At 43.6% G+C, this 126,449-nt stretch overlaps 2 protein-coding genes and 1 long non-coding RNA gene across 7 annotated transcripts; all 3 read right to left on the bottom strand.

Moving 5' to 3' along the window:
* Window positions 1–11,406: 11,406 nt before the first annotated feature.
* LOC114770082 (carcinoembryonic antigen-related cell adhesion molecule 5) lies at window positions 11,407–23,721 on the bottom strand. 2 transcript variants are annotated; one of them, XM_028963712.1, is made up of 10 exons: window positions 23,505–23,721; window positions 23,067–23,408; window positions 21,290–21,574; window positions 20,424–20,696; window positions 18,522–18,794; window positions 17,421–17,675; window positions 17,222–17,336; window positions 16,771–16,791; window positions 13,475–13,519; window positions 11,407–12,611 (listed from the first exon to the last, which is right to left on the bottom strand). In XM_028963712.1, the coding sequence occupies exons 1-9, from the start codon at window positions 23,551–23,553 to the stop codon at window positions 13,501–13,503; spliced, it is 1,632 nt and encodes a 543-aa protein (XP_028819545.1). In that variant the 5' UTR covers window positions 23,554–23,721; the 3' UTR covers window positions 11,407–12,611; window positions 13,475–13,500. The 2 variants fall into 2 exon arrangements, with proteins under 2 accessions (XP_028819545.1, XP_028819547.1); XM_028963714.1 differs by lacking the exon at window positions 16,771–16,791 and having other exon boundaries at window positions 23,505–23,718.
* A 5,213-nt stretch (window positions 23,722–28,934) lies between these two features.
* On the bottom strand, window positions 28,935–95,910 carry LOC114770063 (glutamate receptor ionotropic, kainate 5). 4 transcript variants are annotated; one of them, XM_028963680.1, is made up of 20 exons: window positions 95,486–95,910; window positions 60,719–60,880; window positions 59,259–59,423; window positions 57,697–57,794; window positions 55,892–56,057; window positions 48,782–48,960; window positions 48,439–48,492; window positions 47,699–47,860; window positions 44,923–45,075; window positions 44,150–44,254; window positions 43,690–43,797; window positions 42,550–42,753; window positions 40,168–40,281; window positions 39,803–39,912; window positions 38,887–39,060; window positions 38,366–38,531; window positions 37,215–37,440; window positions 34,164–34,292; window positions 33,348–33,514; window positions 28,935–32,605 (listed from the first exon to the last, which is right to left on the bottom strand). In XM_028963680.1, exons 2-20 carry the CDS (start codon window positions 60,825–60,827, stop codon window positions 31,973–31,975), a joined length of 3,222 nt encoding a protein of 1,073 aa, XP_028819513.1. In that variant the 5' UTR covers window positions 60,828–60,880; window positions 95,486–95,910; the 3' UTR covers window positions 28,935–31,972. The 4 variants fall into 4 exon arrangements, with proteins under 4 accessions (XP_028819513.1, XP_028819512.1, XP_028819510.1 ...); XM_028963679.1 differs by having other exon boundaries at window positions 60,719–60,877; XM_028963677.1 differs by lacking the exon at window positions 95,486–95,910 and adding an exon at window positions 67,069–67,133 and having other exon boundaries at window positions 60,719–60,877.
* Window positions 95,911–96,061: 151 nt separating this feature from the next.
* LOC114770132 (uncharacterized) lies at window positions 96,062–99,327 on the bottom strand. Its single transcript, XR_003743310.1, has 3 exons — window positions 99,130–99,327; window positions 98,752–98,805; window positions 96,062–96,849 (listed from the first exon to the last, which is right to left on the bottom strand). It is a non-coding gene; the product is annotated as an uncharacterized LOC114770132 (long non-coding RNA).
* Between the last annotated feature and the right edge of the window lie 27,122 nt (window positions 99,328–126,449).

Genomic DNA, 126,449 nt, shown 5'->3' with positions numbered 1-126,449 from the left:
TACATGGGGGTAGCGATTCTCCCTTTTTTCTACTTTTACCAGGCTGAAAAACACAGACCTGGTGACATTTTGGAAGAAAAAAACAAACAAGACGGAACATCAATGAAAAAAATGAGAATAAGGACTGTATCTGGTCAGTCATTACATAGTTACATGATTCACTGAGGCTAATGGTTCCATTATCAGCCACGCCTGTTTTAATGGAAGGACAGATAAATGCCTGACAGCACTCAGCATTCGCATGTGGTTGCAGAGGGTCTGTTGCTAATGCACTTTTCTTCAGCCTGCTGGGCTGGTGGCAATGCACTGAGATGCTTTATTCTGTCTTGAGACTTCAGCCAAAAGATGCTACATCTCTTAGTTTCTTCTCGGCATAAAGAAGACAAAGACACACGAGGACTTTCAATGTCTGAGGAGAAAAGGAAGCGGCCTACAGTGATGAAGGACTGTGAAGGAGAACGCTGTTAATGAAGAGGGTGTGGATGCTGTGGTCAGCAGAGATTTTGAGTTACCTGACAGGGGTCTAATGGCTCCATTATCTGCCCCAATAGTCTTGATGGGTCCCAAATGGGACCAGCAACTAAAGAGCTGTGGTTCCCCTGTCTGAGTGGAGGCTGGAAAGACAAGGAAAAGCTGAAAGGTTCTTCAAGGTTCTGTAGTTGTTTTAGCTCCAAAGTATGCTTGCAGTTTGGCACAAGGCAAAGCAAAGAGTAAGGAATGTGCAGAAAAACCGCACAGTCTGACATAGTCTGTCTTTTTAACAGTGGTCGGCTAATGGTATAGATGAAACCCCCTGAGATGTACAATGATCGCGGAACAAATATCAATACATTTTATGGGATTAAAAGCATCTTGCGAAGCCAACAGTCTTCCCATAAGATCATAATAATGATGCACTGAAGACATTAAATGACAATAAACAACATAGTGCAATGTATAATGAAACCTATAAACAGGAAGAGATAAATAGAGAAGTAGCATCCACGATGTACACCGATTTGACATCCATGGAGGAGAAAAATCCTTTCAACTTCTTTGACGAACTTTGCCAACACGTCTTCGAAAACACGATGAGATGAGAAATCAAATTTTGCCAAACAAGGAAAGAAGCACTGCTGTGAATGAACTCTCCTATTTCATCTGGTTTTAACAATTAATTATTAAATTACTAGTTAATTATTAAGCCCTTGTTATTAAATTGCTTAATAGTGGGTATAAATGTGATTAGTTGGCTTTCTATTATTAATGTAACATTATTGCATTATTCTATTTGTGGACCAATTTCGGCTAAAAAGTCTTTTGTGGTTTTGATTTCGATGTGATCAGTAGTTTATTGAAGAATATAAATAACAGATTTTAAACAGACACAAGTACAAAAGTAAATATTGCTTCTCCCCAGATGATATGTCATCAAGGGCATCTTTAACATAAGGATATCTGATGTCAATTAATCTGTTACTTGGCATTCATACACTGTTTTGTCTACTTATACCAGACTGACCAGTTTTCTTTTTCTTTTTTTTTATCTCTGTCTGGTTTGATGTTGTCGGGTTTTGGATACGCAAATCCTGTTTGATGTCAATGAGACTCTGCAACAAAACGGATGCCCCGCAACTATCTTCAGCCCAATCGCGATTTGTCGGTGTTTGTTCAAAAAAAGAGCCCTGACGGGATGGATTCCGATGAACGGCATTAGGCAGAGCAGCTTTGCTGAAGCCATGCCCTGAGAAGCTGAAGAAGTGCAGACTACCGGAAAATGACACCGCCACACTGGCAGGGTGGCTGTTCTCTTCAAATACACACAAGCCCCGCCTCCAGACACCTCCATGCAACTAATGATGGTGTCATTGTAGTTTTCTTCTTTTTTTTTTGGTGTGGGCATGGCCACTGACATTCCAAACTTCCTGCTCGTATCTAGTTCACACTACCTCGCAATGAAGGATGCAGAGACGTCAATTTACTTCTTCCCAAAAGTCTGCAGTATACCGTGAATATCAAAACTCTCTATAAATTCTCTATGAAAATCTCATATTTTCTTTGATGGAAAAGATAACAGTCAGGCCAAATAGTTTTCGATTTGAAATAAGTGTTCTTTTGGCGAAACGGAATCTGCAGGAAGAAAAAGCAGGTCCATCATTGTCTCTGTAAATATTGGATCTGTCTTATCCTATCTAATCCATCTTTATGGTCATTTGTTTGGAGGCCACCCACAGCTCACCTCACGGGTCCTCTGTAGGACTAAGCTTTCAAACCCTCATACTGTGGTGTCACCTGTGTGTTGTAGCTGGTGTCGGTGTATTTATGTGTGTGTGTGTGTGCCTGTGTAAATGTTAGATCCCTGCATAACCCCTATGGCATAACTCCAACATTGAAACTGCAGTTTGGGTGCATGCTAGTGATCGGTCTCCAAGCATTTGCAAGTTAAATCCAAGGATTAATGTGGCCGGTTCTGCAAGTCCCAGGCAGCAGGGAGAGCAGGAGAGCCATGTGACTTGCGCTTCTTCAAATAAAATTGAATATAGACTTTGGAACCTGCAAAAACTTCAGCACAACTGCACTGAATAAGAGTCTAGCACCAGCCAGGTGCAATGAAGGGGAGTGAACTGTTTTTCTTAACAAGGTATGTGGAGTGTATATTTGAAGAAAACGTGATGAATTACTGTTTATTTTCATTTAAACATCACATTGCATATCATGGTGGGGAAAGTACTGAGAAGTAAATATAGAAAAGTTGAACGAAATAGACACCGCTGTTCAAAAGTGTAGGGTCATTTAGAAATGTTCCTGTTTTTCATAAAAATTAAATGAGTTTGAATAGAAAATGTAAAAAAATTAATAATACAGAGTCATTGATGAAGTTAGAAATAACTTACATCTTCTGATGCATTAAATACTCAAGAAGTCCATATGTGAAGATGTCCAGTTTTATTGCTTCTTTATTTAGTGCAACTATCTACTAAGATGACTGAAATGTTTTTTCTAGAACAATTCTTAAACAATTAAGTAACAGACTTGCATCAGTTAACACAACTGAGTGTTATGTATTAAATAATTACAGGTTTAATGTTTTTTATGCCCATTTTAGGGGTATCCTGTTATGAATTTCATCGTACAGTGGATTGAATGCATGTTGTGATGGTGGCCCTTCTGCAATGGAAGCTGAACATCAAGAGTGTCAATTTATGATCGTGTTGTGCATCACAATTCTCTGGTCTGATGTGACAAAGATTGAGCTCTTCGGTGAATGCCAGGCATCACGTTTGGAGGAAACCAGGCACCACTCATCACCAGGCCAATACCATCCCTACAGTGAAGCATGGTGGTGGCAGTATCATGATGTGGGGATGTTATTCTGCTGCAGGAACTGGGAGACTAGTCAGGATGGAGGGAAGGCAGCAATGTACAGACACATCAAAGATGAAAACCTTCTCCAGAGCACTCTTGAACTCAAACTGGGCGACGGTTCATCTCTCAGCAGGACAACGACCATAAGCACACAGCCAAGATATTAAACGAGTGAATGGTGCATGAGTAGTGCATAAGTATTATTTTTTTACAACAGCAATAATAATAAGGACAGAGTGAGTGTGTGTCCAGGGTAGCAGCATGTATGTATGTGTCAGTGTGTGTGTGTGTATGTGTGCTTGTACCTGTGAAGACCAGTGAGTCCTGATGTTAATTAGGAGATGAGTCTGTGCTGGGAATTCAGCAGTTTGATGGTGGTCATTCCAGAGCTGGGATGAGCGTGTGAAGGGGTGTATCTGTATTGGATGAAGGACAGAAAAAGAAAGTCACTAACCATAACCATAACCCTAGCCCACAAAATAACATTGTAAATGACGGAATGTCATTTTGTCGACAAAGTAATTCAACAAGTAATTTTTCATGCAAAATGACATTTTGTCAAGGACATAAAAGCAATTTTGTTTGCATTTCATCAACATGAAGACTTTTTCTGTGGACAACAATGAAAAACATTGTTGATTTTGTTAATTTAGAATTCTTTTTTGTGGCACACAATATATTGTGTTGACAGAACACGGAACTACACATATCGTGAAAGTGATTTATTGACACATGTGACACGCCACAGCACAGCACCCAGTGCACACAGTACAATGTGGTCTCTGGTTTTAACCCATCCCCTGAGGGAGCAGTGGGCAACCATGAAAGGCACCCAGGGAGCATTGTGTAGGTGACATACACCCCTTCATTGCCACAGATTGCCAAAGATTTTAGAGTCTTGAGTAACCCTCCAAAATACCAGATCTACGGTAACTTTACAACAATTTGAAACCAAGTTAAATCTTAGTACTTGTTGACAGAAGCATACAGTGTTTAACACAATACTCATGTCTCCAAACAATTCTTTATGCCCGCAGCCTTGGCTTCTCCACGAGTTACTGCGATTACTTTCACTTCTACAATCTTACACCACACACAGTACGTTAGCAGGTCGCTAGGCGCACCGGTTTATGGGAATTAGTGGATTATGTGCATGGGTATACAGAAAGGAGCATAATCACAGCGCAATCTTAAGTCCACAGTCTCTGTTGGGAAGCGAGATAGCATCAGATCATGGCTGCCTTTTTTCGTGGGAGGTCCGTCTGTCTGTCTAAGGTGAGGTGGGACGTGGGGGTGTTGGGATAGGGTGTTTTTCTTTTTCTTGGTTCCTGAAATCACACTCTGCACACACAGTTGAAACCAGAAAGTTACTTACAATGTACAAAAAGACACATAACCTGACATGGAATCACACATACCTTTTTCCAGTAATGTAATTTTATTTTGATAAATCTAGGAATAATAGGAATTTTATTACTTTCTTTAAAGTCAGAAGTTTACAATTTTGGAAAGTCCAGATGAGGATGAAACGTCTCTGGAAGCTTCTAATAGGTCATCTGAGTTAATTTGAGGCATGTCTCAAACATACCTCATCCTTAGGTCACATCGTGGGAAAACCCAAAGAAATCAGTCTGGTTAACCCTGGGGTACAATTTGCAGATGCATGGACGTGCCATGTTCATCTGTTCTGAGGATAATACGCAAATATAAACACCAGTCATCATACCGCTCAGGGAGGGAGATGAATGTGAAATGTGAAGATGCTGGCTGAAGCTGGTAAGACAGTGGTAAAGCTGAACTTGCTCAGTGGCACCTTGGCGGATCAGGATTTGAACCAGCAGCCTTCTGAATATGGGTCCATTTCCTTACCCACTAGGCCAGCGTGTTGGCGGCATCATGTTGTGGGGGTGTTTTGCTGCACATATAAAAGGAAAAGTATGTAAACTGACTTTGGAACTTTGAACGAACTTATTAAAATTCTCTCTCTCATTATTCTGACACTTTGATAAGAAAACTAAAGTTAGCATCTTTTTAATACACCGTACGTAAAGGTCTGTGCCATGATCGGGAATGGTACTCCAGTTCCATGATTCGGTCCGGAATTTTTGATATTGTCACTGTTGTGCTCCTGATCGCCTTGATTATTTGAATTTGTGAAGTGTTATAAATGTATGGCCATTGCATCGTGTCCTCGTCAGGTCGTGGACCTGGTTTGTGAGCGTGTTGTTTGTATTAAACCCCTCTTTTTGTTATAGTTGTGCAAATGCGTTCATTCTTCCGCCACGTCCCCGTGACATTCTGGTTTCAACTGCACTTACCGGAACCACCTCAAACCGCACACTTCTTGTCCTTGATGCAAAGGGGAAAAAAAACACACACAGCCCACTTCCCCCTCTCTTCTCTTCGGCTGACTTAAATGTTCAGTGAGTTCGAGGGGGTGGGAGTGGGGGTGCCAGAGATCTCCTGGCAGCTACATTCTTCAGTAATTGCGGGCAGCATGTCCTGTCTTGCTTGATTCTGCAAAAAAAAAAAAGAGAAAGAAAGAAAAAAGAACCTTTGGTTGTCGGTTCTTCTCAACAAACAGACCTGGGTTTCACGGTTTACGTGGTGTGGACTGATGGCCACCTGGGAGGTCAACATTTTTTTGCCTTTGTCAGCTCCCTTGCTTACTGCAGCACACTTGGTAGACTAAGGGACCTGAGAGCTTCCATTTTTTTAAGAAGATGAAGTAGTGCCAGAGCATAATGATTCCTAGAGAGGGTGGAATGGCAGTGTGCATTCCTCATCCGTTCTGTCATATTTACACAGTACCACCTTAGCTGAAAGGTGAGTCAAACATTACTGGTTGTAGTGAGAACATCCTACTGCATCCGAAAATGAGAAATGTCATGAACAGGAAACCACAAAAGAGGGAGGGGTTTCATGATGTGGCTGAGAGATGAAAAATGAAGTTATGGTCATAAGGTCAAATAGACAATTCCACAATAGCGCTTGGGCATGAGCAGAGTGTATAAGTAATCATTCATTCTCATATCACCAGTTGTGTTACTGGAGAAGATTGTAACTAGCACACAATGCATATAAAAAGTGGACACACCTCTGTTAAAAAACAAGACTACAATAAACCATTTCAAAACTTTTGCCACCTTTAATTTGACCTAAGCTGGAGATGCTTTCCTTCAATCCTACAGTGCACGTCCTTGAAGTACATCTTTGTTGAAGTACCTTTTCATTTAATTGATCAAACTTTTTATATCCACAGTAACTATTGACTTAATGTGACCCGTGATCATGACAGTGACTACCGCTGGTGATTCATTGTGACCTATGCTCATGAGTGTTATGGCAGGAATGTGACCCAAACACCTACATAGTGGAAATGATGACAGGGTTGGTGACAGCTGTCTTGACAAAATCAGTCTGAACAATGTCCTGAATGACATAGTCAGAGTTGAGGTAGCAAGTTGTGGAGCAACAAATACTCTCTTTGGTGTCATTTGAGCAAATGTGGGGTTGTGATATCTATAGCATTTATCAGACGCCCTTATCCAGAGCGACGTACAATCAGTAGTTTCAGGGACAGTCCCGTGTTAAGTGTCTTGCTCAGGGATAAAATGGTAGTCAGTGGCGAGTGTGTTAACCACTACGCTACTAGACTTTTTATAAGCAACATTATTTGGATGGAGTGACTGGAGAGCACCTGATCACCAGTGCTTATCTTTTTCTCATTTTTTTAAGATCAAGATTCAAGATGTCACATACACAGTTACGAACTTGCAACAAGGCGCTGAAAACTGGAACAAATATTTCATCTAATAGGAAATCTTATAATGGATATTATATTGCTTCGGGATGCCTCTCAGTTAAAAAGCATGACGTCATGACACTGCCTAATAATAGCATTATAAAACTAGAGCGGGCATGTGCGGTGTTGCCACAAACCACTGATGATTTATACATGCTCTACAAAATTATTTGCTGGTGAACACATACATACATGTCCTGTTTTCGGTTATTCATTTTTAAACACTACTTTTCTGTTCATTGCTTGATTACAAAAGTACCCATATTGATTACAAGAACTGCTTTCATCTCGTTGAATGATTTAACAGAATGGACTATACCTTTACACGATTTGTCAATGATTGCTCAGCCTGTTACCAAGTTTCGGAAGCGTTTATGGGAAATGGATGAGTCTTTCCATTTAGGAAACAAAACCAGTCAAAGCAGAAGAATTGAACACCACGGGACCCTCTCAGATATCATAATACATGATACTTACACTGATGTGTAAGTCAGTGTTTGGCAAAACACTTTGAAATCGTGAAATAGTGATTACAGAAGACTGAAAGTGTCAGTATCTGTATCATCAATGTGAATAAAATATCAACATGAAAAATTTATTTTATTTTCATTGCCATTCATGTACATGAAGCATAATGTTTTACATTGCAACAGATGTATTCTAAAAGTAACTGCACTGAATGGTTGTATTCTGAATATTCACAGTATAGCCATTACATGTATTCCCTTCAAGACTATTAAAATCACTGTGATTCATTTTAAATATTTAATGAAGATTAACGGCAATAACAAATATGTGTTTTGCTTGCAGGATGTGGGCATTGGGGTTAAAATAAAAGGGACTGCATGAAGTGATTGCAAAGGTTTTATTTGATTGTATGGAATTTAGAATTATTTTGCTGTACTTTGAAAACATTATAAAAGTAGGATTGCTAATGTATGCCTATTAGCAGAATAATTACATGAATTAAACAAACAATTGAAACTACTTTACATGTATGGCATTTATCATACACTTTTATACAGAGCGACAGTCCAACAAGTGTAGTGATAGGGTTGCTAAAGGAAAAAACAAAGTCCCAAACTTGTGCAGTAAAAAGAATCTGTCCGTGTTTGGAGGCTTCTCAATGCCAGGTACCAATATCTAGGGTGTCTCAGAGAGAGACAGAATTACACTTGGGTGGCTGGGACTGAGTGGTTATGGTAGAGGCCTGTGTACATGTTGAGTTCAACATGGCCCCGGTGGACTATCTAAGACAGCCTAGGTGAAACAAGCATTATAGTATACGTGCCTTAGCCAACAAAAGCCTGGAATTTAGCATGGAATAACATTTTGACACTGTGTCGGAGTTCTGAACACTAGCAGGAAGGCTACCTGCTGAGTCCACCTGCTGAGAATTTGTTAATTCTTGGTATCAGTAAGAGCCCGGACCTTGTGAGCGTAATTCTCATGTATGACAGTAGTCTGTTAACAAGTCCCCTGAGTAATCAGGGATCAGCCTACATTGAGCGTTGTATGTTAATAGAAGAATTTTATAGTCTTGGTCAAGGACACAATGATAGTAAGTGGGGTTTGAACCTGTGACTTTGTGATCTTGTGGTAAGTCTGTGGCGTCTCGCTCCACCTTATCCCATGGCCTGCAGCGAGGTGTACTTGGCTTGACCTGGCCTGAACCCAACTGACTGGCTCGCGTTTGCGATAGGCCATTTGCATAAATAAGACTTTTTGCCAAATGAGTTTGAATGGCTGGCACGTGAAAGGTTCAGAAGTTTTTACATTTCTGCCACAAGCAACACAAAGCAAAGGACCCACAATTCAATTTGGTGGCTCATGAAGTCACCACATTCAAAGTAAATGGGTACCATTGAGGGCAGAGCATATATTTCCCATACTCTATAAAAGTGTCTGTAATAGATTTACATATTTTATAATTAATGTGAAGTAAACTTGTGCAAGTAAATGTGCAATTAATTTTTTTATCAATTCCCTTACATCTCAACCCTCTGTAATGCATTTAATTTGATATGGCATTGTATTTTTAACAATAATCTTATTTCCAGTAAATAGATACTAAATTATTTTGTCAAAACACACACAAAGCACACACTTGCTATTTGCCAATATTGCAACAAAACAGTCATAAATTACTGTCAAATAAATAAAAAATCTACAACAAATTAGTCTAGATATTTATTTTTTAATTACAGTTGCATTTTGAGGTGTGAAAGATGGACATTTATAAAGTTGTCTGTAACACACCACATTCCCTGAGAACAATGCAGACCTGGACGTGCAGTAGCAAGTCTCGCCACTGAACTGTGCACCACAGAAATAAGTTCTCCGACACACACACACACACACACACACAGACACACACACCAAGCATGCAGGTGTAACAGTTGCTTAATTACTGGTTGTGAAGTCACGTGGCTCGGCCTTGTGGAAAGGCAGGTTTGTAAGAGAACACCATGATCTACCCCTCGCATGCAGCTCCAGATGATGGAGCTCCGGCTTGACAAAGCTGAGCCGGTGCTCATTACAGTGCGCTGTTTTTAAAGCAATTACCCATGTGTGCGCGAGAGACGCTTCCCCCAGACGGTAAAGTATAGTCCCACTCTACGCTAAAATACACACACACACAAACAACACACACTCAACATGTTCTAGATCTTTCTCTGGCTGTACCTCATTTGTTTAGTTGCATTAACGCACAGACACACCTTTCTGGAGCAAAGAACATTAAATGTGTATACTGTAGACCTGACTAAAGAACTCATCTGATTTTGTTGATGGGAGTGCTTGGGATGTTTTACACAAAGACAGAATCCATTCCTTTTACTTTATTAAATTGTATTTTACATTCAAAAACAATGTTAGCATTTGTGCTTTTTTTGACAGAACAGGGCCAAAAAAAAAAAAAAAAAAAAGGAAACACCTTAAATACCACTTCTGTTTACTCAGGGTAAATTAACTTGTCTGACTGGAAACGGGTTTGCAACAGTTACCATGGCAATGTATTATTCATCATTAAATACAGTGACCTGACAAAAAAAAAAAAAAAAAAAAACAGATTAGCACCCCTTCAGAGACCTGTTAAGCACAGATTCCTATGCAAAGTACTTTGCAATGGCGGCAGGGTGGACAACAGGCGTGGCATTTGGAGTGATATATGGCTCTAGAATATTCCGTGTGGAAGAAGAAAGGTGGGGCTGGGGGTTTCAGTAAAAACCCATAAAAGAACAACCACAAGGCAGGGACTCTCGGCCCAATGCGCATTTTGCCGAATACCAGGACCAGCAGGTATTATTACTGGGTTGGATGACTGAGAAACGTGTGCACCCACCCACGGCCTCCGAAAACAAAAGGTGTAGGTGTCGCCTTTCGCTGCGAACGCACACAGGCCGGCGTCTTCACCTGAGCCCCGCTGCGACCCCCCCCGGGCCCTCCCGCCGCTGACTTTTTTCCAGGGTGTTGATGGTTTTCACACGCTGCCTACTACGCTCCGCGCCCAGCTCTCTTCCCATGGGAGATTAATTACAGGGGATTTTCACCCGTTGCCACCCACTTTCAAAAAAAAAAAAAAAAAAAGGGTTTGAATGGAGAAGCAGGCCGCCGGCTTTTGAATGAAGAGTTAAGAACAAGAAGCGACGGTAACACGAGGCCTTTAAACAAGTGAATAATTTAAACGAAACAAATATTACAAAGGCTTAATCACTTGCCTTTCCAAGAAGATCGGCAATTCTATATATATTTACGTATATATATTTGCCACTTTTCTTGTATACACTGTTAATTTCTATAGAGGAATGATATGGCCATTTTTGTAAACAACCTGAGATTATTACTACAGTAACTCAATTCAATTTCAAGAGAACTCAAATCAACAAGAGACTCATCAATCATAAAATTCACAAATGTTTCCGCAGTATTTACAAATGGTACATTTCAGCAGTAGTATGTTGTCAATGTACTACGTAGTTACAGGTTATTAACTATGGGAGCTGGTTCAAAGTTAAAAACGTCTAAAGCCAGAGGGACAGAATACTGACTCCGCTTCCAGAGTAACATCATTTTGTCCAGAATGTTGTATTATAATAAATTTGACTAAATTTTACTTCCTTTAGGCCTCTGCCTTTTTCACATAAAAAGTAAAAAATTTGTCAGTTTAAAAAAAAAAAAAAAACAAATAAAAAAAAAAAACCCAAAAAAACAGATAAAATCTGAATGAGTCTTTTATGGCCACCGTACCAGGTTAATATCTACATATTCAGCATATGCACACCACGGTAGCAACTAAATAACACAGCCACAAAAGCTCAGGAATACTAGGAATCTTTGGGAATGCTAGGTTGAGCGTTGGTGCATGCATAGGTGCTCGGTTTTACTACGTATGTGTCGGGACTTGTGCCTTTGGAACGTACGATACATTTTAGCGGAGGCTCTGAACAATAAATACTTTGGCTTCATTGACAAGTGCACTTAGGTCTGGGTGACGACAGACTGATCATTCAGCAATACCATCATGCTCATTCACCAAGAAAAAAAGGTAATCCATGTCTTTGGTCTTCAGAATCTATATGCATGTACAAAGCCTTGTATTTAAACAGTTAAAAAAAAAAACTAAATAAAACATAAGTTGCCTTTCAACTTCTAAAATACTTTCCTGCAGCTTGAGAGACTGTAGCAACTTGTCTTATCAAATTGGAGGGGGGGACTTTTTGGAGTGCAGAGGGTTGAACGGATCAGGAGGAAACGCCTGTGACTTTGAGATTCCCTCCAAAAAAGTAAGGAATGCGATTCTACCACAAAACACGTCTCACCTTCATTGTCCTTCCCCTCTCTTAAAAAAAAAAAAAGAAGCCTATACTGGTCCAACGTGCCGAGGCACGCCGCTGTTATTTCTATCGTCTTGCTGGATAAGAAAACGTTTTTTTGGGGGGCTTCGAGCAGCAAGGAGAACTTGCATGGGATGGTCCAGCAGATCTTTCCTAGGCTTTCCTCGCGTCAGACTAGGACCACCTCTGGAGGGCTTTTAGAGATCCTGTCTGGTCCTGGGATGCTTTTCATTCCAAGGTGAGCTGTTATCCTTTAGCAAGAAAAGAAGGGAAGGAGGTTTTGGGTTTCCACCGGGAACAATGGAGGAGAGTCCACTTCAGATAAGGTGGACGGTGAGGGACAGGACCACAAAGGGGGTTAAAAGTTAAAACAAGGAGAGGGTTGGGGGCAAGAACAGACTGGCCAGGTGTGGATTTTTCTCTTGAACCTCCAGGATTCCAGGAGTCCTGTTCCCTGGTGAGATGGCCGGTGATAAGGAGCAGGAGAGGAGTGTGACAAATCAGTCCCATCCCATAGTGAGGTGATGTACAACCCATGGATGCAAGTTCTTCCAGCTGCCCCATTGTTCCATTGGGTCCAAAAAAAAAAACTAAACAAAACTGAAGACAGCAAATTGTATACGATCCTAAGAAAAAGAAAGAAGAAAAAAAGGTCTTTAGACGTTACTAGATGGTCCCTGACATTAGGGTGGGCACCACCCAACTGATTCAGCAAAATTGAAACCATAAGGAAATGACATAATGGCAATTTAATCAGTTCAGGAACTTGCCGACTCACAGACAACAAGCAGATTCAGGTCACTCCTTCACTCTGTGAACGTATCCAATCTTCAAACACACAACTGCGCGTTTTCTACATCTCAGGGTTTCAGAACCATTGGACTTAGACCAGAAGAAGGTGTGACTTTTTGGCTATTGTCAAACTTGAAAATCTGTTTGACTTGGTCTCACAAAACCAACAATTCAGTCTCTGCGCCTGGGCGTGGCCTGAGCTTATGAACTACAAAAATGCCACGACTTCCCTGCTTGTACTCTAAACTTTGGAACAAGACCGCAAAAAAGAGAAAAATGACAAGTTGTAGACCACGGAAAATAGGATAACGTGGGAAAGAGGTGGGCCGTGAGTCTTCTTCCGTTCTACAGTACATCTCTACCTCTGACCCAGTGAGTGGAAACTTCACTGGATCTTGGGCAAGCGTCACCTCCCAGTGTCAACACTCCTATCGCGGTCTTTCAGTGACACATAGACTCTGACGTCAGCATTGAATGAACGAGTAGAAGAAACGCAGACTACAACATTTTCAGTTTATCGTAATGTATATCGTAGTAATGTTTTCCCCAATACAGCACTAATTCCTGTTCTGTTGTGTAACTGGGACGTAAAAGTTACAAACACACCCACCCCTGCTTGAGCCAGTGTTTGTTCAGCAATGCCATTTACCCTGTTTGGCGATTAGGCTTTCACAGAGGATGGATGAATGAAACTTACCAGCACTTTCTTCCTGGGTAGTTGCTTTAGTAAGGTGATGGGATACTACAAAGGAGAGAACACAGAAAAACATTTTTTTTTTTTTTTGTTCTACATTGTTCTTTGGCCACCTTTACATACACTGCTATAGAGGTGACAGTCAGCATTGAACGAAATGTTAGTAAAACGTATTTTTATTAAAAATGGCATTTAGAAACAACGAACAATTCATGTGGTATGTAAAATCCTGCAATCATGCAGCTATGAGTCAGAGGAAGGGCATATGAAATATAATATGTTGAAGAATCCAAATGAGAATGTTAAAACCGCAACCATGACTTTTTCTAAAACTTGTCTAAATGTTCCAGGTCCTTGTTTTGTGTCAATGGCCTTCGCCAAATCTTGACAAATATGTTAGACCAAAGCATGCATGTAACATGCATGAAATACTGAACACTGCTTTGCACTGCAGGCATAATTCCTGTCCTTCACGCAATGATGACAGACCTGCAGTTTCCTTTGAACGAGGGGTTGCACAACACATTCACACGTCCAGGACAAACCGTCCAAAGCTTCACACTTCTGAACACACGTCCATGCAGTAATCTGAACCTACAGAAATCTATAGAGTGGGTGGTGGTAGCCTAGCGGGTAACACACTGAATCAGAAGACCCAGGTTCAAATCCCACCTACTACCGTTGTGTCCCTGAGCAAGACATTTAACCCTGAGTTGCTCCCTGTAACTACTGACTGTAAGTCGCTCTGGATAAGGGCGTCTAATAAATGCTGTAAATATAAATGTATAGAGAACAAATTAAAAAAACTCCGCTGTTCCAGGTAAATTCCACAGAAACCAGGGCTGACATGAAAGAGGAATGGCAACAAACAAACCATGGACCACAGAGGAAACGCCCAGCGCCAAAATGTAAGAGGGATGTGAAAACGAAACCCGGCACCCAAACCCAGATTTGGCGCAATCAGTACGCATGTAGCTTCAGTGCCGTGTAACCGCGCAGTAAACCCCTTTCCCTCCTGGGTGGAGGCCATACAAGTTGGATAAGGCCATATAAGGTGCACCTAACCACAGAACCAATAGGCAGAGATCAGGAAAAGTAAGCAGGGTTTAGCGCGGCTAGGCTGAGTGCAAGTAGTCAAATCTTTGGTGGGCTCCGTAGCCAAATTGCACAGGACTCCCCCCCCCACAATCGGCACCAATCCTCACCTATTTACAACCAGAAGCTGTCTGCAGCCGTAACTAACGGCCCAGATAGGACCGAGCGGTTGGTGTTTGGCTTAAAGAAGGATAGAGCGGGAAGGTGAGGGACTGTGCGTGCACAGGCACGACTGACATTCCTGCCATTCGCTCCTGAGCCTCCCCCCCCCGCCAACCTGCCTCACCCGGCCGCCGGGATCCAACCGCGGGACAGCAATAGTCACCTTGTATTACAGTTACAACGTGACGGTCCGAGCGGGGGACAGTTGCAAAGAAGGAATGAAACAAAGGACAGAGTTATGATAGAAGAGCGGGTGAAATGAAAGACTTTCGGCTACGGTGCGCGCCGTGGAATGCAGTCCGACCGTGAGCTTGTGTTTGTCGAGAACAATAAGACCTCAGCACGAAGGGCCCGAGAGTTTCTAGAAACCTGTTCCACCATGTGACGAGGGACCGTCTAAACTGTGTCATTTCTGACAAAAACATCCTCACCCCCCCCAAAAGAACATTTTTTTTTTGTAGCCTTTAGCCAGCTGCAGTAGTGTGAAAGTGAAGTCCTCTGTGGAAAACGTGTCCTCTGCCATTAACCACCCCCCTTGGTTGAGCAGTGGGCAGCCATGACCGGCGCCGGGTGGGGGCAGTGTGTGGGGACGGTGCTCTGCTCGGTGGCACCTCACAGCAAATAAAAGAAAAAAAAAGCCATGTTTTTGCCGCCGCAGTTAACTAGCTGGTTAACTAGCCAACACGTTTGCAACCAAGTTTCACTACAAACGTCTTCCTCCCAGTGATGGACAATTCATGCATATGCAAACATCACCAGGGCAGCACCAAATCTAAAAACCACAGCAGACAACGCGATTTACATCCAGCGCCTCGGCCTTATCTCACACATCATCCCTAAATCCATGAGGATAAACCACACAGGACATCCGTGCAAGAGCAACTGTAAAGAAATATATCGAGCGCGTGTAGATTATCATCGTATTCATCTTTTTCTCCCTTTTGACAAGCCTATTTGATTCAAGATCAGTGTGCATTTGGGGCTTGAATTCAACATGAATAGGTACTACAGGGCTGTCGTAGCCTAGTGGGTTAGACACTTGCCTGTGAACCAGAAGACCACAAAGTCACAGGTTCCAAACCCACTTACTGCCATTTGGTCACTTAGTGTCCCTGTAACTACAGTTCAAAACTCTGGAATGGCCACGTTATGCATTTACAGTCAATTGTTAAATGTGCACAAACACTAGTGATTTCTCTTTTCTTTGTACCTGTATCGAAAATTATAATTATTCATTATTTTTGAAACTGTTCAATTTGGGGTAGGTTAAAGTTAAAAAAGGCGCAAACCACCGGTGAAAACACTCCACACCTTGATGATTACACAACACATACCAGACGTTTTTGAAGAAATACCCGGCCCACGGTTTGATTACATCTGACACAGTTCTAAATGTGTTGCTATCAGCGAAGATCTGGATTTGGTGTCTGCCTCTCTTTTATTGCCACAGTTTCAACAAGCGTGCAGGATTTCCTCAAGGAAAACTTGCCTGGACAGTGTGACCTCCCAGGCCCAGAATCATGTCAATCGAACAGCTCGTAAAAAGCCGCTTCACGAGTTCGGCTGGTTTGCCGGTCTCTGCCGCTCTGTTTGCATATACTTTTTCTTCCCCCGCAGCAGGAAAAGGTTCAGTTCTCCTACATCTCTTTATACTTGGCCAGTCTGGATAAAAAAAAAAAAAGTCGCCCCATGCGCCCTCATTCATCATGTTTATGTTTGCCAAATAGGTGGTACGACGATCCTACGGTTAGGTACGTTACTAATGGGACCAAATCCCGGTTGTTGTTTTTTTTAAAGCTGGCCAAGGCACCAGTGGAGTCCAAAAGAGGATAGGATTTCTGCTCCGCCCCTTTTCGGCATCTGCGAACAGTGTGACCGAGTCGGTCTCAAGCGCCCATTCAGCCGCTGTCATCTTAAGACAGATTGTGCGAGGAGCTCATTGAAGCCGAGGCCCTCCGGCTACACTCGACTCCCAGTGACCCTTGTCACTTCTTCCACTGCTGATAAGCCAATCGTACTCGGCCACGGACTTGTTTACTCACTTGAGAGACGATGTGTCGATACTGGAAAAAGAAGAGAAGAGAAGAGAAAGAAGTGGACGGGTGTTGACAAGGACGGTACAACATGTCAATGACAACTAGCGGGTTCGGGGCCTGACAGCGTGACCTAACAAAAAAAAAATGACAGGAATGATGGGCAGATGGAAGTGGGGGCGGGGGGGTGTTGAGCTGATTCGTGACTACACCATCTGTGTAAGAGCTCAATATAAAAATTTAGACAAAGGAACAGCTACCGAATTGATGGTCCTGAATGTGGGAATTGAGGGAGGGGACAAAGGGACGTCTGTTTAGAAATCTGGAGCCATAGGACCGAGTGATCTGTGTGACCATTCTCCCAGTATGTACCGTCCCACTTTAAAGGGCTACATAAATAATGTAAGGACCAAGGATCGGATGTCCATCACTGATGGGGTCGACAGCGTACTGGACTTACTCTTTTGATCGCCTCATGCGGACCGCCACGCAGATGATGATGGCCAACGCGATCACGACAGCGATGATGATCCCGGCAATGGCTCCACCCGACAGCCCCTCGTCAACAGGCCCCTCTGTCCCAAGCGAACGACTTTATGTAAGCATCTGGGAAGGCACATTCGTTCCAAAAGGATTTGCCGGAAAAGGGAAACTCTCACCTGTCACACCAAGAACGTGGTCGGCAGAGTTGGACACGGTGGTGTTGAGGTTGGTCGCTGAGCAGGTATACGTGCCGGCATCCTTGAATTCGGTCTTCTCCAGACTGTACTCTCTTGTGGTCACTGGTTGCACAGTGCCGTTCAGCTTCCAGCTGTAGGTCACCCCGGGGAACGATGACACTTCACATTTCAAATGTAATTCCTTCCCTGCCTGCACCTTCTTGGGCCCTTGTATATACATGTCCACAGGTCCATCTGTGAAACAAACGAGAGAGAGAGAGAGAGAGAGAGAGAGAGAGAGAGTCCTCAAAATACAGAATCCAAAAATCAACAGAAAATATCGCCGTTAATACAAGTACAAGACGTGGCTTTAAACGCCCTCTGAACATGTGCCGGAAAGAACTGGACGGCGGTTCTGAATTACAGAGCAAATCCAATGCAGCATAGTAATTGGTGACAGCGGGACTCCTGCTGCTGGACTCTTCATGGCCTCAAGGCCAAAATGATATCCAAAACCTTGAAGCTGTGCTGAATGAATTAGCCATTGTTTGAAGAACTGCGAGTAAATGTCAGACAGATTGAAATGAAAGTAAATAACATTAAATTATACACACGCACCCACACACATACATATATATATATACATACATACACTAATAGTAAATAATAATTAATATTGATGTCTTTTTTACTAATTGAACTCACTACAACTTGTTTAAGGGTTTAATCGTAATTTACTGACATTTACTCTATGATGCATTATAATGCTGTTACAGATGGTGCTCCTGGCTGTCAAAGTGCTGATTAATCTAGTTTATTTGATCGCAATCTAAAAACGAAACCATGCAATGAATGACCAAGTTATTATCTTGCGAGAAGCCATGACGACAGCTACACAAAAAAGCCTCCTTCACAATTTCGTACAGGTGTAAAACGGGTCATGTCTACAGTCAAGGGCAACAAACCGTGCCGGTGCGTGAATGTGCACATGAACGAATGTCCGATGTCGCGGATGCACTGCCACTGGACTTTAGAAGTTTAGAACGACGCACGTGGAAAAAAATTTATAAAAAATAGGTAAGGCCACCATCATGTACTTACAGATGATTTCCATCCAGTAGGCAGCTCTGTTGGAGTTAACCGCATTCCACAGGTGGCACTCGTACTGGCCGGCGTCCTCCTTCTGCACCGGGCTGATGGTCAGCGCGCTGCCCGAGATGTTCACCCGATCGCTGGACGCCAGGGGCTTGCCGTCTTTATGCCACTTCTGGGATGTGATGGTTCCGGCGGCTGCTTTGCAGATGAGCTGAGCGGTGCTGTTCCCGGCGAAGAGAAGGGAGGTAGGACCCGTGATCGTGGTGCCGCTGATGGGCTCTTGGAAACGATTGAAAGGATACGAAAGAATGAAACACAACCTTCAAGACGGAAATTAAGCTATTTCTAATATATCTTTTTGTGTTATTCGCCTATCAGGTTAGGCTGTTCTTTGCTACACGTAATTGTTTACCGGCATCCGATGTTCCCTGGAAAGTAAAAGATTGAACAAATCATCGTATCGTTAATATATGAACACAACACCTCCCTTTAGGCCGTATTTGTATACCATAAATAAAAAGAACATGTCTTATATTGGTCTTATTCATACCTGCTCATTAAAAACAACACTTCATTATGACAAACATGACGTTATACACTCATATACAGATGTTAGGGAATTCCTGGTAATTTATAGCTTTAGATATTACGAACATTAAAGTAAAGTGAAGCGATTGTCACATGTGATACACAGCAGCACAGCACACGGTGCACACAGTGAAATTTGTCCTCTGCATTTAACCCATCACCCTGAGTGAGCAGTGGGCAGCCATGACCGGCGCCCGGGGAGCAGTGTGTGGGGACGGTGCTTTGCTCAGTGGCACCTCGGTGGCACCTTGGCGGCTCGGGATTCGAACCGGCAACCTTCTGTTTACGGGGTTAGCAGAATAATTAACTTGAATAATTAACTTTTAACTTTCTTATTGTCGAACTTGTGTACAGAATCTACAACAGAGTGAATGAAAAGATTGTATTCATAGTGAACCGGAACTGACCACTTCATCGATGGTAACATGAAAGCACGTTGTAAGTCGCTCTGGCAAATGCCGTAAATGTGTAAAAATGTAAATGTAATAATCCCACACCGGCACACACTGATATTTGGTCTGTCTGAGTGCGCGTTCCCCCCTCTATTCCGGCGTGTTCCCCCCCCGCACACAACACATCCACCGTCGCTGTTTATTGCCGTATGCACGTCTGTGGCGCCGACGCGGCGTTGCTACAAATTGCTGTTTGTCGGTAATGACAGCATTTCGCTCGGACGGCCCTCATTACCGCGGAACGCTTCCATTGTATGAATCAGCCGGCATTCTCTCCGTCGGGCAATCGGCCGTCTCCAGCCTGGTTCCCACAATCCCCCTCTTCGCGTGTAAAACGTGTTCCCGGTTAAAAGCAACAGGTTTCGGCCTGAGGAATGCAAACTGTAAGCAGAGCCCGAGCAGCTGAACGTCACGGGGTGCCCCCATTTACCCCCCCCGTGGCGGCGGCGTGAACTTGGGACGCTCCCAGGTCCACGGGGCGATAACCAGTTCCTCTCCGAGAAGAAGCGTCTTCTGATGAGGACCTTTTTAAAAAACGACTGAATTCAAATAAATAAGGGGTGAACCAGAAGACCCGGGTTCAAACCCCACTTACTACCATCGTGTCCCTGAGCAGGACACTTAACCCTGAGTGTCTCCAGGGTGGGGACTGTCCCTGTAACTACTGATTGTGCGGCGTTCTGGATAAGGGCGCCTGGTAAATGCCGGAAATGACCCCCACGAGGACGAAGCCGGTCATTGTCTGGTCGCTTCACGTTTATCTGATCCCGCTTGGGCGGGGTCGATCAGAGTTTGAAGTTTAACCAGTCTGCCTGACCAGTCTGCAAGCAAATCAATCACCTCGCCGCAGTTACGGAACGCAACTTACCGAGGACGGTGATGGAGGCGTTCTGGGACGAGGAGTAGCGCTTTGTCTTGGCGTTGTAGACCAGGCAGGAGTAGATGCCGCTCTGACTCTGCTGCATGTTGTTTAGGGAGAATGCGGTGCTGCTGGCGTCCTTGACCGGAACGCCGTTGAACATCCACTGGTAGGTGGCGGCCGGCTTGGACTCGGACGCGCAGGACAGTGACAAATTGGAGCCCGTCTTGAAGACCAGACCCTCGTAACCCTTCCACCTCAGGACCACGGGGTCAGGCCCATCTGTAAAAAACGCACACGTTCAGATGTTTCGAAAACCCGAGACCAAACACGGATCTTATCTCAAGCCGGCGTTCCCCGTCACCTGGGAACAAGGGACCCGAACGCAACGCCGCTGTTTGCCTACGGTGTTTGTACTGAATCCGGGGCAGAGCCGCAGCTGCAAGAAATGCAGATACGGCGGGGCGGGCGCTGAATTCGACACGCGTTAATCCGTTTCATAGTTTCAATGTGACGCATTTCAAATTCAAATACGAGTTAGTGTTTAAAAGCGTTTTTATCGCCATTAATATTCCGTCCTCTTTATAATTCTATAATGCAGCATATTCATCTTATGGACTAAATACTGGCGTAATCATGTAGTAGGGTGGTAGTAGCCTAGTGAACCGGAAGACCCGGGTTCAAATCCCACTGTGTCCCTGAGCAAGACACTTAACCCTGAGTGTCTCCAGGGGGGGACTGTCCCTGTAACTACTGACTGTAAGTCTCTCTGGATAAGGGCGTCTGGTAAATGCTGTAAAAATGTAAAATGTTCATATATAGCGGTGTTTACGCGGGTGTGTGTGTGTTGGCGGGTACGAGGCGATGGGACTCACAGTAGACGGTGAGGTTGTACGGGCCGCTCGTCTTCGTGTGAAGCTCGTTACTGGCCTGGCACGTTATCGGCCCCGCCAGGTCCGTGCGCCACACGTCCTTGATGGTGAGGACGTTCCCGCTCTTGCTCTGAACGACGTGCGTGCCGTCGGCCACCAGCGGCGCCGAGTTGTTGGACCACTGGTACTTCAGGTAGGAGCCGGTGGCGATGCAGGTCAGGTTCACCGTGCTGTTGAGCTCCACCACATCCGCGACGCTCCAGACTATCGTCACGTCACCCACGGGTTCTTCGGCGTGGAGGAAGAGGAACACACGAGTGAGGCGGCCAGCAGGCGACATACGCTACACTACAGGTCAAAGGTGCGCGCAACCGACTCGGCGACGGTTAGGAAGACCGGAGCCATTTCCAAGAATCCAAGGCAACAAACATATTTAGTATTTGTCGTACCAGGAGAAAGTGAAGTACGTTTGATGTTTTTTCAGAGTCGCCTCTTTTTACCTTCATGGCTGCTTTGTTCACTAATATCATCATCAATTAACTCATTAACATGAGATGGTGCTAGTAGCCTAGTGAGTAACACACTCGCCTATGAACCAGAAGACCCGGGTTCAAATCCCGCTTACTACCACTGTGTCCCTGAGCAAGACACTTAACCCCGAGTGTCTCCAGGGGGGGACGGTCCCAGTAACTACTGATTGTAAGGTGCTCTGGATAAGGGCGTCTGGTAAATGCCGTATATGTAAATGAGATGTTCAGTATGAACATTCAGGACTGTTGGAAAACTTCATTACGTGTGTTATTTCATAATCCAGTTTTGTTCTATAAGTAAAAAAAAAAAAACAAGACGCAAGACCCATGAATGAGTAGGTGCGTCCCCACTCTTGACTGGGGGTGTAAGGGCGACGTGGGAAATCACCTCGGGGGCGAAGGCGGGGCCGAGGGGTAAACATCCCGTCACAAAAGGTTGCGGCGGTTTAAACTGAAGTCACCCTGAAAAGGACCCGACCGTAAAGAAGAGGCGGCGTCGTCGTCAGTGGCGGCCCTACACGCCCTGCGCCCCGCCCGTCATGAATAACATGAATGAATGAAACGCGTGACTGGCGGAGAACTCGGCGTTCCCACGTGCCGCCACGCTGGACGCTTTCACGCAGTCACACCCGATATTTCGGCGCCGCCAAACCCGCTGTCGGCTTGGTCTATTCCCACCGCGACGGAGTAAAGAGGAGGAGGCGGGTAGACTGACGCGGTGGCTGCAGGTACCACAACGGGCCGCCACCTTCTCGGGCGAGCTCCTGGCCGGCAGGTGCCACGCCCGGCCGCCACAGCGTGCCGCCACCTTCTCGGGCGAGCTCCTGGCCGGCAGGTGCCACGCCCGGCCGCCTCCTTCACGGGCGAGCTCCTGGCCGGCAGGTGCCACGCCCGGCCGCCTCCTTCTCGGGCGAGCTCCTGGCCGGCAGGTGCCACGCCCGGCCGCCACCTTCTCGGGCGAGCTCCTGGCCGGCAGGTGCCACGCCCGGCCGCCTCCTTCTCGGGCGAGCTCCTGGCCGGCAGGTGCCACGCCCGGCCGCCTCCTTCTCGGGCGAGCTCCTGGCCGGCAGGTGCCACGCCCGGCCGCCACAGCGGGCCGCCACCTTCTCGGGCGAGCTCCTGGCCGGCAGGTGCCACGCCCGGCCGCCACAGCGGGCCGCCACCTTCTCGGGCGAGCTCCTGGCCGGCAGGTGCCACGCCCGGCCGCCTCCTTCTCGGGCGAGCTCCTGGCCGGTCGGCGGCGAACTTACCCAGCACCTCCAGGGCGACCATGCCCTTGCGCTCGGTGAGGTCGCTCTGGGTGACGGTCAGGGTGTACCTGCCGCTGTCCTTGCCCGTCAGGCCGGAGAGCTGCAGGACCCCGGTGGCCTGGTTCAGCGCCAGCCTGCCGGCGTAGGGGGGCTGGATGATTAATTTGTCCTTATTCGAGATGAGCACGTCGACGTCCAGGTTGCTGCCCACGGCCTCGAACGTCCATCTCATCAACATGTACTGTCCGTCTCTGGCGACGTCGAAGGTGGTGTTGAACGTGATGTTCTTCCCCAGCAAGCCCTTCAAGGAATCGGACGTCAGGAGCGGCACGTCCGCACAACCTGCGCAGGTACAAAAAACGCGCCTTAACCACCACAACAAAGCCATTTACAGATTAAATAAAAAAAAACCCAAAACGGTCGGAGTTTGCTGCTTACCAACGGCCGAAGTGAGCAGGAAAAGCGACAGAAAGTTGAAGGTGTCCATCGGAAGCGACGCGGTGGCTGAAGCCGGAGCGGCAGGGAATGAGCCGGACGGGCAGGTCGCACGAAAGGAAACGACGACGGTTCACACCCGAAATTGTGCAAAACTCCGCCCCGTCCGACACCAGCGCCCCACCCAGAGCCACCTGCCTTCAAGGTGCAAGGAGCTGCGTTCGAGCTATGAACGGTAGCCCAGAAATTATAAAAAAAAGTACCTGGTTTCAACGTAAGCGGTCTTAGGCAGGACGGGTGAGCGTTTCGGCAAAGCTTTTGCGAGATTGTGGCACAAGTTTGATCGATGACGCGGTGACTTGGGGCGCTGCTGCGACTCTGCCGCCACCTGGCGGCCGTACTAAGAATCGCGCCAGCGGGACCGCGCATGCGCACAGACAAGACACAAACAAAAAAAAAATTATCCTCGTGTTCTTTTTTTTTTTTTTGCCTGGTGTCCAAACAGCCATGGAGTGTGCAAAACTGAAAATCATATGCATAGTAGTGCATAGTAGTGTTCCTCTTAAAAAAAAAACATGGTTTGGTGTTTTAATAAAACATCCACGTATTTTTTATTTAGAGATGGATAATAGCACTAAATGTCACATATAGCCTCTTGTTGATGACACTAAGCAATATCATTGCAAGAATATGTATCCAAACAACTTCAAAATGGTTCATAGATACTATAATGACATATATCCTTCATGTCAGCCAGGACACATTGACTTCTACTTGTGCTTTAATGATTGAAAGACTTTTTCACTGTTTCACATTAACACTACTGATGCATACAGGAAAAGCAGGGAACAAGAACTCTGTTCTGAAATCCAGGTACTATTTTTATCTGAAATGAACCTAGATCTATCCTAAATCAAAGGGTTCTCTGTGACAGGAACATGGTGGCCACCCTACATACAATGCAGTCATCCATCCAGAGTTCGGTGGTTTTAATATTATGAAACTTTTTATCTTGTACAACATGGAACAATTACATCACGAAAAGGTTGTAGATTTGGCTCAGCACTTTTATCACAAGAGAAAGTGACACAATAAGATTGAGAGAGATGTGCCCTGTTGTTTTATGCAAGTAGATACAAGAAGCGCTGAATGCATCGAATGCTTTGAATGCTGTTTGAATGCTGCAAACACACCGGCTTCCATTCAAGGTTACCGTAATCACTCACTTGCTCTTGCTTACGCAAAGCAACTATCATCATAAGCACAGCATTTAGAATAGGAATTTCCTTACATTTCAAGTTTGGATGCACCAACCAAATCCAAAAACCACTTTAACCTAATTTGGCCCATTTTTATGACACCTACTTTCTTGTTCCACTCTAATATTTTATGCCACTCAACTAAAATTATGCTCTCTTATCCTAAAGCCTATTGGTGCCTTGCTTATTTGTGTTAGAGCTCCATCTGAATGCATGGATGTGTGTGACAAAAGTATTTTTCCAGCTGAAAAAAAGGAAATCCTTTTACCTATGCACCCTTTTCATGATGCATAGGCTTGTTGAAAATACAACCCAAGAGTATGATATGCGTTTTTCTGAAAGGTTTGCATGGGTTTTGTTTTGTTTTAAATTTAAGAACCTATAGATTAAAAAGGTTGAGATCTTTAAGGACTAAATACTTGGTTAACTTTACATTTTCGGTCCATGTTACAATTCATAAGGTATTTTGAATAGGTATTTAGAATAAAGTATTTAGAATACAGTTACTTTTAAGGGAATACTCAATATTCAGCCATCAATACATCAGTCTTACCCCCAGAAGTATCTATGTTACAGAAAAACTCCTCCTCCCCAGAGGTTTGTAACATTACAGGTTTCTACACTAAAGAGGTTGAAATTTGGCATAAGGATGAGAATAAGTGTGAGTATGTAACAAGCTTGTGCATGAGGAAGAGACCCTGCCCAATCATGATGGCACATTCCAGAAGCAAGCTGAACAGTGAGTGACACCCCATGAGTGGTAGAAGAACCAGTTCAAGTGTGTGGTAAAGCAAAGGAGAAGAGGCCAAATCCACAAAGTCGTAACTGAGTCTGTGATTCATACTAATAGTATGTTTTATGACCAAACACACACACACACACACACACACACACACACATACACACACTGCTGCTGTTCTGCTCGTTGCTGGGGTTTTTGGGTTCATGATTTGGAGGACTTGCCAGAGGACATCAGGTGTGAGCAGAAAGTTATCAAAACTTTTATTAACAAAAATAAAACCCATGTAGACAGAAACCAGGAGAGGACCAGTATGTGGTGTCACAAGTCCCATTAAGAATTTTATTGTCCCCTATATTTTTCTCTTTCTTTAGAGATGTTCCATAAAACGACATTGCCATTAGCTGAATAATTTCAGTTATAAGGTCATGATGCAGCATTCCCATTGGACGGTTGTTACATTTGTCTTAAATTATTGCAATTCGGTGTGTGTGTGTGTGTGTGTGTGTGTGTGTGTGTGTATATATATATATATATATATATATATATATATATATATATATATATACTGTGTATATACTGTGTGTGTGCATGTATATATATATACACACACTCATACATACCATTCACACACACATATATGGTTTTTGTTTTACTATCAAAACATTTTTTATTACAATTGGTATGATGCTACATATTAACAATTTAATTAACAATTATAATACCTTAACAACATCACCTTTGTGAGTGAATTGATATAACAAATTCTGAGTGTACACAACTCTGACTCCCAGTGGCCGCTGGGCATCATAGCTGCTGCATATGCCACTGATAAATTCCTGATCAGTCCCAGCGGACGCTGATAGGGAGAGGATGATATTGGGAGGTAGTAACCTAGTGGGTAACACACTTGCCTACGAACCAGAAGACACAGGTTCAAATCCCACTTACTACCATTGTGTCCCTGGGTTGCTTACTACCATTGTAACACTAAGTTGCTCCAGGGGGACTGTCCCTGTAACCTCTGGATAAAGGCGTCTGATAAATGCTGTAAATGTAAATGTATGATCAGAACTCATTCATAAGCCAGGCTGCACCTGTGGAAAGTAGAGCTGTCCTCCAGTACAAACCCCATACTGGTATGTGCTGAAGTGTATGTTTGTGTCAGTGACTCTTGATGTGCCACACAGAATCGTGCGTAGCCATGACTTCCTGTCCAAGGTGCAGAGTGAGGAGTGATGAGGGATCTGAGGTAGGAGGGTTCTGACCCTGCCTTGGCTTTATAGGCAACCATCAGTATGCTGAATCTGATGTGGGCAGCTACAGGAAGCGGTGTGGGAGAATTTGAGAAGGTTGAAAAGAAGTCGTGCTTCTTCCTTCGAATGGGAGAAAAGTCGCTCAGTTTAATATCATCACGTGTCTCTGATGGGAACAGCTGAATTCTTTTGAATTTCTGCATGTGTGAGAGAAATGCGAATTCACTAAATATTGTTTCTCTATTTTTCTCCACCATCTCCACTGATGGTCAGACAATAATGTAACTTATTTCAGGATAAATATTTCAGGACATGTTGTACTTGCTTACAGGCATTGATTTTTTCCTTAAAAACATTTTGTTTCTTTTTCGATCTGATAGCCAAACCACAAAATTCCGTTTTTTGTCCTTTCACAAGTAAGTGTCGCCCACACAATCATTTTGAGTTCCTTGTCAAAACCATTCATCTTGTTCCACTTTGGAATGATCTAATTAACCAATGATCTGGTAAAAGCTGGCAAAATGCACCATGGAAACGACAGGGGACTTTCTGTAAATCCTCTTTATAATATTCTGTGCAAACAGGACATGACTTGTCGTTCTTTCACCAGTGATAAATACAAAGCGTTGCAATGAGTGAAGAGATGTGAGTGGATCTTCTACTGGATAAAAACATGACAGAGTGACTGCTTCTGTCTGCGGTTTTGGGTAAGTACAGTAATAATTTTTATGCTGTTTTTTTTTTTTTTTTTTTTACTGATTTCTCTTTCTAGTTTTTTACCAGGGAAGTGTCAGGTCATGGCATTGGTTCACACTAGACAATTATTCTTTTCTGTCACTCTTTTGACCCGAGAGAAAGGTCGACAGACAATGTGAGCTTTTTCGATTTCGTAGTAAATTAGAGTAACATGCATAAGTGTTTAACCGCCGTGACTACCTAACATGTTTAACCGTCACGGCCAAAATATCAAATGTCTCCTCCGTTCTTTGTGTGTTGCCCTCTGTTTTTATTGGTGTGTAATGCAACTTGTTCAAGACACTGTTAGTGGACAACCACGTGATCTCCCATCATCCCTTCAATTGGTGAAACATATATATATATCTCGCAGGTGGAGTTGCATTGGTTGCCTGGCAACAGTGAAAAGCATGTTGTGGTAAAGAAGATCCTTTTTCCAAATAATCAATAGAGGAATCTTTGCTCAAGGACAGGGTAAAATTCTCAGCCTCTTGGTCTTTGTTTCGAAACTCTCACAATCTCCAATGTGACTGCAGAGGATGCCGACCTGTAATAAAATCTGAATTTATATTCAAAACAATTCTTTTTTTTAAGTGTATTGTGGATTGACTGATATGGTATGAAGAATTAAAAAATACCAGTAAGTGTGCAAATGAACACTTTTAGAACAAGCTGAAACAAACTTATCTGTCATTGACTCAGTTCATATGTAGCAACAGAAGATTCTTTTTCGCCACAATACAAGACAGTGTTTTACCTGTCGTGGGATTCTGCTGTGCTCTTACTTTGCTGTCTCTGATTTCTCCATTTTCTCATTTTCTTTTTACCCTTTATCACATTAACTTATCGTTTCTGGACCACCAACCCACCGTTCTAAATGCGACTGCAGGTAGCAAGTTCTTTTGTGTTAATAATGAATAAGCAAAATCACTTTTGTCTTTTTTCATGCCCGAGAAAAGGCAAAGCTTTTCAACAAAGGTGAGACAAAAGTTTTCACAGATGCCAAAAAGGATAAAAATAACCTTATGTGTGTGTTATACTTAACACACATTCATTTTTACATATTTAAATACTTTTCAGGTTCTTTAAGGCAACATTATTGTGAAACATAAGAAAGACCAGGACAGCTAAAAATATAAAGAAGTCTATATCATTGTAGCAGATTCACATGATTTTATATCAGATTGCAGACGTGATTCTGTGATTTGCTCTTTTTTACTTCTGATATTGGGTTATCTGTATAACTGAACTGATGTCATGCATGACCTTCTTGACCTTCAGCTCAGTTGCATATTTATCTTGCAAGACAAAATCATTTTTATCATCTGTTATCATTGACATTACATATTTTATAGCAAATACATTCCTAAATGTAACTCTTTAGTATTGAACCATATATTGTCTCTGATTAATAGTGTGAATAAAAATAGGAAAATGCTACACATAGTATGAATAGCTGTTTTTATTCCAAATGCATTTATCTATATATTTGAACAGCAGAGGGTAGGTTCCCTCCTACATAAACTCACATGTCGGTATGAATAATAACAATAGATTTATAATAATAATCATTTTCTTCATTGTTGTAATCTGTTTAGGACCAGAATAGAAATTTTTTATGAAAATAACATAAGGAAAATAAACCGATAGAAATGTCCGCAGCCGAACACACACACGCACACACACACACACACACACACACACACACACACACACACACACACACACACTCAAAAACACGTGCTCACACGCATATGCAGAGACTCATGCAAAACAGAAACAACAGTGTTATGAGCTCCGGCTCTGGGCGAACGGTACAACGTGTGACTACTGCGGATGTGAGTCGCACATGCACACAACCAGTTCACCAGTTGTCACAAGTGATCAGAACGTGCGCTCTGGTTTACCTTGATCACGAGAATTCCCCCTTTTGTAGAAAACGTAATTTCAAGCATATCTGTTCAACTTAAAAACTGAACAGTATTGAGGTCTAAAACAGTTGTAAATATATAGAAGGTTGTAGACTCACATGATAAGTGACACATAATCAACAAATAATGAAATATTGATACTTCTGCCAGTCCGGTAAATGTTACCTAGGGTCACATGTCCCACAAATTGTGTCTGGAAAGGTCTGTAGAATTTAGCTGCTGTAGAGCTGCTTAAAATATCACTTAGTGATATATCGCCCTAGTGTGGACCAGTTTCCCGCCCACTTGCTCTAGCCGAAGTACGTTAGCACACCCACCAAACCCATCCCCACATGCTAAGGTGTCACCCTAACGTTAACTAAACATCACCAGGCAAACCACATCTGTTTCTTACTCACTAGATCCTTGTTTTCTCCTTGTTTGACTGCATTACTAATCGAATAATTCAAATGTTCGCATTGATCTTTTTAATTAAATTGCCTCCTGTGTACTTTTTTATAATGGGGTTATTTAGAGAGCGAGTACTCACTGTGTAAAGATTCGTACCACTACACTAGAGCACTTGTCCAGTGATTAGATTGGAAATCAACTAATACATTACTAATTGATATGTTCCGTGATATATTTACATGTAAACATGTAAATGTTCTCTGGATGTATCTGCACCTCCAACAAAATGTCACATAATAACCACGGAAGTATTTGTCGTGGGTTGAGAAAATTCACACTTCAAATGCTGTGAATACAACAAGAGGCTCAGTGTCGTGTACAAGTGCTGCGTTTGAATGGACCCAGTGAATTTGCAATCATGACTAAGGGGCTTCCAGAACCTTCACACCAGGGGAGCATTCATATAGCCTCTTCTCGTCAACAAGGTAATCAGGACCATATTTAACTGCATCATACGAACTGGCACGTACAGGTTTTGTGCATGTATGACTCAATTTGACAGTTTTTCTCATCTAATTTCAGTGTCTTACAGCTGTAATGTGGATTTGCCCATGACATCATTGAAGAAACTTTAAAGCTTCTTTAAATATTCCTGACCTCCCAAAAGGTTACAGACTAAACAACTGAAGTATGAATATGAGACATGAATTGGGCAGCTTGTCCTGAGAGAGGACCCTTCATTCTCTGCGTTACGGTGATATTTTGCCACTATCCACCAATCATAGCGCTGCCAAATGAAGCCACTTACTTACATGCAATCAGCCACCAGCAGAATCTCATATTAAACACAAGATATAGGGTGCATTGTTGCTCAATTTTCATTCATATAATCGCCAATCACAGCAAGTGTGGTCAGCATTTTGCCACCAACAGAAAACCACTTTCATTCAAGAACATGGACCCATTGAGTGTTAAAACTGGGGCCAACCAAGAATAGAGCTGCTCTTCCTCCAACTGTGTAATCAACCGACCATGAGTAAGAAGGTATAAGAAGGCCATTAACATAAGACAGTGGTATAGTTTAGGGAAAAGACTGGACCAATGGCAGGTTCCCAGTTTAATTTCTCTTGTTACAGCTTGACTTTGTGGACGTACACAGAATGGTTCAAAATGTGGTTCTCTGTTGGCATAAAATGACTGTCTGTGGATTCTTCATTGATTTCTGATTTACCTTAAGTGGAACAGGAAAATACAGTAATAATAATCGTTTGCATTATTATGCCACATTGCTAGTCACCTGGAGGCTAAGGAAAGTCTAACTAAGTCTTTTTAGTTGAATTTTGTCAGGTTGTAGAAACAAACTCACCATTCCGATCCAAAATGACTTTTTCCACAATGGTCAAATGACAACATTGAAATAAGGTTCAACCGTATAATGGGTTTACCCAAGAAAATAACCAATGACCTTAAAATCACCGCCGACGATCACCTTTGCACTGTTTTCCGGACTACCTGGGCAAAAGACTGAGGAGCCTGCTGCGGTAAAAGTAAAAGGATGGAACACGGAAAATTAGAGTGAAAAGTAAAGAAACTAGAGCACTGACATTGATTCACACCTTACTTTGAACATTATTCCAAATTCTGAAACTCGAGCACTTTTCAACTCGGGAATAAAAGTCTGCTCCCGGGAGAGGGGGCGGTCAGGCCTGTCTCCGCCAATGTGTGTGCGCACGTCTTCAATATGAAATCGGTCGGGACCCTCTGCCTCTCTCTCTCTCTCGCTCTCTCTCTCTGTCAATCTGGAGGGTTTGTGGTCCAGGTAAGTGAGGCGTCACCCCAGAGCGCGGAATGCCTCGCCCTCCCGCCACCGTGTCATTCGGTGGTCTTCAGCGGTGCACCGACATGTTGCATAGTGCCTGGTCGTGTTGACCAAACGTTAGGATCCAGGTATAGCGAGTCTCCCGCCACACAGTGGACTTTTTGTAGCATCCCACTGAATTTAGCCATGACTTCTGGTGTCCTCGTTTTAACTTGGTGTCACCATTTCCAATACGAGAAAGAAGAGTTTCCCATGATTCCTCGCTCCGAAAGTGGGGTGACTGGGTAAGGAGGAGTGTCTGTGTGTTTGTGAACGTCTCGCCCCTGTCCTGGTGTCACCAGCTCAGTCCTGCTTGCTCAGTATGTCTGTGGCGGGGGTTTTGCAGGGAGGCAGGGGCCGAGGTGGAGGAACAGGTTTGGGTTTTTGCCGCCGCGGACTGTTGGAACCGCCGCCCTCGCTGTCTGTGTTGGAGGAGGACAGGGGTGGGGGTGGGGGCAGTCGGGGCAGGGAGGACGTGGCCGAAGCTGGAGGCGGGATTCTGGAGCAGGAAGATGCGGAGCGGAGGCTCTGGATCCGGCGACACTCTTGGCAGATGCGGACGTGAGTGCAGCTGCGCGGCGGCGCCGGGGGCGGTGGAGGGGGTGTGTTGGAGACCCCTGCGGCTGCCAAAGGCTCTTCCAGAAGGTGCTGAGGACCAGGGCCAATGTCTGAGGGACCTCCGGGTCCCACCCCAGCTCCTGCTGTGGTCCCCACTGCCGGTCCCCCCGTCAGCGGCCCGACTCCGCTGTAGAGTTTACCGTTGCTCAGGCGCATCTCCCGCACCAGTCGAATGGGCCGCGGCGCCCCTAAGGAGAGACGAGACTGATGCCGTAGAACCCCTGTACCAGAGTACGGCCGTCGCCGACGGGAACGGGAACTCTTCTTACAGGAGATGGCATTTCGGAACTCGGTCATCATCTCTTGACACACCGACACCTGCAAAAGAAACGTCCTGCTGAACTGCTTCTTAAACTCAGTCTCATATCATGATTGTTCGTAATAGTCCTCCAGCATTTGCTGTACTGCTGGCCTCAAACATCGAGTTAAATTTAATAAGACAGAGCATGTGGGGAGCGTTTACTAATGTCACGTATAGTACGTCTTGCACAAAAAAGCAGATAAAACAAGATTTACTTTTTAGTATTAAATCAGAGGAGACAATGGTAATGCATGGCAGCACATCCTCATTCCTTTTCTGTTTCCTGTGTACATCTCAGGACCAAACATCTGGACAGGTTATCAGAACTTCATGACAAGAATTCTGATTCTGATGTTTGGGAACACTCCCCACATTTTGGAAATATCCTCAGGGTGCTAGCAGGGTGCTGCTACCAGAAAGATCTAGACATCCAAAAGCTGTAAACTCATAAATATTCTTAATCACTTTAAACACTTATTGTCAACGCAAAGCTCTCGATCTGATAAGCTAGAAAAGACAATCACAAAAGGCAACAATTACAAGCGCTGGGAATGCACTGGTACTTGCAGGTGGTTCTGTATTAAAATGTTTTAGAGTGTTAGAGAGTGCAGTGTGGAGCAGAAGAAAAACTGCAGTGAACAAGTATCTGCTGCTTTGATCGGTATCAGTGCACCCTCAACAGTGATGCTTAACACACACACACACACACACACAACACACTCAAAAAGAGAGCAATGGCCCATCGCCATGGTAACCTACTGGGGGGTGTCTGTGATTTCGCCCGTGGCAGGGGTGGGGGCGTACCTCGTCTGTCTCAGCCGAGCGGCGCGTAGACCAGACAAACTCCATAATGGCCACAAACACGGCAATGATCAGGCCACAGATGAGGACCACAAAGATCCCCCCAATGTTCTCCATTCCCAGGCCTGAGGAGGAGGAGATGGCATGTCACACTCTCGAACTGGGCCACTTACCCACAAGACTCAAAAATAAAGACATTTGTTGTACATTTTGCCATTTAAAAAAAAAAAAACATGCTGTGTGATGATGGCCAGCAGGGGTCTTTTATTTCTCATTATTAATTCAGCTCACCAGTAAACCCCCCTCCCATCTTACTGGGAAGCACATCACATCCCTGATTTACTGCGGTAATGTTTTGGCAGCTCTGGAAATTTCGAGCGCTCCCACTGTGCACTGCTTGGCCCTGTTTTTTTTTTTTTCTGCCAGTGATACATGATGACACAGATTTGTGTGGTGACTTGTGCATTAGAGCAACAAGCCACAAGAGGCCATGGATTAAATTGAATTTTTCCACTTTAATGCCTACCCTTGCGTGGTTGCATTCTATAAAGCGATTGCGACAGCGGAATTAAAATATAAATCTAATATTCAGTACAACAATTTATGAATCATTATTCCAGTTAGGAGAACTATATGGAACTCGAATGAAATGTGGTCCCAGGCGTGTGGGTATAATGGATGTTCTATATAAGACCAGGATGCCTGAGATTAGCGGAAGGCCTTGAGCTGCCCCTCATTTTTTGAGAGCCTGCTGCAGCAAACGGAGCCACCCACCTTTGGCCCTGTGGTCTTCCTCCTTAGGACACTGACCCCCCTCCCACCAGCGGCGCTTCAGAATCTCCAGCCTGTTGTTCTCCTGCAGCTGCAACACTCCCAGAGAGATCTCCTCTCTGAACGGAGACCCTGGGTTCGACAGACAGAGAGAGAATGAGACTTGACACACATGATCAGATTAAAGTATGCAGCCCTCTTGATACGTGGGCTCTGTTTGCAGGAGCACGGTTTAAATTCCATCGAAATTCTGATCCTATTTTCCTGGCTAATGCCTAAAGGGACAAACTCCAGCTCCCGTCATGGATATAGAGACTATACGGGTGGATTTGTTCCTCGGCGCTCAAATGCGCTGATCCCGCCAGTGTTCAAACGTGAGATGCCCAGTCTGGGGAGATCAATAAACCCCAGGCATGGAAGACAGAACCACAGATAAGTTTGAGTTGTGAATGAATAATACATTAACTGGAATAATCTAATTTCTCTTAAGTCAAACATTCAGTGCTCTGCCTGATGGGTCGGAAGAGAAGTGAAAACCAAGAAACTGCATTATGCATAGGTCTGTGCTCCAAAGCAGTAGCCATTTCGTGTGGCGTCCTTCAGGATTGTCCCTCTGTCTTGACGAGCCTTTCGGTGCCTTCCAAACAAAACTACCACCAAAGCATAATGCTGCTAACGTACACAGGAATAAAAGATAATCAGACCAGGAAATGTGATTTTTTTTTCTCTCCCTCAAACAAAGGCGTGTTGTCAGCCTTCCGACCAGATTTGATTAAGAGCATACTGTATTGTGCAGGACTCTGCGGGCCCCTTAGTGGCGTCCCTTACCACAGCGCGTCTTGCTGGGACACTTCATCTTGGAGGACGGCCAGTTCTGGGCGAATTTCATGGTTGTTCCACATTTTAAAATGATGGACTTTAGCGTGCTTCAGGGATAATTCATTGCCTCGGAATTCATTTTCATTTCCTTGCACTGTCTGAAAATGCACCAGAATGGGGATGGTCTGGGAGCCTGTGAAACACCTCTAATGCGTTGGTATAGGCATCAGCCAGATATTTGTGTGGGATCATATTTGCATTTCAGTATTCGAGATTTGGTTAAATAAGACCACAATAAATAATTTCTAAACTTTCCAACCTTTAATGAGACAAATGAACTGTCCAATTCAGATCTGGACACACAGTGGAAAAAGTACAAACAAGCTGGTGGCATAAGTGTGGGTCTCCTTGGGTTCTCACTTGCAACCAATTAAAGGGACTCTGATTAAACCAAAATAAAGTTCAGCTTTCCTAGCAGGACTTTCCTGACATTTACTCAGTTGCCTGCTTCCAGAAGCTTGTGGGAAAACGGGTTGTGGTCTGACGAGACCAAGGTTTCTGGCCACAACTCCAAAAGGTATACTTGCCACAAAGACAACGCACAAAAACGGGGACGTTTGTGGTGGCAGTGTCATGCTTTGGGGTTGCTTTTCTCCAGCTGGAACTGGCGCTTTAGTCAATAGACCAGTCACCTTCAAACAGAGGTATTCAGGAGAGGAATTGATGACAATGATCCCAATGACAATGATCCCAAAGCGAAATCTGCAGAGTGTCTCTAATACGGGGTGTAAACATCTCATGGCCACGCCCACCCACTGCAACAGATTGGCAGTGCTTTAATGCAAGGAAAATACAGTCCTCAGATTCCCAACTATCCAGGTCAGGTGACACAATAGTTGTCCATCACCCAAAACAGGAGCTAACAGAAACAGTGTCTGGCCACTGTGGTACAAATTCCAAAAAGACAAGTAGAAAATTCACCATAAGTATAAGTGATTTTCATTCACAACACTCTGCCCCACTAGACTTCGCTGCGCCTTGCCAAAAATCTCTTCATCATCGACATTTTAATGATCAGACGGCGTCGTTATTAGAGGCGTGAGCTTGCTGGCTGTGACAGGGGAATGCCGAGAAGGCGCCTCTGTGCGGAACCCGGCGCTGACATTTTACAAAAGCAGACTGTTGACAGTAGCCAGCTGCAGATGGATCTGGCCTGGCGCCATCATGATTAGTTCTTTGGCCGCCAGAAATGAACAGATGGTGCGTCAGAGCAGGACAGGCCCTCCATATCAATGAACCGCACAGCCCTGTTCCTCAGAAGGAGCCCGGATTTGACAAAAAATGCTACTAGTGAGTCACGACTCGAGACCGACGTTGCGCGGTACCTCGTGGCAGAAAAGTTTTATAGCGTTCTGCCCTCCGACAGCAAGTGCACTTGCCCTCTGGGTTGCCAAGGAAGCAGCTGGGGTAGCCATGGCAACACATCTCTTGCGAGTGCCCGTCAAACTTGAGTAAATGTGTAGAGATAGGAAGCGGGATGGTGCCTTCCTACAAGGGAGGACTCAAGCGGCTCTGGGGGTTCGATTTTGATGCAGATGAGGATGTGCTGATGACACAGTAAATAGCCAGAGGGGGACCGGGAGCGTCAGTGGCCGTGTCTGGCATGTTTGTGAGCCAAAGGGCTCTGCCATGTCAAAAAGAGTGCTTGCCATTTCATTAAATGTTTTTACACAAGCCAAGCCCAAGATCAAGGACCCCCAGAGGAATTCGGGATCAACTGACACTCACCAGCCACTTCAGTAGACATAGTTGCACTGTAAACACAGTCGTTCATGACTGCAACCATGCATAGTTTGTAATCAGTGCGTAATTGTATGTTTTCAGGCTCTCTTTGGTGCAGCTTATACAGTGGATCTGTTACCTATTGAAGTGTATTGAATGAAAGTGGGTTGTCGTTTCTAAACGTCACGACTCTGAAACGTTCCGACACACCTACTCTATGGTGGCTATTTTGAAGAATATCCTCTGATAGAGGAAACAAAATATGTTTCATGAATTGAATTTCTCAACTTAGGAACTCGTTCACATTCCACTGGCGAACATAATGTATTTGAGAGATCCAAGAGAGTGAAATGTTGTAATTTCCCGCTTTAAAGAGTCTGACATACATATTATTAGTGTACTCCATAACCTTGTCACCACATATTCCTCCTTTCCCCCTGCATCAAGACTTACCGAGCGGCATGCCAATGCCGTAGCCCTTGGTGTCCAGCAGGCCCCCTATCTGGGTGAGGTTGCAGTTGAGGCGCCGGTGGTACTCGTTCATGGTGCTCTCCAGCAGGAAGGCATATTTGGAGTTGACCACGCGGGCGATGCCCTCCTCTGTGCTCTTCACGAACACACTCGGCTGCTTGGAGTACATGTAGTTCCACATGCGCTGGTAGGTCTGGTAGCGCGAGTTCTGCCGAGGACATGCACAACGGACGGAAATGCAAAGAGTGTTTACAGAGAGTGTTTGAAAGTGTGTAATTAGGAACCAGAGCGAGCGAGCGAGCGAGAGAGAGATTAATTCAATTTTAACAGAAAGGTCGTCTGTGAGCGTGACACACCAGAGCACTCAGCTCAGGGGGGAACAGCTCATTAAACCAACTGTGCTCCTAATTAGGTGCAGCATGATTTAAAGTCTCAGGCAAAGTTAAGCCTGATGTAACAATAAAAATGAGGGAACGTGGGCTGAAAGCTATGTAAACATAAGCCGTCGTGAACTTGTCTATAACGTTGAAAACACAAAATAGAAAGAAAGTATGACTTTGAAAACAACAAAAGATTTGTCAGTCTTTACCAACAATGGCCATGTTTAAGGGAGACATGCTCTGGTTTTTCAAACATACACTTTGGTGAGTATTTTGTGTGTTTTTGTAAAATGAATTAAACCTGTGCTATATTTACTACACATTAAATACATTTACATTTACAGCATTTATCAGACGCCCTTATCCAGAGCAACTTACAATCGGTATTTACAGGGACAGTGCCCCTGGAGCAATTTAGGGTTAAGTGTCTTGCTCAGGGACACGATGGTAGTAAGTGGGATTTGAACCTGGGTCTTCTGGTTTTATAGGCGATATAGGCTAGTACCACCCATATATATACTACCAATACATATTTTATGGTAATGGTTATGGCTAATAGCTCATGAATGAGACAAATTATTAGAATATTACCTATGTTCAATCCAAAAAGGCTCCACAATACAGAATGACTGTAATAATAAAGTGAATACTTGGTTGGGGAATGAAGGGTTAAAGCGTTATCTTTAGGAATTAAATTATTCATATTTATTGAGATGCATTAGTGCATGTGAAAACACACAAACAGTAATGTACCATGAAGAAAGTCATGGTGCTCCCTCCTTGAATGGTGCCATACTGGATGTTGGTTTGGTCAGCTAGGTCGTCGGCTGACTCGATGGGCACCTCCATTCTCTGTACAGTGAGGAAGGCCGCCAGATTGGCCGTGTAGGAAGAAATGATGATTAGGGTAAAAGCCCACCTGAAACAAACACACACACATGCAGTGCTTTTGTAGACTTAGCATATGAGCTACAGAAGAATAAGAACAGGCCTGTTTTGTATTGTGTCCTGTCTCTGATCCTGATAAGCTGCTGGACACCCTAATCTCCCCTGGGATCCATGCTCTCTCTCTCTCTCTCTCTCTCTCTATCTCTCTCTATCTGTCTGTCTATGTGTCTGTCTACACAGAAACATGTAATAATCTATAGTACATCAGATCTAAACTATACATTTAAAACATACTGCATACAGAAGACAACACACTAAAATGTAGAAGATATAATAAGTCTATGACAAACACACACACATATAACCATACAGACAAACACACTTACCAGACCCCACTAACACAGCGTGTAGACAAGGCCCGAGGCATAATCTCCGAGCCCTGCTGCATGAACCCCCCCACTGGGAACCACAAGCTGTTGCCCAGCGTGTACTGGTTCTCCAGCAGATCCCGCCGCTCTCGCAGGCACGGGTGAGGGTTGTACCACTCGTAGGGGCTCAGTCTGCGATAAAGGTCAGAAGTCAGATTCTGTGAATTCTGTGTATGTATCAAAAGGTAAAGGGTTATGCAGCTCAGACAAGATCATACATAATATACATGACAGTTTGTGCTGTGTGTGCACTGGTGCAAAAATTAAAAGGTCACGGTATTCAAATGGCCCCTGTTAAGCAAGTCAAACTTACAAAACGAAAACTAAAATAACATTTTATGTATTTCACACCCAAATGACAGAAAATAACCAATAACTATTATCTAAATAAATATATTTATACATACACACACACTGGCCAAATGTGTATATATCACCGGCCCCGAAATAAGAAGGTGGCCAGTTCGAATCCCGATCCGCCAAGGTGCCACCGAGGTGCCACTGAGTAAAGCACCGTCCCCACACACTGCTCCCCAGGTGCCTGTCATGGCTGCCCACTGCTCACCAAGGGTGATGGTTAAAAGCAGAGGACACATTTCCTTGTGTCACCCTGTGCTGTGCTGCAGTGTTTCACAATGACAATCACTTTCACTTCTATATACATATATATTTACTAGTATAATCCCCCACAGCAGATTATTAAATGGCTTTGGGTAAGCTTTTAGAATTTAGGAATCAATAATGACCTGTTTGTATGATTATGTTATGATTTATAATATACTTGCAAAAAAGTAAAACCTCATGGTATGTTTGCAAAATAGAATTTGAAGTTTATTAGAATGCAAGTTGGTGCACCACAAGGTGGCGATATTACCTCGCTGCCAAGAAGAGCACACAGCTAACAGCAAGGTAGGCTAACAGCATGAAGAGCCAGACAGCTGGGGAGAAAGGGTCCAGGAAGGAGAAGTAACCCGGTTTCCGACCCTGAAAAAGAACGCAGTTCAGCCAGGCTCTAATAGAATTTCTTTATAGCACGCAGTTTTCCGGGACGCCGTCATGACACAGGGATGCAAGGCCATCCCCGTCCTTGTGGACCTAGTTTGGAGTTTATTTAAAATCTCTCCAGATTTGTCAAAGTGAGCTGAGGCAAGACACTTTAAAAAAACATCATCCTTAAAGTGCAAGGTGAATGGTGCAATGGAACTTGGTTTTCAAAGGCAAATCAGAATAATCACTTACTATATGTACACGGTAGAGGATGCTGATGCCCAGAGACATGAAAGGTTTGGAAAAATCAATGACCTTCTCCCGTTCCGAGGTGATGGTGAAGCCAGCCACTGCCAGGTCTGCTTTCTGTATAAAACGAATATTAGAAATACAAGTCAGACAGAGACAGCGGTCCAGGGAGGAAGCCAGATTGGACAAACTTCCTGTCTCACCTACGGCCAAAAGAAAAGGAAATCAAAGCGATAAAAGAGGAGGGTGTCTTTATGTGGAATTGTGCTGGCACAGTGTGGTCCACTTACAGCGAAGAGTCATGGCAAATCAATGCACAGTCATTGTGAGAGACGAGAAAAAAATGTTATGTGAGCATCACTGAATGGCTGGAGTATATAAAAGTTTTGTAAATCATATGTCATGGCCAGTCACCAGATGATGGATTTTTTTCACCACCATCCAAAGATTAGCAGAAATGGCGGATTTTATGTAACCGACACATGAAAAGATGCTTGTGGGCATCACAGAGAAGCACTAATGTTAGTAAATGAGCTTGAACGTGTTTTTTTTATCGGCTGATAGTGTTTGTATTGATCTTGGTGCATTTGTTTCATTATGAGGGAGGGAAAAAGGGACAGGGGAGCCAATAAAAATGGCACAGTAAAAGGGCAAGAGTAAAAGGCGCTTGTTTTGGCAAGAAGAGTCAGGAATTTGCGGAGGGGAGGACAGGGACAAGGACAAAAGTGACAGGTCTTGGAGACGGAATGGGAAGGGAAAAGTGTGGCGACGCAGGGATGGGCTTCCCGGCCCGGGAGCCTCGCCAGTGCTACTCGACTCTAGGAGAACGGGACCCCAGGCGGCTCACAGCCTCGTTAATGACTTCTTAATTGATTAACGAGGCTGGGCTCATTAGACCCTTTTCTTTTTTTTCCCGCCACTGTTTCATCAGGCCCGGGTGCCAGCGGGGTGGGAGTGTGGGGTCAAGCTCGGCAGCTTTTTGTGTGCGCACCTGTCTGTACGTGTCAAGGCAGCTTTTGTCTCCGCATTTGCGTGGCTGTGTGTGGAACAGCATCTACACGAGCGATGCCCTCACCGGGACCCTCGGCGGTAATTGATACACACTGAAGAGTAATTAGTGACAGAGACTTTTGATTAGTGAGCTCTTTGTTGCAACGCGCAGCTGAGACCTCCCGGCACAAGAGGTAAAATAAGGGCATTGTCATCATCATTACCAGCGTCATTATCTTTAGCACTAGTGCTAAAAGCACAGCGGCAAATCTAATAGACTTTGTAGTAATAACAGTGAGCAATTAAAGCAGTAATGATTTTGGTAATGGTCGGTGGAGAAGTAATCTTTACGTTAACACCGCCGGTTGTCGACCGGAAACTGATGGCTCTGCGCTGGTCGTGCACCGTAGCAGGACAGAGAAGCCTAGAGCTCCGTGGCACTTGGAGGAGTTTTTTTTGTTCAGCGAAAATCCCGCTTCACCCACTTTGGCTGCGTTTAACAGGCCCGGCAGAGAACCCTCTACGTCTGCAGGCCGCCGAGAACCGACTCATTATCCTTGCAAAACTGCTCTAAATTACACTGCTCACTAAATAAAGTAAACATGTCATCCCTGGCAAAAAAACGCACCGGGCTAGAGAGGCTCGGCAGTCGCCGTGGCAACAGGCAGACTGCACGGTCACTTCGGTGGAAGTCAAGCGAGTCACAATTGGACAATTAGTTTTTTTTTGTTTTTTTTTCAGGCTGCACCATGAAAATATGACTGCGAGGACATGAAATATTTAAGTGCGCGGACAGCGGTGGTTCAGAGAGCAGAAGGATCTGGAGGGCGAACCTTCAGCTGCACCAAGATGGAGGCCCCCCCCCCCCCCCCCCCCCCCCCCCCCCCCCAAAAAAAAAAAATGTTCCTCCAGCTGTTAGCTTCACATCTTTAGAAATAGTTCCATTTAGGACATGATATCTACAATCTGCAGAATTTATGTACAAACTTGTGTCTAAAATTGGCCCTTTGTCCTTTTTGAATTATGCTGTTGTGACCCAATAATTTCCCTGGTGGGTTTTAGTTTAGTAATTACTTTTACAGACCTGAACCAAAAATTTGGTCAAATTCTCTAACCATTCTAAGACTGTGTATCTGAATTGTACCAAGCATTGTGATGGTATATTGGATTCATTTCCATGTGGTACAGGTTCTCAAATCATGGTATCACAAAGGATCTGGCCTGACCCCTCTGAGGTACAATCAACTGAACGGAACAGTTTTGTATCTGGAGGTTTAATATTGTGCCCTGTGTGTACTTTTATTTCACAATTGTAGTATTCCGTTTTAAAAAGTTAAACTGTGATATATATAAATGTGCCAATGAATGCATGCCAAGGAGCGATGCTGTACCTACCCGGTTGATGAGCTCCCCAACCATGCCAGTCCAAGAGCCATTGGGCTCCGGTGCTCCATACAACCCGTCATCTACCAGCTTGATCCGGAAGGAGAACTTCAAAATATCTGCCAGCTCGTTCAGCATATCCACGCAGAAGCCCTCGTACTGGTCGTTTCCATGGAATTCTTGGTAGTTTTCTTTCCGCATCACATATGGATTCTCCTGCGGGATTCGGTACAGAAGGTTCAGACTTTTGGGGTAAATCCATTCCCCCTGCAAATGCAGATTCATCTGGACAGAAGTGTCTGTAATACCGTACATTCTGACCTTGCATTCTGATTGGCTGAGAGTGCTGCAGTACAGAAATATCACAACATCAGTACCCTGGATCTGCATCTCTTTAAATATCATTCCACCTCATTTACCTTGTTTAACAGGTCACAAGATAAGGAGATAAACATTTGCACATACTTGCCACTGCTGGCCGCTGACTGAATTACGTTACTTAGCAACAAACAGTTTGCTAAGGAGAAAGGAGAACCTAAAAGAGAATGTTTTTTGTACTGTTTTAACATCAATTCAAACATATGCACAGTTAGACTTGGATACATGTTATTGGTCCTGCTATCCATTTAAAGCAAATTAAATGTATGTATTAAAAAGCAATATTACGATAATATTACTAGTAGACTAATAAATATCGGAGTAGACTTGCTGCGATGGCTGCAGAAGGACTGTGTGTTTACAATGGATCCCACATAACTCAGGCAATTAAATGTTTCATGTATTTGCAATTTCTCTATTACTATGCAGCGTTTGTGTCTAAATGAGAACATTTACGATCTTCCTCCTCTGGATTTATTCTAACCTGATTTAACCACCATCTGTGTGTAGTTTGATATTGTGGATGACTGAACATTGCTGATTTGCGAGAACAAAATTCTGTTATAAAATCCACAACTCGAACAAGTGACTATGCTGGCATCAGCATTTAAAAAAAAAAAAAAAAACACTCTCATTTAATGATACAGCAATGCATGGATGGCGGTGCGGAGTCCAGTTTAACGATAATCTGCGCGTTCATTAAACCCCCCACCCACCCAGAAGGAAGCAAATAGTCCTCCTGAGAATATTGCCTGGGTCCCAGACGGCCCTTACCAATATGGTGGTGACTATGAGTGTCTTGTTGGCCAGCGTTTCAGACATGTTGATGTCTAAGGACGTGGAGTTCATTGCCAGCGTGTTGTTGGAGTACCAGATGCCGATCTGTCATTGGGGGAACGGGAAAAAGCAATAAGAATCGCTGCCTGTGACGTGGGTTGTAAAAGTAGGTAAAATAAAAAAAAAAACAAGGCTCACAGACTACTAATGCAGCAGCTCAGTGGAGCTTATTTTTTACAATTGTGCGTTTCTTTCGGGTCGCTTCAAACAGACAGAGAGAGGAAAATAGCAAGAGAGAGATTGAGAGAGAGAGACGGAGAGGGCGTGTGTGCGAACGTGTATAGTAACGTGACCTTGTGGTGACCCCTTTAGGGTTTCTCCGGGATATACAAAGAGCAGCTGTGTCAGAGTACGCGTATGTCGTGGCGAGTGCGTGCGTGCGTGTGTGTTGTATGACCTCTTTGTGGCCTCCTCTGTGTTTCTCCAGTATGTGCAACGTGTAGTTTGTCCTTTGGCCTTTGCTGTTGAACTCCACACGTCCCGTGAGGCCATCGTACTCCACCTGAGCACGGAGGCGGCAGGAGCACAAGGCAGAACAGCGATAAGGGAGAGAGACCGGCACAGGGAAAATGTGCCAGAGCTGAAACATTATCCCCACTCTGCAAGGACAAACACGCTAAGTAAAGAGTTTTAGCCGCTTGACAGAGCTGGAGGAGACTCCGGCAAAACAGAGACAGCGAGATGGAGAGATTCTGGGTGAGCTGCAGACGGGAAGGAAAGAAAGAGGAAGATGTGGCACGAAGTGAGAATGACAGACGAGAAGAGGAGCGGAGGCGCTGCCAAAGAAGGGTGTCAGAAAGATGGAGCGATGCATGGCGACAGGCAAACAAGTCAAAGTCTCAAGGAAAAGTGGCAGATTGGGAGGGACGGTGATGTGGCAGACACAGGTAAATTCCAGACGAACAGAGGCAGACAACACATGCACAGCAGCCCAATGCACACGCACAACATCTAACACCGATGCAAAAACTATCGCAGAAGAAGACAAAACCACAGAGAGGACAGACTAAACAAAACAGGCCTTTTTCCCCATCTGAGGGATGCAAAGGTCAACCACAGAACCAAAAGCACTGCAGTAAGCAAAAAATATGCTGTTTGCAACAGCATCCGCCATACACACAGCCACATTAAAGATACAAAATGGCCGCCAATGTCGCCATGGAAACACACCATGCGCAGGTAGTTCATGAGGCTGGTGCCGTGTTGCCATATGAGGGGCGAGGTGCAGCTGAGGGGCTTCACTCCGATCTCCTGGCTGCGGTTCAGCTCCCTCACTGCACTCACCACCACATGAACTGCATCGAACATCAGAGCTGAGGAGAGCTGGAGAGAAGGAACAGAGGGAAAGGAGTGTAAATACAGTAAAAACCTATGCCAAGTTATATACGAACACTCTAATTAGTGATGCACTGCTATAAATATTGATGTATTGGCATATTGAGCTTTCTCAGCCAATCAAAATGCCCGGTCAGATCTAATTGTGCAGAGATAATTTACTTGAGTTCACGCTGTACCGGATGATATTGCCACTAGTGTGCTGCACTTGAAAGAGCCGCACGGTGCTAATATTTAACGGTATGACCTCATTTATGGCAAAGTTTAATTACTCTAATTAGTGGAAACACTAATAGAAAATATATTTACAGTTACAGCATTTGGCAGACGCTCATATCCAGAGCGACTTACATAAACCCTTAAGATTTCAATCATTGTAACCCCCTCATTTGGTTCATTAGGACCTGCAATGCAAATACCATTAGTTTCATAACTCAGAATCCAATTTTTAAAAATTAAATGTACATAGCAGTCCAATTTAATCTAAGTATGTCCTCAAAATTAAAGTTTTTAGCTTTAATTTGAAGACCTTTAGTAACTCATTTAGTTGTAGGTAGTTCCACCACCTTGGATATATATAGATATAGTGGCTGGATTAGTGAACTTGATTAAAAGTCGACATTACCAGAGATTTACAGTCCATCACGGTTTCTCATTACGCTGATTAGAAGTGAGAAAAAAAGATCCTGTAAACTTGTTGATTACACAATAGTTCAAGAGATGGGGGAGCTTTACCATGAAATAGTGGCACTGAAATATGTGCTGTTGTCACAGGGATGAGAGTCCCGAGTTAACCACAGTTCGCCTGTTAATGTTTATATATTATTATATATAATTGAGAATTAATATGGTGTAAACCCAGCAGAATGATATTTAAAATAACTGTAACATTATTATGAAGTCAGATGATGTGATAATACACTTGGGGTCATGCTATATCATATGATATTGACAATGGTTAGCAGACCTATGCTGACTTTCCATTAACCAAAATTTCAATATTAGCTCTTAAAAAGACATTTATGCTCCATGACATTAAAAAAATTTATGTGCAATGAGAACATTGGTATAAGTAAACTTTGTATTTGAATTGTTATATCATATCATAAAGTCACATCATAAAATTAATTCTTCACTTTTCCCTTTTTAATAAGAAAAAAAAAAAAACAACTAAAACTAAGAAATCTAAGATCTTACAATGAAAAATTGCTCTATGTCCAAATACATTGCCATTCGGACAAGTAGAGGACAGAACTAATATGCTGCTGTAAAGTGCACCACTCCCACCTCACCGTCCCCTGATTGAAATCTGAGATTTTCCTGAGAGACTCAGTCAGTCAGTGGTAGGGAGGTGGCCAGGCTGGCAGTGTTAAATAATGGACAAAGCCAAAGACAGGGACACATTTTTCATTGTACTGTCGCTGCATGCCTGCACCAGGCCCGACCGAACTGGATTTATTGAGAATCCTGAAAATGTGTCAAGAAATACACAGACTGCAGTCACTCAACTCGGAAGCTGGCGCCTCCAATGCTATCAAGCACAGGGAGGACTGCACATCTCCGACAGCGACATGACAGACACGCGTTTTCCCATACTGTCCATACTGCGTGCACGTCTGAGCGTGTCCTTGTAGCTGATGTCTGACCACAGGACCTTTTTCTGTCGTAGTGGAACTTTTTGCTAGCGCTCAGTAGAAATTTGAATCTATTTACTTTCTGCCACGTGTGTGTGTGTGTGTGTGTGTGTGTGCTCTTGCTTTAAAAAAAATGTAAAAAATCTGGGACACTGTATATAGATTGCCGGCATCAGGACGTGGCTATCAATCTCAGAACCTTGTGAAGTCGAAGTTGACAGTATAATACGTGTTAAACAGCGCATAGTGAAGTGAAATAACGTTTCCTGGGAACCTGGCGCTTCATGTAACATTTGAACAAATTAAACCGAAGTTACATACCGACAAAGTGCACGTGTGCGACACAGACAAACTGGGCTACATAAAGTGCAAACAGGGGACACAGGCCGTGCAAGAGTAACATTTAACTAAAATGAGACAGACGGTGCTGTGGAAAGGTGGGTGTCTGCTACCAGCACCAGATTGGATTCGGCTTCCGTTCACATTTGTGGAGATGTCAGGTAGTCGACGTAGTAGATAGATACTTCACAAATTCACAAAATCCAGTAGTTTAAACTTTAAAATAGACAAAATGCACACCAGACCAAACAAATAGCACACACATTGTAGACAAAGCACACATAGTACACGCCTTACATCCATGTAAACATAATGAACCTTAAGGAGTAAGGAACTTAAGAGGTTTTGCCCCCTCTTGGTCAGTGTAGTTTACTAATTATTAATCATCCAGACACCGATGATCAGAGAAAGAGGAAGAAAGTGATGTCACACGACACTAAAGACCTACTGCAGCCCATACCAGTCCACATAGCAGTTGACAAAAGAATAGCCTTCGGTTAAGTTTAGGAAGTGCGGCTAAATGTAGTCACACATTAATAATACATATGAATGATCATACTCCTCCATGGCCTCAGAACCTTCGGTGTGTGTGTGTGTGTGTGTGTGTGTGTGTGATAGAGAGAGAGAGAGAGACTCACTGCCGGTCCAGGATATGGATTAATATCACAACCTTCCCTCCATGACAGGTTTAAGCTTCTGATAAACTCTAAGTAGAATGGGTGGCTGTTGTTTAGCATGGAGAAGCCCACAATGTTGGACTGGCCATCGACTACGTCGTCCAACTTGAGCAGCGGAAAGTCCTGACGGCGTCAGAAGGTAATGCCGAAAAGGAAAGAAAGCAAGAGAAAGCGGGAGAAAGTCAGTTACCCGAGGAGACGAAAGAAAGGAAAATAGAAAAGGCTTTAATGAGAGAAATATTATTCTCGGCAAGAGGCGCGAAGCGGCGGAGTAATTGACAAAATAATTTCCCAAACCGATTACATCTGCGGGTCACAAAAAGCGAGATTTCTATTTACATTCTACTCCTCTTGCCATTTAACAGAAATACAGCATTATGGTTGGGTAGAGAAGAAATGTTCTGAGATGTGAGCTGAAATCCAATGAGGCGGCCACAGCTGTTCCGAGCCCTTGGGAGGTACACTTCACCTTGTGCCACTTCACTAAAACATCCATAGATGGATATGATCTAAAAATATGAGCTGCGGAAGTCACCTCAGACAAGGGCATCCTCTGGGCAGAGAAATGGCCCTGATAAACGGCATGGACCCATCATGCATTTCAGATGAGCTACTTGGTGCACGGCCAGGCTTGGGGTGCTGTAATGGCAAGTTGGGAGAGCGAAAAAGGGGTGGGGTGTCATTGGTTTGTGCCCACGTACCATGGTAGTGAGGATGTACTTGTAAAATGCTGATGTCATCCCCAGTTCGGATGCCTGGAAGGAATACGAGGGGAGGGAGAAGAGCGAAGGGTGTAATTGAGTTTAAATGTAGTACAGGGCCTATCTACCATCCACAAAACTCAATCCAAACAAAGGGTTTTATTGTTAATTAGAAAGCATCTCAGAAAGGGAAAGAAAATCCCTTGTAAGCAGCAAAGATCTCAAAGGCACAGATACATATATATAAAAATACATGAAACATCTGGTGCTCAGCACCGCGGTGAGAATTAATGTCCGAAGCGTTTTTGTGGCAGGAGGCCCGCGGCTGATTGATCTCGCTGACCTTTCGGAGGATGAGGTAGGAGATGGAGGCATTGGCATCGATAATGATGGTGGCCACTTTGTCATCACGGATCTCCTTCAGCAGGGGGGTCGGGTCCAGGCTGTCGTCAAGCATCCTGACGGACAGCGTCTCCCGGGAAATGAGGAAGTGACGCACCAGCTCTTCCAGTCGCAGCAGACCTAAGGAATAAAACAAATGGAGTAAGGCCGTATCATTTGGAAATGTAGAAAAAAAAAATGTTAAAGGCACAATTTTTGAACAGACTTTTTAATAAAGAGTTTAAAATGGGAGGAGCCCACTGATTGACAGCTCTCACACATTACTTCATCATTCTGAATGACTTAAACCTGATACAAATTCTATTCTAATTCTAACCCTAAATTACATGACATGCACACATTGGTAAAGGTTGTGTTTCTATATAGTTATGTAAATCCTGATGACACCTTTGACCTTACACTAGTGAACAAGCGTTTAGCCCAGTTCAAAAACTAAAATAACCCTTAACCCTTTAACAATTATTAAATATCTCAGCAGTGAATTCTTGGAACAGAATCATGACATATCCAACAGGTCATGACATATCCAAGGCTTTTGGTACAGTCGTTATGGCTTCAGTTTCTCTTTCCAAGACCCACATTTGCAGTAAATGAGTTTAGCTACCTTGTTACCATGCATTCTGAGTTCCTTGGAGTTCCTTGGAGTTCCTTGTTGAAATGCAAAGCATTTATCAAAGGCACATAATCCATTTATGGGCATCCTTTCGATGTAAATTGAAACCACTTCCTTTGCATTATCTCCCATCAAATTTAGTAACCAATGAATTAAGTGGAGGGAGAGCAAATAAAAGGCAGTGGGAACATAAATTTGGTAGCTAAAGCACCGTGCGATGCATACAGCGGCTTTATTGAATTTGCAGTGCATTCACCAAGCCGGCCCAGCGGATGCGGGGCTCGCAGGATGAATGCAGGATGCCTTTATGAGCAAGAAATAACACGAACACACATACACGTACGCACAAGGCGGGCAGACCAGGCCAGCCAAGTGGAAAACAGTCTGATCAATAAAGACAGATGTCTGTGGAGCCCGTGGTGGTGTTATGATGATTAGGCTCAAGATTGCGCCAGGCCTGATCAGCCGAGCAAAGAGCTCAATCATCAGAAAGGCTCATGGGGTGTTCAGAGGAGGAACAACACTTTGGGCCACGGGTCTGCGGTGACATGGGAAATTTGCTGGCAAACCATCTGTCTCACAACTGGGACAAAGTAAAACCGAATCATGCACAAGATAGCAATGAAGCTCGAACGCGTTGCGTGCAACTGATACTACTGCTTTGAGTTCAACGTGGTGAAAGTTTTTATGAATGATTATGAAGGCTTTAGGTGGGCAAACAATATTTAAAAAAAAAAGTTTTATTATTGTTCATACAAACTAAATTTATGCCAGTTCCTTGAATGCATTGGACGTTTTAGAATCACTTTTCATACTTCATAAATATAAATATTATATAGTTCATATTTTGAAATAATCATGCTTGACAATTTCAATTCAATAAAGAAAAAAAGTGTTATAAATATGTGACAACTATCAAAAAACTCTGGACATATAGCAACATATTTGGGCAAAAATTGGCCAGCTGTTGTGTTAGCAACTGCAAATATTTTAATTAGTAGTTCAATTCATATTTAATTAATTGTACTGATGTATAATTCAAACTGTGTGTCATAGTATATGCATGCACAATAAATGAAGACAGTCGGCCTTCGCAGAGGCAGGTTGGGTAATCCCAATTTAAACGACACACCCACCAACCCTACATATAGAACGAGAATAAATAACATGCTAATGCAGACATTCAAAGACGGCAAATTTCCTTAGAGCGCAAAATTAATCCACCAGAGCATACCCGGCTTCCCTCAAAGTAAGACTCCGCTGCCACATGCAGATTAATGCATGGGAGCACAGACTTATTCCTCGGTGTAAAATATGTGTGCAACTAAGAAACATGGAGTTCCACAGGCAAATCTGCATGCAGAGTGTGTCTGGTCACAGAGCCTTAAAACTGACCTAATTGCTGCGGATGAGTCTGCCTTTGGCAAGGAAAGTCACTGAGCCTATTACTGTTATTTTTCAGAAAAATCCTCAGCAAGTTCTAAAATTACCCAGGGCCTGATCGCGGATCTGTACAGTGCATATAGGGTGTTCGCTCTTCTGAAGCCCATCAAGCCATGTAATGGCAGAACGTGTAATTAGGTCATTTAAAATGTCTCAGATGAGATGGACAGTGCATACACACGTATACAGAGCCATACAGACGGTGGGCAGGGTTTTCTTTTGCTTCTTTTATGAAAAACAGTGTATTTCAGTACTGTTTTGGCGACTCAGCTCAAGGCTTCTTACAGAAAGCACCCAATTGGTGCATTATTAATGAAACCCATTTTATACCTCCTATCTTAATGTATCCTAATCCTTCCTTTCTTTTTTTATGGATCACCATTAAGCATTTTTTGTAATGCAATTATCCTACATTGTTGTTATATGATTATCCTATAAAGAGTTTGATAAGAGGATATGGATATTTTTCCTTTTCATAGTCTATAATCTTCTAGGGGGACAGAAATTTGTAACATTATTGTTATACTGTAGCATTATTCTGGCCCGTTAAAGTAGATATTAAATTTAGCCCTTAATCATGTTCACATTTTCACTACTGAAAAAAAACTTTGGCTTATGAAGTCTTTCCCAAGGCTGAGGCCTTGCCTTGCATTTTATGGGTCCTTGCTGATTTTAAATCACAGTTTCTGACACTCAAATGTTCACTCCAATCCATCAACCCTCACTGCCACCTCATTCCTGTAAAATATCTAGATGCCCATTCAACAAGATAAAAAAGTAAGGCAGTGTCTAGGATGTTTGATGGCTATTTTATCAGCCCTGTCTACTCTCTCCCATTTTACACTACCAGTCAGTGGTTTGGACACTTACTCTGTGGTGCTAATGGGAACTAAGACTGAGCCATTTTGAAGAGTCTAATGCAAGCAACATATTTAGTATTTTGTTAGAGAACGAGAAAGTAAAGTATGTTTGATAAATCTGTTTTTTTACCTTCATGCTTTGTTCTCTATTGTCATCATCAAAAGCCACTTAATGAGATGCTCATTAACATAAGTGAATGAAGAAAGTGCTCTGCATAAACCTTGGAAAACCAACAGTGTCCAAACTTTTTGCTGGTACAGTAAATTAATGAATCTACATAAAATGTATATTTAAAAGCCCTGTCTCTGCCCATGATTATAATGGTAATGTTCTCAACATGATGTAATGGGGTAAAATGAGACATTACCAATCATTTTTGTTTCATGGTCAGAACTAATGGTTGTAAAATGTGACAGTTCTTGGGTTCCTGGACATTACACATCCAGGACACGGATTCTGTGGACGGAAGGCATTTTTTTCAGGGACACATGACCAAATTCCAGCCAGCTCTGCACCTCTGCTGCATGCGTTGTTGACAAATGACTCTATGTAGGTGGCCTAAAGCACTAAAGTGTAGGCAGAAAGCACAATTTCACATTTTTCTTCTTGCAATGGTTCAAATAACATAATCTTACAACTGTGAAATAACTTCAGCCTTGAACACCAAATCTCATGAACTGCTCCAGATTTTTAGACAATGTCTTTTGTTTATGCTGAAACACAGACACATATATTTCGTTTCTGGGTACAAGTTCAGCATACCTTCTGACTCCATGTCTGCAAATTAAGCATGACAATTCACAATCTGTTTCCTCCCCTGTGGCTCCTACATCTCCATTCAGCTGCCTTAAACCATCCTCTTCTCATCCCACAGCAAGCTCTCAGTGGGGGATCAGACCTGGGATTTAGGGCACTTAAACCACAATGCTATTGTAATTTATACCGATTTTACACTGCATGGTTTTCCTTAGCCAGCTCTTTACATCTCCTTCTCAAACACGATCCTACTTACACTTACACCTACTTACTACTTACATCAGGGGTGGGGAACTGGATCCATGGAGGGGTGGTGTGGGATTAAGCTTTTGAGACGATCTTTCCATCGGTCAATAACAGAGGCTCCTCCCATGGCTCTGTGGGTATTATTATTGGTTCAAAAGCATTCACAGACTCGGGTCCTCCATGGATCACGTTTTCTAGTTACATGAATGATCTTTTTAAAGATGCAGCATGTAAGAACTTTCAAAGGTAAAAAAAAAAACAATAAAGATTTTTATTCAAATAAGCATGCTAACCAGCTACCAGTGGCCTGCCCTGTAATTCCACAATTGATGTATGATTGGTGGTTTCTACAGAGGCCAGTCAGCCCTCAGAACAGTCTGACATGATGAGAAAGTACCTGTCAATCATTGGTTGACAGCAAATGGAAAAGTAAATGCAACGATGACTCGCCCTCATGATCTGTGACCTCTCATCCCTCATCCTCTACTTCTGCCTCAACAATACTTCCCCGTCTTTGACCAGGTGGAAATTGGTTATTGTCGGCCCTAAGGACGCCTGCCAATTGCATCATCAGTAAACCTCTGTGGAAAAATACAGGCACATGCAGAGTTAGATTCATAGTTGTTCCGTTTACTAAATGTGGCAGTTTTCTTTTCAATGGTCTCACTGTAACAGCAGTTTGCTTATTGATAGAGTACAAATTCTCCAACATGAACACGCTGTCCATTGTTGAATAGATATGAAGCAAGTTGTCACTGTCACATTTGACATGGCAAAATATAACAAGAGATGTTGGGATGTTAAAGGAGTGTTGCTGGTTGCATTGTTAGATTATTATTGATAAGCTATACTATTTCATTCTAAATCAAAACCAGTGATTCATATGTGATTTATGTTAATTGCATACATATATGTATCACTGTTAAAATTGGTGAACAGCAGGGTTTGAGCATTTTCCCTTTGGTTTCCTGAATCCAGATCTGCTTTACTGGCATAATCATAGTTATCTCCACAGCTTTTGAACCTCCTTTTAAGGTGAGGTTCCTAAAACACACCTCTGAATAAATAAGAGAGTTCAACTTTGCTCTGGCATGAATATGCCAGTAAGTGTCATAATTTTTCTGTCAAAACCACCCAGCTCACAACCTGCCACCATCATTATTAGGCTATTAAGAAACACCTGAGGCTAATTAAGGTCAGGCACGAGTAATAACTTTTTGGTAGGTGAAACTCTAGGAGCAGGATCGAGAAATATTATAATAAGGCATAAAATAGGTTTTTGGTGTTAAACATTACTGTGAAATTGTAAATTAAAACCCCATTTATGCATGAAACCTTGCAACTTTTTTGTCTTTCACGGTGATCAGAAAAAGCACCAGGAGCCGCAATTTTTTTTTGACATGTAAAATGAAGATAACACTGCATATCAGTGTTGCCAGATCCTAAATGTTGAGGTATGGTACCAGCAGCTTAAAATCATCATATTTTGAGAAAAATTGTCATACACACGCAATTTCCATACTGACGTTGCTTTTAAAATCTGGTTCAATAACACATATTTTTATAGACTGTGCATATGTATGTGCATATGTGTATAATGCCACTTTTGCCTACAAAACATGTTCTGGATCACGTTTTGCAACTGAAGCTGTGCATTATGGGATGCTTCATATCGCTTGGCCATTATAATATATCTAGATTAAATGATCTTGTGGGCCGGATGTAATCGTATGCTGGGCCGGATGTGGCCTGCGTGTTGCGAGTTTGATGCCTGTGTGTTACATTGTACATTGATTGGCTGTAAAGGCATGTGAGACAACTGCGCTTAACACTAGAAGTCCCAGGTTTTTCTGACCCCACCAGCCCTACCAGAGCCCTACCAGCCCTTCCTTGGTTTGAAACTAACAACTCAATCACCGACAAATGGCTCCCATTCATTTGTAAATGGGTGGCCGATTGGAATGTGTCACTCCCCTTCCCCCCAAAGCAAAGTATGTCTGCGCAGGCAGATGAAAGCTAATTAAATAATTGCTAATTAAATAACTAATAGCCAAAAAAGGGTTAAATGATAGTACAAATCCGATAATTAACGTACGTCTGGCAACACTTTACTTTTACTTTTATACGTTTATGTATAAAAAAACTAGGCTAAAGTGATGCTTGTGGAAATTTATTTATGCAAAGAAAATATTTTGCTTAGATAGCATATGTGTGGCTGTGGTGGGGGGTGGTTGGTGAACGCTGCCAGAACACAGTTTTTTTACTAGCCCGAGTAAGCGTGTAGAAGCCGATGGAAAACCCGGCCCGGAGGTAAAAGAGGAGAACTGATCACCCTAACTTAGTGGCTCTATGCTAACTCTACACAACTTACTTATCAACTTAAAGTCAACATATGCAAATTAAACACAAAATATTGTAAAGATCTGTTTGCTCACCCCAAGATATGCCAGTAACGCTGTACTAATATAGGGCATTTGTGACCCACATTGTGAGCGACAAAAAATCTCATAGTAATCTTCAAATTTCTACAATAAAAACACTTAATTATTACACATAATAATGAATGAATAAAAATAAGTTAATAATAACTTATATTGTTATTTATTTTCTAAAGCCACATGGAGCTGTAGTGTAAGGATGAACAAGCCGCAGATTGATGACCCCTGGCCTAGGTGATAAAGCAATAACAATTTGTTACTGCTTTGTTGTGGTCACAGACATCACATTGCCGATATTATAAACTGTACCACACAACAAGGTCTTGTGGTTTTCAACATGCAAAAATCAAGTCAACCAGAGCAAAATCTAGTCTGTTCTCGTCTTATCACAATAGTCCAGTAACAGTGTGGGTCTGGATCACAGAACTATGCCTAATACCGCATTTTGGCTGTTGCATATGACTGGAAAAAAACAGCACAGTAACAAAACAGAATAATGACAGTTTTTTTTCCAAACGGTCTGGCCTGTCTGCAACCAGATCAGAAAGCTTTGATGCAGATGTGGTCCAAGGCTCTATCTGGGCATAGTGAGCCGCTTGCTTGCTAAATTCACAGCTCAAAGCCACAGCACCAGACCTGCGATCGATTCATCTAAGTCCTGACTTGCAAATGGGGCTTTGTCGGTGGAACTCACACTCAGCCTTGGCGCAAATGAGGCTGGTGGTGGGGTTGCTGAAAGAGCGCAGGATGGCGCCAATTGCCAGGCTCAGGTCTTCGTTGCTGGGATATAGGCTGACGGAGGCAAAGCGCAGGTAGGGCAGCCGTGGTGTCTCTTCTGGTCCCACCTTCACATGAGGGATCTGCAATAAAGAAAGGCGCAGGAGAAACAGAGAGCAAAAAATAGAGATGTATCAATAGTGAGAAGAAAAGAGGACAGTGATCATTCCAGGAAACCGATAGGCTTCGTATAGAAATGACCTTAGGACACACTTCATGGCAACTTGGGGCACAGCTGAAAGAAGGAATCGATTCTGTTGAACGTAGGAGAGAATAAGTCCACATTCATCATATTCAGCTGAGATGACGAGACGCTGACATTTTACTTATGATCCACTGACTGTAGAAAATAAATTTACGCTAAATGTCATGAATATGGTTTATCAAATAAACAAGAATTATGTGAGCTCCATGGCCGAGCAGGTGGCACTTCTCCACTGTGGTCAGGTCTGAATCACCTGCAGGTAATATTTTTTGGTGCTGGTAATTGGTACCATGATTTAAGTTTCCTTTGTCCTTCCCCTCGCCTTGCTTTGACCCAAACATACGCAGCATTTCTCTGTGTTTGTGTGTTTCTGGCTATCGCACCGTATTTATTTTCATTTATTAATTGTTTGTACTTACATACATACATACTGGTGAGTGAAAATGCAAGAATATGCAAATCAGAAAGCGCTAAACCAGAAGGAGTTTAACCAGAACTTATGCTGCAAGCCAGGCGCCAGGCTATTCCTAAGTGGCATTCATGTGCAAACATGAAGAGTGTGCATGTAATGGAAGTAAGATGCATTAAAACACAGAGAATGATGCATGCAGTGTTGAGAGAAATCTGAACAATTTCACATCAGCACAATTTTCTCTCACCAAGACCACCACGTTTCCTTCATGTCTATTGGCCAGCACAGGCAATTTCCTGTTAAACAATGGTGCCTTCTGGCACACACACATACATTCTCAGTCACATATACAATCACACACACACAGACACACACACACACACACGTGTGTCATACATATGTCAGTATGTATATATGTGCAAATACAAATATGCTTTGCAGCATGCATGTATGTGTGAGTGTTTTGTAGCAATATATAGAGTATGCAAGTACATTTGTATTAATGGCTTCTCATAGTTATCATTTATGTCTGGAAATATGTACTGACATGTTTTATTATTTTGATTTTAGGCCATAACCTGTCTGGCCATACCTGTCTGTCATAAATAAAATCAGGTCAGGGACATGATGCTGCTCCACATGGAGCTCTAACTGCTGCATTAACTGTAATAGCTGATGTGACGACAAATTAGAGATCAAAGGAGGGGGAGGGGCCCATTTGGTCTCATCAAATTATGAAGATTCTTATTAATAATTACAAATGGAAACAATGGGCTTAATTCTAAATGATAGTTTGGAAATATCAAAAAAGCCTTTGTAAAAAAGGGCCAAAAGGACAGATGCTGGTTTTGTTCGCATCAAGTTCATCTGAAAATCATGGGTGTTTGCCTGGGTTTAATTCGCCATGTTGTGTCTTTGACTGTTCTTCACAGATCATTATTTCAGACTTAGTTGTTATATGCCAAGCCCTACAAGTCATACACATGTGCCCCTGCCATATTTTTTTTTGCATTCTTGAGCAAACTGTTTGTGGGAGGTGTCATCGAATCTGGATAACTGGAAGACAGGTTCTACCAGAACCTGAATACAAATACAAACCACTAACCTCCTTCTCGCCACATATGTGACTGACAGTAGAACCAGAGGCTGGACTAGACGCGGGTCCAATGACCGACACGACTCCCTTTGGCAGTATCTGACACACTGTGAGAAAGAGAAAAGAAACACCATAAAATAGGATGTCAGAGAGGGAGTCAGACAGACAGTGTGTAAGAGATAGGAATGCAGGCCAAGAGAAGTGAGCCGACGGCTTGGAGTTGGTCCAGTTCTGTCGTAGCCCTGTTCCGTGATGATATATCAAATTACGAGTCAATGCAAGGCTCCTTTGATTAATTACATCAATAACCACAATGTGAATTTATGCTCTGCCTGCTGGAGATGGCTGTTCACATTTATCTACAACAGGAAATAAATGCAGCAGTGGCCTGTAGATCCCAACATGAGTGAAAAAAAAATGACCAGGATAAGGGGACAGATGGTGGACAGAGGTGGCACTTCCACCAGGCCGAGGTGAAGTGCGCAGAAAAATAATGATTCCCAATTATTTCAATGGTTCTCAATAACGCACTCATGCAAGGGATTATGGGTTTGACAGAGCCGTGAGTGAGGCAATGAAAGAAAATCACAAATTTATGCAAATTTCAAAGCGTTGAAATCGACAGGAAGTGACAAATCAGAAGCCGTTTATGGTAATTGTTTACATAGTGGAAAGACGGTAGGCGAAAATATATATATAATTATGTCTCCTGTCTTTCTGACACATCTCAGTATTCCTGCTCTGATTATGAACAGATCATCGCTCACGTTTGAAAAGCAGCGACAAGGAATTGAACTCATTTCATTTAGTACAATCCTCATCCGATTAACTTTTTTATTTACTACATATTTATTCAGGAACACAGAGACATGAATAAATTGCAGAATTACCAGAAATTAAATGTTCATGTATACCACTGATGCACAACAATCTGCTAATGGTTTGAGCCAATTTCCTTTGATTATGCAGAAATGCACCCCTATATTTGGAACAGTACAACAGAGAGAGAAAATAAAAGAAAGCATAGTGGCCCGATAATGACATGATCCCAAAAATAAAATCCCACTTTTTTCAAGACTAAGTAAAACACTCACTCTACATCCGTAACCGCCTCCAACCACATTCCTGGCCAATCCCTGGACATTGGGCACAGGGTGGGCAGGAGCACACACACCCCCACACACACACCTAGAGCCAAATTTGTAATCATCATGCCGTCGACCGGCGGGAGGAAATGGGGAGACCATGCAAACTCCTCACACACAAAGCAGGGTCCCAGATTCAGACCGACAACCTTCATGTTCCCCACCGCACCATCATGTGGTGCCGACTAATTAATACACCATTATCTGCTATTGCATTTTGTAGAGTGCAAATTTAAAGCAACATCACTCTTTCAGATGGATTTTCAGAAAAAAAAAAAACTCGCTATGCATACGGTGAAACCAGAAAACAAGTGGTGGTGCACTGTGGTAGCTAGAGGGTGCCAGGATGTCACAAATATGATAATAATCCTGGTCTCTACTACGTGCCACAGTTACATATTAAAATGCTGTTGCTATTAAACTCACTTGTGTCGGTGGTCTCGTACTGAGAATCCCTCTGCAGCTCAAAGACGTCCACCTCGACCCGTGCGCGGACCGGCACCTCCATCATGCTGTTGATGTTCTCCCGGGCCAGGGCCAGCGCAAGCCTCTCGCCGCGCCCGCACACCGACTGATCATCCAAAATGGCCGCTGAGGACGTGAGAAGAGCGAAAACGCCATTCCACTTTACACTTCACTGCTCACTTCACACATTCAACATTAAACCAAGGCACTTTCTCAAAAGGAACAATACATGACGTTATCTGACATAAAAAAAAAGCCTCAATTAAAATGCTAGTAGAGTATTTAGTGTGTGTGTGTGTGTGTGTGTGTGTGTGTGTGAGTGTGTATAAGTACTGAAGTACTGGATGAAGGCAGTAAGCGTTCAATTCCAGTGATTACAGATTCATAAAAGAGAAGGAAGCCTGGTGCGCCAGTTCATTTATGCTCAGGCCTGCACCTTGTATGATAAAGCCATTACATTCCGGGCACCATCTGGGTTTGATCAAAGGTTTACCAGGCTGAGTCACCGCACCTTCCCAGGAGTAATTAGAGACACCGGCGCCAACAGCAGCGCCGAGGCTACTAACAAGGGCCCTGACTGGGCTCCGTTCTACCTACCAACTTGGATTTGTGCATTCGGTGTATTTTCAGCGCTCAGTAAATCAGTTATTTATTTACACAGGTGAAGTCATAGCTATGGAAACCAACATCAGATGTCCGTACAGTTGCAGTTGTATCCATGGAGACGCTACGCCGTGACTTCTCTATCGATCAAAAACGCAAGCGAGAATTCCGTTTGACTGTGGAGGGATTAAATTGTCTAATGTCTATGGAAGTGGCTCGACCTTTGGTGAGAGTTCACGGCGAATCAGTTTAGTGGATAAAAGCAGGTTGTCTCAGGGTCACTGCACAGTTCTGGTTACAATGTCAGGACTTGCCGTATGCAAGCATTGCATGTCACGCTAGTTGCCATAGACTTCTCCAGCAAAGGTCACTGATGCCTTGAGCTCTTATTGTGTTTTGTGCCCTGAGGGTAGGACATTTTAGTCTAACATTATTAAGCAAGCCTTCACCACATGCCTCAGGTGCAGCCGGTACATCGGTGAAAAGCAGAGAAAGCGAATGTTTTGTCATTGTGATGCACTGTAAGCACAGCATACGTTGACTCAACAATACGTGTCCTTTGTATTAACCCATCACCCTTAATGAGCAGTGGGCAGCCACGAAAGGCGTGTGGGGATGGTACCTTACTCAAAGGGGACGTTAGTGGCAACTTGCCGGTTTGGGATTTGAACCCACAACCTTTCGGTTACGAGTCCGCTTCCATAGCCACCAGGCAACCCCCTCCCACTAGAAAGAAATAGGCAGATGGGCAGATAAATGCAAACGTGTGGAGGAAAACGTAGGAAGAGACTGTGAGACAGTCACTGTGCTATGCCCACCCATTCTGACGGCAGAGAGCGCGGGGGCCTGGCTTAGCGAGGGCGGGGCCGTGGTCAGCAGCAGCAACAGGAAGTGAATCGACCGCAGGAGTGCTGGCAGAGCCGGCATCTTCCACCGCTCCTCATGGAGAATGGTCTTCTGGCTGCCTGGTCCACCACCTGCTGGACAGGAGGATTCATTACACAATAATACAGATTAAGCTACCTAGCTGTAATAACGAGTCATGTAAACTCAGTGGATTTCTGACCCAATCTGTGCTCTCTTTATACGAACATGAAAAAAACATGAATATAAAAGGTCCTCTTCAAGAATCCCTTTGAAAAATGCTACAAAATAGACTGTAGACACATTGTAATTAACAAATAATGTATTAACCATTACGATTAAAATATTAATATTGAATATGTATAAATATTTAACGTTAATTAACACAGTTGTATTTTGTTTACTTTCTGTGTAGGGTCTGTCATATGACAAGGATTCATTCAAAGTAAAGACAGAACATACTATTATTTTGTTTTGTGAAGTGATAGTTATTGTGAAAAACTGCTGCACAGCACACGGTGACACAACAAAATGTCCTCTGCTTTTAACCCTTGAGCAGTGAGCAGCCATGACAGGCACCCGGGGAGCAGTGTGTGGGGACGGTGCTTTTCCTCAGGGGCACCTCAGGGGCACCTTGGCGGATCGAGATTTGTGTTTTTACATTATTTTCAAATTAAGACACTCAAACACGTGGGCAGAACAAGTGCAACCAGATGAAAATATTTAAATGCACAAAATACCACGTCACAAGCAGATTACTGTGTTTTTGAGTGCAATAGTAGCCAGTTGCCTGACTGAACTATTCACCCAAGTAATTTACACTAAATTTCCATTTAATCATCTGTCCGAGTCTGCAGGGTGTTTTAATTAAAAAGTGACCAAATCATGTCCCTGTCACTCCCCATCAGAGCTAATTTGCAATTAATTGACATTTTTTATTGATTATCAGGCCTTATTTTAAAAGAACATCAGAATACAGTGTAACTTATTTGGTTGGAGAGTGTGAGGGTAGGGTAATAACCTGTATTAACACAATATTATTTTCTTTTTTCTTTTATACTATGGGAGAAGGTGAATGAATCATACATGTTCTGGACTTCCTAAATTTCCTAAATCTGGTTTCATCCCTAAAGTTAAGTTTCTGAGACATTAGACAGGGAGGACAGAGAGATGCAGGGAGGGTTTGAGTAAATTCACAGTGGCAGAACTGAAGAAACTGGGACATGAATGGGGAGTCTGCTGTCCCCCATGGAGGATATTAAAACAGACTGCTCTCTGCAGCACGTTCTCTATGTATGAAAATCAGATGAAAATGAAACAATGCACTCAAATAAACACCGTAAACACATCAATGGCCTACAGAACACAGCGTCCGCAATGACTTGCACAATCAAACGAGTTCAAAAGTCCAGACTGCTAAACAAGATGGCAGAGATTTTTCTTCTGTGTTATGTTTTCCTTTTTGGAAATTGGATTGCTTTGAGAAACCGGGCGAGAGCGAGGGGGAGATCAAGTGAAGGAGGAAACAGAACCGGAGCGAGGAAGGTAAGGCTGAAGTGAAGGAGCAAAGAGGCAGCTCAGGGGATAGTCTGAGTGCTGGGGAAAGAGACAGAGAGAAATGGAATTGAGATGTAATAGGAAAACAGCAAGGGACCTGAGGAGACATGACAAAGTGAGCCGCAGACTTCAGGTTAGATTGCAGTGCGCCGGAAAGGGTGGGGGAAGGCAGCCACAGACGAAACCCAATCTAGAGTTCAATAACGTTACAGCAAAGCCTCTGTTTTCAGGACAGTGGTGTTAGTTGGTCAACTGTTCAATTTGCTTCCAGTAGCCAAGCCTCAGCAATAGAAATGCTTATCTGCCCTGCCAATAAAGCCTTTCAGCTGAATTCAGAATGAACTTTACATTACAAGCATTGAACAGCAGGCAAACAAAAAAAGAAATAAATGACAGAAAAAGATAAAAAGGCGATAAGTACGGGACTAGTGATAAATGACGGTGGAAGCAGAAAAGGAAATATTCTCAAATAAGGAGAGTAAATTTATGGTTTGGAGACTTCTTCAGCCATGTCCTTTAGCCACAGGGACAAGCACCACAGACAGCGCCACCAAACAGCAGCTATACAGAACAAGTACATTAAAATAGAGTCTAGACCTGGCATCCTTTGTTGTTCAATGAGCATTTGAAGTAAAACTTCTAACATAAATGCATAAATACTAGTTTAATTTGTAGAATTTGCAATTAAACCACAATGAGCATTATATTACCTGTTATAATGGTTACTGCAGTTTAATTGCAAATCACGCAAATTAAGAATTTATTTTTGTACGTCATCTGAGACTCTTTTGCAAAATTTTCTCAGTTTTTTTTATATGAATTATAGCAAACTTTAATAAATTAAGTGCAAAATGTAAATTAATAATTAATAACCTAAATTGATTGATAGTCATTATTTTTAAAACTAGTATTTTATTTATCCTACCCTAATGCCTTTCAGCAATCTCATCAGATTATTGCAAATCATATAGCTTTTTAACAATGCCCCGTATTCCTTTGTTTATTCTCCATGCTGGTTTTATCACGTTATATTGTGCTGATAAATATGTAATTTCATTTAGCATCTCTACTGGCTAGACAAAGGTCATAGCAGCACACTGTGAGACTGTCATTTTAAATATCTGACAAGTTCTTGGACATGACAACATCCATTGAATCTCTCATATAGTCTCACATGATGTCTGATGATGATATCATGATGATATATAATTTACCATTACGTTCATGGTATTTATCAGATGCCCTTATCCAGAGTGGCTTACTATCAGTAGTTACAGGGACAAGTGCCCCCTGGAGACACTCCAGTTAAATGTCTTACACAATGGTAGTAAGTGGAATATGAATCTGTGACTTTGTGGTCTTCTGGTTTATAGGTGAGGGTGTCGTCCACTAGGTTTTGACCTCATGACTGTTTCATGATTGTTTTGATTAACCTAGTCCTTTACACATGCCCACATACTCCAAAAGTCCGTTTTTGCACAATACATCAATGGTATGCATGTCCAAATGATTTTTTTGTGTCTTCTGTGAAAAAAGAGATTTGCTCACAAATGGGCCATTCTGAGCCATTATAAGGGTATAAAGTGAAGTGATTGTCATTGTGATCCACAGCAGCACAGCACATGATGCACACAGTGAAATGTGTCCTCTGCATTTAACCCATCAAATAATAATAAATATAAATAAAGTTAAGTTATTGTCACTTGTGATACACAGCAGCACAGCACATAGTGAAATTTGTCCTCTGCATTTAACCTATCACCCTTGGTGAGTAGTGGGCAGCCATGACAGGCACCCGGGGAGCAGTTTGTGCGGACGGTACTTTGCTCAGTAGCACCTCAGTGGCACCTTGGCGAATCAGGATTTGAACCGGCAACCTTCTGATTATGGGGCCACTTCCTTAACCCCTAGGCCACCACTGCTCTTTGATGTGGACGTCTTTCATCCATCCATCATTAGGCAACTAGCATCACAGGCTTTTCTAACACACAAAATTACCAAATTCATCACAGAATCGAGGCTGTGTCATTCAATATAGGGTCGTGCTTGCCAGAGCCCATCCCCGAACACTGGACTCAGGGCAGGGACTCACCCTGGGTAGGCTGCCAGTCCACTGCAGACTCACACCTATGGCCAATTTAGAGTCACCAATATACCAACCGTGCATAACTTCTTAAAAGTGGGATGAAACCGGGGAACCCAGAGGAAATGAATGCCAACATGTCGAGCGCATTCAAACTCCATCATTAAATCTGCTTGAAACAAAATCAACTGGGTGCAATAGCGCACAAAAACAAATGCTTTCAATCGAAGGTTTGAAGTGCAGCAAACCGCTGCTTTGAAGAAAGTGCAATGAAATGTGCTAAAGAGTGATTGGCAACTAACTGAATTTAACCATTAACTTTAATATGGCAGGGTCACAGCTTTAATTGCTTTCCATGGAATTGAGTTTAATATGATTTTTTTAGCTTTCTCCTCAACCACAGTCCATTATTATCACTATAGCCAAGACTTCTAAAGGAATCTGATGGTCCTAAAAAAGGTATTTAAATTCAAGTAAATAGTCTGTTCTGAAGGTGATTAAAATTCATAAAGGCTTTTAAAAAAATTACAACCACACTTACAACCACACAGACATAACTGACCCTTGCAGTCAGATGGCAGAAGTTTTTTTATCTCAACTCTGCTGTGACACCCAGATGTCATTGGGCTCACACAGCTGCCGAAGCACCTGATTCAGGAGTCCTGAGTAGGTCCCCAGTGGGTGCTGCTGCATTGACATGAAGAGACTGCACTAACCTTCTGAATGTTTGCTGTTTCAATCCCTGTCGAATAGACATACACCTAACATACTAACATGATTTTATGTGTATTGTGCACTGTGAGTCACTTTCACAGTTATGTAATTTATTTATTAATTTGCATTGCACACAGAACATCATTTACACTTAACTGCATACAGTCAGGAATTGGACTTCTGTAGGGAACAATGATGATACAACAATATTTGATACATGACTGATACATTTCAGACTGACTTGAAGCATGGGGCTTGTTTGCTAAAAATTTAAAGGTGTCCTCTGAATTAACATTGTGGGTTCAAATCCTGAACCGGCAAGGTGGCTCCTGAGGTTGCCTTGATCAAGATACTGTCCCCACACACTGCTTCCTGGGCACCTTTCATGGCTGCCCACTGCTCACAAAGAGTGATGGGTTAAATGCAGAGGACACATTTCACTGTGTGCACCATGTGCTGTGCTTGCTGTGTATCACAATAAAAAATTACATTTTCACTTTCACAATGGTGGCAGTGGTGGCCTATTGGGTAAGGAAGCAAACCCTCTGATCCACTGCTCTCTAAAGGGGATGGTTAAAAGCAGAGGACACATTTCATTGTGTGCCTTGCAGTGTTTCACAATAACTTTACTTTCATGTTTATTCATCTCTGATGTGATGCAGTGTCTTAAAGATGTGTACAATCTTCCAATAAGGATTCATCTCTTTCCTTGAGTCCACTCTTAATCAGGTTGCTGCAATGGCTCCATTATGCGTCAGACCATGGCCTCATCTGCACTAATGGGAGCTAATGCCATTCCGAATTTGGGCCATCAGCAATGCCTTCCTGTGGGAATGAGGCTGTTTTTTTTGTTTGGTTTAACTTATTTTTCCTCTCTGTGCTTGGCTCGAAGGCATCCTGTAGTATGCACGCTGACTCAGGCGGTATAATCATTGGATAATCCGCTTGTTTAGCCAGAGAGAGCGGCTACATATTTCTCTTTCCCTCGCCCCTTTCTCAGAACCCCCCCCCCCTCAAACCCTCCTGCAAGACGAGTTCAATCAAAGACGCATCTTGCTCTGTGCACCAATTTCAAATGTACGGCACAGCCACAAATTCAGCCCTTGTTAAAAACAAACCACTGGAGAAAGGGCATTGACGAAAAGGGCATTGGAAGCCATCCTAATGGCAAGAGTGCTATTTATTCAGTGGCCTTGCTTTTGAGTCGTCTGCATATCTCTACTCTTTTCAGGGGGGATTCTTTCAAGGCTTCAGGCTAAAAGTGAAAGACCAAAAAGCTTATTATGAAAAAAAAAAAACCAGTGCCAAAACAGATGTTAAGCACAGCATGAGTTTATGAAATGAGAAGGCTGCATAACAATGTAATGTGACATTTTATATTACTTTTTGTTAGCTATTGGTTGGCTGCAGTACGTGTTTATGATCCATATGTGACTTCTTTGGCTACTGCAGCTATTGCTGCATCTTAAATGACATGCCATATGTTTTTGTGCTAATACTGCAGAGCCATAAGCTATTAAAGCATAAAGACACATGCACAATAATTACCTCTTTAAAATGCATCACAGGTTTTTTTTATATTTAATGACATTTTTACTCAAATGTTTTAATTCAGCAAGAAGCATGACTGTATCTGTTAATATATACAATAAATGAATTAATGAGCATCACATTTTCATATGATATAGACACCAAATGGTCACCCATTACCTACAATACACTCTGGGGGCTCAGGCTGTGTCATTCTTTAGTGGTTTTGACTTTAAAAGACTAAAAATAACCAAAAACTTGGTAAAATGCCAGAGTAAGGAGCTAATCCAAGACCGCCTAGCATGCCCAAAGGCAATAAGCATTTAGGGATATTTGACAGGAAGAAGCTGGAATGGACTTGCAGCGTCTGAACTGAAACGCTGCCAATTCATTGTGAAGGTGAGTTCTGAACCTTCTGACCTGACTGCAGAGCTTCCATGCGTCTGTTGGCAGATACTGTCCATCTTCCACACTTCCTTCATTTCCTAATACAGTGGATATTGTGGTAAATAAAGTTACAGTGAAGATGTTAGTGCCATTAGCTTCCAATCAAGCAACACCATCAAACCAAATATCCAGCACATTATGTTTCTGTTGCAACTTTCAAAACACTCACACACACTTTAACTCTTTCTCTCTCTCCCTCTCTCTCACACACACACACACACACACACACACACACACACACACACACATACACATGAATATTGTTCACTACTTCTGAACCCAAACCTTTCAAATTTATAGGACAAAAAATTTTGTGGGACAAAAAATGCACAGGCAGAAATATAAAAAAAGGAGCAGATTATAGAGTGAACTGTCCAACTTCAGCATGTCTACAATTTACTAGCTTATTAGCCTTGTTTGAACATTGCCTTGTTTGATCAATAGACATTATTCACTCCAGCTGTCACTGCTGTTAATCTATTTCCCATCCATTCTCAGGCTCGCCAACTTACGCCTCCAGCATCAACGTCATGCCACATCTATTCCTATTCTATTTTTTAATCTGTTCCCTCAGATCATCTCTAAAGGACGGGTACGAAGCTCTTCCTAGACCCACCACAGCACAGTACGTTTCAAGGTTCGTCATCGCCGCTAGACTGGGAAATGTCCTAAATAAATGTCCTAAAATGATGCGGTTATATGCTAGTTTCAAGCAAGTCTACAACATTACAACCAACCCAGCCCTTTTAGTTCGCAATAAATATTTAGCATCCAGAATTTTATTATAAAGTTACCATTGACAAACAATTATATTTCACATTATCTAACACCACCCATGTACTAAAACAGGACCACAGAAAATAAAATGTAAAAAAAAGTAAAAAGTGATTGTCACATGTGATACACAGCAGCACAGCGCACATAGTGCAATTTGTCCTCTGCATTTAAACCCTCACCCTGAGTGAGCAGTGGCAGCCATGACAGGAGCCCTGGGAGCAGTGTGTGGGGACTGTGCTTTGCTTAGTGGCTCTTTGGTGGCTCGGGATTCGAACCGGCAACCTTCTGATTACGGGGCAGCTTCCTTAACCGCTACACCACCACTGCCCCTGGGACAAAATGTCTCCTTATATCTCAAATGTTGCTTAACTATTTGAACGAATGGCCAAGGCTAAAAGATAAGCTTGCAAACATATTCATTTAAGCAACCAGGAAAAGCTGGAGGCAGCCATGTTGGTTTTCCCATTTTGTTTGATTGAATGTGGAGGTTGAGTTTCCACTTATGAGGTACATGGAATGCAGCAGTAACAGGCTAGCAGGTTTCCCTCATTTTTTTTATAATTTTTTTTTCTCTCGGCAATGGCCTAGAATGACTCCTATTCAGCTGTGTAGCCATTTTTCTAACTGCTACACACTCAGGAAAATGGGGGGAAAATGCAGACCTGTTCTAAAGTTCAGCTGCTATTGTTTATTCCCCTATCTGCACTGTTTATACACCTTTATGGGCACCAAATGACTAAAATCAGTGACTGCACTAAAAATGTCAAGCTTGAAGAAAGAGTGGGAGGAAGCAGACAATAAACAACCGAAGATAAGTAATCGCACAAGGAAAGCCACACGAGAACAAACATTACGGCGGCGCGGTCTCACCGCATGGCAACAAGGACACGGCCGGAAAAGAAAACGCGACACGCTCACAAACAAAGGCGAAGACATCGGTGTTAAATGCGTCGCTGGCAGGATGGCGGCGGGGGGAAAGGTGGATGAGCGTTTCGGAGCTCGTGCAGGAAATGAAGGAGCACCGGTGGCGGACGCCGGAGGTGGCTCAGTATTACTGTGTTCACTGCAGTTTTTCAGAAAGGCGTTCGCCATTAAATATTTACTTTTAACAGTAATTAGCAGGATGAGAGATGACTCTTAGCGAGTCGCTAAACACACCTCGTGTTTTTAATGACCTCCATCCAGGAAATTACGGGGAAAATGCCCAGATTTCCCTTGCAGTGATGAAATAAATAAATAAATAAATAAATAAATAAAATCCCCCAAAGCATATTAAACTCAAATGAAAATTTGCCCTCACAGCGTTATGGATTTTCCAACTGTGGGTTGATTTAACCATCATAAATTCTATGCTATTTCTGTGTACATGTGCATTTAACAACGTAATGTAGGCACACTGTATAAGATATATTTATATAAAGGGTGCTACTATCTACCACTAATCACAATGCTACCTGCTACACATGGGCCTAAGTTCATGTAAGTTCAAAGGTGTCCTCAGGATAAACATAAAAAGAATAGAACAAGAATTGTGTTATCTTGGAGAAGAGGAACTAGCTATCATTTTTGCGGCTATATTTTAACATGTGGAAACATGGGAGGAGCCAAAGGATTAACCTCATTTTGATTGACATCAATGCCTGTCAATACGTCACATGGGTTTTTTTGCTTTGCATTTGACCTCACATTAGCACACAAGCGCCTTGGCATGTAGTGCCGGTTATTTTCACTGGTTTTTAAAGGCTTTAAAGTATGTCTTCTTTGTTGTATATATGTTTTTGTTTGATTTAAACATACCCTTGCATTGCCTGTGTCCCATATTTGCACTTTATGTAGTTATGTGACTTGGTTGAATGTTAACTGTAGCATCTGATTCTGGAGAAACATTTCACTATGTACAGTTTAATGTGTATGTAGCTGAAATGACAATAAATCTCACTTGAAACTGTGCTGGGTTAAAAATATTGGCCTTATATCCAGTAGTAATACTATAATATTGTGGAAGCATGGTCTATTTGGTTTATGTGATTTAATATATATGTACATTATATTTGAATTGCCCACAGTGGCGTAGACAAAATTAGAGAAATTGAATCTCTTTACATTTTCGGTCAGGATTTTATTTTCAAAAATGCCAGACACTTTAGTCACTCAAACTGTAATTACACCAAATGCTTTGCCACAGAAGAAATGTGTGATTGCTGTACATGAAAATGCTAATATGTGTCCACCGGTTTGACACGGCGAGGCAGGTGATCTGGAATGTTTGACATGGCGATGAAGAAGGATGCATATGCACAACGTCACGAAACAGGGGTTTAATACATGATGAACAGGACAGCAGAGACATCCAGTAGCAAGTAACAATGAACCGACCACGAACAGACACGAATGGGGCAGCTTTATACAATCTTACACAGGTGAACATGATCTGGAAACATCAGGATCCCGGACCCGGAGTAACCCCTTCTGGACCGGATCATGACAATGACTATTTATACAGTTGCTTTGAAAAAGAGAAAAAAGCCCTTTCCTAGTTTCATTGTTTGCTCTAGATTTTTTGGTCTATTAAAAGATGACAATCTGTCTGATCTACTCTGATATCAATATTTCATGTTGATCATAAATGGGGGCACAGTGACGAACAACTCTTTAATGACACAGTACACTGAACTGACAGCATGGGTGGAGACGGGTGAGATAAGGGGCATGATGAAAGACACAACATGGCCGTCACAAATTGACAAATGAACAAATAAGTGGGAGCAATATGTGTTCCATTGCAACACTTCCATTGTCCAGGATGAGCAGATAACAATAGAACAATAGAGACAACAGCAATTCGAGTTGGATTCTTAGCAGAAGACCATTTTTTAAAAAGTCAAACAAGGAATAAAAATGGCAGAAGCAGACCGTGAAGGGTTACAAACACACTCCCCCTGAACAGAATCAGATTACAGAGGACTAAGACCTTAATGTCAGATAGAATAGTACAACAGCAAGATTACAGGTACAGCCAGACGAAACATTGGATTACAGACATTAATCCAGACACGAGCAGACGTGAGTAAATGAATACTGTAAACAAATAAATGCTAAATCCTGCACACGCTGAAAGGAGCAAATGACATCCGTTTCTGCTGCTAATCTTCTTTTAACCCGCCTCCTTTCTCCTTCAGCATCCTCAGACAGGATTGAGGCCGAATTGAAGCATGCAGTGAAATAGAGGAGATTTGTTTTAAGACAGAAAGTCCAAAATTTACAGAGCGTGCAGAGCCACTGCCGGAGCCATCCTCCTCTCAGTAGGAGCACAAGACTGAGAGCATATGTGAGCCCAAAGGGTCGCCCCTGTCCATGTCCCCAATTTGCATCAACACTGACATACACTCAACTCAACAAAAGGCCACATTGGCTCAGTGGCCCTGTCTCCCTTGTAACAAGTCTGGGAGAAAAAACACAAACGATAACCCGGATTTAAAAAAGCACTCAGTATTTCTGGCCTGACTGCCCAGTCCTACCCGTGCCCATGTGGGTTTTCTCAGAACGCATTCATGTCAGGTTAACCTGAACTCCGACGTCATTTAGTGCGCCGGTCAGAAGCAGCAGGGTCATGTGCTTACATCAAAAAGAAACCCAAAGGCAGACAGACTCTTTCAGCTGCTTTAGCCAGTAGTTCAGCAGCATCCGAATAGACAATCCCGTACAAAGAATTTTCTGTAGATGTTTTTCAGCCTTGAGCTGTTTCTCTTCTTCAGTTGTGGACCTTAATGTAGGCTTGCATGCAAGCTTTATGTATAGCGCTTCATAAAGATCGTAACCAAGACAGACTGGCCCTCACAATATATGACATCTCTGTCTACGTACTTAACAAAATAGATGAGTTATTATAGACTGTCTCCCAAATAGTGCAACCCAAGTTCTGGTAAAGTTGGGATCCTCCTTAATGTTAAATAAAATTAAAACTAAAAGACTTTCAAATTACAAGCTAATATTTTAGTCATAACAGAACAACAAGTGTTGAAACTGGGAAATTTTGATGCCTGCTACAGAACCCCAAAAAGTTGTAATAGAGGCAACTATTGCTCGAAAAAGCCGGAAAGTTTAAAAGATTCAGCTGGGCGAACATCGAGCCACGAATTAAGTTAATTGATATCAGGTCTGGAACACGATTAGCTATAAAAGGGGATGTCTTAGAGAGGCAGAATCTCTCAGAAGTAAAGATGGCCAGAGGCTCTCCAATCTGTGAGTGCGTGAAAAGAAACCTTTAAAAACAATGTTCCTCAATGTCAATTTGCAAAGATTTTGCAAATCCCATCATCTACGGTGCATAACATCATTAAAAATTCAGAGAAACTTGAGATCTGCTTAAAGTACACGTTTATTGGATGTTTGTGGTCTTTGAGCTCTCGGATGACACTGCATCAGTCATCATCTTGACCATGATTACTAAATGGGCCCAGGAATATCTCCAGAAACCGCTGTCTGTAGACACAATCCGCCGTGCCATCTGCAGGTGCCTTCTAAAGCTTTACCATGCAAAACGTAAGCCATATTTGGCCCAGAAGATCTGACGTGTTCTGAGGGCCAAGACTCATTTGAAATGAACTGTTTGAAAGTGGGAAAAGATTCTATGGTCAGACGAGTCCAAATTTGACATTCTTTTTGGTAATCATGGACATCGAGTCCTCTGGGCTGAAGAGGAGGGAGACATTCCAGGATTTTATCAGCATTCAGTTCAAAAGCACCATCTCTGAGTCTGACTGTGTTGGGGTCTATAAGTGCATATGGTATGGACAGCTTGCATATTTGAATGCTGAAAGATATATACAGGAATATACTGTATGCTCCCTTCCAGACAACGTCTATTGCAGGGAAGACCTTGCGTATTTCAGCAGGACAATGCAAAACCACATGCTGCAGCAGCTACAACAGCAGGGTTTCTTCAGAGAAAAGTCTGTATTGGCCTGCCTGCCGTCCAGATGTTTCACCTACAGAGACCATTCGGTGCATCATTAAACAAAAAATATCCTCAAAGATGACCACAAACTTGTCAGACCAACACACTGCAGCACAGCACTCAATGAAATGTGTCCCTTAGTGAGCAGTGTGTGGGGACGGTACACAGTTCCTATCACAGGTTCACCTCCTTAAGTTTGATTTGCCAAAATGTTAAAAAGCTCAAAACAAACGATATCTAGAATCCATATTCTTTTGTTTTCATGTGTGCTTTCTTTGGTGAGGGAGGGAGGGGAAAGGAAATGTCGTGGCAGTGAAAGGAGGTGAGAGAACATGTCACATCTGCTGTACCCGACACACACCTTTGGCTCCTTTGTGTCTTTCTATTTTACACCAACCACGCATTCCTTCACTTCTCTTGCCATTTACATTTCCTGTCTTCTTCCCTCTCTTCCCTTCCCTCCCGAGACCCTCTAATCTCTTCCTCCCCTCTCCACTACTTTTTCCTCCTCCCTCCTTTTCTCCCTTGTTTGTCTCTGACAGAAGAGATGACAAGGTGTGAAAAGAGCCCACAGTGTCTTCACTGACAGCTGGAGCATTGCGGGCCATGGAAGACAAGCCCACAACCAGTCCCTGTGGCCCTCAATGTCAGACAGAACCCCGGTCAGACGTCACTGCGCTGCAACCATCAGTCAACCAATGGGGAAGCAAGACGAGAAAAATGCCATGGAATTAAATGATAGTCATCATTCACAGTCAGAACTAAGATGTGACCGATCTAACATGTACGTCTATTCAGGGGAATTACAATCTAGATGTTGCCATTGACTATTTAGATTACTAATATATTTTCAAATAGGTATTCATTGGTAAATGACTGCAAAATGTGCAGGATTCAGAGCAGCTGCTTCTGCAATACAGAGTGTGCATGGATAGGAAGTTCAATATTACAGTACTGGGATATTTAAATTGCAATATGAAGCCATTTGGGGACATTTAGTGTCACCATTTATCACTGAATATGTGGACAGTCGATGAACCCTACATAAAAGCCATCATCTTCCCCAGCAGTGCCAGGCTGTGTTTTCAGAATAGCTTTCCTATATGTTAATAACCCGTCCATAATTCACAGGGCTAGATTCAGCGAATGCCCCTTTAGAGGAGATCAGTAAAAGCCCTCTGCTATCAGATATCAAGGAGCACCCGTATGAGCCTATTAAAGTTTTAACAAAATGTGTACCATCCAGCATCGAGGAAAAACACTGGAACTAATAGCCAGCCATTCCACAAACATAACATCTCCTATCAGCACCCGTACAAACAGAGATAACCGTTGTCCCATTAATGTATATATCTCATGAAGCAGGAAAAAATCCATCTTCCTGGCTCAGGACGTGAGCTGCTTCGTTGAAACAAAATACTGTTTCAATTAAATATCAGACACCCCCCGAATATCAGGAGCCTCCAGCAGAAAACTAGGTGCAGCATAGAAGTAATCAGCAACAGTAAAATAACCTTTAATGACTGACACAAACCTTTATCAAGCAGATGGACCATTCATTGGCTTTAAAAAGAATTTTAAATGACCAGGGCTGCAGAGACTAGGCATTCCTTAATTATAAAAAAACTAAAACCATTCTCTACAATGAAATACATGTTACAGAATGTACAATTTCTTATAAGTCACTGTTATGTAATGCTACATCTTACAAAAAAAGAGAAACAAGCTATTGTAAGAGCCACTGTACTGTTAAACTAACTGCCCACATGCATGACGTCTTAGAGAACTGGTGTTGCACTTATAATCCAACCTTGAGAGAAAAAAAATGGGCCAATTATCTCAGAGAGAACATTTTACTTCTGAGGCACTTACTCACTCACTCACTTTTCATAACTCCTTATTTGATGGGTGTTATAAAGTTAGACTTTAAAATTTTGTCCCAATTTGCATCATAGTCAACTGCTAAATAACATCAAAATCTCTTTAAAAGCTTAATCTAAAATATCGTGAGATAGGTGTACTCTATATCAATTGTGCACACATTGTTCATAGTTTGCAGTACGTTCCATTTTTTTATTTATTTATATGCCATTCAATGACCCCTGAATGAATCAAAGTGTAAAAAACCATTAAAAGTCTTAAAATGATTGAGGTTTTTTATTGTCCCAGAAAAAAAGTAATTTACTTTTGCCGTCATAAATTAATCTCATTCCTTTAATGTGCAGTTTTGGTTAATTATGTAGTGCAACCAGTACATTAATCTCAGTCTTGCATTAATTACATCAAATGCATTGTTATAATGCATTCTATTTTAAGATTATTCTAGTATAAGTCAAGTGGTGAGCTGGATAAAACCGGGTAAGGTTACCCAGAATTGAAATATTATGTAAAATTCATAATTATACAAAAAGTCTTTCTTTATGGAACAATAAATTGGTTGACAACTTAAATCTGTTCTGCAGCTATGAAGGTTTTAAGTCCCAACTTTCCTTGATCACTTACAACCCCCTCTGTCTGTATAAAATGAGTGCTGGAAAACAATGTGCTACCATACATCCAGGAGCAATATTTGAACAGTATTTTACTGCATAAAGAGTGTAATGCACTGCTGTAAAAACTGAGAAAGTGACAATTAACAATGGAAGAGGGTCAGGTCATCATGACGCATAAATGTGTAGAAAATGCAAGGAGAGCTGTCCTGAAGGAGGTCTTTCCTACAAAGGAGGTCTTTCCTACAGAGAAGATGCGAGGAGGTTCTGTCCTAAAGAGAAAATGCGAGGCAGAAAATGCGGTGGCCTAGCGGTTAAGGAAACGGCCCCGTAATCAGAAGGTTGCCGGTTCGAATCCCGATCCGCCGAGATGCCACTGAGGTGTCACTGAGCAAAGCACCGTTCCCACATACTGCTCCCCAGGCGCCTGTCATGGCCGCTCACTGCTCACTCAGGATAATGGGATAAATGCAGAGGACAAATTTCACTGTGTGCATCGTGTGCTGTGCTGCTGTGTATCACATGTGACAATCACTTCACTTTAGACTTTAGACAAGGAGGTTCTGTCCTAAAGAGAAAATGTGAGGAGGTCTTACCTACAGAGGAAATGCAAGGAGGTTCTGTCCTACAGAGAAAATGCGAGGAGGTCTTACCAACAGAGAAAATGTGAGGAGGTCTATTCTACAGAGGAAATGCAAGGAGGTTCTGTCCTAAAGAGAAAATACGAGTAGGTCTTTTCTACAGAGAAAATGTGAGAAGGTTCTGTCCTAAAGAGAAAATGCGAGAGCTTCTTTCCTACAGAAAAAATGTGATGAGGTCTTTCCTACAGAGAAAATGTGAAAAGGTATTTTCTAGAGAAAATGTGAGCAGGTATTATCTACAGAAAAAATGCAAGGAGAGTCAAAGTGTCAGGAAGTGCAGTCGAATTCACCATCAATAGACACTCTGACACTTGGGGAGACTCTGACTGAAAGAGGTCTGGCAGACCCAAAGCAGTCAACAGCTTATGTGATAGGTGGCTCACAGGACCACAATGTCAAGGACAGATTAAAAGTGATCATAAGGAGCCAGTTTCAGTTCACAAGCCAAATTGCATCAAGAAAGCCATTGCTAAGACTCGCCTGGGACACAAAACACCATCATATTGACCACAGACGACTGTAAGAAGCTTCTATGGACTGATGAATAAAAAATGTAAATCGTCATGCAGGAATTTCGCATGCATTTGAGTAAGCGAAAGGATGGTTGTCAGTCAATGACATCAAGTGTCAATTATGGAGGAGGGAGCGTGATGGTCTGGAGCTGTTTTGCTGGATTCCAGATGGGTGAATTGTACGACGTGAGAAGAACCCTGCTGGATAGATCAGGTGTCGGTCCTACAGGAAAGTAAATAGGCATGTGGCCTGATATGCCACATGCCTGGTGAAAAAAGAATGAGATGGTAAGTGGCCAGCACAGCCTCCAGACCTGAATCATATCGAGATGGTTTGGGATGAAGTGCGGAGGAAACCGAAAGCAAAGCCACACAATTATATGAACTTTTCTGTGTGTGAGTGTGTGTTTTATAAAAAGGACAGTGGCCTTCCATTAACGCTAATTCACTCTGAAAGCTCTCCATGAAAACAGAAAGGTTTATTTTGATGTCACTATTTATTTCATCTAACCTTTATCATCATTAATCTAAGGTGATGTGTCATAATGCAACATGTCACCTCAGACCAGTCTTCTCACTGAGCTCCACTGAGCTCTCAACTAAAGATGAAGTTCAGTTGAAGGTGAGTAAACTTCACTTCATTATAAAATGAGCAGTGGACACTCATTTTTCTTATCTGTGCCCAAGTAACCCCACTGCATTCATCAAACCCGGGTCAAATCGGGTTACCGCTCTTGGTATAAATTTGGCTTCAAAAATGATTGTCATCCTCATACGCAAATGTACAGTCATGTGAATAATTAGGGCTGTGCTTTTAATGTTACTAAGCAATGTCACATGAAAAATAATTGGGGATTAAAAGCAAAGAAGAAATAAAAAACATTGCTGGATGCATTAGTTATTATTATTTAGTTATTATAGCGTTGATTTCCTCCACTCCCAGATACATCAAAATATTAAAAAGAATTATCTGACAGGATTGAACAAGATGGTTTTATGTAATAATATACAAGCGGTAATGCTATATCCTTTGATGCTGCTTTTGGCATAAGGCTGAAGGCCAAGTTCAGTAGATCATCTGGCTATATAGCACGTCCTCAAGTGTATTTTTCATCCCTGAGATCCAGCTTTTCCTATAAAAAACATGTGGCGCAAAACAAAGTTTAGTGGAATGATATTTTAAAAATATGGATATTGTCTAGATATTGTCTCCTGTTTGATTCAAATAGAAAGTCTACTGCAGTTGACTAAGTTGGGACGTCGCAGGGCCATGACGTTTCTGCACCTTTTTTTTGCGTAGAGGTTCAACACCTCCGTTTTCCATATCTTTGTCAAATGGCAAGAGGTGTGAAATGCCAGCCATGGGTTTTTGCGATACCCCGCCCTGCCTTTGTCTGCCCCAGACGGGAGACCCCGGGGGCGGGACAAGACAATAACAACAAATTCTGATTGGTCTGTGACAACTTCCTGTGGGTCAAGAAAGGATTGTTCACTTGCGGTTGCGTGACTTCCAGCTTCTGAGTCTTTTCTCTCTACCCGTATTTCTCCTGGATCAGGTGATGACTCTGAAGCTTGGTTCAGGCTTTTCTGTCTTTTCTCCATCTTTTCCTCCTGTCTTTCATTTGGTACCTAACATTGGTACCTTTTTTACACACAATATTTACATGTAACTGCAATAATAGATTATTGGTGTTAATAAATTAGAAACTGATCATTATTTTAACCTCTATTGTGCCATGCCACTTTCAGCCAGGTAACATCAAGTTGTAGTGGTTTTAATACAGTGCTTTTATGTGTAGAGAGAGAGTGTTTTTGTACACTATTCTCCACAGTTTTACAGTAATTACCTATCTGCTTGTCCAGTGAGGCATTCCAGCTTGTCAATCACACATCTGAAGTGCATTTTATCCTTCAGGTAAATCAGCTTTAGCCAAACAGATCACCATCACAAAGTTTAGGTCAGGGCTACAGAAATGCTTTAAATGTGAATTAATAGCAGGCTAATTTGACATTATGTATCTCCTGACATAAACCCATATGCCCTGAATCATAAAATCCTGAGATAAGACCTTCTCCCAGCAAAAAGCGTCTAGTGCATCAGAGGTACAATGGTATGGAATGTATGTGATTAACCCCAGGACCACCATGGTTTTTTGCAACTTAATGAAGTGGCTTTCTACAGAGAGTCATTAGAGGTTAATGTGTATTATTATTATTATTTATTAAAATAACTGAAATCAACATTTCTTTCAGGCCTAAATAAATGAATGTCTCGAAATCCCCTCAAGCACTTGACTCCAGTAGAATTTCTTGTAGAGATCCACGGACAAGTTGCACCGGTGTCATTTTAAACATAAGCGATGGAAGAAGCCTTGAGTTTCCACTGCGGCAAGGCAAGGTTGTGGCGTACAGCTGCCCTACTGGGGTAATATGATCCACAACTAGTTGTTTAGAATGCTGACTGGTGGTTATGTCACATGAGTCACTGCAGTCTTCGGCACAGGGAATAGGGCTGGGGGAAAAAAATCAATAGTGTTTCACGGAGCTGCTCGGAGCCGAGCCCAGTAGCAGGAAGATGCCACCAACATATTTCACCGTGGGGAGGTTTTTTTTCTTGAGGCACGGCCAGTTTAATATTCAAAAGAAGAAAAAATCTGTCCCGCGACTCTCTCTTTATTGACACTCGATGCCAAAAAGTGGCATTATTAACATGTGCGGTGTTGTTAATTAGAACAGTACAACAAACGGATCAGATTGTCCCACAAACTTGGGTGAAAACGTGTCTGAATTTGGGACGGAAACAACAGAAACATAATGACTCGGACGAGGCGATAATCACAAGCGGCCTCTAGAAAAAAACGATCTCACTTACGCAAACCTCCTGATGTAACCCATTCAAAAACGATGCAGCTATAATAATCACGCTGCAGGAGACGAAACATGCTGATCTGAGAGGAGCTGGTTTGCAGGATACTTTTTACTCCTACTCCGGTACATTTACACAATAAAAAAAAAACACTTTTACTCGAGCTACATCATTCATTATGTGGGCTCCCTATACAGTTGACTGTTTCTCTATGCTACTTTCTGGTGTGCATTGTGTAATGCACTATAAAGTGCATGTAAATTATTGTGAAGATACAAAATGGCCGATTCACTGTATAGTCCACTGGACAGTGAGTGAGTTGACGTTCTGGACACAGGGTGCATCTCTGTCACTACACCAAGGAAGGGGAGGAACCAGGCGCAGTTCTCGTAGTATGGGACATGTAAGAATCTTCTTAGGGGAATGGGAAGTGGAAACGGGCAAAGGAAAGGCTCACTCCACGCAAGCACAGCGTCTGAAAACACAACACACAACACCTTCACTAAAAACACCTGACATGCCACGAGAAGGACCGGCCAAGCTCTGCCCTGCGGCCACACCAGCCGAACCGACATCATAAAACCCACTGACCACACAGAGTACAGACACTCGCACTCACGCAGACTCATACTCACTCATGCCACGCACACACGGTGACGTACAAATAAGACCAGGCCCGCAACACCAGTACAGGCGCTGCTTTAAAGGTGGTAGTAGCCTAGTGGGTAACACACTCCCCTGTGAACCAGAAGACCCAGGTTCAAATCCCACTTACTACCATTGTGTTTCTGAGCAAGACACTTAACCCTAAGTTGCTCCAGGGGGGGACTGTCCCCTGTAACTACTGATTGAAAGTCGCTCTGAATAAGGGCCTCTGGTAAATGCTGTAAATGTAATGTAATGTATGTCTTAAAGGAGGGAAGGAGGGTGTACGCCGGGAATTACAGTCTGAGCTTTTTGTTCTGATGTTTGAAGTATTAACAGTTGTTTTTTTTGTATTTGCCTGTTCACTTTAGTAATTGTTAATACTGAGCGCAATAAACAGTGACATTTGAATTCAATACAATAAGTTAATCGCTACTTGAACAGACTTGAGTTACTATGAGTTACTTGAGTTTTTCAGTACTCTGGCCACCACTACTACAAGTAACTGCTCCAATCAGCACAATTTCCCCTCAAGTGCACAGCTCACTGGGGTAAATAATACATTAGTGAAAGAGATCATTTTTCGGAAATTGCTGATAATGAGCAGACAAAACAGAAAAAGAACTATTTCATCAGCTGGCGCCAAATGTTCAAGCTCAATTCCCCATACAAATCCAATGAAAAATATCAGATCATGAATACAATAACAACAGACACATAGGATGTCTCAAATGATGTCCTGCCATCGTGGAGTTTGAGTTAATTAAATACATGTCAAGATGGCAGCAAGACTGCAGCAACTCCCGCAAGCCCTAGTTAGTTCGTTTCTTTTTGAAAAGAAATCCAGGCATCTCTCCACAGCATTTGAAAGTCGAGGCCTCCGTTTCTGTCCGAAACGAGGCGCTGTAGCCGTGCCCGGCACGAAGGTCCAGCACCCATCAACTGGCAAGGCCCAAACCCGCTTCAGCAGGCGCCTGCTGGTGATTTCTAAAAAGGAAGCGGGGGGAAGCTCTAACCTTTCCCTCACACTCAGGTGCCGCGACGCGGCGAACGGCTCAAACAAATGCTCATGTCAAAAAGCCGACGCCGGCCGCTCCTCTCCTTCCCCTGCGCAGCATATTTGTCCCCTCACTCATCTCTCCGTACCCGCAGCGGACCCCCTTCCTCTTCCTGTCCTCTGGCCCCCGCTCCCCTCTCCACCCCTCTCTTTCATGTGAGCATATGGCACCCGTGCCACGTAACGCTGGCCCACAGGTCTGACAGGCCCTGTAACAGACGCCAGAGATCAAAGTGGCCAGCAGTGTGGGGGGGGGCGTAAGGGCGAAAGCCCTTGGATGTCATCTTCCGAGTATCGGGTCTGCCGGGAGGCGGAAAACGGAGACGGAGAGACCCAGAGAAGACATGGCGGCCAGCTAACGCTCATTGGCATTCGGCGTGGCATCCCTCGCCCTCCAGTATTCACTGCACGCACCAGTTATTCTCAAACCTGCCACAAAGTTGGCCATCTTGGGACGCCTAAACATAGCCACACGTCGGCCCTCTCAGGAGCAAATCATTTGCAAAGCAAATCAACAGACAAACGCGGAAAGATTTTTCTCCTCCGCTCTTCCTCTGCCTCTCAATCCACACCGACTCTCAGGCCGTGAGCAGAGGTGTGCGCAGTCAGGGTTTTACTTAATGAACACACACGCTCAGGGAGTGCTCTCTCACACACACACACACACACACACACACACACAAACCACCGCTTTGGGACGTTCTTCACGAGGGCTGGGGAAAAAAATTAAGGCTGTTTATGTGAGTCTAATCTTTCGATTTAAAGCGCACCCATACACACGAATTCCTCCAGCACTGCTGACCTATGAGACCAGTGCTGGACGACATGACTCAAACTTTATCACAGTTGGATCGGGATGAAAAATGATCAGTATATCTGTAGGCCTGAATAACATGACCTCAAACCAAACCAATCACAGTTTATTTAATATTTGATCTTGGTTAATGAACGATTTAGTTTTTTTTTTTTTTTACTACCGACTATGATTATACTGAAAATATGCTCAACTTTTTAAGCTTCAAACACTTGGAAATGAGCAGGCATGGTTTGAAACCCTGAATAATAGCGATGAGCTGTTCTGATTTAAATTCACGGCCAGTTGTGCACGAGTCTGGCGTTCAGCGGAGCTGCTTCTGTCGCAAGGCATAAGCCGATCGAGTGGTGCTGTTTAAGTTCCCTTCCATGTTGCTTCCATGTTTCTTCCAACTGCACTCCATTCTCAAGTGGACATAAATGATATTCCCTGCTTCCTATTCAGTGAATATTAAATTGGGGAATTCAGTAAAATTGCTCCATTTGGAACACATTGCAGATAACTGCTGGAAATTTTACCAGTGAAATAAAATATTGAATACAAATAAACCAAAATTATACTGAAAGAATTAATATTGAAAAACATTGACATTACAAACCCTACTTATCAGTGCCAAGAACAATTTGTTGGTCACATCTTTTTTGTTTTTATACAGTACAGACCAAAAGTTTGGACACACCTTCTGATTTCGTTCTTTTCATGACCATTTACATTGGTAGATTATCACTGAAGGCATCAAAATGAACACATGTGGAGTTATGTACGGTGAAATAGCTGAAAACATGTTTTATATTCTAGTTTCTTTGCTCTGATTACTGTTTTGCACACTCTTGGCATTCTCTCGATGAGCTTCAACAGGTCGTCACCTGAAATGGTTTTCCAACAGTCTTGAAGGAGTTCTCAGAGGTGTTTAGCACTTGTTGGTCCAGCTCACCCCAAACCATCTCGATTGGGTTCAGGTCCGGAGAATGGTGATGTGTTTCAATTAATGCGAGAACGATACGAAACTGAATGCTGAGGAGGTGAAACGGAGGCTAGCGCCTGTCTATCACGTTGTGGTTTCAGAAGCAGTGAAAGCAAGGTCTGAGGTATGGCATTTATAAATTTGTAAGGCAAAGGAGCTGCGTGCATTTTGACGAACCGGGAGGAAGAAAGGCTCGGTTCTCATTCCGGCTGGTATAGGAGATTTTTATTGTACAAGTTGGAAGGCGGAGTCATCCGTACCGCACGTCGGAATGCCATCGTGCCTGTACATATGCACAACTCATGCGGTCAAAAAAAGGGGGATGGAATATGTGCTGACATCTCTGAGCTTCAAGCAAAGTTCTGCAGATGTGCACAATATGTTCAGGCTGCTCATTCCATGTCTGTTGTGGCTGATGTGGAAATTGGGTAGCACACATGCGTGTGTGTGTGTGTGTGTGTGTGTGTGTGTTGGGGATGGGGGGTAGTTACTAGCTGCACTTTTGCTGATTGCAGGTGTTTACCGGTGAGCAGCGTTAGAGTGTAGTCCAGCTCTGCAGCAGTCTGTGATGTACATATTTAATTACACACACACGCAATGCTAGCTCTTGCGTGCATTTAAACACACCCAATAGAAACTGTACACCTTGGGCAGTCGGTGTCTGTGGAGGTGATGAGGACAATTATTGTTTGCAGCATACAGATGAGAAAACAGAGCAGCCTAACACACTCACAGTTCATCTCAGCTTTACTCCACTGCTGAGCCCTGACACAAATCGTATCTTACCAGTCCCCCTCTCCCCCTCTCTCTCTTTGCTAGCCCTCTGTTGCCACGGCAGCAGTTACAGAGAGGAAAAAAGGGAAGAACAGAGATAAAAAAGGAGCGAGAAAGAAAGCCAAAGAAGATGAGGACGGTGAGACAGCGGTGAAAAAGTCAGTGGACAAGAGTGTTACTGTATGACTGAACCCTTCTGTTGAAAAAAAAGTGTTATTTAACTCTAAATAACCTTCAGTGGACTAGAGTACATATATTATTTATAATGGATAATCAGCAACATACTTAAAGGTGTCAATAGGGCATTTGATGGGTTTCTTGAGAAGGTAAAAATGGGCAGAGAGGGACCATTACCTGCCAAAAAAGGAGCTACGATTAGGGTTACTACTTGGTGAGAGTAAGTCTAGCCTATTGATTACTTTACGTTTGACTTATCTGCTTAAAATGTCTATTACTGTGAATAGTTAAGAGAGCAGAAGATGTTAAGCATGGGGGCGTATGGGTCATGCCTTGGGCCTGTGTTGCAGCCCATGACATCGTGAACATTTCTTTATTAGAGGGGGGAATTCATTAAAGTAAATACCAGCCAATTCTGGAAGCATTACAGCATAATACCTCAAAATCTTCTATGGAATACTTTAAGAGGTGCAAGCCGAAGGTTTTGCCATAGTACACATAGAACCCCAAACTAAACATAATTTAAATTGTATGGAAAATATTTATCTCAAAGAGCAGAGCATGAAAGGCATCCCAAGAATCTTGGGCCTTTTACAAGAACAAATGGCCAAAAGAAACAAAAGTACAGCAGTGGCCAAAAGTTTTGAAGATGACATAAATGCTGAGTTACAAAGTTTGCTGCAGGGTTGTGCCATTTGTTTCTGTTGGAGTATAATTACAAGCATATTATAAGTTTCAAAGGCTATTATTGACAACAACGTCAAGTTTATGCAAGGAGTCAATATTTGCAGAGTTGGCCCTTTTTTCCAAGACCTCTGCAATTCGCCCTGGCATGCTGTCCATCATCTTCTGGGCCAAATCCTGACTGATGACAGTCCATTCGTTCATAATCAGTGCTTAGAGGTTTTTTTTTGTTCACCTGCTTCTAGAGGATTGATCACAAGTTCTCAACTGGATTAAGTTCCATGGTTTCCTGACCATGGACCCAAATTTCAATGTTTTGGTTCCCCCAGCCACTTAGTTCTCACTTTGGCCTTATGGCACGGTGCTCCATCATGCTGAAAAAGGCCTTGTTCTCCACCAAACTGTTCTTGGATGGTTGTGAGAAGTTGCTGTTAAATGATGTTTTGGTACCGTTCTTTATTCATGGCTGTGTTTTGGGGTAAAATTGTAAGTGAGCCCACTCCACTGGATGAAAAGCCCCCCCCCCCCCCCCCCCCCACACACACACACACACACACACACACACATGAATGGTCTCAGGATGCTTTGTTGTTGGCACGAGACAGGACTGATGGTGGCGCTCACCTTTTCTTCTCCGGACTATCATTTTTCCAGATGGCCCCAACAACCATAAAGGGGCTTCATCAGAGAAAATGACCCAGTCCTCAGCAGTCCAATCCCTGTGGATTTGTTTTTTTAAAGCATTCATTTCCAAACCTTTATTCAAAAACAGACCTAAAATCTTTAGAAAATGCACGTTGCTTTTTTCATAAAACCATGCGTTAAAAAGCAGGCAAATTTGGCTCATATGACTTTGTATCTTTCCTCAACAACACACGGCACAACAAATCGATTATGAAATTTGTTGCCGACTCTTTTATTAACCGATTTTCATCGATTTAATCTGTGCATTGTTGCAGCCCTACAGGTAACCAACAGCGGAAGAACAATGACTTCAAGCATCCCCCTCCTTTTAAGGCATCCAGTCTGCTATTCTCGGTCAGAATGATCTCATCAAGTGTTAGTGAAGTGAATTGTCATTGTAAAACACTACAGGACAGCACGCATGCACACAACGAAATGTGTCCTCTGCTTTCCACACCTTGGTGGGCATTGGGCAGCAGTGACAGGCGCCCGGGGAGCAGTGTGCGGGGACGGTGCTTTGCTCAGTGGCACCTCGGGATTCGAACCGGCAACCTTCTGATTACGGGAGCCGCTAGGCCACCACTGGCCCAGCAAGAGGATCACTGAAACGATCTCAGAAGGTCCATTTGTGGCAGGGCTGGAATGCAGTGTAAATGTTTTTTGGTATTACGTAAATTTTCATGGCAAAGAGGGACTTTGCAATTCATCTGCTTGCTCTTCATAACATTCTGGAGTAGATGCAAATTACCATAATAAAAACAGAAGCAGCAAACTTTGTGAAAACCAGTATTTGTGTCACTCAAAACTTTTGGCCATGACTGTATAAACTGAAAAACTATTAGCAGCTTGCAAAAAATATTTCCCAAAGTTATGATACTGGGTATCACAAAGAATCATCCATTTCGGGCACCTAAACTTTTGCTCCAGGCTCTTTTACTTTTAATAGCATTTTGTACCTGTAAATGATGGAAATACAAATGCCATACTGCTCAAACAATTAAACGTGTAATGTATACACGATTAATGCGAAAATGTTGATGCCCCACAGCTCATTCTGACATTTTAAGCCAGTGTAGACCAACCCAAAACCAACTCAGGACTAAGGGTCAGGTGCACAGTAGTGGGGTTTTGCAGTCATGTGGTTCATAGAACAAATTGTTACCCACTAAGCCACTACTGCAAATTAAAATTTTTATTTTAAATTATTGTAAAACAGGTGTCACAAATGTGTCTTAGTGTTTGCAATATGCTTAAAAAAAATCTTTTCGGCCACATGTTGTAGAAGGTAGAACTGAAAGGTTAAATCTAAAGGCTAAATATTGGCATTCTGGTTTCAGGAGGTGATTAAAGAAAAGAAGTGGAGTAAATCACTTATTCATGTAAGTGTAAGTGACACGGAGACCTTTTTTACTTAATTACAACATTATTAAGTGAATGCATCAGTGTCAGAATTATCCAGCGAGGCCCGTGCGGCGTGTCAGTTTTTTTCACGGCCGCCGCCGAAAGATGTTTACTCATTATGGCAAATTATGCTCGATGCGCGCTCCCCCACTTCCTTTCCCACCACCGACACCCACGGGCGGCAGACGGGCCAGACTCTGGCACTGCACCGTCCACGGCGCGTCAATGCCAGGCAGTCGGGAACAAAACAATGGCCATTAGCGGTAGCGGCCTGACGAGTGGACTGACAGCGCGCGCCACTCCGCGTTTCATTACCCCACTGATTCACTCTCGCATCGTTCTTGCTGTCGGGTTCGAATCCTCCGGCACGAGCAGCCGCTTCCCTTCCATCGTCTCCTCGGGCCGGTTCCTCGGCCTGCAGAAGGGACGGCTTCTCCGTTCCTCTGTCTTCCGGCTGACCCCGCCTTCTCCCGCTCGCCTAATTAAGATAGCAGATTTAACACTTTCTCTTATTCGCGGTGCGCGGTTGGCCCGGCATGCCAAATCGCGGTCGGAAGTTGGCGGCCGTTCAAGGCGCACGCCCACTGCAAAGAAAAAGCCAACCGTCGGGGTTGCGAGCCTGAGCTACGGATGGGATCGGCGTTGGAGAAGGAGCGGAAACTCCGGCGGCACGTTCATGTCACCGCGATCGGTCCTGGCCAATGGCAGCCAACGGGGGCCCGACGTCCTCTGCAGCGCTGCTCGTTGGTCGGGGGACAGGGCCACGTCCCGTGTTCTTCCGTCTCTCGCGCGTTCTCGCCGATGCGTGATGACACGCCAGCACCGGGAGGCGGTTAGCGGGAGGAGGAATCGATTTTCTTCCCTTTCTTTCAGCAGGAGGTAAGAGATCGCGAGGGGAAGTTTGAACCGCGGCCCGTGAATGATAAGCTTTTTCAAATCGCTAATGATCTCGGCACCTCGGCCCTTCACGGTGCGAGGCCGCGGCAGACGCCTCCGCAAGGTCCCTCCATCCCTCAGCAGCCGAGTGGAGCGCCGGCGCGTTTCCTGATGCCACCAGTTACTTCAATAAATGTCAAGCAGTCAGATCGAATTTATCGCCGGAGCCGCGTCTGCGGAGCGCATCCCGAATCCGCACGGAAGCGGTGACGGCATCCGTTTACATCCTCGCCTTCCTGTCCGGTGGGTCACCGCTGAGATGCTAACTGGAGTCTCTTGTTTTTTGGACACCGGGACAGTAGGGTTTCAGCTTGTCTGTGTAGGATGGGGCGTCGCAGGGCCGTGCCGTTTCTCCGCTTTTACATGTCTTTGTCGGACGGCATTGCCGGCCCTCCCCCGAGCCAAAGGTGTGAGGCGGCGGCCGTCGGGACCGCCCGCTCTCTTTGTCTTCCCCAGACGGGAGGCACCGGGGGCGTGACGTCAGAAACAACAGCTTCTGATTGGTCTGTGACAACTTCCTGTAGGTCAAACGTATAAAGGATTGTTCACTTTTCATTTTCATTTCTATCGGGAGCTGAGGGGAATTTTCCCTTCGGTACCTGAGTCTTTCCTATTTGACCTATTTTTCTCATGGCTTTTCACTCTCTTTCTCTCCCTTAACCTTTTCTTTTCATTTTGGTTTTTTCTTTAACATCGGTGCCTTTTTTACATACAACTGTATAAATAAAGTGAAGTGATTGTCACATGTGATACACAGCAGCACAACACACGATGCACACAGTGAAATTTGTCCTCTGCATTTAACCCATCACCCTTGGTGAGCAGTGGGCAGCCATGACAGGCGCCCGGGGAGCAGTGTGTGGGGACGGTGCTTTGCTCAGTGGCACCTCAGTGGTACCTTGGCGGATCGGGGTTCGAACCGGCAACCTTCTGATTACGGGGCCGCTTCTTTAACCGCTAGGCCACCACTGCCGTATCTCACCAAGCCTGTGCCCTTGCCAACGCGCTCAACCAGAATATGTAACAGCAATAATAATTTACCGGTGTTAATAAATTAGAAACTGCTCATCCTTTTAACCTCTATTGTGCCACGCCTCTTTCTGCCAGGTAACATCAAGTTGGTGTGTTTTAATACAGTGCTTTTGTGTGTAGAGAGAGTTTTACGTCTGAATTAGCCACCCTGACAAACATGGCTAGCGTCCTTTCGGCAGGTCATCGGCCCCGATGAGAATAAAAAAAAAAAGTCTAGCAAAACACTTCGCAAATTCTTACAGGTCAGCGCGAAGGCAGAGCTTTCCGTTCGCACAAGAGGCGTCGTGCGGTCTGTTCCTTCACACAGCTCAGGGCTAACCGAAGACGCTAAGCGGCGGCGTATCTCGCCGAGCCTGCGCCCTTGCGAACGCGCTCGACCAGAATAATCAACTCAGCCAAGTTTATGAATGCCTCGCGAAGACAAGCCCCCACTCATCAGATCAATGCCAGGCAGTGCTTACACGCGCTCATTGATCCGAGCGTCTCATGGGTGGGTTGACCCGGCGTGGGCAGGATGAGATGATCTGCTGAAATATTGATCCCTTTTAAGCGACTCTGACCTGAACAAGGTGACTGCCGCGCACCCGCAAAACCTCCCTCGCTGTTATTATTTTTACGAATATCACATCAGGACTCGAGAGTCTAATGGAATTGGAGTGTGCTCGTTTTAGCGCGCCGATTGTGAACACACATTTCATCTTGATGTGCATTTTCAAAAGTCAGTTCTGTGGAAATGGGACAATTTTGTCAAAACCTTTCTAAATGGTTCGTTTGGCTGGATAAATTTGTGTCTGGGTTTTCTTCCCACACACACAGATACACGCAATCATGGCCCCAACTTCCTGAAGCGCGTCCCGAAGTAGCGTCTCCACTACTCCAAAGTAAATAGACCTCATCTTTATTTATGAGGTACCACGATGGAGCACTTCAAAGAACTGTCCAGTCTGGAAGAAAGAAGGAAGCAGAAAAACTCGGCCGTGCTCTTGCAGAGTCTGTGAATTACACCCGTGTGAAACGGCAGCATCGGCCCATAGAACATACAGCACCTTCCAAAGCGGCCACAGGCTATACAGAGAAATGGTGGTCGAAAGGCTGGTTAGAGCGGAACTCACCCCCCAATGGTACTGAACACAGTTGCATTCTCATCTACTAACATTATAGCAGAATCTCAGTGATCAGATAACCAAGCAATAACCAACCAATCAAATGTAGGTTGTGTTCCTACCGCAAAGGTGAAGGAATTACACTAATCCCAATTTGAGGCGAGGCAATTGATTCGAATGTAGGCTACTGTTAACCAAGACGTGAGTTCCTGAAACATTTCTGAGCAAGATACAACGTGATGGCCCGTTAGTAGAACAGTCATCAAACAGTTCTGTCATCGCTTGTCTTCTGACACCATTCAGAAATGTGGCTGTAAAAGTTGCCTCGAACCTTCAGAGGATTTGGATGAAGACATTTAATTTCCTCACGGTGACACAGTCCTGACAGGCACATACCTTTTAACAAATATATATTACAGAAACGATGAAGAAAAGGTCTCAGATCATATCCTTCTCCACCCCAATTTGGAGTTAAAAGCAACGTCACGGCGAATCCCAGAGCTGCCCTGAAGGGGGCATTCCCTTCACCCCATGAATCTGCCTGACAGCAAATCAATGCCCTTTGATTGGGCTGCATCACCGCTGTCAGAACCTGGCTTAACCGGGTCTACAGCCGGAAGAATACCGGTCAGTCACGGAGAACATCAGACTCTCTTTAAAAGCCCCCCAAACAGCGGTGGAAAACAGTGATTTAGAGGATCACATTAAAATTGTAGGTCCACAATAAAAAGCCACGTTGCAGCTGTAATTCCAAGTGCATTTACTCTGCACCGACAAAAGCCCCGATAGCATATCGATACCTCAGCCGATGAAGCACTCCTGCATTCTACTGACCGTATTACAGCTACATTAAGTCCAAGTCGTCTGAACAAATGACTGCAGCAATGGAGAGGAGGCCAATTTAGCGCTTCGTTGTTTATGAAGGGAGCAGCTTATGACAGTTCCTCGGAGACAGTGAGGAATTGCGTTTGGCAATCATGCAACAAGAAAAAAAAAAAAAAAGGGAGCATGATGAGTCTCCGGCCATGGCCTACCGATGCGCTTCCTTCTCAGGACCGCCTTGGCGAGGCGCTCGGAGGTCAGCGTGTGCTCACTGTCTGGCTTTGATCTTGAATGAGCTCCTTAAAAGTGGGAGAAATGAAGAAGGGTGGAAGAAAAAAAAAAAGAGGAGTGGAGAACGGGGACTTTGGTCATGCATACATTAGAGGACTATTGATTTCCTCCCCACTGCATGCGGTCCCCGCGTGAAGATGAATGGCGCTTCCAGGCAGTTCGGGATGGAACTTTGATTGCTTGTCCTAGCCTTGAAACCATCGAGTGTAATTAAAGCCCCCCCCCCCCACCCCCCCACATCTGTTTGAACTTTTAACAAGGTGGGGACCACAGCCCAAACAGGGCAAGGAGTCTTCACCTTCTCAGAGATTCTGGCTGACCTGGATCGCCACTTATATAATAATGACTTCGGTTTTAGAGACTTTGGGGTCTGGGTTTGTTGATCTGGTTGTCCTAACGCTGATTGTCCTGACACTCTTATTTAATTCAATTTAAGTGATTGACTCATCAAAATTCGAATCGATTCTCTGAAGGTAAGGATATTAGCAGATATCAGGTCTTTTTTCTTCAGACAGAAAAGTGCTCCATTTAATCCAAATGAACTGATCCCAAAATCTGCAGCTTTGAAACCTGCAGCCGTGAGCGTTATTGCACTACAAAAGACGTTTTTTGTTTTTATCAGATTGATGTTATACAAACTGTTCTTGCAGTAAAAAAATCATTCATGAAAATGAGACACTGCCTGCCCGACTCTAAATAAATGTCCTTTAATGCCAGACATCTCCTGGTTTGACTGCTGTCTCTGGAAAGTAAATGATGACAATTGTGTACAACCAGAAAAAAATTGCATCTTAGAAATGATCCCCTCAATAACAGCTCGCCAGCTGGTCTCTTAAAGTGTTTGGGCATCTCGGTAAACCATAAATATGACAAATGTGTGAAATTACCAGGCGGGAAAATAAAGAATTCATAGCCTATTCCCCACTGGATATAGGAATGGATGGTCTTTATAGCATTTTAACGCTGTGAAAGATTCATTCGGCAGACACGGTCTATGCGGACTGCGGGTTCGGGGTGGTGGATGAAGACAATGCTCTCCTGCCTGTCACGACGAGGAAGTGCTTTTATTTTCCCCATCCTCCATCTCTAAAAATCGCATTGATGTCCAGCTAAAGACCTCCTGCCACATCTCTGCACCATTGCCAGACTGACAGGCCGTCTCCATTCTAAGCCTGGCGTTTTCTGTCTGGGAGAGGCGTACTGTACCCCAGCGAGACGGAAATCCTTGCGAGCTGCCCAATGATGACCCCCGCTGCAGTGGCAGGCCACAGTGGGACGTGTACAGGGCCGACCCCCCGTTTGCTGCAGAGCAATAGGAGAGAGATGAAGAGTGAGAAAAAAAAAATGTGTGTGTGTGTGTGTGTGTGTGTGGGAGAGAGAGAAAGAGAAGGAGGGAGGGGCGGTCTGCAGTAAAAAATGCGTCCTGCTCCATTGAGCAGTGTTGACTAAGCATGGCTTTCTCTTCTGCCTCGTAAACGCCTCACCTCTACGAAGCGCTCGTAGCCACTGCATTATTCTGCCATAAGGAGCTCACAGCTTAAGACCAGCGTCACCACGCACACACCGCACAGAGTCTTTGGGATCAGCCCTTTACAATAGGTCTTTAAAGTTTTCTACGCAGCATGGAAACGCTTTATTCCGTTGTTCCTTCTATATTCTTCATTTTTCTTCAACAGTAGCCTACGTTCTAATTCTGCGGGCCACATTTTTACGTTTATGTTGACACCTTTGGCTTACGGGTCTGAATGTAATGCCCATCCCATACAGGCAATACAAATTATAATGTCATATTCTGAGCATCTCAAACAAAACTTCATGCCATACCTGTTTTTTACATATTCGTGGGATCGCCAGGAATAACGGCATTCCGAGAAAAAGCATTTAAAGGGCACAGAGGTGCCTGCTTAGAGGGTAAAAATGATGACGCTGGGACTATAGCATTGGTTTGCATGAAGAACACTTTAGCCCCTAAAACCCACTATGGCAACATGCCACAGTGCACAAGTGTACAAAGTACACGAATAGTAATACAATTAAGCAAGAACGCATGAAAGCGAACACTATCGTTTGATGAATCCTCTTAGATGGTCCTGCCGCTCACGAGCCATCTCCTCTGGTATCTTATTTCAGCCTAACAAGACCGAGCTCAATGAATAAACGGCATGCCTGCTATTTCAAGAGCCACCAATGAGGAGGGATAAATGCTTATAACCGCAATCCTCCATCTTACAGACTTCTTGTAAACCTTTTTTTTTTTTTACCAGTGCCAGTATCTTACAGAATCGCACAACCTTGAGACATATTAATTACCCCACGTTTTATTCCTCATGTCGCCGTTGCCTAAGCAACGTCAGGTAGCTGCTGGTCACGTGATGTTCTGAATGCAAACAGTGCCCTATTGATATTTGAGATGCATTAGCGTGGCGTTGTCGTGAGATATCGTCACTCCCAGGAGTCCACTCAGCCAATCAAAATGCCAGGTCAGAACTATTAGCTCGCCCATTAGTCCAACACACTGCGTATGTTTCACAGCCCTGTCGTTTTTTTGTCCTCTCACAAATATACTGGGAAACCACTTGGCTTTAATATGGCTGGACCATTTGCAAAAAGTACTTTCCACTTCAAAGCACATAAACATGAATTAAATACTGAAGGCGCTATTATGTCTCACATATGGCACGCAAAAATATGAACTTAGCACCAAAAGTCATCACAATAAAGACATCACATTATTTGAACATTTTAATCAAGATTCCTTGTTTATTTCTACCAGTTACAGGTTCAAGACAGCGAATAGTTGGAGCACCCTAAATGGCCATTACTGTGAGCTTGTTGTAGCCGTAATGAATCCTTTAATTCTTTCCGCATTTTTGTTAAAAAGCAGAAAAGTGCAAAGACATTGTAAGCAAAAGCTCGCAGTAACATTAACAAGCAGTAAGCTCCGCCCAGACCACCAGTCCAGAAGCGATTTGGAACTTCGTTTCAGTCGGCGTAACCTCAGCAGACGTATTTTTTTGCTGAAAGTGAGGGAGACCATGACTGCTTCTGAATGTGTGTGTTTTTCTCCACGCAGGTAGCTGCTGTCCACTCTTTTCAAAATTGCAATAATGGGCTACTTTCATCTCGTCCAAACCAGCAAGATTCCCGGGTCACCTCAGAGCAGCAGATTGTCAATGTTTAGAAATGCATCTCTTGATGGACGATATCGGAGGCGTGTTTCAGATCATTGTCTTTTAAGGGACCATCATGTTCACTTTTTACAATCTGGGTTACGTTCGTGTGCACATTTGCGAAGTGTGGCCGAAAAGTTCAATTTCGACTTTGTCAGTCAACACGACTTGTATATAAAATGCATCAGGCTCTGCATGCATTAGACTGTCATTTGCAAACTTCAGACGCTGAATTGTGCGGTTTAGGATGCAGGAAAGGTTTTCTTCTGCAGGCAGGTCTTATTTGTTTGAGCGTTGCTGCATCGTAAAACAGTTCACCTCCTCTAAACCTTCCATATGTCCTTTCTAGCAATCCAGCCCAGAACTCACGCCAAAAAACTGCAATAATTACTGTACATTTCTCCATAAAATTGTAAAAACAGCTGCGAGAAAACAGTGCACCATCTCTATGCAGCCGTTTCCTGATTTGGGAATATCAGGATGTTTCGGGATGGAGGGAGCTGCCTAGAGGAGCCCGTGGATGTTGAGAACTTATACAAGGTTTCGCTCTATAATGTACTAAACAAAAACATATATGCATATGTGCAAGTATGTTTTGTATGTCTATATGTATTTATTTTTTTTGTCGCATGCATTTCACAAATCTTATGCAGATTATTTTCTCTAAGAAAATAAACCGGAAAGGTTAACATCTAGAAAGAATTTCGGAAGACACAATAAAGCCTTCATGGTGTTTATAAACTAATTTATGATTTTTATACGGCCTCAATATAAATGGCTAATAAAACTTTAACTCCGACTGAATGGCATGAATATAAATGAGAAGCCGAGAGTTTCTTTTAGAGACAAATCTTCCGGGATGCGATTTAAATGAAGCCCAAAGCACAGCATCTTCCGGACCTGTTGTCTCTCGCCGTCTCCTCCGGAAGCATCGGCTATAAATAAATCTGTTTTTTTTTTTATTATTCCTGCCGTAGCCCCCCAGCTCCTCAGAGGAACAGGGTATCAATGTGGCTTTTCAATTATCGGCAAGTGCTCCACGTGGTCAACAGAGTGATGGAGGGGGTCCCCGCGTCGCCCCGAGCACCCATTTGAGACGCCGATACTTTTCGTTTTTTTGTTGTTGACCGCAGAGATACGGTTGGTTTTCTACCAGACAGATGTGAGAACTGCAGGATAAATTGAGCACGATTAAGAGAGTTGGGCGTAGATGGCGGCTCTGCGGCTGCTCGCGAGTCGGAATCCATTTATGCTTGGCGTCAAATGATTCAGTATGTTGTGTTTTAATAGCAACTCCACCATGCTCCACCGCATAGGAAATCACAACATCGCATAGAGAGGTAAACAAACACTGACACACACACACACACACACACACACACACTCTCTCATGCATATTATGCTTCGCATTAAATGCCCTGTACGAATGCGTGGTCATCAGAAACGTGGCCTGGAGCGCAGCAGAAAACAGCCGAGGTCTTGCACAGCAGCAGCGCTGCATGCGACCCACACAGGTGGCAGACACACACACACACACACACACACACAGGAAGAGGTGCAGGAAGCGAGGGGAAAGGGAAGGAGGCGTACTCACAGAATGAATCAGACGACAACAGGGGTGACTATGAGAAGCCCGGCCTTCCCAGTGTCCCCCGCCGCACGGGGAGCGACTCGTCCAAGGAGGAGAGGAGGAGGTGAAGGGGGCTGGAACCGAACACTTCTCACACACAGCGTCTTGGGGAAGTGGGGCTACTGTGGATTTTCAGGTCTTCTCTTCTCTCGTCTCTTTTTCAAAAAAGAAAAATGTATAATTTCCTCCTCCTCCTCCTCCTCTTCCTCTGTTGAAGATTTGCCACGCCTGACCTCTAACGGAGAGGTATTTCCTCAGGGTAGGCAGCGGTATCCGAGCGAACTCTCCCCCCACGCCAGAGGAGAGGGGACCGCTGGACGGACATTCTGGTTTCTTTCGGCGGGGAGAGAAAGGCCCCCCCACCCCCCACTCCACTCCACGCAGTTTCTTCCCCCTCACTGCGGTATGTGCGCAGTCCGCGGGCCCCCCCAACGAATTGGGGGGCGTTCTGAGACGGCGGTCGGAGAAGACACCTGTTTATTCGGCCCCCGCTCCCGGCTTCCCACCCGCGCCCCCCCCGATCCACACCCGAGTGCCGAGATTAAGGCCAATAATCTAATCCCCACAATCACCCCCTGACCCCATCGAGCGAATTTGTTCTGAGCGCACTCTGCCTCTCTGTCCGTTCATTCCCCGCTATTCCCACCTCGATCTTCTCCAGGCCCGAGGCGCGAGGCTAGGGATGTCCGTCCATCCCTCCCGCCACTCTCCTGGCGTCTTTATCCTCCTCCCACCATGAAAACAGAGGGAAAGACGGGGGGAGAAAACTCCTCTCTATCAGCTCCTCAGATCTTCTCCTGAAGCAGGTAAGAATGGAGTGTTTCTGCGGGAAAGCCGGACGTGGGAAGAAAAACGAGGGAAAGTTGGCAGTTACTCGAATCCGAGCGATTCGGAAATCCAGAGCAGGCCAATCCACACTTTCCTATCCAAAGCCGGCATGGGAAAAGCTGGCGCAGCGCTCCGATGTATCCTCAGCATAACTCTGGAATCTTCCACCTCCCACCTTCTCCCAGGTACAAAATTGTATCATCTCTCGCCAAGCGGCATTGCTGGGAGCCCTTGGGAGGGAACACTAAACTGTCGGTTCGAGTGGGAGCGGTGAATGTTCATGAATTAGTCTCCCTTTGTCCCGCAGTCTCCGAAAGCCGCCCTTGTCACGTCTCTGAGTCAGTAATTCGCTGTGGCGGGGCCGCTGGGACGTCGTCCTGCTTCAGGTAACCAGGTGGATTCTGGGAGCCCCTCTGGGGTATGAGGCATTGTGGGAAGGCTGTAGGTTGGAACACAGATGGACAGCCTCATGTCTGGAAGTCACGCCCTGGAAACAGCCACTGCATAGATAGATAGAAAGAAAGAAAGAAAGAAAGAAAGAAAGAAAGAAAGAAAGATAGATAGATAGATAGATAGATAGATAGATAGATAGATAGATAGATAGATAGATAGATAGATAGATAGATAGATAGATAGATAGATAGATAGATAGATAGATAGATAGATAGATAGAGAGAGAAAGGTCATTCTACTTTATTCACAATTTACCATCAAATCCCTCTCCGCACTCCATATCCTTCCCCCCATACTATTTTTACTCTCCCCCCCTGCCCCATGCAGACCCCCATCATCACTCAGTGTCGACAGCGGGCAGCCCAGCGTGAAGGCTCCCTCAGTGTCAGCCGTGGTGACATTGGCGCACAAGCTGCCACTTTGACACGCGCAGCACCTGGAGCGATTTTTAAACACAAAATGGGGAGGGGGGGGGGGCCATAAATTTACACATTCTATAATTATATATATCTATATCATTCGTATAGATATGAATATATCTATATGAATGAGAAAGAAGGCCGATGAGGTGGGTTGGGAGGTAAAGTATCAAGCTGCCGCAGCCCGGCTTTTATAAACACCGTAATAATCCGGCCGCGGGGAGGCACTCGTGTTGGGAGCGGCGGTGGCGATGCTGAGTGTGTAGGAGTGGTGGGTTGGTGGGTTGCTGTTTAAGTGCTGTGCCGGGTGGTAGGTGGTGGATACACTTTCTTTATCTTATTGTTTTGAAGTAATGGGAACGCGGCCCGGGCTCTGATGTATGTACCGCGTGCGCTTTTCTTTTTTGGGTGGGGGGGGTGGTGGTGTACCATCTCGTCTGGGAAGGGGGGGGGAGGGGGGTTGTGCACGAGCGAGCCGGCCGGCTACGGATGGAGGAGGTTTATGGATTCTCCCGGCATTGGAGGGAAAATAAAACAAACAGAAAAATGACACGAATGCCACTACCCGGCAAGAGATCACAGCGACTTTACGCCATGATTTATCTTCCGGGGCCCTTTGCAGATAAATCATGCAGTTTGCATCAGCCTCGATTATAAATGGACGCTCACACGACACGGGTGCCGAATGGCGCTGATACCAAGACGCTGTGTGCATTTCCTCCTGCCGTAATTTACGACCGGCAGCTTCAGCTCAATAAATCAGACTGCAGATTACCTGCTGTTACAGTGTATAATTGTGTGTGTGTGTGTGTGTGTGTGTGTGTGATGGAAGTAAGACGTCCATGTGCACAACATGTGTAGGCTGATCTCATCTTCCATCTCCATCACTCCGTCGCCACGCACGCGAACCCCGGCGGAGGGAAAGTTAAAGGGCCGTCCCCGTCTCGGCCTTCCTGCACGGCTCCTCTAATGCACAGCTGCGCCAGCAGAGCTGCCGAGCAGGCCGTGCGACCGTCCCCCACGTCCCCACACACGTCCCCACACACATCCCCCCCCCCCACACACACAATTCATCCACAGGCAGCGTGACTCTGGCTCTGCTGCAGGAGCCGACACTTCGCTCCCACAGTGAAATATGACAAGGGCTCTGGGAATGGAGTCTTATAGAATTTGGCACTGTGTGTGTGTGTGTGTGTGTGTGTGTGTGTGTGTGTGTGTGCGCTAAGCGGTGGGGGGGTGACAGTTTATACATGTATATATATATGGATGATGGAAGGAGAGGGGTGTATGGTGAGGATGTGGCCGCGAAAAACCTGGCACAAGGATTACAGGACTCCAGTGACATCCCCAGTTTGTTAACGCCCCGAGGATGGGTGGGCAAGCAGAAAAGAGAGAGAGAGGGAGAGATAGGGTGCGAAAGAGGGGGTGGTTAAAATGGCTGATGGATGGCATAAAAAAAAGAGAGATCGAAGGGGGAGATTTGGCAGAAGATGGGGTTAAAAAAAAAAAAAACAGGCGAGGGACACTCACCTATGCCTGTCCTCCCTGAGCCCTGCCCGTCGCCGTCATTTCACACCGAGCCTGCTGCGCTGACCGACAGAGAGAGAGAGGGAGAGAGAGAGAGGGAGAGAGCCATCAGCTGAATGCCAAAAGCAGGGATATTACGAGTGTGCGCCAGTGCCGCGGAAACACGGAGAGAAGAGAAGGAGGGGACGGAGGTTCTCTCATCAGTCAAACGCAACTGGTTTTCAGCCCTTCCTTCAAAGGACAAGAAGAAAAAAGGAATAATCCTGACTATTTCTGTGGGTGGAGGAACACTTAAGACACACAAACACACTCCGCCAACACACACACACACACAGCACACAAGCGCTGGAATGACAGAAAGGCTCTACAGGCTGTTGCTACCTCAGAGAATGGAGCCTCCTCCCAAACTAGTCGGCCCCCAACTGAGGATGAGGATGCTGAAGTGAAGGCCGCGTAATTGTCATTCCTTTTCATCTCCAGTCCCCCTCCGTCCGTCCCCCTCCGGTCCCTCGTCCCTGCTTCCTCTCCTCTGCGGTGGGAGCTCGCAGCTATTTCCCCGCCGAGCGGAGCCCGTGTGTCCCTGCCTCGCTCTCCCTCTCCCCGGCGCGCCTCGGCGCCGCTTCACCCCTTCCTCCGGTCCAATCAGCAGTTTCTCTCCTCCCTCTTTCCTGGCTCTACCCCCCGCTCCTCTCTCGCTCCCTCGCTCTCTTGCTCAATGACAGACATTAACCCCCATATTATGTCAATCTGCCGCGTGCCGCATGATAAGCAGCGCACAAATCACCGTGAATTACAATAACATAACTCAGATCATTCAAACGTCCCGGTAATAAAATCCCAGAATGGCCGGATACAGCAAACAGGCTCAAGAACATCATGGCACACATGCTGAGAATTCCTGGAGGACTTGATATACCTGAAATTCTGGCCATCCTACAATCAACCAAACACAAGAATGTTATATCTATATGTATATATCTTATATGTAAGATGTACAAAAGGAACATTTATGTTCTTTTAACTGCAGTTGTGTACCTTGGAGTGAAAAGTCGGCTCTTTCGACATTCCTGGAATCGATGGGATCCAGGAAATGTGAAATCCTGTTACTGATCTGTGAAGCATTAATATGAAAAGTAATAAACGTTACATCTGCATTACTATGAAACGTATTACATTTTTCCTGTTTGTGGTATATCGTAATATAAAGAAACCGCACTATTGACTAAATGACTTTTTTTCTACGTGGCGGCTCCTTCGTGTTTTTCTGTTCGTCTGCTGGAGGAAAGTGAGTGTTAAATCCATCTTTATTCCTCTCTCGAGTCCACGTTCAAATCCCACGTGGCATTGAGCCCTTTGCGGTCAAATGGCCATTTCATTAGATGGTAGTAAGGGGGATTTGAACCTGTCACCACGTAGCCAGCAGAAGTGAACTTCCTACAATCATAATCAAGAATGATCATTAAAGCAACTAAATAACCATTCAAATTCAAATTGGCATCTACAATAAAAAATGGCCTCACAAACAGCAAAGACTGGTTATGGTTTTCATGCCATCATACTCTAGAAGAATATTCTCAGAAGGAACGGAAAAACAAAAGTTATGAATGATAAAATAATGCTCATACAATGAAATAATATACAGTACATACAATGGAACAAGAAAAGCTGCTAAAAACATGATTACATAGACAGCTGAACCATATATAATGCTATTAATATTGATCGGATAAAAAAAGTCTTCTCAAAGTGTACCATTAAATATATTGAAGCTTCATTCAATATCTTATTGAACATAGAAATATTTTATAATGGACTGAGATCTGGTGCCCCTTAATGAGGACTCCAGGGTTACGGCCTTGGTTTCCACACACAATTTCCAAAAATTTCAGTGGGCTCTCACATGTATAAAACTGATCAAGAATACAGCCTCATGCTCTCTGTCACACACACAGGAAGAGAAACAATTTAAAGCGGAACAGTACGTGATGGTGTTTGCGTGACAATCCAAGCCATCCAGGGCCCACTCTGCATGTGTGTGTGACATGCCAAGGCACTCCCTGTGATGGTGGAGCTAAAGAGAATGCATGATCACAGGGGTAGACAGTTCTTAGGCACGGGCTCCAACACTCCAGGAGTTTCTTATGTACTGTCTCTCTCAATCAATTACATTTACCTCCCCCTACCATTTCCCTTCTCTCCTGCTCAACACAGTGCCCTGTGGGAAATACAATATTGTGGTTCTCCTGTTCCTCTTTCCCTGGCTCATGCACACATACAGGGACAGAGAGAGAGACTCTCAGATCAAAGAAACGAGTTCAAAGTGAAAATTAGAAGGTTAAGATGATGGTGTGCCTAAACCAGTGTCTCATTGATTCATGGTACACTGCATTGGAACACTTTAAAAATGTGTTGGAATTCCGTGCCATAGGCTGTAATTTCCATTGGAAATTGTAGATTTGCCCACCAGAACACAGAGCCAGTTCTGAGAAATCCATAGGAAACTTTTCCTGATAAATTAGCACAGCATTCATGCACGAGGCAGACAAACAGCAAACCAAAAGGAAGTATCACTCAAAATAATAGTTATTATACATATGAGATATACAAATAAAAAAAAAAGCAGGCTGTAGAACGGAAGCCACTGCGAAAAGATTATTAAAACATTTATTACTTCTTACCTGGAGAGATTTATTGTATTATTGTAGTTCTAGTGCATCCGGTTAGAGTTACACATGTACATACAATACACTGTATAGACATAAATGAAGTGCCCGACTGAATGTGCAGAGTTCAACACAGACAGTTAATGTAAAAAGCATACGTTTAACAGCGCTTTTCCAATAACATACATTTCCAACAAAGCTTTTGATGAAATAAAGCCATGCTTTATTGCAGCTTAAATACCAGCTCTTGGGGAATGGGCAACACAACCTAGCGGGTAAGGAAGCGGACCCGTACTCAGAAGGTTGCCGGTTCGAATCCCGAACCCCCAACGTGCCACTGAGCAGAGAACCGTCCCCACACGCTGCTCCACTGCTCACCAAGGGTGATGGGTAAAAGCAGAGGACACATTTCGTTGTGTCACCGTGTGCTGTGCTGCAGTGTTTTACAATGACAATCACTTCACTTTCAAATAATCTAGACATTTACTGCCTATATCGTTACAAAGACAGCATGTTTGTACCACAGTTTAGTGAAAGTTTTTTGTTATTATGATACAGCAGAGCATATGGGTCCATTTAATCCATCACCCTTAGTGAGCTGTGGGCAGCCATGAAAGACTGAAGCACATGAAACCTTATTTCTGTTTCCAATTAAAAAGGTGTCAGAAGACACAGTAGCCAAAAATGCCAACATGTGAGCATTAGAACTGGACCAAGGACCAATGGAAGAGGGTGCCCTTGTATGATAAATCATACCACATACCTAAACATTGTTGCTGACCGAGTACAGTTCTTGATGGAAACATGATTGCCTAAAGGCAGTGGCCTCTTTCAGCAGGATTATGTTCTTTGCCGCATTTCAAAATGGTTCAAGAATCGCTTGAGGAACACAACAATGAATTAAAGGCTTTGCTTTGACCTTGAAATCTCCAGAAATCAATCCAATTGAGCATCTGTGAGATGTGCAGGAAAAGTCTGATCCATGGAGGAACCTTTCAACTTACAGACTGGCCTTAAAGGATGTGCTACAGTATTAGATGCTGGATTCTCTGCAGTATGGCTCAGTGAAAGCCTTCATACTCATCCAAATAGGAGTTACCACACTGTCTACATCATTTGGGTTCGGAGCCACACGGCTTTATTCGCTGTGATGTCCCGCATGTTTAGCGGCTGTTTAAGTCACATTGTTCCTTGATCTTTGTCAGCAAATTGCTCTGGATCTTCACGTTCCACTTTTCATTTACTGCATATAAATACAAATAACTTTTATCCATACACATTAGGCCTCAACCTGTGTGGAATATAGTGGTATCTGCACGGATTTTAAGTGCTCAAGCTGGGTCTGTTGTGACAGCATGAGACAGCAGCAGCTCCAGCAGTAACAGCTACTGTAACAAAAAATATATTTAGCAATTTTCTAAATATTTTGTCCATCAGTCCAACAATAACTAGATTTGCAACTAGAACAGCATGGATGACACAGCCTGCAATGTATTTTTGCAATGCCCACAGTGTATTTCAGCCAGTACCTGTCCTAACATTTGAAGGCTCCAACTGAAACGTATTAATTTAGACAACGGCAGCGCCTAACTATCCACAATTCCTCAGACAGAACCGCCAAAGTGTTTATTCTTGAGGAAAACAAAGCCTCGGGGAGGAACAGGGTCTGTCAGCAGAAATCTCCGTAAGGGAGTCCACACTGACTTTACGGTGTCAAGAGCATCCACTTATGCCACTTACCGTCTGCCCAGTGCATCGGTGACCTCCACACACTCAGCACATAGAATCCAGGAGCTGACGCAGCTACAGCGACTTTCATGTCACTGCCAAGTTCCACGGAGCTTCTTGTAATCAACAACGGAACCATAATTTCCTTTGCCAGTGATCATGATTATTCTACGTTTCTTTTCTTCCTTCATTAACCATCTGAAAGCACAGTTAATAAAGTGATGGACCTTCTGACCAAAAAAAAAAAAAAACTGCATAATCACTGATGTGATATTTACTTCATGGTTTCCGGCTTACTAAAATTAGAAATTAATTAGTCAGATTTAATCAGAATGTCTCATGTTCTGTTCTTTGTAAAATAATTATGTTATTTTCTCAAAGGTTTATTGTCCAGGTCAGTACACATTTGGAACATATTACACAGTGTGTGAAAAACAGACCAAAGCAAGTGCCAGTAGTGTTTTAGGATACTTACAACATGCCATTTCTTTTTATGTGGTCCTCTCTGAATGCACCACTGATGCCAAGTTAATGGCCCATGGGAGATCCAAAGCAGGCAAAGGTCCATTGGTGACATCTTTGGCCTGCATGCAAAAGAGCTTGGTGGTTCCAGTTCTCTTATTTAAGCTATGACCTGACACAGGTTAAACCCGGTGACTACCCGGTGAGTCCCAAAATATTAAATATTAAAGGCACACAATTACAGTCCTAAATAAATTCTCCCTAAGAAACAGAGCCATAAATTGAAAAAAAGCAAAACATTTCACTACTTCTAGGTACACAGATCATATTAAATCGAGTACATTTCTAGCAGCTAGGGAAATCACTGTCATTATCGAGCTGGTAATTACAAAAATGAATACACTTGAAAACAGCCTCTAGTCACACATCTTAAAACTGTAAAAATACCTGTGTTCTGCCATATGAAGAATTAAACAGGTGTTAATGGTTCACTTGACTCTTACATTTACGCTGCTTTACAGTCCTGTCCATTTTGCCTGCAACATTCATACACTTATTTGCTGAGCCAATGGTAGCTTTCTGTTTTTGTCTAATTATCAGCCAACCCAATTAAATCAGGTGCTCTAAGAAAAATGTGGACTGGACAATAAAGACCACAGGTCCTCTCCGCACGCAATGGCAAAACCCAATATTAACCCATAATGTAGGAGGTAGCAGAAGAAAAGGACCCTAGAAGAATTACACTCATACATACATAAACCGATCACTCAGGCTCATTAGTTAAAATGTCTCATCAGTTCTATTTACCAATTTGATCTCCAATTGGTTCCCGGCGTGTCATCAGCGACTCCTTTTGCTAACAGCAGCCTTGACTTGATATACCATCTGTGCCTTGGGCTTGTGAGAATTGATCTTCTGTCCAGTGAGGTTCACCTAACGTCTCAGATGCACTCTCTGTCACTCGAGACCATCAACCTTCATAACCTCTGCCAGATTCTTCTTGGTGAGAAGAAAGATAATGCCTTGCATTGACAATACCTTTGCTGAAGTACCTTACAGATCATTGAAAGCTCGAGTACATATGATGAGCCAAGCAGGTACTGGACTGGGTCTTTTTTAACTCGTAGACACCACTTATTTCCAAGGATAGTACAGCTTAGACAATTATAAAGTGGAGAAGAAACTAGGAAAATTTCATCTAGGAAAATTTGCGTAGTGTCTTCAGTAACCCTGAAACAACCTGTTCTATCAACCGGTTCGAATGTATGCAGCTTGTCATGCAAGGAGTTGAGAAGAGTCAACCTCCTTAGACCCCCAACTTCACATCCAACAACACTTCCAATAATCTATCAGCCACTGTACTAAACATCTCTCAGTATGTGGTGACTCAATTAAATTTCCGCGTTGCGATCCTCGCCTGCTTTCTTAAACTCTTGATTTCCTTCGGGACAACTGCACCCAAAACCCTGATTATTCATTTTCTTCAGGGGAAACTTTATTGACTTTGGTTGTTGTCAGAGAGAACTTGCCATTTTCTGCAGTGCGTTACTGATATATAGTTTCTGCTGTTGGGACCCTTAGACATCCCAAAAAACCCTTTTAATTAGTGAATAAATGTTAAATCTACATTGACTCTAATCTGCATCTATACCGTTTAATTGACTAATTTGTGTTCCACTGTCTGAAATAATTAAACCTGTCAATATAACACTGTCACTTAATTTTTATTTTCTGTCAACTGAACCATAATCTGCTAAATGAATGTAGCTAACCCATAAAAACCCAAAGAACGCTTTATTCCATTGTAACCCAAAAGGTTTTTAACAAACAACTATGAATGAACTGACCACATTTTAAGCTAAGTAGGTCATCCAACAACTGTGAATTTATTACATGTAACTTTTTTCATGTGTTTATTCCCTACAATCATTGTGGCTCCTTCCTGTTCCACTTGTGTAAGCAGACTGTGTGGTCTCTGTTTAGGAGGTTCCAGGAATTTTTTTTTTTTTGAGAAGGGGACAGCCAGAAAGTGAGAGAGTCAGAGAGGGAGAGACAGGCCGAAAATTGACAGTCATCCCCTGAGCTGCGCTTCACCGAAAGAATAGTGATTAGCCGCTCAGCATTCTAGTCACATAGTCTCTACTATCAATGAGTGAGACAGGGAGTGAGTGAAGGAGGGAGGTAAAGAGTGAGAGAGAGATAGAGAGAGAGGGTTGCTTAGATGACAATACAAGGGTGAATAAGGGTAGGATAAAGGAAGAGAGGGAGAAAGGGTAAAAGGGACAGAGCGATGGTGAGGGAGAGAGAAAGAGAGATGAAGGACAATAATGTTGCAGCACGGAGGAGGGAAGCAGCATGCAATGTGATGGATGAAGATAAATGAATTCACACATACAGGCGCACAGTGCAGCCACGGGCACATAATTGTGTGGATACACACAATCCATGACAAGGGGGCACACAGATCAGTGAGCAGCGTGAAGGAATGCTCTGACCAACTGACATGCACAACCACTGGAATGCCGTAGATTTACACAGATTAACACTTTATTATGGTCTGAGCAGGTATTGTCACCTCAGCAAGAGGAGCAAGCAGACATGTGATGGAGAAAGAGAGAACCTGGTAGTAATAATTAGTGTAAACCTTTATAAAATAGCGAGACGAATAGGAGACGAATGTCCGCAGCATTATACCGAAGCCTTTTGAAAGTCAGCTGGGGGTTTGGGTTTGGACGGATGTGAACAGCTGATTAATTCCGGAGGAAGCCAGACATTTGTTGACACTCCAGCTGTACATCCTCCCACATTAGGTCCATTTTAGTCATGAGGTGGGAACTTGAGCACAGACGTATCCTGATGACCCAAAACCTGTTACATCAAATGAATGATTCTAATACCAAAGCTCACGCCACCACATCATATCAAGACCATGTAACAATGCAAACAAAAGCAAAAAACATGAATATTTGTGGTTTGACAGAAATTCTATGCATATATATATGTTTTTTGCATTTGTTTGCAAGGTATGAAAGTGCACAAACCGCACTACATAAATGAATAATTAAAGATAAGTCCAAGTTTAAAGCTGTTGCAAGATACAACATTAGAACCACTGACCAGTGAAGTGAGTAATATTGACTATGTTTACATAAAATTTGTGAAAATCAAATTATTGTCAGTTCGAGTAAAACTGGACAAACATTTAAACTACATTTAGACATAGTCAAACTTAAAGTTGGACTAACACCCCCAGATAATGTGATGGATGCATGTATGCATTCAACTGGATCCAAACGAGACTAGCAACTCTGGGCATGCGCCACAGTTCGTCCTTGGGACTTTGACCCAGATTTGTTACCTTAAAAACTGTAAAACTCTCAACTTTGCTGCTCATGTGTTTGCTTTCAGCTAAATTGCCCCTCCTTAGAGGAATGAGACACTCTTCAGTCAATAAATCGATTTCCCTCTGGGACAAAGACAGTCTGATTTGGTGGTCAAGTCAAGCTATAAACATAGCATGGAAATTGTGCATGATTACCTTGTTATAGTGGAGGTACATTTGACAGCAAGGGAACATTTTGTCCTTGAAATTGATGTGTTGGAAGCAGAAAATTGGGCAAGTGTAAGTATTTGAGCGGCTTTGACCAGGGACAAATTGGGATGGCTAGACGGCAGTGTCACGACCCCTTCCAATCTGCCGCTGTTGTGGAATGTTCCGAGTCTGCAGACGTACCAAAAGTGGAAGAAAAATGGGTGAACTGGCAACAGGGTCATGGGTACAGGTGGTGGTGACCAGGAGTTCATGCCTTGACAAGTTTTGGTGGCCAAAACTGGACCCCCTCAAATATGAATTAGGTGGTAATACATTTATGGCAGGCTGCTGTTGGTCACTTTGAGGGTTTCGATATATCACATATGATATCCCTGATGAAAGTGTTACATAACAGAGGCAGAATGTAGTGATTGGTATAATACAATCAGCACATATTAGGTGCATAATAGGGTCAGTGACTATGTCTAAATTGTACATAAGGTGATAGAGCAGAATAAATGATGTAGCTGCATAATATGCTACACGGCGTTATAAAGACATAAAACCAGTGAAAAATATGGATCACTGCAGAGATTTTAAATTTGATGTATCAAGTAAGGCTTCAGAGAACAGCACCTTTAAAGGAATAATTGCTCAATAACACAGTCATTCGGCAAAGTGAAGCCTCGTCGAGACTAGTCACAAAGCATTAGCCATGACTCCCGGGAGAACGCGTGTGACACGCAGCCTCCTTCGCCACCGGCCGTCCTCAGGTTAAACGGTCCGTCTCACCTTTTCCTCTTCAACAACCTGCCCACACCGAAACGAGTGTCTCTTCCGCCCGTTCCTCTCTGTTGTTCCTGTCACTTGCATCATGTCACGAGCGGGACGCTGCAGGGTGTTTTCAGCACTAAATGGGAGTGTACACTCGAGAGGCCTGCGAGTTTTCACATACTTTGTGCCCAGAATCTTCGAAATCATCAGCTCCTTTAAACAAAATAAATAATAAATGAGCACAGGCGGCGATCTTGAACGCCATCTTTTTTTCCCCTCCTTTTAAATAGCCCTACAGTATAAACCGCCTGCGTATGTGATGGTGAAGGTAATTTGACTGCTGTTGGAAATGGGCTCGGCGGTCCGTAGCAGAGGTAGAGTCATCTGGCTGCAGCGAGACGCTGGTAATAAACGTTAAAGAGAGGACTTAAAGGCATTGTTTTATAGAGCTGCTTTCAGCTGAAAGAACATCTATCCCCACTCTCAGTGAAGACGTGAGATTAAAAGAAGCTGAAATCCGGCCTCTGCATCTCGCCGGTCAGCTCTGCCTTTGGGCACAGAGCCGGACTTGACTGACACCATTAGAGTTTGGCTTGGTCTCCACCGCAGCTGCTGCCAGCTGCTGCGTCTTTTTAGTTCTGCCACCCCATAACGTGCACTCTGTCAGGAGACATGTTTCCATGGCAGCACCCTTGACTATGGACTACCCATCTTCAGATGTCTCGTGGAAAAAAACGCCTTTGTTGGATTTGGACTGTTGGATGTGACAGAACCACATGCACCAGTTAAAATGGGAATAAAACTGAAGAAAATGAGAAAGAAAATCGAAGTAAATTCATTCAATTCATTAACCTCATTAAAATTGGAAAAAAAAAAACACATGATGAGCCATTTTGAATGTTATTGTTTTAATACACAAAAATGTTCTTATTTGCCTTTGTTTGGAACATCTTAAATGTTCCAAATCTTAAATTAGTAAACAATACATTTTACATTAACAACTGGAGTACAAAATGTGACGAGACCCCATGTGAACAATGGCTGAGGTGGATGGATTTTGAGCAGACTCACACATTTACATTTACAGCATTTATCAGACGCCCTTATCCAGAACTACTTACAATCAGTAGTTACAGGGACAGTCCCCCCCTGGAGACACTCAGGGTTGAGTGTCTTGCTCAGGGACGCAATGGTAGTAAGGGATTTGAACCTGGGTCTTCTGGTTTATAGGCGAGTGTGTTACCCACTAGGCTACTACTCACACCCCCCTCTAGCTTCTCCACTGAACACCCAAGCCCTTGATGATGGCTGATGTTCAGCTTTAGGGCATGCAATGTTTGTCTGGGTTTGCTGGAGAGCGGCTTGTACCTGCTGTGCATCTGATCACGCTTAAACAAGATGGGCGGTCAGCATGAAGCTCTTGAAAACTGCAACTCCCTGCTTTGGAGATTTGGAATTTTATCGGACGCCTTTATCCAGAGTGACTTACAGTCAGTAGTTAAAGTGACTCTGGAGTGTGTCTTGCTCAGGGACACAATGGCGGAAAGTGGGGATTCAACCTTGGTCTTCTTGATCAATGACAAATGTGTAACACACTAGGCTACTACCAACCTTACCATACCACCTACTAGGGGTGTTGAAAGTTATCTCATAATCGATGTACCACAATGCAGATGTGGACAATTCTGCATCGATGCAGCGCAGAACAGAATTGAATATACAGTCCCTGACAAAAGTCTTGTCGCTTATCTATTTTGTAGAAACACCTGCTATTAACCTGACTTTTAATTAATCAATTTGTGTTAAAATAGCTCATATGTAAAGCTAAAACCTACCAAATGATGTTTAATACATTGAAATGAATCAGTTTGACTGAAAAAAGATTTATTTAATCAAGAGAGAAAGGTCAAATTTTAGCAAAAGTTTGGTCATTGTTTGGTGATGTTCCCTTGTCGTGTCATCCATGTATTAAACCCCCATTTCGTGACGTCGTGCGTATGTGTCCTCCTTCCCCGCCATGTCCAGCCATCGTGACAGAATGACCCGACTCGATTTTGGACGCAGCCAATGCCGCCCCGCTGAGATCCAAGGAGCCGCGATTTGTCGGGAGGACTCTGCCAGCCCCCTTGTCCCTGGCCAGTATTGGCTTCATGTTCCGCAGGGTCCCGACGCCCCTGATGGGTTTTTCGGACGATCGAGGACGCCTGCACCATAGTCCTATATCTGGTGGTGTCCGAGGTTCCGTGTATAGACTTCCCCCAAAGAATGGACTTTCCGCTCATCCGGATTCAGCTATCGGCAGTTCCCTGCCAAGATCCATGCCATGTTTTTATCGTTTCCCCAAGCATGACAGACTGGAGACTGACTGGAGTGACCGGAGCGCCTACGGACAGCGGACAGGATGTCGGTCCCCCACGGATGGGCTGTGCTTTGGCCCGGTCCTGAAGCCGTCAGTGTAGGACAGCCACCACTCATCCTTATTTCTGATGGCACGCCGGGAGTCGTGCCTAAGAGGGGGGTAATGTCATGATCCGGTCTGGCAGGGGTTACTCCGGGTCCTTAGTTATAGTTTGTAAACTCAAAACACCACTTTGTGCTGCACTGGTTCAGACATCCTTGTTTCATTGACATTGACATTGATGTGAATTAATTATGATGTGAATTAATGTGCAAAAACTGATCAAAATGAATGGGATTCAACCAAACTGAATAACTGACAAGATACCGTACTACCTACCATAGTGTTCTACACATTCAACACTCAAGTGACTAAAAAGAAACATGTAGAGATTTGCTTAAACTGGCATTTTTAAATTCTCTTTAATAAGTCATGTCTTGGTTTGACCTTATGGATCCCCATTCACTTAAGCTTCTATTTAATCAAACCTACATGCAATACTAGGGATTTATCGTTGCACAGTATTTGTAGATTAATGCCACTGATCTTTGACCCGTACCTCAAGAGGCTGCTCACTGGTGTTGAAACCTGACATGCAGACAGAGAAGAAGCAGTGATTAAGTTCTTCATTCTGTGGTGACAGGTGAGCAGAATATAGACAGGCCCAGTTGAGGATTGGGTGGTGTGTCTGTCCTGCACATGGGCGCCACTGGCCACCGCTGTGAAATGTGTCCGGAATGCGAGAACTAGTGCTGGTTGAGATCACAACACTGCTTCCCCAAGCCTCCGTATGACCCATCACGCTGACCGAACACTGTTCACTGATCCCCCTTCCTGATGTTGTCAGCAACATGTCTGGGCCGGGAGCAACACAGGGTGGATAAGCATGTTGCACTAAACAGGAACAGCTGGAAGAACATTTTGCGGTAAAGTAGGTTAATAGACTACAGGTCAGTAACACGATTAAGGCATATAAAGCATCTTGGACAAACAGGGTCTCTCAGAAGTATGGACAAAGCTGAGTTTATGAGAATTAGCCAATCGTTGCATTCACGATTTACACAGTGTCCCAACTTTTTTGGAACTGGGGATTTCTAATGGTTATGAATGGACAGCCTAATTAGTTACCGCCCAAAATAACACATACAGTCAGGCAGCACACAGATATACAACATTGATGGAGAAAAGTGGAACTATAAACCAGTATGCAGTGGGCAAATTGACAAATAAATTAAAATAGATATGTCCGCCTTCATTTGTCAAGCTGACAAATACATTTATGAGTCGCATAAGGAAGTCGTTTGTCTCTGGAGCAATGCTTCCCTCATTATTCCAAGGCCTCATAATGGCGAGAGGAGTAGAGAGGTGAGAGAGAATATCTGCTGCGGCTTCATTAGTCAAAGTGAAGGGGCTGTTCACGGAGGAGGAGGAGGAGGAAGGTGGGGAAACGCGGAAGTTTCTCCCCCCAGCAGCGCCATGCCACAATTCCGCCTCACTTCCTTCGATATGCATTGTTGTCTCCACGCGGGCCAGAAGTTAATAATGATCTGAAAGACAGAAACAATGGTGATTAATCAGTGAGTAATGGGGAGTGAAAGTTAAAGCTCATATTGAAATACATCATGTGTTGTGACAAGGCAGCAAGAAAGGCCCGGCGCTGTAAGGCATCGCCTGAGCTGCATGAGGAGGGCCGCTCTGATTTTCTGCTCTGTTACACCTTTTCTCTTAGACACCGGGTTGCTGCGGTTTTAATAGACAAGAGTTTCATTTTCCTCCCTCAAAATCAGACTTTATTCATGTAATTATGTTGAGGCACTCGAGCAGGACCCTCTCTCCCAGTCTGAGGGAGTTAAACCCGTACAGAAGTGGCGGGGGAACACACACATACAGAAATACACAGGAGACCATAGAGGAGGGCTTGGCGATTATACGATCGCGATAAAACCCAGTTAGATTATCTTTGGGCATTATTCCCGATCACAATAAAAATGGCTCAAATTTGCATATTTTGAATGTATTTACATTAGTTTTAAATGGAGATATGTGGTTGCCAGACATCACAAGTCTCCTGGGAGTTCTGGAAGACTCCCGCATATTGAGAGAGTGGTTGCCTGATGCCTGCAAATTAAGTAAAGTATCCTGTAAACTAGAGGAAGCAAACAGGAGCATGTACATGTTCATAGTGCACTCAAGTGAATTGTGCATATTGGGAGCCCTTTAAAGCTTTTCATTACTCAAGTGTCTTTTATGAGAGAGAAAAGAAACTGCCAAAAAATTGCCTCCTGTTTCCCCTGATCATACTTGAGATGTTTCTGCAACTTAATTATAGTCCACGTGTGGAAGAAAAATGTTTATTGGAAGTGATTTGGAAAAGCACACACATGTCTTTGTAAGGTCATGTTAGAGCACAAATCGAGCATGAAGTCAAAGGAATTATCTGTAGACCAGGATTATCTCGAGGAACAAATCTGGGCAAGGTCACAGAAAACCCTCTGCTGTGAAGGGTTGAGCACAGTGGCCTCCATCATCCGTTGGTGGAAGAAGTTCAAAAACCACCAGGACTCTACCTAGAGCATTGACAAGTTAAAGGTTGGACACCTAAACTGAGTGATCAGGGGAGAAGGGCCTTTGTCAGGGAGGTGATCAAGAACCCGATGGTCACTCTGTCAGATGTCCTCTGTGGACAGAGGAGAACCTTCTAGAAGGACAACCATCTCTGCAGCAATCCACCAATCAGGCCTGTATGGTAGAGTGGCCAGACGGAAGCCGCTCCTTAGTAAAAAGGCACATGGCAGCCTGTCTGGAGTTTGCCAACACTCACCTAAAGGACTCTCAGCCCATGAGAAACAAAATTCTCTGGTCTTTGGTGTGAATGCCAGGCATCACACCAGGCCAATATAGTGAAGCAAAAAATTCAGTGTGTGGTGCCCCGGGGCCATGGGGCTGTCACAGCAGGTGCCCATGCACCTGATTATGAAGTCCTGATCCATTGCGCCTGGCACCAATTGGGCTTAATGGATCGGGACTCGCAGCGACATTGATGTGGACCATTCGACTTACATGTGTAGTTGTTTTCTTGGCAATCGGCACATGCCTGCGGGTTTGTTTCTGGTAGTTTCCTTTGTTTTATGTTTAATAAATCCCTTTTGTCTCTTTGGTTAAGAATAATTCTCTCTTATGTCTTTGGTTTCAATCTGGCAATAAAATGTGATAAAAATCAATAGGAAGACTCCATTGTTTTGGACTGTTTTACAATCAAGGTGGAGGAAAGGGTAAAATTTAGTATTCAAATTTTAAAATTTTGAATATGTGTCACTGTCACATGTTTTCTTCTACATCCTGACCCTGGATATATGTTTCACGTGCATCTGAAAGGTGCCACTACAGTTCAAGGTACCGTCTCCACACACTGCCCCAGGATGCTTTTCATGGCTGCCCACTGCTCACTAAGGGTGATGGGTTAAATACAGAGGAGACATTTCCATGTGTGTGCTGTGCTTGCTGTTTATCACAATGACAGTAACAATCACTTTCATCCGGCATTGATTTTTACATTTGTGGCTGAGTTGCTGTTGTTCCCAGTTGCGTCCACTTTACATTTACGGCATTTATCAGACGCCCTTATCCAGAGTGAATTACAATTAGTAGTTACAAGGGACAGTCCCAGGAGACACTCAGGGTTAAGTATCTTGCTCAGGGACACAATGGTAAACAATGGACACAATAGTAAATGGGATTTGAACCCGGGTCTTCTGGTTCATAGGTGACCCACTAGGCTACTACCACCCATCTAACTGCTAGAAGCGACAATTTCATGTTAGTAGCTCCTAAAACGTTAATGTGGGCTACTACCACCACGTTGTTCCAATACCACCAACAGTTGAATATTTGGCAGAGAGGAAGTTTCACAAATGGACTTGACTGAGCTCCTGGCCCATTTTTTCATAAATGTTTATAGAATCAGTGTTCATGCCCAGGTGATTTGATTCTATACAACTTGCCCCACTGAAGTCATTGGAATACAGAAACAGAATTCAATTACTTAGAGGGGTTTGGGCAATATGGTGTATGTACACTGGAACAAATGCAAGGCCATGGAAGGAACAGAAGAGTCTGATGTAGAAATTATTAAGAAATTTGTTTTGAAGTTGCTTCCCACTTGCAACAAAAAATAGTTGCCCTTTTCCAATCTGAACCATTGACGATCATAGTGGAAATGTCAGTTAATGGCGAGTGCAGGAGACCACGTATGGCTTCATTAAAACACATTGCTCATTTGCTCCAGATTGTTCACGGAGGCTTGCATTCCTTTTCACCTGCCCTCTAACAAGCCCGCCTTTTAAAAGTGTCACTTCAGCGTTTCATGCTGTAGCATAGGCTGCCACGTACATGCATCTGTGCACCTGTGTCTTTAAGTAGGGAGAGTCAGGGAGGGGGGGGGGGGGCGACTCTGACTTACCGGCGCCGATAACGCCAATCATCATGCGGCAAGCGAGGGCACTTCCTTCTGCACATTCCTCCATAGGAGCATTTGGCTAGCCATTGAAATGAGAGGACACCAAATTAACTCCATACATATTTGACGGTTACTGTTAAACCAAAGTGACGAATGTGTCCTTTTAAGACACTCCATTTTTTATCTCATGGTTGGATAGCGTAATGGTGTTTTATTGCACTCAATAAAAAACTCGTCCGGCATTGTTAACCTATTGGCCGTCTTGTGAAGCAGAAATGGCGACGTGGGAAATCCAAGTGGGGTGAAAAAAAAAAAAAAAAAGAAGAACTCGATTAAAGCGAAGAAGTGTGGAAAAGTGCCGAGCATTCCTTCCCTTCATCACACTAAGAGGGGCTCTTTCAGGCCCAGTTTCCCACCGAGCCAGAGCAGCGGTGCCGTTAGTGCAGTTAGAGAACAAACGCGAGGCGTGCTAAACCTGCGCCCCGCCCGTAGTGCATCTCTCGCAGTGTACACTCGAGGCAGGAGATGGAAAGCGCCGGTGGAGAATTGTGGAGCGAGGCCAGAACCGTCCTCTTCTACTGAAATGTAAATCAGGGACATCCTCAATGAAAGCTAATGAGATGTGTCACGGTCGGCTTGCTTTTTGCTCTCCCGACCACCGAATTATGCGCCCGAGCAAAGCGCTTGCATGAGTGCAGCTCGGTGCGGGTGCTGCCGTGCCTACGTCTCCTCTGTGGCACTGGGGGAGTGTGGGTATTCTGAGTGGCACAACAAGCATCTGCTTTGGATGGGTTGGTACTGTACAGCTGCCAACATGTGAGATCCTGAAATATTGTGGATATCATAAAACGCATTTTATTGCAATATGCAAATTCACACCATCTTCCTAAAGGATGCTCCTGAGGGTTAATTCTGCTCATGGTTAATAAACATATCAGTGCAATAATGGCGTAATTAAACATGATCGTCGTCACTTGCTGCAAAAGAATGAAATCATCCTGCGGTGTCATAGTTTAATTGTGGTAAATATTATATATTGTGCCAAATCACCCCTTCTTGTCAGAGTGTTTGCATTGTCGGTGGCACTCATGCAGCAGTAGTGTGGCCTGATGTGAGCTGTTCAGGTCGCTGCCATTTACCGCAGGTCAGGCATCTGGGGCTCTTTGTGCTAATGGTCGCCTTGGTTTGCCGGACGGGGGGGGGGAGAGACGGAAATCGCTTTTGGCATAAAGTAGCCTTTGCGTGTCAGTATGCGTGAGAGACAAATACGTTTTTTTCGATGTTATTCACGATAGCGTCTTCATGTGTTTTTGTGGCAGGCTGAGCACATTACGTTGGGCCATAGGTTAAGCTTTCACTGAGGCTAAAATTATAACAGCACCAATAAGTGGTCATGTGTTTCGCAGAAAATCTCTTGTTTAACGCCCTTGTCTCACTGGGCTTGTAACAGCAACATATTTAATCTTCCAAAAAGAAATCTTTTTGTGGCAGAAAAAATCTGTAATTATATGTTTAGGTATTTGTTATTTTAAAAAACTAATCATTTTGTGTGTACGGAATTAATTTATGGTAGGACTGCCCTAGAGAGGAACTTGATACTTCCCTTTTTCATTTATGTATCAACCAAATGATGAAGTGAGGAGGTCCTGCATACCGTCTTACCTTGCAAATTTCAAAAACATATATATTTATAATTCACAGACCTTTGTCATACTTCTGTGTGCCTGATGAAGGCCAAAGACCAAAGCAACTGCAGTGTGAGGGAATTTGCAAGGTAAGGAAGGTGAGGAACCATCTCACTTCATCATTACGTCTCATCTGGAGCACCTGCCCCCAAAACCTTTTACAGGTGTGTGCAAAAGGAGATGCACTCACGCAAAATGACCAAAAATGACCTCATCACGTGGCTTGTGCCGAAACTGTCTCCACACAGGTGAGCTTTCTCCATTGCTGAGACGCTAATGTAGTTGCCCCCGATGACAGAGGAGGTAAACTATTCCAACACTGCAACAAAATGCAAATGCACATGCAAAAAAAAACTGACGGTAAAGAATCAACATGGAGGTCATTAGGGATGGAAAGAGAATTCAGCCGGCACAAATTTTCGGGCCGAAAGTGGCCAAAAAATGTTTTTTTTTCCAGCCGAAAGACATTGTTGAATGCAGAGACAAAATGTTGTGATTATGCAAGCAAAAATCGCAAGCGGCACGTGCATGACTGGATTAAAGCTGCTTCAGCACTGCGCTGCACCCAGTAAACCTGCGGTGTTCTATGTTTTTTTGTGTTTTATGAGAGAAGATATTTAATTTTAGAGTCTTATAGCAGTCACTTATAGGGCCAAGTATTTGGTTTTATATTGTGCAATGTTGGAATGTCTGCATTCAGCACTCAATAAATATTTTCATAGTAATGTAAGAATGGACATCGCAGGAGCCTGTTTTTGCATTGCATAACAGATGTCTGCAGGGGGAAGTGTAACATTCCTGTGTCGATGGTTGAGGGTGAAGATTCGACACCCCGGTTTTTACATGCCTTTGTCCGACATCAACGTGCGAAGTATCAGCCGTCAGGACCGCCCACCCTCTTTGTCTTCACCAAATGGGAGGCACCGGGGGCGTGACATCAGAAACAACAGGTTCTGATTGGTCAGTGACAACTTCCTGTAGGCCAGTGACAACTTCCTGTAGGCCAGTGACAACTTCCTGTAGGCCAGTGACAACTTCCTGTAGGCCAGGGGTATAAATGTCTGCACACATGTGGAAAAGGGGCTCTGAGCTATCTTGCTCAGGGGGGTTTTTCCCTCAGAAGCCGGAAGGCTTCTGGGACTTTTATCTTCCCTTCTCTTTCTCTTCTCCCTCTTTACTCTTTCTTCTCATGTTTACTTTCTCTATAACCTTGGTACCTTTTTACATTCAATATTCACATGTAACTACAATAATTATTTACCGGTGTTAATAAATTAGAAACTGTTCATTTTTAACCTCTGTTGTGCCATGCCTCTTTCTGCCAGGTAACATCAAATTGGAGTGGTTAAATACAGTGCTCTGTGTGGAGGGAGAAAGAGTTTTTTCTACACACTCTATTCTCTTCTCCCACACCACATGGTCTTCATGTGTGCGTTTTTTTTACAAATGGTGATCCCGACGTGATACCTTTGCTCGGATGTGGATCTGTGACCGTAAGTCTCTTTTATCTGAATTTTACTGCATAGGGAGGAATAGAATCTATGTGCTTTAATTTAAATAAAAAGGATCTACATATCCTAAAAAGCCCGGGACCGTAGAAACCGAGGCATTTCTAAATCCAGATCCAGTCCGACAAGGTATAAAATGAACATTGACTAATTACTGTATCACTTACAATGTGGCATGTAGATATGGCTGGCACAATAGATGAACCCACAAACCAAACTGTAACCAGTAATAACCAGGATTTGTGACATTTAGATTACTGGTATTACATTGAACATCATAAACCATGTCCCACGGTGAACAATTTGATAATAACTGATCAGGGATTGGAAATTGCACTGTTAAACTTAAATGTTTTTATTTTAAATTCATGTTCAGTATGATCAACATGTTTAGGATCAGAATTTAAATTTATGTGAAACTGTTTCTCTCTCTGAACACCTCAACAATGCCATAATCTCAAATAATAGCTTTTAGTGATAAAGGTGTAATTCTCTAATCACATGGCAACAAGCGGGATTTTATTTGTGTTTATTTTTCCGGCCACTGTTGTTGATTGAACTTCGTTAAGCCGATGCAAATTCGCAGAGTTATGAATTCCCTAATAAAGGTGTAATTCTCCAATCACATGGCAACAAGCGGGACTTTTTTATTTATTTGTGTTTATTTTTCCGGCCACTGTTGTTGATTGAACTTCGTTAGCCGGTGCAAATCCGCAGAGTTATGAATTCCCTAATAAAGGTGTAATTCTCCAATCACATGGCAACAAGCGGGACTTTTTTATTTATTTATTTGTATTTATTTTCCCAGCCACTGTTGTTGATTAGACTTGATAAGCCGATGCAAATTCGCAGAGTTATGAATTCCCTGATATCATTTTAAGCCTCCCACTATATTTACATGTTTTTTGCATTACAGCATCTGATCATTGTTGTCATTTGTTTTCCTGGTTTGGTTTTAATGTACGATGAACACTGTTTTTCTACATGCACAATCTGTATGCAAACCTCATCACACTCCAGACAAAGAACCCAACCAAGTGTGAAAAGCCCTGGATCCAGTTGAATATTCTATGTATGCTGCTGTGTTTGATCTATGCCAAGAAGACAGGTTTCCCTACAAGGGTGACCTCAGATGCCTGAGGATCACAAAGGACACAGAACCACAACTATCGGCTACATTTGAATTCCCGACTGACCAGGAAGCAAGCAGATACACAATCATGACCCAATTGTGATCCCCATGGACCCTGAATACTCGAGTGCCCCAGGGGATCAACCGGCCGTCTGTAAGAATGGACATCGCAGGAGCCTGTTTTTGCATTGCATAACAGATGTCTGCAGGGGGAAGTGTAACATTCCTGTGTCGATGGTTGAGGGTGAAGATTCGACACCCCGGTTTTTACATGCCTTTGTCCGACATCAACGTGCGAAGTATCAGCCGTCAGGACCGCCCACCCTCTTTGTCTTCACCAAATGGGAGGCACCGGGGGCGTGACATCAGAAACAACAGGTTCTGATTGGTCAGTGACAACTTCCTGTAGGCCAGTGACAACTTCCTGTAGGCCAGTGACAACTTCCTGTAGGCCAGTGACAACTTCCTGTAGGCCAGGGGTATAAATGTCTGCACACATGTGGAAAAGGGGCTCTGAGCTATCTTGCTCAGGGGGGTTTTTCCCTCAGAAGCCGGAAGGCTTCTGGGACTTTTATCTTCCCTTCTCTTTCTCTTCTCCCTCTTTACTCTTTCTTCTCATGTTTACTTTCTCTATAACCTTGGTACCTTTTTACATTCAATATTCACATGTAACTACAATAATTATTTACCGGTGTTAATAAATTAGAAACTGTTCATTTTTAACCTCTGTTGTGCCATGCCTCTTTCTGCCAGGTAACATCAAATTGGAGTGGTTAAATACAGTGCTCTGTGTGGAGGGAGAAAGAGTTTTTTCTACACACTCTATTCTCTTCTCCCACACCACATGGTCTTCATGTGTGCGTTTTTTTTACAGTAATTAATTAACACAATTGCAATGCCTTGGCATTAGTGAGGTAAGTATACAGTCCCTGCCATAACAGGAATGGTACAAGAATTGGCATAATAAATTGTTTCGGCTTCCTTGTTTCCTCGGTTTTGGCCAGAAATGTCATTTCAGTGCATCCCTAGTGCTCACGAGCAGTGCATTGGCTATGCTCAGCTTTGAGGTGGTGATGCAAGAGTCTGCAAACTGCCGGAGTTACAGTAAATGCAATGGAAGGTGCTTCCCATCTGGAGGGTGCGGGGATTTCCTCCATAGATAATACATGTGGAGGTTTAGACTCCACAGTTCTCCAATCACGTAGCAAGCAAGAGTGGTCATGGGCAACCAGCATAATTTTTTGGCCAGGATTATTCCTGATTTCTCTCTCTTTCGGTAGCGAAATGTGATATCCACTTCCACACCACCAACTGCCCTTAATCTGTCTGCAACTTTTTTTCGTTGCCAACATTTGGCAGCATTTTTGTGGAACATTCAGACATTAAAATTTTACACAAACAGACTTTACATACTGTATGAGACACAAGGACAAAAAAATAACCTTCTATTGCGATGGTTCTCAAACCTTTCATGAGATGCGCCACCTAAAAAAATTTAAATGCAGTAGCGTAGGACAACACAAGTCAATATTTAACAGGCCTGCACTGAGGATATAATTTTTTTTTGCTTTTAAATCGGTCTCATTGGTCCCCTTACACTGTATCTGAAGTCTCTTTTCTTACATCCCATCACTCAGCAACTGCAATGCTTCGCAAACTGGACCTTCTTGCCTACCTGGGGACTCTTTGGTGCTGAACCCCCCTTTAGGCAGCCCCGCCCACCTTACCAGCTGTCTGAGGTTCCAGCCCTGTTGCTTCCCCTGCGAACACAGAGGGGGGCGTGTCCTCCTATACCACTTCCTTGCCACTGTCATTGGCCTCCTTGTCGCTCTGCCCACTCATCTGCAGATCGGGCCACTTCTGGGGGTTGCAGATCTCATCAGGAGCTCCTGGATCGTCCACCCTGTTGACACCTTCCAGCCAGGGAGCGATCAGCAGTATTCCGGCTGGAACCTGGCCATATCCCCACCAGAGGAACGCTTCCTCTCAGGGGTTTTCCTCTCCTTACGGCTCGTATTCTGCACATTTTTGCCCTGCCATATTCTGTCATGCCCAAGAGCTGAGGGGTGAAGAATGAGCAGAAGCGAGGCATATTAAAGACAAAAAAAGGATTTATTGAACACAAATCTGGCACAAGGGCCAAAAAGAACAGTCTCCCAGTGTAGCACTAGAGGGATTCTTTAATACCAGTAGTTTGAGAAACACAGCTTTATTACATTGTGGGTCAATTTGTCCCTTTTTCAATTTGGAAATTGCTTGACTTTATTTCTTCCTAGTGAATGTGTCACTTTACTCCATTTTAAGAATCATCCCAGGATATATTGGAAAGGGAAGAAGCTACAATGAAGATGTCTGTAATAAAGTGTCCAGTGAGTGTATATTCTGCAGCTTTAGACGGCCCACAATATCCTGTGGTGCTCAGAGTATTTAGCTGATGCAGTAAATTATGTGACTGAGGTGTGTGGCCACTGAATGGATTGTGTGGAATTACCAGGCAGTGGTGTGTGGCAGGCAGAGCGGCTGGCAGTGTGTGTTGGCCAAAGTGGAACTGGCGGTGTGTGTTGGACAGTCGTTGTCCATCTGGAAGACCCAAATGGGTGGCTGCACTGAGCAGATTTTTATTTTCCTCTTCCAATTACCCATGTCATTGTTAGGTCTCCACCATGGCGTGGTCCTCTTCATCAGTCCTTAGTGGGGGACGATGATGTGCACATGCCTCCTGCATGGGCCTTCAACATATGATGACACAAATGTTGCCCAGGGAACAAGTTGGCGGGAATGCTGGTTAACTCAGACACTTTATTGCAGGAGTTGATGTACAGATGACAGGCAGTGTTACCATCGCTTCCCTCCTGAGGAGCAAGACGACCAGCTTCCTCCAGGCGCATGGCCAAAGATGGCAAACAGAGGCACAGCTGGGATTCCAACCCCCAGCTACACCCAATTTGGCTGCATTAATGTCACAGTTAATATTCACACATTGGCATCCAGTCACAATCATGTCTCAAATTACAGACGTCAGACTTGGGTTGGGCTCTAAAGATTATGATTCATAAAGCAGTCGCTTATGCGTATTTATGTATATTTATGTGTGCGGTAATGCATTGCTGGTAGCACCACAGAGTGAACGATGCAGAGCTTCAGCCTGAAGACTTATTATAAAATGTATTTGGTGGAACACCCCCCAACACCACCATCACCAATAAACTGATTAAGAAAAAAAAATCGTAATTATAACAAACTTTATTGATCCCTGCAGGGACATTTTCATGTTACAGTTACTCAACCACCATTTAAAATGTAAAAACACACTGAAATAAAAAAGGCATTGTATTGACACATTTTTTCAGCATTACTATACATGGAAAGATTACACTATTCTGCAGAAAGAGGAGCAGATGCAGAACAACAGAAATAAATATCTATTGTAATCATAATTAAAAATATTATTGCTGGTTGCAGTGGACTACACTGTACACTGGCATGCTGTTTGCTGCCAAATACCCCAGCAGATCTGTTGAAAAATATTAATTGAATTATTTATTAGCGGAAGCTGTCAAGGGAGAATTGCAGGAGAGCATAATTGCACAAAATGTACTGATTAATGGGATTTGTTTACTAAATTTTACACAATACATACGGTATTGTGCCCATGTGCACAGTAGCCTGGCCTGTACGTAGGTAGCGCTTTGATATCCGAGTAAAGCTCAAGGGCCGCTGGCACCACATATACTCTCGTTTAATTGGCCGAGTTTTTCATTTTAATTCTGAATTTTGACACCTGAGGGGTTTCTGCAACATATCTACAGATCTTTCATATTCGACCCGGCTTGGTATCATGCTCGGCACTCAGCGACGTTGCTGCATATCAATACAGGAAATTACATGCGACACGTCTATCTAAAATGTGTTTCATTTGGCAGATATCCAGGTGCTTCTCTATTGGGGTCGATATCGCAGCACAGCCGTGATTACGGCACGTCACCAACATGCAGGTAGGGACAGGCGGGGACACATCTCTGCATGGCAGCGCGAGAACTCGCACGACCCTTGCCCTCTGCTGGCTACTCTCTCCGCGCTGCATATGTGCACGGCTGTGGCGATTGCATTCGCAGGCCAAACTGTCTGTAAATGGCCATCTGTCTGCAGCATTGGTCTCCTCAGTCACACACAGACAGTCCAATGGCTGGACAAAGAGGGAGGGGGAGAGAGAGCGAGAGTGTGACTGTGACTGTTTCACACCCAGGGGCACAGCATGGCAGAGCAAATGCTACACAGGTTCCAGTTTTCCTTTTCAGCCATTCTAACCACCAGCATGTGCTCAGGAAGATTAGAGGCATTTAGAGCTGTTAAGTGTCCCCATTGTTCCATTCATGTGATGTTATGCCTCTAGATGGTGTGCCTGTATATGTGCAACTGCTTGTTTAACCCTCTTACAATGTTGAAGAAAAAAAAAAACATCTATTATGAATAGTTTCAAAGCTGAAAACACTAAAACTCGAAAGGTTTCACTCAGCAGTCCCACAGTAAGACTTCCTTAATAAAACCCACTGATAATCTATATTCATATTTGTTTTGGGCCCCATGCGTCGAGTCTTGAAAACATGGCTGGTAATCTTCATAATCTCCATCTACATTTACAGCATTTATCAGACGCCCATCCAGAGCGACTTATAATCAGTAGTAACAGGGACAGGGACACAATGGTAGTAAGTGGGATTTGAACCCGGGTCTTCTGGTTCATAGGTGACCCACTAGGCTACTACCACCCATCTAACTGCTAGAAGCGACAATTTCATGTTAGTAGCTCCTGAAACGTTAATGTGCAGGCAGGTCGATGTGACATTGGTGCAAAGCACGCGGCGTCAGTGGGTAATGGCGTCCACGGAAAGGCCCGGACGCAGCGTGGCTGACGCAGCCGGCGAGAGCTGACGGCCGAGGCGGCAGGGTGTGTGATTATCATATACGGATCATATACGGCTCGCGCCGTAATTACCTTCAGAAGCGCGAGATTGTGTGACGTTGATGGCGAGCAGGGCGCTGTAATATATGTACATATTTACAGATTACGGTATGGTGGGGGGCTTCGTGCCGTTATTTACAGCCACGTGGCAGGAGCTGTGAGAGTAGTTAGTGTGTAGTTATGTGCTACAGACTCCTGCAATAAAGGGTCTGGATGGATCACAGGGCCTCGGGACGGTACCATGGCTGTGACCATGTGAAATGCAGTGGTGGCCCAGCAGGTAAGGAAGCGGACCCGTAATCGAAAGGTTGCAGATTCACGTCCTGAACTGCCAAGGTGCCACTGAGGTGCTGACGTGTGTCCCTTCACGTTGCATTATATTTATGACAAAAGTCACAATCACTTTTTAGTCCTTGCTCCTCAGTGGTGGAACCAACTTTTTATTGTCATTAGAATGTCCCTTCCCATCTTCAAGTCATGTGATGATTAATGATGATTTGATGATGATTTCTACTACATATATCCATACACATTTTTATTTTCTTGACAGTAAAAACAAATTTAATGCAAGGTTCTTTGCACTGATAGTCCATATTCTTCATCTAGGTCCAGCTATGCAGATATGAAGATCATAAGGTTGATGGTTCACACTGCTCCCCAGGCGCCTGTCATGGCTGCCCACTGTTCACCAAGGGTGATGGTTAAAAGCAGAGGACACATATCGTTGTGCTGTGCTGCAGTGTTTCACAATCACTTCACTTTCACTTTACAAGAGCTAAATAAATTCAAATTTTATTTGTCACATACACAGTCATACACGGTATGATATGCAGGGAAATGCTTTAGTCAGAGCAGTCGCGATGGCAGCTGACCTCACCGGCGCCATCTTGGACCAACTAAATGTAAATTGGTTAATTACTAACTGATGCAGTAGAGGAAGGTCATGTGGTTGGATGTGTCCAGTCTGACCCGGTCCCAGGGTTATGGGACGCACATGAAAGAATGCACCAATCGTGCATGATCACAGGAATTAATTTGGCTGCAGTTACATGGTGTTCACTGCAGGTCCCAGGGGTGCCACCCGTCGTGGTACAGGGTCTGTTTGCAGAAAATATTTATTTCCTCAGGGATGCTTTTGTTCTCTGAATACATTAATTTCAGATGAAGGCTGCATTTTTCTCTCTGGTTTTTATGTGCGTGATGAAATCTGTGCCCTGAAATCAAAACCAGTTTGAGAACCACGGCACTGGGACACATGGACTGAAGGTGTCTGTAGACGTCTTGACCTGTTTCTGGCTGAGCGGGTGTTGCATATGATTTTCTCTTTTTAATCTGGATAAAGAAGCGTGTAGATATATGCATGAAATAATTTCATCTTTATATCTTCACCCAGCAGATAATGTAATATAAGCAATTATACTGTTTATTCAGAAATGCAATATTTCATGCATTAATCTGGTTTTATTTTACTGGAAAAAAGGTCATCACGCTACGCCAAGCTGTTATTATATTATCAGTTATAACATTATTGAAAATGGTAGGGGGGGAAAGGGGGGTGTTCTATTCATCACAGTTATTCAATATGAATGAAGCCATGACTCACTGGATCGAAAAAGCAAAAACGAAGATTCCGCCAGCAGAGGGATGGCAGCAGGTAGTCAGAGGATGGAAAGGCGCTGGCACTGGTAATGACACTCATCTTAGCCAGGGGGCAAGGGAGACTGATAGACTCTGCGATGAAATCCACTGGCCCCAACAGTGTGTAATGTGCACGCAGTGGGCTTTTTTTCTGAGGAGATGAAACCATTTTGTTTTTAATCCTCTAAAAGCATTGGCACGGGGTTTCACTTTGCGCTCGGCCCAAGGTGCTGCAGGGTAGATCTTCCCGTACTGATTAAAGCAAATTAAGGGGGAGCGATGCTGGCTGTTAATGTGGAGGTTGTTTCCAGGCAACCCCACAAGGTAGCAAACATTAATGCAACCAGTAAATTCTTTGAAAGCATAAAAATGCAAAATTGTAGTATTATTGTGGCATATTAAGCAATGGTACATGTACCAGATGCAGGTACAATTGGTAAAAAAAAAACACTGATGATGCTCTACTTCCAGTGTTTGATATTTAATCTGAATCCAGGCCTGGTTTTCAGCTCTCCCAGGTAGTAAATCCATTTGCAGAAATGTAATAAAGTATTCATAAGTATTTTATTAGTGTAAATAAGCTTTCATTAGTGTATAATGGACCTGTAACTTCAAATTGCTGTGTAAATGACCCTTTATATCTACACAGGAACAGGGAGGTTCAATGGAGTCCTCTATTTCACGCCAGTATCCCCTGCATACAACTGAAAAGGGAGGGCTGAGCTGTAATCTGGCAACGTGTGTGAGGCATGAACCAAATTT

Source organism: Denticeps clupeoides, chromosome 20, assembly GCF_900700375.1.
Source record: "Denticeps clupeoides chromosome 20, fDenClu1.1, whole genome shotgun sequence".
Classification (NCBI taxonomy): Eukaryota; Metazoa; Chordata; class Actinopteri; order Clupeiformes; family Denticipitidae; genus Denticeps; species Denticeps clupeoides.
The sequence above is the reverse complement of the archived record's forward strand: the minus strand, read 5'-3'. Positions and strand labels throughout refer to the sequence as shown.

What these genes read in the sequence shown, in the direction of transcription:
- LOC114770082 (XM_028963712.1), bottom strand. Translation starts at nt 23,553, where the DNA reads ATGGACACCTTCAACTTTCTGTCGCTTTTCCTGCTCACTTCGGCCGTT. An exon ending in CCTGCTCACTTCGGCCGTTG is followed by an intron (nt 23,409 to 23,504) that starts GTAAGCAGCAAA and finishes GTACCTGCGCAG; the next exon opens with GTTGTGCGGACGTGCCGCTC. An exon ending in GTACAACCTCACCGTCTACT is followed by an intron (nt 20,697 to 21,289) that starts GTGAGTCCCATC and finishes CGTTTTTTACAG; the next exon opens with ATGGGCCTGACCCCGTGGTC.
- LOC114770063 (XM_028963677.1), bottom strand. An exon ending in CATTTGCGCCAAGGCTGAGT is followed by an intron (nt 48,961 to 55,891) that starts GTGAGTTCCACC and finishes TTTATTCCTTAG; the next exon opens with GTCTGCTGCGACTGGAAGAG. An exon ending in TCCTCTACCGTGTACATATA is followed by an intron (nt 39,913 to 40,167) that starts GTAAGTGATTAT and finishes GTTCTTTTTCAG; the next exon opens with GGTCGGAAACCGGGTTACTT.